General features: G+C 38.7%; 4 protein-coding genes, 1 long non-coding RNA gene and 1 pseudogene across 11 annotated transcripts in view; 1 reads left to right on the forward strand and 5 right to left on the reverse strand.

Annotated features, from left to right (window-relative positions):
* Positions 1-10,247, reverse strand: part of zgc:65811 (uncharacterized protein LOC393524 homolog) — a 21,389-nt gene extending 11,142 nt beyond the window's left edge. Inside the window, exons 1-3 of one of the 2 annotated variants that reach the window (XM_036567033.1) lie at positions 10,099-10,247; positions 1,818-1,917; positions 462-558 (exon numbers count right to left, since the gene is read on the reverse strand). In XM_036567033.1, coding sequence (XP_036422926.1) covers positions 462-558; positions 1,818-1,883 — 163 coding nt within the window. In that variant the 5' untranslated portion in view covers positions 1,884-1,917; positions 10,099-10,247. The remainder of the gene's footprint in view (positions 1-461; positions 559-1,817; positions 1,918-10,098) is intronic. The other variant, XM_036567034.1, reaches the window with a different exon arrangement.
* Positions 10,248-14,580: 4,333 nt separating this feature from the next.
* On the forward strand, positions 14,581-53,660 carry LOC118805891 (RNA binding protein fox-1 homolog 3-like). Of its 6 annotated transcripts, XM_036567035.1 has the most exons (14): positions 14,911-15,291; positions 16,446-16,709; positions 25,670-25,840; positions 27,435-27,590; positions 28,684-28,737; positions 29,237-29,329; positions 40,347-40,434; positions 40,837-40,893; positions 41,113-41,230; positions 42,736-42,778; positions 44,020-44,105; positions 46,273-46,357; positions 46,478-46,506; positions 53,481-53,660. In XM_036567035.1, exons 2-14 carry the CDS (start codon positions 16,473-16,475, stop codon positions 53,515-53,517), a joined length of 1,254 nt encoding a protein of 417 aa, XP_036422928.1. In that variant the 5' UTR covers positions 14,911-15,291; positions 16,446-16,472; the 3' UTR covers positions 53,518-53,660. The 6 variants fall into 6 exon arrangements, with proteins under 6 accessions (XP_036422932.1, XP_036422934.1, XP_036422931.1 ...); XM_036567041.1 differs by having other exon boundaries at positions 14,909-15,291; positions 40,840-40,893; positions 46,478-53,657; XM_036567038.1 differs by lacking the exon at positions 41,113-41,230 and having other exon boundaries at positions 14,910-15,291.
* An 8,628-nt stretch (positions 53,661-62,288) lies between these two features.
* Positions 62,289-70,364, reverse strand: LOC118805892 (G-protein coupled receptor family C group 5 member D). The gene is made up of 5 exons (XM_036567042.1): positions 70,184-70,364; positions 66,942-67,722; positions 65,401-65,804; positions 65,066-65,127; positions 62,289-64,711 (listed from the first exon to the last, which is right to left on the reverse strand). The coding sequence occupies exons 2-5, from the start codon at positions 67,652-67,654 to the stop codon at positions 64,616-64,618; spliced, it is 1,275 nt and encodes a 424-aa protein (XP_036422935.1). The 5' UTR covers positions 67,655-67,722; positions 70,184-70,364; the 3' UTR covers positions 62,289-64,615.
* Positions 70,365-82,483: 12,119 nt separating this feature from the next.
* pde6hb (phosphodiesterase 6H, cGMP-specific, cone, gamma, paralog b) lies at positions 82,484-83,618 on the reverse strand. The gene is made up of 3 exons (XM_036565703.1): positions 83,473-83,618; positions 82,667-82,707; positions 82,484-82,560 (listed from the first exon to the last, which is right to left on the reverse strand). The coding sequence occupies exons 1-3, from the start codon at positions 83,616-83,618 to the stop codon at positions 82,484-82,486; spliced, it is 264 nt and encodes an 87-aa protein (XP_036421596.1).
* Positions 83,619-97,551: 13,933 nt separating this feature from the next.
* LOC118804910 lies at positions 97,552-98,189 on the reverse strand (annotated as a pseudogene).
* A 6,512-nt stretch (positions 98,190-104,701) lies between these two features.
* On the reverse strand, positions 104,702-111,639 carry LOC118805094. Its single transcript, XR_005007029.1, has 7 exons — positions 111,308-111,639; positions 110,569-110,622; positions 107,672-107,727; positions 106,526-107,488; positions 106,211-106,378; positions 105,869-105,965; positions 104,702-105,516 (listed from the first exon to the last, which is right to left on the reverse strand). It is a non-coding gene; the product is annotated as an uncharacterized LOC118805094 (long non-coding RNA).
* Between the last annotated feature and the right edge of the window lie 5,877 nt (positions 111,640-117,516).

Here is a 117,516-nt window from a genome sequence, read left to right on the forward strand (position 1 = left end):
TGATGCCCACATAGCCGGCTGTCCACACAATGGGCACGCAATAGCCTGTCATCGGTCTGTGGTTTGTCTCTTCTCAGACCACTGTCAGTAGGTAGTCACCATTGCTGACTGGGAGCATCGCACAAGCCTTGCCATTTTGGAGATGCTTGCACCCACTGAACAAAACGATTCGGTCCTCATCAAAGTCATCCAGCCCATTTCCACTGTTTCAATATACTCAACGTTATTCACTTCATCTGTGAGTTGCCATAATGTTTTGGCTTATTAGTGTATGCTCATACATTTGGGTTTCACAATGTATATACATCTATTTCACCAGCACATGGTGCAAGCATGTGGTGTTTCTTGTGCTTTGAAACAGTGAATCATTTTTTGAAATGATTGGTTTAATTGGTTCCAGGCTTTAGAAAGCCTTGTTTCTCCCAGAATAACTGATACCCACACTTACTGACAGTACTCACCAACAATGAAGTGGTTCGTTTTTAAATCCATGTTGTATGGTCCTTCAGCGCTGAACCTCAGATATAAACCCCCACAAAACATCACAAGACCAGCCAGCTAGGTGAGAGAGAGATAGAGATGATTTTTGTTGTACTGTGATTATGATATTTCTGATCTGTTCAGATCTATGATTTGACAGACTTCAATGCAATGTCAACGTTACAGTTTAAACAGTTTAATTAAACCATCTATGGTTAAATATTTACGCACTGTTCCTATTTAAACTGGAGAATTTCTAATTCCACCTTTCATGCATGAGTTGACTGTGGACACCTGGGTTGGAAGAGTTTTCAGAACATTCAGCTAAATAGAGCCCTGTATGCCTGTCTGCCTGCACCATGTGTTTCTAAAACACTGCAAAATTTAGTTTTATCTACAGCATTACAAAGTGTGATGAAAATTACATTTTTTTCCAGAACATTGAAAAATAATAATAATATTTGTATAGTACTTTAAAAACTTAAATACTGTACTAAAATGTGTGTTGATAACAAGCGAAATGGTCCCTCTCCTCTTTAGCCCAGAGGACACGGTATCCATGATTTCCAAAAAGAATTTCAAATTTTGATTCGTTGGACCACAGGACACTTTTCCATTTCGTCTCAGCCCATCTTAAATGAGCCCAGGCCCATAGAAGGCGGCGTCATTTCTGGATCCTGTTTATATTAGGTTTCTTCTTTGCTTGGCAGAATTTTACCTTGCACTTGTGGATGCAGCGACAAACTGTGTTCAAAGACAGTGGTTTCCAGACATTTTGCTGAGCTTATGCAGTGATTTCCGCTACAGAATTGTGTCTGCTTTTAATGCAGTGCCACCTGAGGACTCCAAGATCACGGCCTGGCCAAGATTGGTTATCAGCCTTGTTCATTGCATACAGAGATTTCTCTGGATTCTCTGAAACTTCTAATGATATTATGGTGAACACCTCCCCATCTTTACTTCTGAAAGACTCAGCCTCTCTGGATGCTCTTTATATACCAAATCATGTTACTGACCTGTTGCCAATTAACCTAATTAGTTGCTAGATGTTCCACCATGTGTTTTTCAGCATTGCACAAATATACTAATCTTTTGTTGTTACTGTCCCAACTTTTTTGTAATGTGTTGCTATCATCAAATTCAAAATGGGCATATATTTTTCAAAAAATAATAAAAGTTCTCAGTTTCAACATCTGATATGTATGTCTTTGTACTGTTTTCTATTTAATATAGGGTTAAAATGATTTGCATGTCATAGCATTCTGTTTTTACTTCCACAGTGTCCGAACAAAGCCAACACAAATTTCCAGAGGAAAAAATGCTAACAGGCTACTTACCAGAAACAATATGTTGAAAATGATGAGCATGAATTTGCACACCTGTCCACATCCATCCAAAGCCATGGTTACCAAACTTTCTATATATCTTCAAGGACGCCTGAGACGAAGAGAGGATAATTGAGGCAAATTAATTTCATCCTCAGAGCTCTTCAGAGTGTACTACAGCTGCTAAAAGGCTCATCCAGCATTGACCTGTTTAGCTACAAAATAATAAACATTAAGTGTCATTTTAAAACTATTCTTCAGAGATTTCAGGCGATTATAGTGTTCAACCACACCTGCATCTACTTAAATAAATGAGTAAAAAGTCAATAAAAATACTTCCTTTCCTGCCTGTGATTCAAGGCTACATGATGATTCATTTTGTCCATTTGGGATTTCCGTCATTTCTGTCGTTCAAGCAATCCATCCTCTCCATTGTAATAATGATTTGAAGGCAGTTACTACAGTTATACGGCAGCAATAAGATTTTCTGCTTCCTAGCACTAACCTTAGCTATTTGTCTTCATTTTGCATTTGCCATCTAATATATATATATATATATATATATATACACACAAAGAAAACAAACATCCCACTCCCAAAATAACATGCATATTAATAGTATTAGCCTGAGGTAGGTTAGTCCAGTTTATTGTCCAAAGAGCAGACATAAGATTGCAATTGAGCTACTGAGTTAACAGGGAGAAAGAGAGTGGAATGAAAAGCCAGTCTTTTGAGGTATCTGTTAGCCATTAGCCTAGCATGGAGACTAGCCAGCTTTCCATGTGCATCACCTACGGTGTGCCTCAATCAGTCAGCAGACGAAAGTGTAAACAGCTTGTAGTATTCACTAAATTCCAGCAGCATCTGTTAGTTGTAGAAGCTTGTGTGTAAGAGACATGCATTTGAGACAAATTACTTTCAGACATGAAACAACATTCACCCGTTTTGCCAGGCTTGTTTTTGCCACACTCAGCTTTATCGCATTAGGGTTAGAAAGCAATATTGACATCTGTCTATGTTTTGATTTTTTTCTGTTTTTACTATTTCACCCAATGAAAAAATATAGAAATATAGAAAAATATAGAATTTTTTTCTTTTGTTCGGCCCATTCTGACAGGTGTGAATATTCCACTTGAGTACTTGAGTCCAAACCAAACAACAGAACCATGGTCCGGCAAAAATTGTGGGTCTCAGTCCACTTCCAAGTGAACACCCAGTTCGCATTTTTACGATGATCCAAATCAAATGTTGGAATTCAACACCAGAATTATTCTTCTAGCAGCCTGTCAGCACTGTACTGTCTGCATAATCTCCCCGTTTTAACGTCTGACTCTTCACAGTAGGGCTGAACGATTTGGGGAAATTATCTAATTGCAATTGCTAAGAGCGAATGTGTGGCTGGTACACACAGATATCTGCAGCCCTGCCTGCTCAATCTTGGAAAGTTCACTTGGCGAAGTTTCCGCCAAACCTTCTCTATTAATTAGTCTTCTTCTCTATTAATGGTGGGTGTTATCAGGTAGCTGTTCAGCTCTGTTTCCAGGATATCATCAAGCTGAGCAGTCTGGTGATATGGCAGTACTCCTGAAGAAGAGGCCAAGTGAGGCTGCTGAACGTGGTTCAGCAGTGATATGTGATCACCTGTAACAGTCAGCAAATTAGAGTCAGTTTTTTTCTAATTTGATTAATTTTGAAAAAATGCATATTTTATTATTAATAACTGTAACTGGTAATGCTACTCATGTAGAATGCATTATCTCCTACAAACTAATGACAATCCTAACCATCTATTTACCTTCCTTGCTCGTTCTTACATCTCGGTCTTCATTCTTGCTTTAATGGCATGAATATTCTCTTGACTGATATGGTTAGTCTTGAATTGGTGGTCTAAGAATGATGCAATGTCAAGCAGTGCTTGGGTGGCAAGATCGTTGTATTTTTCCTGGAGGTAGCCAATGACTTTGTGAGGTCTGTGTCTTCTGCAAGTGTTTTTGTCTTGACTGACATCAGATATGAAATGCTGCCATATTCATCTCCTCAGAGTGCATCAGAAAATTCCTGAAAAGGATGCAGTGGCCTGTGAAGTGACTTTAGCACCTCTGTGTCTTGCCAGGTGAGCACTAGGTGGTGTGATTTCCTGTCAGCAGACAGCATGTGAGTGAAGGCCTTACTTTACTCCAGAACCAGTTCAAGTCAGTATAATCAAAACGTGATTATCGCAAGATGGAGTCTGTGGCCAGAACACTTTAGCCTGGTCCACTTGTTTATTTCAGCTGCCTTAATCATGTTGGAGGCATTATCTGTGGCAATGCACACTTGTCCCTGTTCATTCAGACCCCAGATGGCCAACTCATCTTTCATTCCATTAGCAATGTTTTTACCGAATGGTCAAAAGGAGAGGCACAACGTTTATAGACAACGACTCTTTAATTCAAAATAGTGAATAGTGAGGCTTATTAAGGTTCAGTTGTTCGGCTCCACCACATATCTGTAGCTGTCCTGTAATACTCCACATTTCTCAGCTTCATTTCAACTTTGTTTCTACATGAAGCATACAGTTCTGGTATAGTGACTTGGCTGAAAAATGTACAAGAGGGAATCTGCTGTCTTTTGTCAAGTGTTTGGAGAAGGTTTCGGAAGCTATCTTTAGACACTGTAAATCGGCACCATGTCTTTAGCAAAGCACTTTGCAATAGCGTCTGTTATCTCACCGTGCCTTTGCGAGCTTTTTGAATATGGCATGATGCTTTTGAACATCTGTGTAATGGAGGTTTGCCTGGCCGTCACGTTAGGAAATTGTGACTGAGGTCGGGGTTCATGGCTGGACTTTTTAGATAAGCACTTATCATAGAGATGTCTGTGATGATTCTTCAAATGTTGATAGAGGTTTGCGGTGTTGCCTCGTGAGGTTAGCACCAATACTCGACATGGTTTGCACAGTACCTATTTTTGACATGTTAGTTTTCCTAAAAACAAAAAAACTCCCACACACAGGATGTGCTGTTTTTCTTTGGTAGCAACTCGCTTGCTTAGATGAAGCGCACATCTTTTCCCTGACATCTAGTGCCAAGCTGTTTGTTAGTTTGCAATGTGCAACACTATTGCTATCCGATTTATGTTCTACTTCTTTTTCCTGCCGGATTTTTTGTCTGGAAACTCTCTCTCTCTCTCTCTCACACACACACACACACACACACACACACACACACACCTATCCCAGTGGTCCTTCGGCAGAAGGCAGGACACCCTGGACAGGTCTGTCCGCTAACTCGTCCCGCAGTTTCTGAGATTTTGACACCGTTCCAACTCCAGGATGTTCAGACTAACCGGAAATGGTGTGCTTGTATACAGCTTTTTGATCCGACGTGCAGTTTTCATACAATCTTCATTAAATTCCTAATTTTTTTCCAATAGGAATGAAAGGGGTAAAAAATTGTATATCCTTCTACTGTACTTCTGCTCAACCAAAATATTCCGTTTCGCATATACTATCTCAGGGCAGGCCCCCAAGCACAAATTCAGTGTTGTTCCACACTCATCTGTTTGTCTTTTTTTTTTCTCATCCCTCGTTTCTCTTAAAGACTCCCATTCATTTTTGACCCCCACACAAGTCCACCTATTTCTTGGCCCAACAGCCACCAAACTGCCTGTACTCAGTCAGGGCAGGTCCTTAAACTCCACTTCATAGCCACACTGACCTGCACGCCTCTATGTGTCGTTTTTTCGTCTCTCCTTCCTCTCATAGACTCCCATTCATTTTCAACAACACGTAGCTACCCACCTTAGATACCATAGCAACCGCCTAGCAACACCTTAGTAACCACCCCGGATACCGTTTCAACCACCTAGCAACACCTTAGCGACCACCAGGAATAACATAGCAATCACCTAGCAACCACCTGGGATACCATACCAAATGCCTAGCAACACCAGAGCAACCACCTGGGATACCATAGGAACCACCTTGCAACACCTTAGCAACCACATGGGATACCATAACAACCACCTAGCAACACCTTAGCAACCACCCTGGATACCATAACAACCTCCTAGCAACACACTAGCAACCACCTTGGATACTATAGCAACCACCTAGCAACACCTTAGCAACTACCTGTGATACCGTAGCAATCACCTAGCAACTCCTTAGCAACCACTTGGCATACCATAGCAACATCTTAGCAACCGCCTAGCAACCACTGGGAATACCATGCCAAATGCCTAGGAACACCATAGCAACCACCTTGGATACCATAGCAACCTCCTAGCAACGCCATAGCAACCACCTGGGATACCACAGACAAGCAATACCATAGCAACTACCTCAGATACCACGGCAACCACCTAGCAACACCTTAGCAACCACCTGGCATACCATAGCATCAGCCTGGCAACCACCTGGAATACCATACCAAATGCCTAGCAACACCATAGCAACCACCTAGGATACCACAGTAACCACCCTGCAACACCTTAGCAACCACCTGTGATATCATAGCAACCACCTGGGATACTACAGCAACCACCTAGCAAAACCTCAGCAACCACCTGGAATTCCACAGCCACTACGTATCAACATCCTAGCAACCATATAAAATACCGTAACAACTGCCTGGCAACACCTTACTAACCATTCTCAAATTGCATGAGCTGCACACTCACCCTGCTTTTTTTTTCAGGAAATGCACTGTTCTAGTGATAAATTGTTGTTCTTTGTCATGCACGGCATATGCATGACTGGCGGCTCCAGACTGGTCATCAGCAGGAAGTCCACACATTTTTTATTGGGTGGATTTTTCTTTTGTAAAACTTGTAGGCTATTGGCTAATTCAAATCATAGGTCCTGTGATTCGAAAATTGCATCCATTAAAATCACGATTCCAATTAAAAAACAATTAATTGTTCAGCCCTACCTTGCAGACACTCATATTGATACTGCAGCAGGAGCTGCTGTTAATAACAGCAGAAGAGCAATAAAATACTTTTGATTTTTGGCACATCGATTGTGAATAGTATTGTATTGGTTAAATTTGAATTGACAAACTAATCATAAAGTAACATCAACTAAGGTTTATTATTATTATTGCTTTGATAGTGATACACATGGAGCTTAAGCATCTCTGTTTTCTATTTTTCTATTTTCATGGTGGCAAATGTGAGAGTAACAGAACATTTGAATACCTGCAAAATTTCTGACCAGTAAACAAGCACTTACATGTGTAATTTGGTGCACTTTAGACGTACAGACGTGCAAATAACCAATCAGTTTTAGGCTAAGCGAACATGAGTGTACAGTGCAGTTTGTGTAGATTTGTTCAATATTTCCTGGTTTTGCTTTAGCGGCACAACAGATGAAAAAAGAAACTGTAACCAGTGTCACACCAGTCTGCACCAGCGCAGAATGGCCTTGAGAACACCTCCGTGAAGCTGGCTCCCCATGTGGTCAGAAATGGAATAAACATACTCTTATTTGTTTGTGCTGCATTTGTGCTGGTTTGTCCCATAGGAATCATTGCTTGTGCTGGCAGAGTTTTCAGGAAATTATTACATTTTATTACCTGTGACATCACTCAGCCCCCCCATCAACGTCTAAACCGCACATAAATTGTCTCGTTCTTTTGTGCTGGTTTGTGCTGTTAAAAGAAACGTTTGTGCTATTTTAACTCTCAGGATAGAAAGCTATGAAGTTTCAATGAGTGACATCACTTAGCCCCCCATCAACGCCCAAATCACGCCAAAACGGTCTCATTAATTAGTGCTGATTTTTGCTGTTAAAAGAAGTGTTTGTGCTGGTGTATTTCTAAAGTTATAGGCTAAAAAATTTATGTTAAATAAGTGACGCCACTCCACCCCACATCAACGTCCAAATATAATGTTTAATAATTTCTTGAAAACACTGCCAGCTCAAACGATGATTCCTACGGCCTGCGTTGGGGCAGTCATGGGCTGGAACCAGCCTTGTATCCAGAAGGTCACCAGTTCGATCCCCTGAGCCGACAGTACTTGACTGAAGTGCCCTTGAGCAAGGCACCTAACCCCCAACTGCTCCCCGGGTGCTGTGGATAGGGCTGCCCACTGCTCTGGGCAAGTGTGCTCACTGCCCCCTAGAGTGTGTGTTCACTAGTGTGCATGTGGTGTTTCACTGCATGGATGAGTTAAAATGTGGAGGTGAAATTTTCCCCATTGTGGGACTAATAAGGGTCTCTTAATCAAACAAATAGTAATATTTTTATTCTATTCCTGGGGGTCAGCTGAGAACCATTTGACTTAATGGTGGAAAAGAGACCTTTGATTTTGTAATAGAAAACATCTTTCTACTTTCCAAAATTAAAGGAAGGATCCCACACAAATGGTTAGAAAGAAGTTCAATTGTTTGTTTTTAGTCATTTATCTCCATTCAACTTTTTGTGGCAAAAGTTTCAAATAAAATAAGTAAATCCACAAGCAAAATGTTAAGTATCAAAATGTCCAAAATACATTGCAAATACAAATGAGAGATAAATAATGCATATTTTTTTAAAAAGATTACTACCCATTTTTGAATATTTAAATACGAATGTATTATTCGTTTTCATGTTTGCTTTCATTTTTTTCTATATTCTGATTTTACTGATACCTTTCTTTATTCTGGAATCTCTCCTTTGCTTCTGAAATCGTTCTTTTGCTCCAGATTTTAGAGGCCTGCATGGTCTAGTGGTCAACAGATTTTCTGACACGTAGCCACATCTGCTCAATGCCCCCAACATGGTGGAATACATCGTACTGAGTGTTGCCTTGCGGACTGGCATGTCAAACATTATGAGCAATGTTTATCACATTCCTAAGTTATTAATGAAACACTTTTATGGTCCTGTGTTGCACGTGTAAAACGACATAACTGTTATTTTGGACAGTGAAGAACATAAACTTGTTGTCGAACGTAACTGTACCTTTTTTGCATTTGTAGCTAATAACACTAACTAGCCAAGTAGTGTCATCCAGGGCTAACTATGTGACCCATACCGGAACTACACTACTTAAATATCTAATGTTAGTTCAATATTAATGGGAAGCAGCATTCTGTAAACTGGCTGGCTGAAACAGAAAGGCAGTTTCAGTGACTGACACAAACAGATTCTGTGGATAAAAACAGGAAAAGAAGACATAATTCTTACCACCCAGAATGTAATGACCAACTATATATGTCAACTTTTCTCCCCTTTTGTAATGATGAAACATGACTGTCTATCAATTATCTCAAGGCAGCAGTACCTCATTGGCTGGCAGCAATAGCATTATTTTCCACACTTCACTGTGTTAGTGCCAGAGCTATCTTAATGTTGTTTTCTTTGCCTCACAGCACTGCAGATTCAACCATTTCCTGCCCCATCACACCTGATCCATCTCATAAACTGATTACTGAGACCTTAATGAGCTGGAACCCCCCGACGGGTTTCAACTATTTCTTACCTTAAAACCAGCTAGGGGGTAGTTCGCCAGAAGCAGGTTAAAAAAACACTGGTTTAAACACCTGCAAAGCTTGCCTTGTTAGCCCTTTAGCTGACACTGCTAACAACCACAAATCCGAAAGGTGGCACACCCAGAGAATTTGTAGAGAGGAAATTGCCACTCAGTAACTTTCGGGTTTGCTAAAGACTAGAGGGTGCTCCCGCACCAGTCCACAGTGCATGAGTTAATATGGAGCATTTAAGCAAAGTCACAGTTTCAAGTGTTTATATTTATATAGAAGAATGGACGTGCCTATATGTTCAGAAGACCTGCCACTCCAAACCAGTTGACAAATGGAGAGTACAAGTGAACACCCTTTTCTAAGACCCGCCAGCTGTTAAAAAGTGCCAAATTTCAGAAGTAAAAAATATATCAACAAAATATGCAAACAGAAAAAATATAGCAAAAACTGGCAAAATGAGTAGAAAATTTATATCAGAATGAGAGAAAATGAGTGGTACTCTTTTTAAAAATAAAGTTTGATTTTTCTCTCATTATTTGTATTTGCAAAATATTCTACACATTTTGATACTTAATATTTTCTTAATATTTTGCTTGTAGATTTCTGTATTTAAAACTTTTGGCATAAAATTAAGTCAAGTCAAAGTTTATTTATATACCGCTTTTTACAACAGGCGCTGTCACAAAGCAGCTTTGCAGAAAAAAAAAATCAAGGTCCGAGCGCCCATGAGCAAACCAATGGCGACAGTGGCAAAGAAAAACTCCATAGGAGCAAGAGTAGGGCTGATGGTGCAGCTCACTTACTACCACATAAACAAACTGTCCAGTTTTGAGCAGGACTTACCGCACTGATGGACTTCACTGCGTTAAACGGTTGCTCCTTTAATGTTACAGCTCCACTGTCTCTCTACGTGTTCCTTAGGACTGTCAGGTGTTGCGGTTCTACTGCCCTTCGCTACATTCTGCAGGCCCCGCCCCCCTCTGTCAAACGCGCGCTCTTATTGGTCAAGGGCTCAGCTGTAACTGAGACCTCCGCTCTGAGCAGCTTGGTTGCGTTGCAGCAGAATCGAAACCAAACATGTATCCATTTTTCAGAAGTAAATGAGAAACCTACGGGGTCGGGAGCTGTGGAAACGAAAGCCACATAAAGAACGAAAGCTATTAGCTATTAGAACGAATTTCTAATTTCTAACTTATGCAAGTGTAGAAGTCTCTACAGCTAAACCCACCAAAGGATAAAAAAAACAAAGAATAAACAAACAAATAAAACTACTGCTACTTATAATATTCATCAGTGACGTACAATTAGTAGTTGTAAAAAGCAACTGCAAAATAAATAATATAAAATCTTAATGTTATTCTTGATTATAATTTTGAATATGGTCCATTCTAACCATATTCATGGTCCAAGTTTAAACTGTGCTCCCACATTTAAATAAATGAATAAATAAATAAATAAACATACACACATATATTAACAAGAAATTTGTCACAATAGTAATAAGATAAAAATGAATGTAACTAACTTTTTCTTTTGAATTATATGCACATATTAGCTAAAATTGTTACTACTGAAACGTGGTTACCTGAAAATGTCGTCCACAGTTAGGTTTGAGTTACCGTGCCTGCATGTACTGCACAGGAGATAGAAACGTTATCTAAGGCCACAGTGCTGGGAAATATGGAGAGAGCAACTTGCCCCGACATGAGCTCAGGAATTACAGCCAGATTTGATATAATTTCACTCTGATTGACTGTGCCACCCATGCCAAGAGTGAAGAATCCACTAAAGGCTGCCTATGCCTGTGTTACTTGATTCACTATGAGTAAACGAGGAGCTTCAGCATGGAGCATGTTCACCTTCCCCACAGGGAAGGCTGGGTCCCTCACTTGTCCAGTGATATGGTCACGTGGAAACGGGCAGGTAGGGCCAGAAAGTAATGGAGCAATTTTATTATATTAGTATTAGTCTGTTTAAACAGGTTTTAAATGAGTAACAATATATTTAAGGTACATAAAATGAAGATTGAGATAGGTTGGCACACAAGCAAAATACAATGAAAAAACGACTAAAATAAAAGCAAAATAAACATGGACATTAAGTAAACATGGGTCTACAATAAATTTGAACCAAGAGTAAACATGCACCTAGAGTAAATATGTACCTTTGTATATGGATCTATTGATGACGTCAGTGCACGCTGTGCCACGACAGAGTTTTTGTCGGTTTTATGAGAAAAAACAGCGAAAGCGTTTTTGAGCGTGCCAGCCCAATATGGGGCGATAACACCTCATAAATTAGATGTCAAACGCTCGAAAACGATCATTACATTGCACAGAAGCGCGAGCGTGTTGCTAACACAACGTCTAAACAGAGAACGAAGATTTACAAGCTACATTAAAATACAATGTCAACAATACCCAGGAGAATGTTAAGTCCTCGTGTTTCTCTGTGTATGAGTGTGAGTGAGTCTGTTCTGGTCATTGTTTCATAAAGGCAGTTAACAACTTTCCATTTTAATCCAGGTCTAAATACTTAGGCTGTGATTAATCCTGGTTTAGATACTTAAGGTGTGCTTGTCCTTGTACCTAATAAGATTTGCTTCCTATGCTAAAAAGTAATATTCTTTACGTGACTGACACACAAAGATCATGAAGAAAAAATGTGACTGTTTCACCTCCTGATTGGTCGGAAGCTTGCTCTGATTATGCTGAAATCAGAGCATATGATTATGATTATGCTAGTTATGATCCAAAATCCCAAACTTAAACTGCCCTGGAGCAGCTCAGGTATTAATTGCTGTGGTGCAGTATTAATTGTTAAGGTGATGATAGATCAAACTAAGCTTAAAGTTTGATGGCTACACCATAAATCCTGCTTCATGAGACAGACACTTCTCGATTAATGTACAATATTTCTGCACATTTTGATGTTAAGTAGCTCATTTTTATTTTAAATATAGTGATATGTATTGGTGAATAAATAGGTGTACAGTAGAGGAACATGCTTTCTTCATTAATTCATTTATTAGGACTTCAACCATGGCTTATTAAGAATTCTTTCAACTAATGAAAATTTTTTTGGTGGATTATTTTGCCTGTTCCCTGCATGTGCCTCTCAGCCCTGAGTAACTTATGTTTTAGGTCAAAATTGTATCTCCAAACTATCATAAAACAGTGTGTCAGCCATCAGGCAACAGTTTGGAAACATTTCATGTGATAACTTTCTGTGAGGGAGCTTTTAGAGGCATTAAACACTTCAGACGTCTGGTTCACCACTGCGAACAATGCTGACTTGGTATGTTTCTATACAATTAAGCATTGCACCAAATAAGCAATTCATCAAACCACTCTGAATGAGTTTGATCACTTCTTAGCAATTTAATTATACAGAAATTTTGGAAAAATTGGTGGAGCTCTCTTTCAAGTTGGGTTGTTTATCTTCTGTGATCTTACTGGTGTGGTTTATGACCCACAACAGTTTTCTCTTTTGAATTTTTCTGTTTGATTGAGAGGTTAACATACCATGATGCAATATGAAATATCAGGACACTCTCAATTATGGTCCATTTTTATTTGTCCATACATCATAGCAATTTAAGGCAATGTAACTGCAGTTTTCAAATAGTAAAAAAAGAAAAAATATATGACAAAAATGGAGAATTTACCATGGTGCGATTACTGGTATTGAAGCCCTTTCATTTCCTGAGATGAACGAGATGTTGCCTTGCTTTCTTACAAGTGTAATTCACATTATCCTGAAAGGTGATCTGTTCCTAGATATTTGAAGTGAGTGACTTATTCCACTTCTATATGCTTCATGCTGATTGACTTGTGTGCAGGACCTGACCTGCCCTCTTTTATTTTGCCTGCTATGCACAGCTCTCTCGTCTTGGTGACATTAAGGTCCAGGACGCTGTCTTCAAACCAGGAGAAAAGACTGTTGATGTGCCGGCAGTAAACAGGACTACATCCTGCATACTTAATAAGACAGAGATCACTGCTGTTACTTTGCACCTCATTTGTGTACATGAAGAACAACAAATGAAGCAAAACACAGCCCTGAGGTACACTAGTATTCAGGATGAGGCAATCAGAAAGGATATTATTATTGTGAACTGGCTGGGGCTGATTCAGATTGGACAACACTGCAGCATGCCACTTTGCTGATGCTGAAGTGAAAGTATGATGTGAAATGCTCCATACTTGAGAAACTTACAGAGTCGTTCACAGAATTGTTTACAGTGGTGAGGATAGGAACCAGACATAACATTATGAATACACATAATTCCTGAAAGTCTGATGTATGAGACACTTTTTTAATGATAGTTTTGAGATAAAGTATTGTTCTTCAAAGTATGTTTTTTAAATCCAGAGAGGTACATGCAAGGCTTTGTATTTCTCGTTTTACCATTACCATTTTGCCATCATCAACATTACATATAAAACTCAGTGTAGGTTTAGATAACAAATAAAATGGATATACTTGTGTTGTAGACAAATTTGCAATGGAAGTCAATGTAACCACAAATTTTCTAATTTTGGTCCATTTTATTGGTCCATACATCATGGTAATTTAACACAATCAACTACTAAATTATGCAAAATATTTTAAAGAATGGGTGGAATTCCCCTTTAAGTCAAGACTTCCTCTGTGTTTTCACTCTAGCGCCACCAGAAGTTGTGCGGACACCAGAGGAAAACAGCAGGATATTTAATGCGTTATATAGGAATTCCGCCTTTTCTGGAAATTCCGGAAATTTTCAAAATTTCCACATATCACATCAAAACATGCTGAAGTGATTTAGTGATTTAGTTTTCTTAATTTTGAAAAATTGGTGGAATTCCCCTTTAAATGAGGTATGGAGCGTTTTTTGGTTGGCCCTGTCTATCAATTGTTTCTGTGGACCTTGAATTATTTAAATGAAATTCCATTCTATAATAAAGCCCTACCTATTCTGAATTATGTCTCCTACTTTATATTGAATTCCCTCCCTTTCTACATCAAAGCCACTCTCGTTATGTATTAAACCCCAGCGTGCTCTGCACCTGACTCCTCCCACTATATATTAAACCCCTCTCTTTCTGTATGAGAGCCCTTTTATTGCTCTTATTCAGCATCAAATCCCCATTTACTCTGCATCAGAGCGCCACCCCTCAACAATGACCTTTCCTTATCTGTATCAAAGCCCCTCCTGCTTTAACATTAACCCCTCCTGATCTGTATTAAAGCCCATCCTCCTGAACATTAACCCCTGTTGGTCCATTTTAAAGCCCCTCCCTTCAACATTAACCCCTCCTGATCTATATTAATGCACCCCGCCCCGAATATTAACCCCTCCCGATCTGTATTAAAGCCCCACCCCTCAACACTAACCTGTCCTGGTCTGTTTTAAAGCCCCTCCTCTTTCACAGCCTATCCTGAGTTTACAGTGTGAAGCAGAAAAAACAAATGGCACATTTTAGATGAATTAACTGATCATTATTCGCTGACACTAAGTGTGTGGAGAAAGACTGGTAGTGGGAACAAACGACACACAGCCTGAGAGAAAAACAGACTGTATAACACAGATAGTCTGTTACTCTCACCTCAGTCTTTCTGACCTATAATGAGGGCAGTGATGGAGACACAAACTCAACAGCTCAGAGGACAGAGAGCAGGAGGAGGAGAAGGAGAGAGAGAAAAAGGAGGGGAGAGGAGGGTCATGGTGAAGGAGGAGGAGTGTATGTTTAGAGTCTCTGGGCTGCTAGGCTCGTTTCACTCACACTGCAGAAATAAAGAGACAAACGGATCAACCAATAAAACAAGTAAAGCACTTTCAAACACACTTAATGCACCCAAATCACTGAATGTACGTAAAAGAGCGAATATTGCGAGGATCCAGCGCAGTTTTCAGCTGCAGCAGCAGCAAAGGGGGAATGGAGCTAATTAGCCGGAGACAAGCGGACTGCCTTTATTCTCCGATTTAAACACGTCCACACAGCGGGATTACAGCATGGGATTTTACTGTTTTACCGCTGGGAGAGGCTAACGCAGGTATGCGATGTGTTCTTTTGTGATCTTTTTTTTAACTGCTCAACTTTTGATCAGAATCCCAGTGTTAAAAGAATAACAGGAGCCTTGTTAGCATTGCAGGGTTTTACTGCAGGGAAATAACATCCACAAAGAGGGACAGAAAAAAGACGCAGAAGACAAGGCCTGAACGTGTGAGGTACAAATAAATGATAATGATGCTGCTGTATCTTGTATATCCTCCGCTAAACCTGAACGTTTGGATCCCCTAAATGCTCTGTAGATTTCTGTCTCTCATCGCCCTTGAGCTTTTTTCTGCTTTGTTCAGGGCACCGTTTTGTTTTTTTAGACATGAACTAAAGACATTGAAGTCCACCTGTAATTAGGCTCAGGCTTCTGATCGCTCATTAACTCCATAGGCCTAAAGCCCTCTAATCTGGTTTAAGATGCGTCGTTTTTGCCTTCTCGTTTTATTCCTCGTATTTCGGCCGTTGCAGTGGCCGTGGTTCAGGGGTAGGAGGGTTTTAAGGGATATTTGACCCATATGATAGTATAAGGGATGTGAGGGGAATGTGCTGAACGCTAAACTAAACAGACATTAGGGACAACAGAATCAGGAGTCAGGCTGGTGTTAGGAGAGAGCAGGTTAGGCTAAGGTTAACCACACTATGGCATGCTGAGTCAGGGCGTATGGACACACATAAACCCAGAATTAGAGGTAAAATGGACCCAGGTTTATGAGTAAACTAAACCCATAGTTAGGGGTAAAATAGACCCAGAGTTAAGGTACAATAAAATCAGGATTAAGTTAAAATAATTGAGTTAGAGGAAAACCGTCTTGGGATTAGGGGTAAAATAAACCCAGGGCTCTGGTAAAATAGTCCCAGATTTGAAGATAAAATAGACACAGGGTTAGGGATTACATAAACCTAGGTTTAGGGGGTTAAATAGATTTAGGGTTAGGGATAAACATAGTGATATCATAATTACAAATGTAATATTCATTATTTTATCTTAATTGTTATATCTTTATACACACATACTTATATATGTTAACTCAGTGTATAGATATAAATGTTTATATGTACTTGAGACTGTACATGTATTTTATTCTTTGCCTGTATGCTATACTTATCTTACATTTGGTATCAGTGAAGTTTATCTTTTGTTATAAACAGACGGTTCAACCGTGTCCTTCAGTGTTAATGTCGACGGACGTAGCTGCTGTAATGCTGCCGGTTAGCCGGGGGATGGTGGATGTTGACCCTGCAGCTGCTGGACACACAACCAGCCCTGTTGGAGCAATACGAGGGCTGAAGAGAGGTGACCCGGAGCCAGACACACATAAACACACTCTTGTGCACGCACCAGCTGCTGGGGCCGAGATGGCTGGGGCGGAGTGTAAACGGCCAAGGATGGATGGAGCCGGAGAAATCGGACACGTAAGGAGAAAGAGTGACCGCTGTGGAAGTGTGTGTGTGTGTGCGTGCATGTGTGTGTACAGGTAATGCAGTGGTGTGTTACCTGCAGTGCACTTTAAGTCCATTCACAGTCAGTTTTATTCATTATAAGCAAACACGGATGCTGAACGCATTGTATGTGTCTCAGCTTCAAGAAAAATCTCGACCAAACATGCCAGCATAGCTAAAAAGCATGGTTTTAATTACAAATGGTAAATTTCCATCCCAAATATTTTTTATGAAAAATGTTTTAATACTTAAAAAATTTGTCAATATGGGCTTTGGGAACAGAAATTGTCAGTAGTATTTTATAGATATCTGCAAACCTTTTTTAATTCGACTTCAGCAGAAACATTTATTTAGTGTCATGACAGATTACCAGATTTTACGACAAACACAAACAGCATGGCTAGGCTGAGGAGGAGACGAGAGTGTTTTTAAAAAGATTGCTGCCAGTTTTCAGTTCTTAAAGAGGGAGAGTGCCAGAAAAGACCACAGCCTTTCTAAATGGAAAGTGTACAAATTTTGTATGACAGAGAACATAATCTCATGTGTAATGGCTCCTTGGGGGGATAAATAATAATAATAATAATAATAATAATAATAATAATAATAGTAAATACATAAAATAGTAACATAAACAAAATTTCCTCAGCAGTGGGTTGTGGCGAAAACAGGGGAGGGACACAAGTTCACATACATGAGAGTTGACAACAGTTTTTGTTGGAAGTGACTTCATAACGTAAAACATTTTTATTGCCAAAATGTCAGTTTGATGCAAACAAGCTGCTGGAAAGGAAAAATCGCATCTATTAAAAAATGCTTCCATTTTATTGCTTGCAGGTTATACGGAAAGTCCATTGAAGCTATTTTGAGCAGTGTTGTGGTAGTTTTCTACAGAAACAACTGCTTGGGTGTGTGTGTGTGTGAGCGTGTGTAGTTGGCAATGTCTGTGTTTTTTTTTATTTTTTTTTATTGGTTGGTTCTTCTTACACACACAGATGTGGAGCTAGACCTGCTCATGTTCTTATCTGTCCAATTACACATGGTTTGGGTCAGTGAATGACAGAAGCAGCAGTTAAAGAGGGTTGTGTGTGTCCAGTGGTTAAGCTGATGGGTCTGATGGGTCACACAGTGCTGAGGAAGCTGAGTTCAATCAAAGCGATCGATCGCAGAGGTCAGAGCTGGGGGAATAACTGGCTAGAGAGAGAGAGATTCAGGACAGGGGAAAGTACGTTACTTAGAGAGAAAGACTGATGGGGAGAGAACTCCAGTGGTGAATGCTGGACTGACTGTGGAAGTTAAAGCAGTAGTTAAAGCAAATGTTATTGATAAAATGTTTTATGCTGTCATATTAATCGTGAAGTAAATAAATTAAACCAACCTAATACAGTGGTGTGAAAAAGTGTTTGCCCCTTCCTGATTTCTTATTCTTCTGCATGTTTGTCACACTTAAATGTTTCAATTCACCAAACAAATTTAAATATTAGACAGAGATAACACAAGTAAACACAAAATGCAGTTTATAAATGAAGATCTTTATTATTAAGGGAAAAAGAAATCCAAACCTACAGGGCCCTGTGTGAAAAAGCCCCCTAAACCTAATAACTGGTTGGGCCACCCGTAGCAGCAACAACTGCAATCAAGCGTTTGCGATAACTGGCATTGAGTCTTTTACAGTGCTGTGGAGGAATTTTAGCCCACTCATCTTTGCAGAATTGTTGTAATTCAGCCACATTGGAGGGTTTCCGAGCATGAACCGCCTTTTTAAGGTCATGCCACAGCATCTCAATCGGATTCAGGTCAGGACCTTGACTAGGCCACTCCAAAGTCTTAATTTTGTTTTTCTTAAGCCATTCAGAGGTGGACTTGCTGGTGTGTTTTGGATCATTGTCCTGCTGCAGAACCCAAGTGCGCTTCAGCTTGAGGTCACGAACAGATGGCCGGACATTCTCCTTCAGGATTTTTTGGTAGACAGCAGAATTCATGGTTCCATTTACCACAGCAAGTCTTGCAGGTCCTGAAGCAGCAAAACAGACCCAGACCATCACACTACCACCACCATATTTTACTGTTGGTATGATGTTCCTTTTCTGAAATGCTGTGTTACTTCTACGCCAGATGTAATGAGACATACACCTTCCAAAAAGTTCAACTTTTGTCTCGTCAGTCCACAGAGTATTCTCACAAAAGTCTTGGGGATCATCAAGATGTTTTCTGGCAAAACTGTCTCTTTCTTATGGTGGAGTCATGAACACTGACCTTAACTCAGGCAAGTGTGGCCCGCAGTTCTTTGGATGTTGTTATGGGGTCTTTTGTGACCTCTTGGATGAATCGTTGCTGCGCTCTTGGGGTAATTTTGGTCGGCTGGCCACTCCTGGGAAGGTTCACCACTGTTCCATGTTTTCGCCATTTCGATTTCTTTTTCCCTTAATAATAAAGACCTTCATTTATAAACTGCATTTTGTGTTAACTTGTGTTATGTTTGTCTAATATTTAAATTTGTTTGGTGATCTGAAACCTTTAAGTGTGACAAACATGCAAAAGAATAAGAAATCAGGAAGGGGCAAACACTTTTTATCACCACTGTACACTGTTGTTGGACGTTTGGCTGTAATGAGGCAGGGATACAGAGGTCAAAGATCAGGCCATATGCAGAATACTAATTAGTGGATTAGGCCACTGTGCTGTACTGCAGTTTAGCTTGCCAGATAATGGCTAAACTCTCCATGAGCTGAACTGTGTATATTTAGCACTAAAACAGGCAGTCACAAATGCTGAAAGAACTTCACAAAACCAAACTCCAAAAACGCTGTTGTAAATACACTTAAAAAGAACTTGGCGTGGCACCATTAGAAGCCTGTTCCGTACAGGCTTCTAATGAATGAATGACTTGATGATTAGAACCACTCACAACATTATAGTGAATTTGATAATCAGATCTAATGACAGTGATTGTTATTGTGGCTGTATTGATGTTACTGGGTTCATGGAATAAGATCAACAGACCTGATGTCACTTCTGTACATTCATGGAGAATTCAAGACTGGAATTCACTCATGAACTAAACAGATTAATTAGAAAACCTGGCTGATATTGAGGACATATAAATCCTCTGCATTTTGACCCATCTGTGCACCACACACACATTAGTGAATGAACACACACTGGGGGGGAGGGGAGCAGTTGGGCGTTAGGTGTCTTGCTCAAGGGCACTTCAGTCACTTACTATCGGCTCAGGGGATCGAACTAGCAACCTTCCGGTCACAGGGCTGGTTCCCTAACCTCCAGCCCATGACTGCCCATGACTATAGTTAGTTCTCAACTTTCACATATCTTAAGTGCAAATAGACTGCAGAAACAGTCTTAACAGTAATATACAAAACACTAATATAAATATTGTAGTGCTGGCAGTGGAGCTCCCCAGAGCCGAATTTTTTATTATTTATTTTTTTTATTATTTTTTATTAGTTCTCCTCATAAAACAAAAATGTTGTGATTTTTATTCTCATGGTAAAGGTTAAGTATGTATCCATTTTTGTTGTTGTTGTTTTAACTACAACAACATTTTGTGTTCAGACTCATCAATTAAGCCTGGATTACTGTCATATAGTTAAACAAGAGGTTGCTCATACTGGGTTTCCAAGTATCAGTTGGGCTCTAGTAGTTACTGGTTATATTTGGTCAGTTGATCTTGACAGATTTGTACTTTATAGAGCAGGGATGCTCAATCCTGGTCCTGGAGACTTACCACCATGCAGACTTTAGATCCAACACATCTGCTTCTAATATTCAGATGCCTTTGAAGGCCTTCATAACCTCGATCAGGTGTGTTTGATAAAGGTTGGAACTAAACTTTACTGGACTGTAGATCAATAGGGCTGGAATTGGGCACCCCTGTTTTAAACTATTTTAAAATCATTACGTGTTTACTTCTCCTCAAGTATAAAGTGATTTAATTTCTGATTACTTTTAAAAATTTAACTTAAAATACATTTTTAAAGTTTAATGTCATTTTGTTTTTTTTTTTAGTTTAGCTTCTGGACAGCTTCACTAATACACCTTTTGCTTTTGGAGCTTTCGCATTTTATTTTAGACCAAAAGGACCCAAAAAGAGAAAAATAGAATCTAACAAACTTCAGTTCGTATGCCAGTAGGTGCTGCATCAGTAAGTGGTTTATTTTGGAAGATACATTTTACTTGAGTCTTCATTTCACCAGAGTGACAGTACGCAATTGCAGTATGGCTTTAGCCTATTATAACCAGACCTGGCTATAATAACCCATTTTTATTCACGATCAGCAAAGTGTCAACAGCAATCTACGCTATGCTGCGTGTGTGTATGTGTGTGTTAGTGATTAGTTTTGGGCTCCTACCTTTGCCCAGCTGGTGTAATTTATGGCAAAATGTTCTACATTTTTTTAACAAATGGTAGCTCACACACATTCAAGTGTCAGATTTTGGTCTATATACAGACACTCCCAAAGTGCACACTGCAATATGGAATGTCATTAGTACACAAGTCTCTTTAGAATGCCCTGTTTACACACTTTGAACAGGCACAGACACACCTGGCAACACACCAAATGCATACACTGCACATACAGATACGTATATTGGAGAGCAGCACTTCGGATAATGTCATTCTCAACACAGTGACAGTGTATCTCTGCATTAAAAATGAATGTGCATCTGCAAAGGAGATGTTAACACAGACTCCAAAACACACAAGATTGTTTTTTTTGTTGAAATTGAAAGCAGTAGAATTACTGCGTCAGGGGAGTGAAGAGGGAAAAGAACACGCTAAAATAATAATTTAAAAGTCAGAGGTGTTGGGTTGAATTTTGTGAGTATTTTTTGGGTCACGTGATACGTCTTTACATATCAACGTCACATGCACAGACTCAAAAATAAGATCAGGCTCAGTATTTAGGCCTCAAATGCAAAATCAACATCATACTGATGAAGACATGATGACAGTAGTAGATAATTCACTTACATCCTCTGAAGTCAGGTCTTCACCACATGTTGGCTGATTTCTCTTAAAGTACTCTTTCATTATTAAAAGGGATCAGAGTCACTGGATGGCTAACTACCATTATTTTGCTACTGAAAATTATCCCTGATGTGTCTGTTACTTTAGCGATTGTGGTTACATTTATATTAATGGAAGGCTCCATAACTAGTGTTTAAGTATTAGCTAGCTAACTTAAAGTTAAGCTAAACAAAAAGTAGTATTTTAAACAGCATATTGATCGATTTACAGTGTATTGTCATTAGCCCACTTGTTTTTATTTCTAACTGCACAATAGTAGAGCTGATAAGATTTTATTAATTGTTGCTCAGAGTGAGCTTCAAAATCACATAGTCAAATCGCATAATTGGTTGTAAATCATTTCCAATCACAGTGCATTCTGGATGCCTTTTCATTTCAATCGTGAACTGATCACTGAAAACTAGCAGTGTCACAACATGCATTGTGAAAATTTATACAGCTGTTCTAATGGCACAATCTTAAGGGTTAAGAAGTGCCAACAACTGTCTCATTCTGCTGAGGAGCAGTTGCTAATTAACGACTGCTTTGTAGATAACTAAATTTGTATTTTTCTGTTTTTACACAGAAAATGACGTTCAGTGGATATATGACTTTTTCCTCATCGAATGTCATTGATTTCTCATGAAATAAACATCTGAAAGTTTTATTTCCTGTGTGTTTTGCTAAAATAAGTCAAAGTTAAACTAGATCGTTTTGAGAAAGTGGCTTCTTTTAACTGGGGTTTGTAGTAGGCTAAAAGGAAGCCACTACAAGTGATTTGGTGTGATTTTGACTTAATTTTGCTAAATACATGGGAAATATGTTATGCACTGTTTGGAAGTCCCTTAGTGACTAAAGTGACGGTGATCTTCTTTTAAAAACAATTATGTTCAGTGAAATTTAATGTCAGACATTTTTGAAACATATTTAGTTGTAGCTTTTCTGCCTTTCAGGAGTGACAAAATGGAGCTTTGATCAATTATGGACATGTACTTAATGAGAGGAGAATGTTGTGTGTTTTTATGAGGTAAAGTAGAAATGTACTAATGGTTGGCTGCACAGTTACTTGGCCTTTGGTGCTTAGTGGAATGATGCAGTTGTACAGTTATAAAAAAAACATCTGCCAAAAAAGTAGCATCAGATGCACAGTGAGATACAGTTGGTTTTATATTCTTACAATCTGATTGGTTGAGAAGCGTTCTAGGCGTGCTGCAGTGTGTGGTAAGAGCACAGATAGAACGCTTCTCAACCAACTAGATATAAAACCAACTTTACTGCGCTGTGTATCCAGTGCTTTTTTTGGTGGAAGCAATCGCTGATATTAAAGCACATTTGATGTAATATCCAGAGCTTCTTTGTTTTTTGCTCTTTTAAAATTTATTTTGTAGTACTGTTGTGTAAAATAGTAGAACACTTGAGCTTATGTGTTATCATGAATAATATCATGGATTTGATGATTTATAGATCATCAAACCAAACCGGACCTGCAACCAAATCATGCCCTGAAATTTATAATAAAACACTCCCTCTGGTGTTCTGTTGCTTAAATGACAAGGAGAATAGACGTTCTGTTCAATCCAATTTTGTTCAAAATATTGTAAGAATACTTGATCGTGAAACCTGTATTGTGAATCGAACTGAATGGGCTAAATTTGAAAACACCTTTGGTGCAGTTACTTTTTTTTTCTTTCTTTATAGATACAATGTGTCATACAGTATCAGAAGCCACATAAGCAAGTCTGTTTGAGTTAACTACTCAATGTTTAAATCAAACTATTGCTTTAATTCACACTGAATGCACACTATGTCCACTTGACTCACTTTAAACATACTATAGGCGCTGAACACGCCAGGCACATACTGAGGTGTGTGTGTGTGTGTGTGTGTGTGTGCGCGCTTGTGAACAGATGTTAGCTGCATTCTGAAAACACTGAACTTTCTCCTCTGCCCTTACCATCTGCTGACCTCCTGTTATAACGTCTGCCTTCGCGCCCCTTACACACGCAAACACAGTTTTTTATCTCGCCTTTTTGGTCGTTGGTTTATTTGGCTCACTGAAGCATCTTTTGCTGAAATAGAAGGTATAGTGTGTGTGTGTGTGTGTGTGTGTGTGTGTGTGTGTGTGTGTGTGTGTGTGTGTCTGTCTCCACCCCAACCCCCCCCACCCACCTTAAGGAAAAATATAAATCACATTCCTTTGCTGTGACTCATCTCTCTGCTTACTATTCCCCCTATTCTCTCTTACTTGCTCTTTTCTTTCTGGAAACTTAGTTTTGCATCTCTCTTTCTCTTCTTTTTTTTGTCCTTTGTCTGGGTAAAACTCTCTCTCTATCTCTCTCTCTCTACCCCCTTTCCCCCCTCTCATTTGTTCCATGCTGTGAGGTGATTGATTCCAGATGTTGGTAAATTCTTTCTCTTTTTTTCTCCTTACCTCCCCCACTCGTTTTCCTCTTTCCCTCCATTTTCCCTACATAAATGTTCCACTGTTCAGTGTTCTTCAGTGTTCTTTTTTCTGCCCACTCCCAAATAATTTTAGACTAAAAGTACACAATGTAATTTCAGCTTTGAAGTGTTCTGTTTGTGTGTGTCGGTTTATGTGTAAGAATGTGGTGTGTGTTAAGGCTGACTTTAGGAATATTTTGTGTTTCCATGTGACTGGAGTGTATAAAGTCCCTGCAGCCTTGTGCATAAAGTTATACATTTTTTATGCAGAAATCCCAGCCTATTAAATGTATGAGCATGTGTGTGTGTGTGTGTGTGTGTGTGTGTGTGTGTGTGTGTGTGTGCGTGTGCACATTTTTATTGGGTGTGTATGGAAGGTCCCCCCTGGGGGCATGAGGCACGAGGGGCAAGGGGAAAATCAGTTCCAGATGAAACCGGATGTGTAGAGAAAACAAAGAACAGTCTGTTGGGGGATGGAGGGATGAGGAAGTGAGAGAGAGAGAGAGAGAGAGAGAGAGAGAAAGGAGAGAGAAGAAAGATTGGGGAAAGAAGGGATGAGTGGAGAGTGAGTTGAGGGGAAAAAAGAGGAGAGACAATGAGAGATATTGGTGATGAAAGAGTAGAGAGAGACAGAGAAAGGGTTAAGAGAGTGATGAGAGAGTGAAGAGCCGGGATGAAAGAGAAAAACACATTCCTGGTTGGTTTTGTCCTTTTCTAAACTTATGTTCAGTCAGTGTGTGTGTAAGAGTGTGTGAGTGACTGTATGAATGAATGTGAATATGTGTTGTGGATCTTACATGTTGTTGTCCACTCAGGCAGATGCAGCCATATGTTCCCATTACTTAGAAGACTCAGAGACCACAGTGACTCTATAAAGATTTGTAAAGCTCCATGAATCACAGCACATCATTTGCAGAGTTTTATAGAGCAGCACTGCTGTAAAATTCTATAGATCACAGTGGCTATACAAAGATCTATAAAGCTGTATTGATCACAGCAGCTTTGTAAAGCTGTATTCAGCACAGTAGCTCTGTGAAGCCACTTAAATCACAGCAGCTCTATAAAGCTCTATAAATCGCAGTGGCTGTACAAAGCTCTCTATAGAGCTTTATAGAGCAGTCATATTAAGCTCTATAAATCATAGCAGCTCTATAAACGTAAATGATGAAGTTTAAAATAAGCAGTTGCCTCCAGTCAAACCCACAATAACTCTTCTAATTCTCTTTCGCTTAGGTGACAAACTTAGAGAGTAGACCCAGAGTTGAAGAATAAGTCTGCCTTTTGTGTAGTTATGTGTGTGTGTCGTGTTTGACCATGTGCGTACACTCATCCATTGTGAATAAACTGTGTTCAGAGGTGTACAGGGTGTGTGTGAGACTATATCTGGTTTTCAGAGGCTCAGTAGTGAATAGATGTGTGTTAATATTTCATGAAGAAATCTGACACTAACCCAATTCATTCCCAGGATTCTTCAGGTGTACAAGATGGGCAGGTAGCCCCACCCCCCTCGTTCAGCCTGACCTCCTCCCAGAACGGTGTGAGTACTGTGCCGCTGTCAGGGGTAGAGTTTGGAGCACCGGCAGGAGTGGAGCCAAGACCACCAGCCAATGGCAGCACACCCCCCACCAGCACACCTGTAAGAGAATTCACTCTGTGCGTGTGCGTGTGTGTGTGTGTGTGTGTGTGTGTGAGACCATGTCCCACACTAGCTCATACAGGACAAGGCTATATTGGAGCTTCAGTGGTTACTGTGACCAACTATATAGACAAGCCTCAAGAATATATTAATGTCATTTGTTACTACATTGTAATGTGGTAATGTGTATTTTTTTCATCAGTTTGCATACACTATATAGCCAAAAACATGTGGACACTTGACCATCACACCTATGTGAGCTTGTTGGACATCCCATTCCAAAAACAAGTATATCAATGTGGAGTCCCCGCCCCCCCGCGCTTTTGTGGCTAAAACACTCTCCACTGTTCGGACAGTGCTTTCCACAACATTTTGGGTGTGTCTGTGAGAATGTGTGCCCGTTCAGTCAGAAGAGCATTTGTGAAGTCAGGCACTGATATTGGAGGAGAAGGCCTGGCTTGCAGTCAACTTTCAAATTTATCCCAAAGGTATTCAGAGGGGTTGAGTTCTTCCACACTAAACTCATCAAACCATGTCTTTATGGACCTCACCTTGTGCACAGAGGCACAGTCATGCTGGAACAAGAAAAGGCCTTCCCAAAGTTCTTGCATCAAAGTTGGAGGCATATACAGTCAAGTCAATAAGAATTTGGACAATGACACAAATTTTATAACTAAATTTTGTAACTTTTTGCCTCTGTACACCACAATAGATTTTAAATGAAGAAGTCAAGATGTGATTATACTTTAATACTTAATAATGTGATAATACTTTATACTAACAATGTTTTACTATCCGGTGTCGACCAGAGGAGGATGGGTTCCCCTTCTGAGTCTTGGTTTCTCTCAAGGTTTCTTCCTGTTTCTTAGGGAGTTTTTCCTTGCCACTGTTGCCTCTGGCTTGCTCATGGGGGCTTGGACCCGGATTTCTTTCTGTAATGTTGATTTCCTTGTAAAGCTGCTTTGTGACAACACCTGTTGCAAAAAGCGCTATATAAATAAACTTTGCGTGCTTGCTTGCTTGATTGTAGAGTGTAGACCTTCAGCTTTAATTCAAGCTTTCCATTAGTGGTTGGCTTTTTTCATATTAATCTATAATTCATGCATATTATAATTGCATATTATAATTGCACATTTTTTGGGAATCTAGATCAGGCTGCCAAGAGAAATTTCTCTTGAATGTGCTGCCACAACTAAATGTATCTTGAGCTGTATGAAAGTATATGATGAAACAGTGTATGAAAGGTGCTATAAAAGATGATTATTATTATTATTATTATTATTATTATTATTGCTTCTTGCATACAGTTCTTCTTCCTTCTCCTCTTCTTCTTCCTCTTCTTCTTCTTCTTCTTCTTCTTCTTCTTCTTATTATTATTATTATATTGCTTCTTGTGCACAACCAGAGCAGTAGCACAGCTGCATCATGTTTGCCAGCATCTGAGTTAAAGAGCAGTAATAGAGCTTCTATTATCGCGTATTCTTTATGAGCACATGCATTATCCAGACACTAATCCTCTATCCACACTAAAGGCTTGTAATTAAGCCTGCTGTGTGTGTGTGTGTGTGTGGATGTGTACTTTCTCTCTATCCAGCAGGCAGACGGCTCATCTCAGGTTGAGGGTGGGGCTCAGTGCAGTGGGAGTGGCACAGGGGCTGAGGGGCCAGAGTCTAAAATGACACCAAAGCGACTGCATGTGTCTAACATTCCTTTCCGCTTCCGGGATCCGGACCTGCGACAGATGTTTGGGGTAGGCATAAGTCCAAGTTTTTGAGTCTTCAAATAGTATTGAAATCGTAAAAAATGGATAGTAAATTTGAACTTTCGTTAAGAAATTTAACTTGTTTCAAACAATTCTCATATTTACGCCATGTCTGTACTCTGTACTTCACCAGCAGGCAGTGTATAGCCTGTCTTGTGCTCTGGTCAGAGGTCCTTGTCTGTTTACTCAAAAGATGGAAGTATAGAAAAACTAAATGCCACTGTCTAAATGCTACTGTACACAGTATGAGAAGCGTCTGGTAGCAGACATTACAAAGCACAGCTATAGCACAGAAAACGCTAGTAGAAAAGAAGCTCATTTTTTGCGCTGTTCGTATAGATGAAATAAAATTGTCAGCATCATTTAGCAAATTTTTATGTTTGGCATCAGCTACGTAACTCTTCACAAACTCACAGTTTTCCAGCTTCAGGTTTAGTCTTTATTATCATTCCTCAATACAGCTTGTATACTTTGAAATGAAATGTCATTCTTCAGGCCCCATGATGCAACACACAACAGCAGCACATTACACAGGACAGCATAGAGTGCAGATACCCAACAGTGTGAACAGAGTACAGAATAAACAATAAATACTCCAGAGAATAAACATTCAGGGAGTGAATAAACAAGACCATAAATAATCAGGGCAATAAACGCACCAGACAATAAATACACATGACACTAACTAAACTTTCAGGTTTTCAGTTTATTGTTCAGATTTTTTAACCTTTGGCAGTTTACCACTTTCCTTTGTACCACTGAGTTCACTGGATTTAACTGTCAGCTGCTTAAATGTCAATAAAAACTGGAAAAATGAGGGTGTTTAAACCAGTAATGTATATCAGTCCTAAAGTTACACTATCAAAACAGACTCTTTAATTCCAAGGTTGAAAAATGCTAATATAACAATGAATTTGAATTGGTTTTGGGACATAAAGGAAAAAATAAAACACAAGAATATTTACAGTATTTCATTTTTAAATAACGCATCTAAAGCAATGTCTGTTAGAGAACAAAAACACTGAGTGTTCTGACTCAGTGGTAGTCCTAAACAGCTGATCCTGCTTAATTCCTTTTACAGCAATTTGGGAAGATCCTGGATGTGGAGATCATCTTTAATGAGAGAGGATCCAAGGTGAGTTTATATCAGCTGACTCAGCAGACTCTGACAGCCTCAGACAGGCTTAAGGCATAATTTAGCTATTTTCTTTTTAAACTGTGTTCTTGAATGTAACTTTGCTTATGTCAGGTCACCATGGAAAGGGTTTTACATCAACATGCTAATGCTACTGATGATGTAACACTGATTTTAAAGAATTTATAATCGTATGTAGTCGATCAGCCAGGCCATGTTTGGTGTCTGAAAATTGCTTCTTTAGATTGACTTGAGGCTAATGTAGCGAACAAGTAATGAATACTCACACCTCACTAATTAGCAATGTGTATATTACATGCCTCATCATTACTGTTAGCTACCTTGTAAATTTGTAGCTCATGTGCAAAACTAATGAAAGCAAACAAAGCCTATCTTGGCTGCTACAAAGGAAAAAATGGTGGGACATTGATAACTGACTGATCTGTGGCCTTAACATTTTCTTTTAATGCAGGCCGTTGTCATTGTTAAATCTCCACAGGGTTTTGGGTTTGTGACGTTTGAGTCAAATACAGATGCAGAGAAAGCTCGAGAACGCCTCCACGGGACTATGGTGGAGGGGAGGAAGATCGAGGTAGTGATCCTTACTGTGTGCTTCTGTCTCATTCTGCTGATACTCAGATACTCTCTCTCTTTCTCTCTCACACACACACACACAAACACACACACACACACATACTCGTTAGCTATTTGAATATGCACATTTTTAAACAGACAGTAAGTCTTGAACTAGTATAAGAAGTGATTCAGGCTTGATTGATTGTTGTATTTACATATTTTGACACATGTCACTCAACACGCTACCAGCTGACCTGCAGAACGATAACTTCCTACTGTACAAATTTGTCATCTGTTTTTTTTAGTAGTTGTAGTAGTAGTTAGTAGTTGTTGGTAGTTGTAATTTCTTGCTACTAGTGTTCAGCTTGAAAATCAATCATTTGTTTCCCTGTAAAGCCACAGACGTAGAGCTAGAGCCAGTTTATTTGTCCATGCAAGGTGAAATTTTGAGAGCTGCAGTGATTTTAGCATGAATTTTACATTAGACAGTCTGTATACATATGTTGGCAGAGTGTCTGAGGCTGAAACTTACTGAAATACAGCAACAGACTCTTCTGCAATTTAAATCTCACTCCTGTAACTGCAGCATCTGCCACTAGAACCTGTCCTTATCAGCAGGCTACTAACAAAATACTCTGATGTCTCTGATTTTTTTTAATGTGGTAATGATGTCTAGTCTTTCTTGAAAGTGAGACTAGTTGACTAGTAAAAATTAGTAGTTGTGCTTATATGTTTGATAGAACATATGTATGATAGAAATTACTGCCAGATGAGAAGGACAAAAAGCTTAAAGGTTATCAAACTGGCTACCTTGCTAAGGGGTCATCCTTATTTTCCCAGGATTCCCAGGGACCTTTTTTGCTCGGTGAAATTACTAGTAAATAGCCTGTTATTTCCAAGGCCTTCTGTTCCCCCAAGTCCCATGTTCCCTCTTTGTAATTTTGGAAACAGCCCTGTGTTCCCAGGAACATATATTCCTTCACTGACGTTTTCTAGAAGATAACTCTGTGTTCCCATGGCTGCAAAATCTACCCTCAATGTCAGTTCTGTTTTTAACATGTCCTCATCAACTTGCCCTCAGCATTTCTACTCGGAGGAGTCTCTGATGCCATCTTATGGGTTAAAGTATTAGCTCAAGGTACCTATGGAGCAGTGAGGGATTGAATCAACATAAATATAGTCTTCAGGAGCAGAACTAGCCCAGAAATCATTATTTGATGCAACTTACATTGCATTCAATACAATTTCAAATAATCTGTTATACATATCTGGTGAAGAAAGTTTATTATTTTACCAAGCTAGCTAGCTAGGTAGCAAGCTAAATGCTTTACAACTAAGAAAAAAAGAAGGGCAGTTCACTATATTGGCAAAGCAATTATTGGCAGACAAAGGAATTATTCACAAGCTATGCTCTGACTTCTCAAAGAGTCAGTTTGCTTTACAGAGCATGCTTAGTTAGCTATTAGACCCACTGAGTTTAGCCTAGCCAAGGGCTATGCCTTCCTATGGGAAAAATCTGATCTTCGTTGAACCCAGTATGGCCTTTGGTGATCCGAGGACTCTAATCACAGCCTTAGAAACCCTTTCCTAGCTTGGGACAATACTTATACAGATACACTTATCCAGAGGTACTACAGTGCTAATAACAGCAGTGTTGGTTACTTTGCTAGCTAATGTTACTGAAGCATGCTCTTCACAAAATAATAATTCCAAAAATATTGCCATACCAGTAGCTCATTAGCTAAATGGTCTGATGGATTCTCAGTAACCTTAGATTTAGCAAAACTAAAACAGAGAATTCCCTACTGAAGACAGAAACAGCTCAAGCTCTAATATACCAACATCACGCAGACATTCAGTCAACGCATGTGCTTTCTCCTTTCTTTCATTAATTATTTCTTAGCTTTATATTTTATTTTTCAGTGTATATAAAAAACAAGCAATTGAACAAAGCTGCACTTTAATCTCATTACTCATGATGCACATGGCCCTGGTCTAAATTGTGTCCCCTGTTGGCTCAATGCAAAATAGGGATTGCTTGGTACAATCTGGGTATCGCAAACTATGATGGACCTAGCTGTTTCAAAAACGTGTCCTTAGGCCCAATCAAATCGGGTTACACTTTTCTAAAACCCCCCTTTATACATGTGTATGATTTTCCTATGGTACAGTTTTTTTCTTCTGTCTTTCACTGTTTTGGGCAGAAAATCTGGGTGCATAAACACAGTGAGCATGCTTTGAGCTCATTGCATGCTGGGAGATTTGACCTCTGTGCATGCTGGGAAATTGGAGCGTTTTCTGGTGCTTGGTTCAGTTTTATGGCTCTTGTTATGCTGTATATAACTGTAATTTAAAGCATGGAGAGTCCCTGTCTGCCATTCTGTGTGTGTATGTGTGTTTGTTAGGCACAGACTTTTCTCTTGTGAACTGTTAGTGCTGAGCAGTTAGACATGCATGAGATTCTCAGTGAAATGTTTTTTTATTTCTTTTTTTATTTTATTTCTTTTTTTAACAAAGCTAATTAGTGCACAGCATCAAAGCATGAAGTAGAAACCAGTCTCTGACATATGTGTGTGTGTGTGTGTGTGTGTGTGAGTGATAGGGGTGTGACAGTTCTGTTCTAAAGCAGTTTGGTGCATGATGTGTTATACATTTAGTTTACTTTTTTGATTCCAAATCAGTGAGTTAACCAATTGATTCCCAACTTACTCCTTTTCAAGGAATAATAAGCTTTTCCTAAGTGATTTGATAATTTTGATATGTATTTGTGGCTAATGAAGATGAACATGAAGCTGCCTACTTGTAAAGGCATTTTGTTTTCAACAACTTTCTGTGAAATACATATTTATTCTTGAAGCCTATTACCTGTTACGTTTTACACGTATATTCAGGCATAAACACTGGACGGTGGGAATGAAATATTAAATATACTTAACAATTTGGGCTCCCAAGAGGCTTTACACTCTCAGCTCAGCTTTTTGCGATTCACTCAATATGTTCATTTTTTGTTTGTTTCATGACTTACAGAATATAAGAGGGAAACACAGAAGTTTCTGTTCTAGAAGCAATGCAGTGGATCAACTGTTCACTGAAACTGTATGCTGAAATATGTGTGTGCTCTTTCCTCTCTTACCTGCATGGCTGTAGTTTCATTAATGTTCCTACTGAAGTGCACTATGCTGTTCTAGCTGGATTGGTTATAGTGCATGAGCATGGGTTTGGATTTGGGTTACAAGTTTTGGTTATGGGCTTGGTTTTGGGCTTTGTTGTGGGTTTGGTTTGGTGTTTGGCTTTTTCTTTACATTTTGTTTTTGAGTTTTGGTTTGGGATTATTTTTTAGTTAGCCTTTGGTTTGGGTTTGGGTTTAGATTAAGGGTTTGGCTTTGAGTTTATTTAATCTGGTTATGGGTTATATTTGGATTTGATTCATTGGTTTGGGTTTAGTAATGTATTTGGGTTTAGATTTAATAATTAATTTTTGAGTTTAGGTTTGGGTTGATTATAGGTTTGAATTTGTATTCTGGGTTTAGTTATGTGTTTGGGTTAAGTTATGAGTTGTGATTTCTGTGTTTGGTTATGGGTTTGAGTGTTGTTCATAGGTTTGGTTATGAGTTTGTGTTTGGTTTATGGGTTTAGTCAATATAGTTGAAATGATATATGGGTTTGTTTATGGGTATAGTTAAGTCCAACGGAAGTATAGTTTAGTTATGGGTGTGGGTTTAGGTTTTGGACTGGTTGTGTTTTTTGCTCTGGATTTAGTTATGGGTTTACTTATGGGTTCAGGTTTGAGTGGGATTATGGTTTTGGCTATGGGTCTAGCTACAGGTTTAGGTTTTGAGTTTCGTTATGGTTTTGTCTATAGGTTTAGCTATGGGTTTAGGTTTGAGTTTGGTTATTTTTTGGAACTTGGATTTGCTGTAGGTTTAGTTTTGGGATTGGTTGTTTTTTGCTCTGGGTCTAGCTATGGGTTTAGGTCTGGGATTGGTTATTTTTGGCTCTGGGTCTAGCTATGGGTTTAGGTCTGGGATTGGTTATTTTTGGCTCTGGGTCTAGCTATGGGTTTAGGTTTGGGATTAGTTATGGTTTTGGGTTTCTGTTTGTATAAGCTTGATTGTCTTCATGATTGTCTGTGTATGTATTAGTAAGAAGTGAGTGTGATGGTCAGAATGGCCACTCATTTTTGGAGTGATTGAGTGTATGTACACTGGTAGTGGGAGTGTGCATGTGTGTGTGTAAGGAAGACAGTGTGGTTTTTATGCTCTCTTCTCTCCACTCTTTTCACTCTTCTTGGTCTGCTTGGCCTTCCTTCAGCCATCTCTCACCCAGCTATTTGTACTTTGTGCCTCTTCTCTCATTTTGCATTGTCTTTTTCTTTCTGATGTTTTTCTCTGTCTTCCAGTATTTCTAATTCTGTCTAATTTGTTATCCCTCTGATTTCCTCTTTCTCTCACACAGTCACACAAGCTGAACACTAAGAGTTTTCCTATTTATCTTTTTAGCTCATTTTTTAGATTAAAAAGACCCACAATCTCAAAAAAAGGTACCCTCATGTCACTGAATGGTAGCGTCGAGGGTACGTATTCAACTTTCATTTGGGGAAAATAATTGTACCATATTCTATTGCAATTATATATTTCTTAAACTCTGTGGGAGTGGTTACTTCCATATTTTTAAACATCATTTTTATGCATCCAGCAATACGGCAATGCAGTATACAGAAGCTATAGATTTCAAGCTATATAGAAAGCTTGAAATCTCAGGATTCAATTCCCGCAAACCATTTTATGATCCATTATTCACAGCAGTAATGACCATCTCACTTGCAACATAAGTACAAATTGAGCTAGCAAACCCTCAAAGCCTTACCACTATTCACACAGACATCATAATCCAAACATGTGATTTTGAAAACACGGCAGGAGTCAGAGATCAGTTTAGAGATCTGTGAGTCAGGCGGAAATAAACTCCTTCATTCTATCCTTTGTTACTCCGTGTGAGTAATTTCCTGAATTATTCTGATGGTTGGGAAAAAAACTGAGTGTGTGTGTTACCTTTCAGAAGAGACCAAGATGATGACTGTAGCCCAAAATATGTGGGAACAGTGGTCCTTTTACTTTAGGTTTGCTATTTCAGACAAAAATGGGGCAACAGGTTAACAGGTTAAGTTACCTTGTCTCCTTATGTTTTCTCTGTACTATTTTTAAAGCTTTTGGTTATAAAAAGGGTAAAATATGCACATTTCCCCTGGGAAAGTAAATATAGTGTACCTTTAAAACATACCTTAGGTACACAGTTTGACTTTAAGACCACTGTTGTACCTTCAAGGGTACATTTACATTTAAATTGATTTAATAAATGTACCTTTTACAGTACCTTTTTTCTGACAGTGCAATCTGTATTTAAGTAACTAATCTAGATATTTGTTCATATGTTATATTAAGACATAAAAGCCAATGCTACAATGCACTGAAAATCACCAAATTTCAGAAACGATTCCTGGCTAACTGTCTCAGATTTGCCAACTATTTTCATGAACCAAGTTTTTATCCTCATTATTTTCTGAGAAATAGAGGTTTAATGTGGGTTTGGCCTTAATAAACTACCTATTTGATAAGTCATAACTTTTCAACTATTGATGCTAGATGCATTTGGTTTTACGGTGTGTTAAGTTGATGCATGATTGCAATGATATGCTTTTGAGGAACTATGTTTTGGTATGTAATATAAGAATGCGGTGAATGTGGTAAAATATGTGATTATGGGCTGTATAGCTCCCATTTCATTTACATTTTGTTCCCTATTTTGTAAATATCTTAAGTTTACACATTACATGATTATTTTTTTTTCTGCAAAAAGATGAAACTTGCATTTGCATGTTAGGGGAGTGTATTAAAACTTGAAGGCCCCAGTCAAATTGCTGCAGCTGTCTGAATGTTGATCACTGATTGATCATTAACTTAATCAATGTCATTAACATTGCATATCAACAAAAAAAGTGTGTGTGTGTGTGTGTGTGTGGAAGTAAACTGTGGAAGTAAACTGTCCAAGACAGCAGGTGGCTATCAGCTTGTCACTCTTTGTATCGGTCTCTCTGGGGAATATTGTTCAAGTCATCTTGATTTTGTTTCAGAGTTTTGGTCACTGCACCTTTTTTAATTACTGGATTGTTAGTTTATTTATTTGATGCTTATATTTTTTTCTGTTTCCCTGAATGACTTCTGTGTGTGGTGTGTCAGTCTCCACAGTAACCACTCGCTGTTCCCGTGGCTTCGGTAAGTGTGTGGCATTTGGCATCACTGACTGACTTTGTATTAACACAATTAGATATTACAGAATTTTACCTTTATCATTAAAACAAATCACAGAATTAAAATAGTATTAATTGTATTGGAGTGCACTGACCGACACATGCTGCAGAAGACGGAGTTGAATGTTAAAGATCAATGTGAGATGTGATTTTTTTTCAGTGTGGCATAAATGTTTAGATGAGAGATTAATTTCACTAGTTATAATTTATATGGTTATATCTACCCAAATATACAATTCTTTTAACATCATGCCCATTTTAACATCTGCTTTTACACTGGGTAAAGAGTGATCTAACTTTGATTGGCTTTCTGACTATTAACACCAATTACAGCTCATTGACATTAATGAGTTAAACTGCATCTGGCTCTCCAGCTTTCAGCTTTCTGTTGCATAAAGATTAGCACTTTAATAATAAGCTCATGTAATGTGAAGTTTAATTAATGAAAGTTATTTTAATGTAATGAAAAGGAGGCATTAAAATCTGAGGCCTGTTTCACACACACACACTCACACACACTGCCTCTGCGTGAGCAGTTTGGAACATCTTGCTTTTCATTTCATTGGCCATGTTAACAGGCTAGAGTGTTCACACAACCTGCAGAAAAAGCATGGCCTTGAGGTTCAGATGCATCATTGCATCTAGAAAGTGAGGAAGACTCAGTGTCTTCTAGTAGTTATTGTCCTATTTATTTCATGCAGGTTAAAGCTACACCAGTTCATTAGTCATTTTTGTTAAATATTATTATTTTTTGTTAAATAGCATAATTATGCTTGTTGTATTGAAACATGGCAAGAACTCTTACATCATTTGTTATTTTTTAATTTGAAAGAAAAAAATTAAAGTCTGCTATAGGACAATCAGGATTGTCCCTGTGGTGTCTAGGCAGATACAGCCAAGCTAGCTCTCCCACTGGTTAGGACTTCAGAAGCTGGACAGAAAGCTGTACTTTAGATCAACATAATTAGGAAATGACACTGAATCAACCAATCACGTTTTGATTTATAATGGGAGGGATCAATTTGGAGGAAAAAAACTTATCTCTAGACCTTCTGGAAGTTCTAGATATGTCACTGATTGTAAATATAAGCAGTGGTCTAACTGTTTCAGTAAAAAACAGGTCTACGTTAAGGCTGTTCACTGAATGAGTCACTATACAACTGATGAAAACTGTAAAAGTATATGTTAATGTCTCTTATAAGCCTGAAATAAAATCTATAGAATGTCTTTTACAAGTTTCAGATGTCAGTGTTTAGTCTAGAACAACCAATATGTTAAAGGGTATCAGTGTTAGCTGTTAACACACAATGTGTTTTTTCTCACTTTACGGCAAAGTTTTGACATTTATGGCCTCAACTGAAGGCTTAGGTCTTAGTCTCATTTCACCACTGCATTCAGAGAATAGGCATCAAGCCTATAATAAACTCTGAACACAAACCAAAAACACCAGTTCTACAAATCATGTTCAGTATTAAATTAAATACCTGTACATTTTGTGCTACATTTTCCAGTAGATCTACAGGCTTGAACCCATCACAAAGCAGAAAACTGCTAAGGGTAAGCAAAGGGCGTTATCAATCCCTTTTGCTGTATCAACTCGGCAACATTGTAAATGAGGGTCACCCTCAATGTTCTTTGAGGTTAAATAAAGGTTGATTGATTGATTGTATGCCTACAGATCAGATAGCCTACCTGTTTCCTGGTTGTATGATTCAAGTTTCGTGACCCCACCCCTGCTTTTAATCCCTTGTGAAAAGACACAAAGTAACCCAGGGATAGGTGATGTGGTGATGTTGTGGACTTGCTGGCTTCTGGTCAAGTTTAAAAACAGCAGTGGTTAGAAGATGGCAGAAGTGGTTACTAGATAGCAGCAGCTGACCCCCTCTGTTGGCCAAAACAAGCAAGTGTGTGACTTCTGCACATCGGCTCTGCTGCCAGGTCTTAGTTAGGACTTTCCGGTGTGTTTTAAATTCACAGTTTAAAACAGGGACGTCTGGTCACTCTAATTTGTGTGTACATGTCTAATTTGCTTTGCTAGTTATCTTAGGTTTTGCTTAGTTATCTTAACAGTACTTGTGCTGGCATGAAATAATATAGTTGTAGAATATATATAGTTGTGTGTAGAATCACACAAAGCTTATATTTATATCTGTTGAGTGAAATATTCTATTTGTTTTGGAATATTTCTGTTGCAAATACACTTGTTCTGTGGAAGCCAGCATAAATGCTCATAACAGTAGCATTATCTAGACTGTATCATCTTTTCAAGTAGCAGTCGACATAAGGGCATTCTGGTCTTGAAGTAATGCCTGGTTACTTTTTCTGAAACTGGAAGAGTAAAGAATGCACTGAATTGTCATTGGCTTAAACTGCCTGTTACCAATGATAGAGTACCAGTCTTGAACAGGTACCAAAAACCATAAAACTGGAACCTTCAGTCATAGACTGATGGCCAGTAGAAAAAGCGCTGCTGTAGTTTTCTAGTACCAAAGGTCCAAAGTCATTGTGTTCTTTTATGAATAAATAAGATTTGATCTTATTTGACTAACTGATTTAACCCATTGTGAAAAAATTATGTTCGTAGGATTTGCTCAGATATAATTGCCCTATAAATGCTGTCTGTCTTTAAGCTGCAGCGATCACATCGACACACACAGGTAGCATGTGTGTGAAACAGGCCTCTGACTGTACGCAAGCTGGAAATTACTACTTCCTCTATTTCATCTTTAAGAATATGAAAGCTAGTAGCTATTTTAAATGATAAGTGTTTTAAAAGACATGATTTTCCATTGAGCTCCACAGCTCATGTTTTGCAGGAAGCTGATTTGTAAGTTGTTCTGTGGAACCCATTTTCATTACTTTGTTATATATTATATTCTAATTGTTTATTTTTTTTAGAATTTGAGATTGTGTGTTGGTATGTGGCAGATAATATTGCCTGGCAGTTTTTTTCCCCCATGTGTCTTTTGTTTCTTTAATTCTTTTTTTGGGTATGGAATTGCTCTCCTCTTTCTCCTTCCCCATGCTATGGTTCTCTCTCCCACATGAAGTCAGAGCTGTTGGAGAATGGACACTCAATCCGATTTCTTTATGAATGATGCATCTTGGTAGTAGTTTAATTTGATTTCTTTTTTCCCTTTTTTGGTGTTGCTTAAGTAGATGAAATGTACCTCTCTTGTATCTCCCTTATTCTTTGTTATGATCTGTTTTCCTGTTTTGATTGTGGACTGGCTCTCTTTCCTACATCACCTGCATCCCTCCATCCCTCCACCTGTTTGTTTTGAATGAGTGTGCTGCAGTTCTTTTTAATTGGTCTCAGTGCTGCATCTGAATGCTTGCTGATTGGCTAATATATACATATGTATATTTTGTTCAGTTTTGTTTCATTAGTCCCTTTACTCTCACTGATCGTGATGCACCCATGTTTGGCTGTGAGTAATTTCTGTTTTCAGATTATTCATTTTTTTGGGAAATGTTGGCACCCCTTCTTCGCTGCCTTGGTCAGTTGGAACAAATGTCCACTAATGACCCTGGCAGCATACGTCAGTAACGTTAATCAACAGGGCAGCCTAAATCAGTCTGTAACATTACAACACACACACTGACATAAAAACCATATTTTCTTACTCGCTTTCTCATTTCTAACACTGCCTGTCAAAAGTATGAGGACACCTCATTATTTTTATTCTATATTTTTAATAAAAGCAAGCATTTTTTGGCCTGTTTGCAATAATTTACCACTTGAGCCATAGGATCTTCATCATTAAATCTGAAATATAAATATGACTTTAAAGGTATAATAGAAATTAAAAAACTTATCAGGAGTTAAAGACTAATTCTATCACATGTAAATATTTGTGACAATAACGTAAAAAAATTAAATAAATAAATATACTATATATTCATCATAAAATAGGGCCTTACCAATATACCAATGGGCTGATCAACCCATTTTAAGGTTACACCAATTTCTCAATATCTGTGAAAATCCCAGGTGTTGCTTTGAAGTTGCTTATTTTATATACTAATGAATATACACAGTCTGAGAATTTTAATGGTTTGAACACAAAACAGCATCATTAATTAAAATAACAAACATGTAAAATGCTTCCAGCCAAGGTTTTAACATGGGAACAGTTATTATAAATACAAAAAAAGAAGTAATTAACAAAAACCAATAAAACTGACATGACTTTTTTTGTGTTAATATATAAAGCTCTTCAAACTCTTCAAACTATCAGTAACACAATTTTCATATCAGTTGAGCCCTGCTGAGCAGCTCTAAGTACTGCACATACTTTTTTTATGCAAACCATCAGGAATGTCTGGTAAAGAACTGACTGTTTGCAAGAATAAAGTGTGTGCAACACTTGGAGCTCCTAATAGATGAATTGCAGAGTTTCACAGTTTTGATGTAATGATATTCTTTTCCTCCAAATAAAGCTGGTTAGGCTTTAATATCTTACTTCAAATTGACAAGGTGCCCACAAACATTTTTCATGCAGGTTTGTGTCTGGTAGTTGAGACAGTGAAATTGTTTTTTGTCCCTCTAAAACACACACACACACACACACACACACACACACACACACACACACACACACACATACACTGTACTGCAGTCATAGTTCTGAGTGTGTCTGTGCTTCAGAGAAGTGTATTCGCAGATATTGTGTTAGATTTGTTGCAGTGTTGATGGTGTGTGCGAATGTGTATTTCTGTTCAGGTAAATAATGCCACAGCCAGAGTGATGACTAACAAGAAGATGGTCACACCTTACTCCAACGGAGACACTCTCAGCACACTGCCCTATGGTAAACACACACATATATACGGCACTTTTACTGGTCTTCTGGGGCCAGATGTGATTTCGTGATGTAAATGTCAACTATTAGAAATTATGGGCTACATAAGGGTGGGTAAACCAGTGGTCTCAATCCCCATTCATTTTTAATCATTGGCTCACCCAAAATGACTGGTGAAGTTTACTTTCAGTGTTAAAATATGAACTAGGAGAAGTAAATGAGATTAAGAGGAGACCTTATTTATAATATTACTTTCCTCTAGCACCAAAAGTTAAATAAGTTGTCCCCAGACATGTATTCTTGTTATGATGTCACATCTGGCCCTGCAAGACCATTTGATCACCAGTAGAGACTCTCTGATTGCAGTGTGAAACATGCAGTGGTAATGAAAAGTGCACTGTGTGTGTTCAGCAGGGTGGAAGCTGAGTCCAGTAGTGGGGGCTGTCTACGGACCAGATCTGTACACAGGTGCACAACCCATTTACCTGTGTTATTAGATGTTCATGTTCATATTTTCATCTTCCCTAACAGTAGCTGCGTGTGTGTTTTTCCTGATTAGCTCCAAGTTTCCCCTCCACATGAGTGAACTTTGGTTCTCTGTTCTGTATTGATGTGATTTGCTGATTAGTTGCTGTAGTTGTAGGGATTCAGTGATCCACAGTTTTGTTTGTGTTCTGGTCACTTTAGTGCCAAGTTTCCCGTACTCCACTGCAGCAGCGATTCGTGGAGCCCAGTTAAGGGGGCGGAGCCGAGCCATATACAGCACCATCAGACCTGTTACACAACCTATTACAGCTTATCCAGGGTAACATACACAAATTGGTGCAAATTCACCTTTAGAAATTCTTCACATGATGGCTGTACATAAGCTTGTAAAACTGATGATAATGATAATATTTTTCATTAAATCTCCCACAGCAGTTATATTGCTTTATGTTTATAAGCTAAAACAGAAGGCGACTGTGTGAGTGAAAAATGCGCTGTGTGCACTGTGTGCCTACTGAACTGTGCCACAAAGCATCCACATGTGTAATTCCTGTTAAAGGAAAACTGAATTTCCCTGGATTTTTTCAAAAAAAGACATTGAAGTAATACGTACACATAAAAAAGTTTCAAAACATACCATTTACTTCCCAGTCTGTACAGTCCATGTGTAAAACTGAGCTGCAAAAACAGCTCCTCCCATTTATGTCAAAATTATAAGGGTTTTGAAAGAGGCACAATACAGAACAGCCAATCATAACAGGTCAGAATAGAACTGTTATCTTGTGTCTTAAAGGCACAGTGACAAAAACTGCCTGTTTAATTCTAAGAGATAAAGAGAGGTTGGAAAATGGTCAAATAAAAATAAATCATGACCATTTTTGATACATAAAACCACAAAACCACACAATCCTTACAGAGTAAATATTTTTGCTTTTATTTATAATTCTTTATATTGTTAATTTTGTGAAGGATAAATTTTATGTTTTTGGCTTTTTTTATCTTTAGTATTATATATATTGTCTATATAGTAACAAGTAACAAACTGAACCTTGCAACTGGGCATGCTTTTGGGGGGGGGCTGTAAAACATGTGATTTGTGGTGGTTGTGAGCCTCATATATTCCTTTGACTTGGATTGAATGTATCCTGTTTAGTTCCTGATGAAAACAAAGTAGAAACAAATTGGAACTATAATGTGCCACTGAAAAACGAGAACTCATAGACTCAAGATTTAAAAATATTTTAACACTGTTTTAAATTCTTAAATAAAATAGTTTTCAATATTTCAGATTGAGATATAGTGAAACATCGACATAATAAGCAACATATTTGTATAATTACAAAAACAGTAAAATAAACTGCTTTAAAAGTTATTTTGGTAGATCAACCAGAAGTACCGTGTGGCTCTTAACTAGGCCTGGGCAATATCAAATAAAGGTTCTTTAAAGAACCATGTACTACAGGTTCTTCATCACAAGATGAACATTTAATTATGTAAGCCATTTATGAATTAATGTTTTTTTTTTTAAGTTGTCATGGTTCTATATGTAACCATTGTCTTTACTAAAGAACTCTTCAAGACCGTAGTAATCTCTGGTTAAACTGCTCCTTGATTGACTAAAATGCAGTGCTGCTATTTTCAAATGTCCATAACAACATTGTGGGTGCTGAATATTGAGTTATAATTCATTATTGAAAATCGGCTTAAGTCTACCAGCACCCACGTCTATCTCTGTGGGACAGTAATGTGTATATCAGTCGTACTGTATGAGGGGCAAAGCTAAAGGTCATTAGCTAATATTCTCTCTCTCTCACACTCACACAGTGTCGTGTATCAGGATGGCTTCTATGGAGCTGCAGATTTATATGTGAGTCTTTATTTACAAAAATGTACAGCTTTTCACTGCGTCTTACAGAAGTGTTTTGTTGTGTACATGTACAAACCCAAGTGCAAAAAAGTTGGGACATGTGAAATACTAATGAAAACAGAAAGCAATGATTAGTAAATTCTGTTTAATCTGTATTAAACTGATAATGGTACAAAAACACACCGTTTTGTGTTTTATGTAATGAACTTCATTGTTTTTTGTAAATATATGCTCATTCCAAATTTGATGCCTGCATGTTTCAAACTTTCACAACTGACTAGGTATACCTGGTTGTGCCCTTGGGCAAGGCACTTACAACTTACACCCAACTTACTCGCCAGACCATAATACACGCTTCCACTGCCTAACAGTTCATTTCAGAAGAGCTTGAGATGGGAGAAGTCAGCAGCTATTTTGAACATTGTTGATGTATGGCTTCGGCTGTGCGTACTACAGTGACGAACCGGATGTTTATTGACAACAGTTTGTCAGAGTATTCCCAAGCCCATATGGCGATATCCATCTCAGAAGCATGTTGGTTTTTAATGCAGTGCTATCTAAGTAATCAAAGGTCACGGGCATTCAGTTGTGTTTTTTTGCCTTTTTGCTTGCTCACAGAGATGGCTCTGGATTCTCTTTGAGTCTTTGATGGTATCATGTACTGTAGAGGACGGAATAATTTTTGATGTTGGATTATTAGCTAGTTTTTGGTAAAGTGGTGAACCTTGACTCGTTTTGCTCAAAAAGGACTAGGCTTTTCCTGGATGCTCCTTTTATATCCAAATAAGATTGCGTCACCAGTTTAAGATGTGTTTTTTTTTTTTAAACATTTCAGATTGTTTCAATTCTTAAATTGCCCTTGTCTTAACTTTTTTGGAAGGTGATGCCGGCATCAATTTCAGAATGAGTGTATATTAACAAAAACAATGAAACTGATAAAGTAGAACATTACATCTTGTCTTTTTACTGGTTTTGATACCGCTCAAAGTAGATTTATAAATATCTGCTTTCTGTTTTTATTTGACCCCGTGACCCAGAAAGAAAAGGGCTTAGAAAATATGTGCGTTTTTATTTGCATTTTACCTACTGTCCTAACTGTATTGGAATTGGGTTTGTGAAACTCATACTTAGGCTAGGGCTGATCTAAAGATACCGGTAAGCTAAAGAACTGCCAGAAATGATCTGTCTGTTTGTCTGTCTTTATCACTCTTGCTCTCTCTCTCTCCCCCTCTCCTTCTCAGGGGAGTTATGCTGCTTATCGCTATGCACAGCCAGCTGCGGTTACCGGGGCAACAGCAGCTGCAGCAGCAGCTGCCTACAGTGACAGGTGAGAATGAGCCAGAAGATGAAGAGGTAGTTTCTGTATGAGGCTTGTCCTCATCAGATGGTTTTATTTCTCACTTGCAAATTAATAATTTATTTTAAATATTAATAATAATTAATAATTAGTTACATCTAAAACTACTGGTATACAGCAGTCATATTCAGTATATCTAGGACTGTTTGCATTTGCATCAGAGGTGGACAACAAACCTGTTAGGCTATTTAAACCAAATCCAAGTCTGTCCAAAAAAAATAAAAACATCTTCAAAAACATCAGGTTTTGAATACTTATAATTAACACCGTCATATTTCACATTAGAGCTCATGGCCAAAGTCCACCACACACACACAGCACTGCTGCAGAGCTTGAATCTCTCTTTGAATCTCAGTGGCTAAAAGAAAAATGGTAATTCCATTGCTGTTGCTGTTGCTGTTTGTTGATGATAAATTCCAATTAGCAATGATATGCCTGTTATCAATAATTATTAATAAATCACAGAGCCGGAGCTGCCCCATCATCTGTTCTTAAGGGGGGCCCACAGTAAAGACAGACAGACAGATAGAACTTTATTGATCCCGAAGGGAAATTGCAGTGTTTCATAAGTTAAAGTATGAGAGAATTAAAATAAAAGTAGATCTATTTGCATATTTACATGGCATATGAGACAGATTTGTTTTATTCACATGATAGCAGGCACTAAGTGCTTAGTGAAAGAGTCATTACAGTAGCAGTTATGATATATTGCACAGTGTGTATTAACAGGAAAGGCAATATTGTGATGTGGTTCAGCACAGTTCAGACAGCAGGAGATCAGTACCATCTCTGCAGTGAGGAGACTTGTTGTAGAGCCTGATAGCAGTGGGTAAGAAAGATCTCACACAGCGCTCTTTAACGCAGCGCAACTGTAACAGTCTGCCACTGAATGTGCTTCTCTGTCTGTCCAGTGTAGCATGCAGGGGGTGTGAGGTGTTATCCAATATGGCTAACAGCTTGTTGAGCGTCCTCTGGGACCAAAAGTTAATAATTAATAGTAAAAAAAATAAACAAAATATTCTCAACATAATTCTAGTAGATAGTAGACATCGCCGTCAGTACAGCGATGTAAGTGACATAATAAATGGCAGTAGTTGCTGAACAGATTGTGTCCAGTATGGAATACAAAGAAACCAGTATGTAATAAAGGAAACCAGGCTATCATGACATAACACTCATGCGTACTGGCAAGAAATGGTCAAACACAGATCAGCAACGCTGAAGAGAAAAATAGGAAACACTTTAACTCATCTCTGTTTCACTCGTTCACTTTGTTCTCTTGAGTCAAACAATATCACTTCAAATTCCAGTGACTAAAAGTAAAATGGCCACGACGAGGGGGAGAGAGAGTTTATCAGTTGAGAAAATGACAGTGAATAAAATAATGAAAAAACTGAAATCAATGAGAGGCAGGGCAGAATAGTGTAGGGAGAAAAATGACAAATTATATGTCCAGAAGTAATATATTAAAATTTGTTTTGAATGGAGCTCTTTCACCAATATCTTCCTAAGTTTTTTTCTTAAATGTGTTCTTGAGAAAGGTCTTAAGAAAAGTGTACGTCAGATTCAGAAACAAGAAAACATTTATTTTGAATATTCATAAAATCTGCTTTCAATAGGACAAAACAGAGCTGATGATAAATAAGAGTATACACAAAATAAACTTAAATTGTTACAGTGTATATATAGGCCATAGTAGGTCCCTATGAAATCTAACGTCCTCAACAACAGAGAATGGTTGGCCATCTAAGGCAATGAATTTCCCATAATTTATAGTTATACTTTGCAGTTTGGCACTGTCATCTAAGGGATTTTTTACTCATCAGTATCCTCAGCTTTTTGTCATTTCAAAAGCTGCGGTTACAGATGGCATTGCTATGCTAGCAGGAACATTTCAGCTGAAATGTTTCAGTGACTGAATTTTATGTGCATCCCTAATCAATGTAACTTTTTCCTCTGCATTTGTAATTCTGTCAAAAACTGTATAAGAGAAATTTCTTTTTAAGAATGATTGGTGAACGAGGCCTGGCAAGTGGCCCCAGCTCTCAACGACAGTTCTGAAAGCAAAAGAAGGCAGAGTTAATTTGGGCTGCAGTAGTAATGTAAATGCCTTCTGTCTGTATGTGTTTTTTTAAAGTTATGGGCGAGTTTACGCTGCAGACCCGTACCACACACTCGCACCTGCTGCTGCTGCTGCTGCTGCTTATGGAGTAGGAGCCATGGTAAAAAACACATACAAACACACACACACACACACATACACACACAGAGTATCTGCTGAAAAAAATTTCAGCTTTCCACCTGTTTTATATTTCTCTCTCTCTCTCCTTCTCTCTCTGTAGGCTGGTCTTTACAGGGGAGGGTACAGCAGGTTTGCCCCATATTGATTATCAATTACTGATTGACAGCCATTCTTCCTTCTTCTTTGTCTCTGGATCTTTATCTGTGGTCCATAGCACAGCTAGCCTCACTGTTACCATGGAAACAACATCCTGAACCATTTCCAAAACTTGGTGGAGGATGCCAAGCCTGAAGGCAGGGGATAAATTCTCAATGTTTTATGGGAAAGAAAGTTCTGCTGCTTCGCGTTTTCCACTACAGCTGTGCTTTGAGGAGAAAGACTAAACCTACTTTTCATTTCACCTGTACAGAACACATACATACATTACACTACATTCAAATATACACTCTGAACAGCAGAGAAGGGTACAGTATCCTTAATGCATGCTGCAATAAAAAGTGTCAGTAAAATCCAAAAAATGAAAAGACGCAAGTAGAAAAGTAGCTAGGCAAAAACTTGAGTTAAAAGGCACCAGGTACAACTGCAATGGAACTTTTTTAGTACATCCAGCATCTATCAGCATAGGAACTAGTCTCACAGTACCAGACATGATCTCGTAAAGAGAACGTAGGGGACAGCCATGAGAAATTATGGGCTAAATGTGGTAGGAATTTAGACTTAGTTGGGTGATAAATTTCTAAACCCAGTCTAAACTGTTTTAGTTTAAGATTTCCTTCCCTAGGATAGTAAGTGCCACTGTGCGTCCTGCGGTTTGGCTGGGAGTTGTAATTGGTTGGTATGTTTAATATGATGATATGTTTAGTATGTTTAATTAGATATGGCCAAGTTAAAAAAAAACTGTCTAAATTGAGTAGAAATACAACTTCTTGTATTTTTCTGTGGCCTATTTAGTGCCCCCTGATGCCCCCAGTTTGAGAACCTATGTTCTAAACCAATCCAAAACCTTGTGAAAGTGCACCTCAAAGTAGGGGCCAATGGTGCACTTTCTGACAACAAGCCTGTCGTTAACCCATGGATGTAACGTAAAAGTACCCCAAGAAACTCCAGTTAATCATGTAGATGTATGATGCGTGTGTGGAGACCACATTACATGCAGTAAAAATAAATATTACCTCTTGCAGGTAAAAACAGTTACACCTGCATTCTGCTAGCTGGATTGCTTTGCCTATGTTAATTGATTGTACTCTAGTTGTTAAGAGCATGGACTGGAGGAATTTGGTGGCAGGATTTAGAAGGGGCATACCCCCTCCATCAAACACCAGATGTTCAATAAGTTGTCCACAGATGTGTTTGTCATTACAAGATCACTTCCGGCCCCAAAACTACATAGGAAGTAAAGTTAAGTGTTATTCCTCCCTGTTTTAGATCCTTTTGGTCTTGTGGCCTGCTATTTAACTGACGTCAAAAACAGAATAGGTAATTAGAATAGCAGGGGGCAGATTCAATTCCTGGAGATGCCACAAACATCCAGGGCCAGTAGAGATGATAATTGACCTTGCTGTCCCTCCCCCATCAATGAGCGCAGTGCTAACCAACATAGGCATCTGTTTGCTGTTATTACAAAGCATGTTGAGTTGTCCAATGATGTGTTAGCAGCAGTTTAAAAAATGTGGTTACTGGCTTAACATGTCTCAAAGGAAGCATGTGCTAGCCTTCACCCACCCATTGCACGTGCATTGTGTGATGGGTTGAGACCTAGCTAACTAGCCATGATTAAACTGGGGTAAAAACTAGGTGAATGAAAATAAAGAAACAATCACATTTTAACCAAATGTAGACAGATATCTATCTGTTGTCTTTACTCAGTTGCACGCCGTCTTCTGCAAAGTAATTGTGCCTCCTTTAAAAAAAAATAAAAACACAGGTAGTTCAGGTTAGTAAATTGCTCCAGGTTGTTCATTTGCATAGTCACCTATAAGCTTGAATATTTTATTATTACAAAATTGGAATTATCAATAACCTCGTCTCCCCATTGGAAATGCAACTTTGACCTACTTTCTGTGCTATATTTAGATTATATGCCTTTTTAACATGAACTGACATAATGAAAAACATTTTAATGCTTTCTTTCTTGTCTTTAAATGGTAAAAACTAAATCAACGTGCATGCTAATACTGCTCCCTACTGGAGAAACCCCGACATCTACACATGCTCAAAATGAGTTCCAAAGCCATGTGCTCTTAAATAATTAAAAAATGGAGGCACTGGAATTCATCTATACATGGAAAGACTATGGAGTATTATATTTTAGTAATGTTACAACACATCCAAACCATTAGGACTCTTGAGCTATATGGAAAATGCTGAGAATTTTCCTCGGAATGTATGTTGCACAGAGACACTGAGGAATTTACTCACTGCTTACTTTAACGCTGAAATAATTTGTTGTTTTAACAGTAAAAGGGAGTTAAACATTATGTCTATATGTTATTTAATATTACACTATATGGCCAAAAAATTTGGACACCCCTCTTAATCTTTGAGTTCAAGTGTTTCAGCCACAATCATTGCTAACAAGTGTATAAAATCAAGCACATAGAAATGCAGTCTTAACAGATCTTATATAAATGTTATTATTATTGTGAAATGGAGGCATTTAGGAGAAACAACAGCTCAGCCATAAAATGGTAGACCACACAAACTTGCAGAGCTGAAGCATGAAGCGTGTAAAAATTGCCTGTCCTCTCTTGCATCATCTGCTACAGAGTTCCAAACTGCCTCTGGAAGCAAAACCAGCACAAGAACTGTGCTTCGGAAGCTTCATAATATGGATTTTCATGGCAGAGCAGCTGCATGCAAGCCTAAAGTCACAATTTGCAATGTCAGGTGTAGGCTGGAGAGATGTAAAGCTTGCTGCCACTGGACTCTGAAACAGTGGAAATGAAACACGCTTTCGTGTTTGGTATGATTCGTCTGATGGACAAATCTGGGTTTGGCGGATGCCATGAGAACACTACCTACCAGAATGGAGGACAGTTTGTTTTTCAGGGTTTAGGCTCAGCCCTGAAGTTCCATTAAAGGGTAATGATGATACCAAGGGCACAAATTTCCACAGACACTACAAAATCATGTGGAAGCCTTCCCAGAAGAGTGGAGACTGCTTTAGCCACAAAGGGGGCAACTCCATTCTCCATAATGCCCATGGGTTTTGGAACGAACAGTCCAATAAGCTCATATAAGTGTGATAGTCAGGTGTCTGCATACTTTTGGCCATATAATGTATTTAACAGGCTGTGTAAAATGAAATTCGTGTCTGTCAGTTCTCTTTAACTAAAAGGCTATTTCCCTTTAAAGCACCATTATCACTTTATTTGTCAATCATCACCTATATCTGATTACATCACCCTATTGCCCAGGCCAAGTCAGATCCCCTATTTTTTGTGTCTCAAAAGTGCCACTCCTTGATAATGCATATTCATGTCAAGTCAGGCGTGCTAAAACCTACACTTCAGTGATGACCTTGTGTAACTGCCCAAAAATATATGCATATACACTACAGCAGTCTTCTGTCCATTTAACTTGTATAAACATGCACACCCGCATGGTTCTTAACCCCACTGCGTTCTTGTGAGTGTTTTTTTCCCTGATGTTGTTTTTGCATTTTTATTAACCATGTGGATCCTCGAACCCTAAAGAGCCACCCATGGTTGCTCCAGTAACGGAGCTTCCCAGGATACATTACAGACAACTGCGCAGCACAAACACATGCATGAATGCCTTTGAAATGAATGCTTGGGAGAAACCAAAAGACTGAATAACTAAAAAACAACAGAGAAGTTGAATATTATTTTTTAAAAGAGAAAAAAATGTTGAGGAAATGAAACTAATTGTGTTTATTTTTATTTTTTGCTCTTTGTTACCTCACGTAGCCTTTTTGCTCTGGATAATGTAACGTGAATAGTAATGGTGTAGTTATATAATTCTGCCTATTGTTACTGTTATTGTTATCATTGCTTTATATAGTATTATCCACTTAAGTCTTTACTTCTTAAGTCTTTACGATTTTAGGTATGAATGCTCTTTACTGTTGTTGTACCTGCACAAGCGTCTATGTACCTTTATTATTCAATTTTGTTATCTAGACTAAAGCTTCTACACGGCCCAGTTACTTCCTTGTCACCTCCCTGACAGTCTCCATCAGTGGTTCAGTCCAACAGAAAATTAGAAAGAATCGCCATAGGCTGTGTATGTCAGAAATGGAGTGAAGCCTGATGAGTGAGAGTGTTTATAGGAAGTCACCTCTAAAAGAATTTGTTTTGAGATAAACTTCCAAAGTTGCAGTATATCACAACACTGCCAAAATACCAACAGTCCACGGGTGAAATTACTGCCACTTCATGTTCATTTGGACTGCCCCAGCATTGTTTCCATTTAAGGCATGAACATCAAAATGGTAAATAACGCAATTAAAGATAAATGAAACATGTACTGTTAGGAAAAGATTACCCCACTTAACCCAGATTTAGTCAATCAGCCGAAAAATGTGTTCAAATGTTTCTTCTTTAGTTTAGCACTGGAGCTACAAGGTTAATGTTGCTAGCAAACAAAGTCAATAGTCACCCAAATTTCTTCCATGAATACATCCCTAAAACTTATTTCTACCCATTCAAACCATATTAGGGTCTTCATTAAGGTCATGCAGATATATTGATATGATGCAGTATGATTTACTGTGAACTATAAAAATAAACAAAAGTTCACTGTGTAGAACTGAGCATCTTAAAATTTCAAAGTGAAGATACAATAAACAGAAACCACCGAAATTGCATGCATGTGCCTGTCTGATGTGTGTGCATGGGAATGGGATTCAGATTTCGATGAAACACCCCTACATGGTGACGTTTTGTTCATCTTTATAGGTCCCAACAAGTCATAATGTGTCTCAAATCACATTAAAGACCTGGATGTGGTTTGAGCAAGCTAAAATAGGTTTTATAGATATATTTATGGAAAAGATTAAGATATAGAAACAAAATTTGGACACCAAACATGTATTGACTGATCAGCTACATCTGTGGTAAGTGGAAAATTGTATAGAGTTGATTTGTTGTAGACACGCAGCTTCACACCACTACTGTACATGCATTAATAACATTAGCTAGCTTGCTAATTCTATTTATCATCATGTTTGCTCAATACTAGCACCAGCTAGTGATTAATAAGTCTAGCCTAGCTAATGTTAAGATAATTTGCACAGTGTCTCTCCATGGTTGACCTGCCCATGATTACGTTACAACGATCGCTGCCCTTTAACCTTGAACCAGGAAGGACCGTGAAGAAGAGACAGGTCATCGGCATGCTTTACAGTGACTAGGTGGATGCACGGGAGGGTGTTGGCTTACACAGACCACGTCTGCACAGCCTTCAGCAGTGGACGATGGAGGCACCTCAGCAGGCAGTGTTTTGTATTTTGTATTTGGACTCAATGCCTTCCTTCCTTTATACTGCCTCAGTAGGCAGCATTTGTCCATTTCAGACTCACCCTGTCCCTGAGCATGTAAGGGAAGTGATTAAAACCATCTCTTACTGCCTTCATCAGAACCTGTGTGAAGTAGAACTGACTTGTCAGCTCAGAGCAGTTCAGTAGTTGAGTGGCTCGCCCTGCTGGACTCCAACTGTGCTCAGCAGCTTTACTGTGGACAACAACACTTTTGCCTTCAGTCCAGCCTGTCCCGATCTTTGACACTGACAACTATTTTAAGCACAAATACAGCAACATTCTTCTGTACGGGCCACACACATTTGGGGGAATATTTCATTTAACAGGATCTTTTATTTAGGCAGATAAGCCAAAGGTCCAACTGTCAGGGCTGTTTGGCGGAAGAGTAATTCATATTGGACGGTTTAGACTTTCATTACGACTGGGTCTTGCTTCCTGAAATGCCTCTTGTTTAACTCTGTGTGTATCTACGAATTTACTCAGTTATTATTGATATTATTACTATTGCCATTTGTTTATTATTGTTATTATTATTATATTATTTTATTGTACTTGTTTTGGTTCCAAAGTTTCTTAAAAAGCACATTTAGGTCACTTGTGGTGGTGTGCATGCGTTGTTTTATTTTTCATGATTGTGTTTGTTCGTTTGTTTGTTTTTACTAGTATGCGCAAGATTAATCTGTGGCGTGCTGTTGGAGAGTTTGCATGTTAACTGCAGGAGATATGCATGCTGTGTTTGAGTTCATCTGCAAATCAGGCTGATACCCAGAGTTATAATGTCTGGAGGGGACCTAAAGTAAGCTAATCTTCTCCCTAACCTGTGAACCTTCTCTGCCATGTAACATCAGAATCAGGGGCCAGTCAGAGCCGCCTGTGGAAGACTCCTCTGTAGGTAAAGTGAGCATTAGCAAAATGTGTGATTTCAATCCAGTTTTTACAGTCTGACAGAAATAACTGTGTATTGAATGATCTGTAATTGGCAGAACTCAGGGCTTTCTCAATAATAGTAGTCCTGTCTGAAATGACCTCAAGGAATTGTAATACCAAAACCTGGTAATAGACACAGCCTTGTGCCCTGTTTTTATTGTTACCGAGTGTGTCGCCTGTTGCATAATGCTGATGTGTACTCTAGGGCTGTTACTTTTCAGTCCATGCTGTCTGTGGTAATCTGGTGAAATTTCTGAAAAAAAAAAACAACTAAGGCCAGTTCATGTTGATAGCCAAGCTGTATTTCAGTAGGGACATAAAAATTTGCCAGTCACATCCCTTGCAATCTATGTTACACAATCTCTCTTGGTAAATGAAGCTCCAAAAATTGCTTCCGATAGTTAAGCTCTTAGAATGATAAGATGAATGGTGTAATTAATACGGCCTGCCTGTATTCACCTGATTTGCTCATTATTGCTCTTTTTCCCCCCAAAGACAGAGATGTTATGGTTGCCATAATGTCAGACATTTCTAAACAGACAGTGAGAAGCCTGCTTGAAAGAGCAATGTTTGCTTATTCTCAGTTCTGTCTGGCGTTTTTTTTGTGTGTTGCCTTAATTTTGCTGAGGCCTGTCCTGTGTTGAGATGTAAAATCTTGCGTCCTGATTTCTTTCAGTTCCCGATCACCAGGCTGCACTCAGAATCTTCCATGATCCTTTGCTGCAGGGTGTTTTGCAGGGGAACTGACTGAGAGGATCCATTTTTACCCACAATGCTTTGTTTTGTGATGTAAACGATATGTGTTTTTGTCATTTCAACTGAATGTACATAAACTGTTGGTTTGGTTTTTAAATGATTCTTTGTCTGTTTTTCTCATTTAAACTCAGGGAACAACAATGCATGCATGACCAAGAATCTTAATTGTTAATCAATGTGACCACTATAAATACTATTTTAAAATGGTCCATTTCTAGCTTAAGGTAAACCTTTTGCATTTGCATTTAATTTTTTTTGCATTCAGAAGAGAAAATCATGCCCACATGCTCAGGCCCATTAGGAGATGTTTTTTAAAACAATTTATTCCCCCTGTAGATGAATTCTGATCTCAGAGTTTATAATGATACATATGTTATATCAGATGTACCAAAATTGGCAATTACAGCCTCAGCTAAATTTTTTTTAAGTCAGAATGTTTTAATCATTTAATAACATGCTCAGTATAATTAATGCTGAATTCAGCTCTGTCTCACAAAAGCCAAGTAAAAGGCCCAGAAAAAGGCCCCAGAAAGAGGCTAAAACATGAAAGAAGAGGACATCATTCATCATTAAAACGAATTTAGTGACAAATTTAGCTAATATTCAGCATTACTCAAAAACAGCCAGCGCATGACTAACAAACACAGCTTTGAAGTGTTCTACACTCAAAAAATAATTTCCCCACCACAACAAAAATGTGTTTCGATAGAGACAATTCTTAATGTTACACAATGATTTTCAGACATTTTTCTGACTTTCTTTGGACATTTACAATCTAACTGCTCATCATGAGGGACATGGATGCAGTCACATGCTGCTTTCAAATGACCTTGGGTTTATCTGAAGAACGGGTTTGCCACCAGGAAACACCATTTGAACTCCCTTCAAAGTTGGGTACACTGGAATTTTTGATGCAGCATTAATTCTGAGCTAGACGTAACAGTATTTTTTATCATGGTGAGGAATGGATGCAAACATTTAAATAACAGAAAGCAATTGTAAAAACTGTACAAATATAATAAATGGGTAATTATAAAGTACATTTTAAACATCTACAGTTAACCCACATTTGATTTCTGCTTCATATGCACTAAAAAAAAGAACAATAGGCAAAGAAGAGTTTCCAGCTAGATAATAAACTTAGCCATTTCACTACCTCATTGTTCTACTTACCTCTCACAAGAATATGCACACTGGGTGGACCATAGACTGTGTGTGTGGGTGTGTATGTTGTTTATATATATATATATATATATATATATATATATATATATATATATATACTGACAGCAAATCTGCCTACCCTCTTCCCACCCAAATTAAAAACTATGCAAAACTTGTGACATATTTATCATTAAAACAGCGAATTTTGGCAAGGGTTGAATTTGAATGTAATCCTGCTGGTAATCACCCTGTTTGTATTATGTACCTGTAATCTGATTACCAACTTTTTTACTATAATGTAATACAGTTACTTTTTTTGTATCCTGATTACGTAGCGGTGTTACATGTATTCTGTTACTACTCAACCCTGCTGGTAAGCACATTGTTACTGTATTGGTTAGATATCTGTAGTTTTGAGAAACATTTTTGATAAAATATTATACTGCAGCCTCCTGCCACTGGCTGTGCTGCCTTAGGAGATGCAAAGAGGCTCTTGGGAGGCACCGCATTCACAGCATGAGAGACATTTATTGTTGTTTAAATTGTTGATGCTTGTTTAGCATGTGTTTACATGGTGGTTGTGCTATTCTGTGCTAGCTTGTGTCATAGTTAGGTGGATTAAGTGTCTACCATGAAGGAGGAGTTGTATGGTTAGAAGTGACCTCCACCAGTGACAGACAGTGGGGAAGTCAGAGCAAAGAAGACCACAGAGGTTGACCTTGGCCTGAATGCACAGGTCCATAGACCACTGATATCACGTTGTCAATCTGTAGGTGGCATAGTGTCCAAATTAGAAACTCCAGGTCAACTGAATTTCTCTGTGAGAAAAAGTGAATGGGATTTTCAAAAATCACCGCTATCACATCTGTATCAGTTTTGGAATCTTTTTTAGCCCCTTTCCACTGCAGGGCCGCACTGTTCTCAGCACGAATGGTAACTGTTCTACAAACATCGTTTGACACAGAATGCTTGGCATAGAAAATGGCCACGTTTATATATCCTGGCTCAGGCACATTGCCTGGACCGTTGCCAAATTAGGTACAGAAGCAACACCTGTTCCTAACCTATACATAAGAAGCCAGCAATAACTGTCCACCCATTGTCCTGTCAGGTACAGCTTACATAAAACACGCACAGATCACACACATATTGTAACACACAACAGTGAATATAATGTTACACATAAAAGATATAATGCAGCAGATCCTTCAAACATCAAAATAATAAAACATCAAAATAATATAACAAAAATACTTTTACTTTTTTAAAATGTACAGTTGATACTTAAGTACATCCACAAGCAAGTACTTTTGTAAACTGTAGAATTTACAGTAAATTACTGGAACTTTTAGTTGCCAGCATTATAAATTTATAGTATGAGACTAAAATACTGCACAGAACTAAACTGTAAAATATACAGTATGATCATGTACATATACAGTACACTAAAAGCAATTTAATTGTAAAATTACAGTAAGTTTACTATAAGTTTACAATACGTTTACACTACCTTACTGCCAACTAAAATTGTCAGCTCAGGTATAAGTCCACATTACAAGCTTTGCTGCTCAAGTGCAGTTTTTTTCTCTGATCTTTCTGCTTTGATGTTTCACATTTGTGTAAAGGACTCATATCTGTCTCTAGTGTGAACAAACCTGTACCCTGAAATGACCCATGTATGAGCATGCTAATCAATAACATCATGAACGACCAGTGAACAAACTACCAGCACAAGCCTTCATCACAAAGATAATTTGCTCTTAATAGCTCTGACTTTTTGCGATTAGGGGGAAAAGGTGAATAAAAAAAATCATATGCTTCCGCAGCGTTTACTAGCAGAAATCACGGGTTTGGCACTGTGGACGATGACGGTAATATTTGCATGCGCAGTGGGGGAAAAAAACAATATGAAAGTGGCTCTTGTCTGATTTGAAAAAAATCAGATCTATGTCACATTAAGAGAAAAAGCTGAATGTGTGCCAGTTCAACTTGGGAATGTGAACACAGTCCCGGAAGCTCAGTGTGACACTCAAGAAGGAGCGTATTTGGCTGTGTTTAAGTTTCAAGTTTATTTGTCATTTGCACAACATGTCAGGACATTCATGCATTGAAATGTTTGTGGTGAGGCTCAGGTAATCACTCTACAGAAAGTAAACAAGTAAAAATAAAAATACAAGAAAGTACTGAAACTGAAATATATTAAATATACACAAAATATATACAAAATATAGAGACAGGAGGAACCTATGTAAGGAGGAGTAAAAACAATCCTCTCTGCTATGTACAAATATATTTATATTAAACAAGGGATGATCTGTGAAGAATAAATATATTTTAAAGTGACTTAAGTGACTCAGTGTTATTGTTATTTGAAGTGACTTAGTGTTAAAGTGTTATTGTCCATGGCAGTAATATGATATAATAATAGTACTGAGAAAATGACTGATTGAAATGGTAGTTGGGGAAGGACCCACAGCTTCACAGTGTTCAGAAGCCTGACAGCCTGTGGGTAGAAACTGTTCATCTGTGCACACTCACAATGCTGTTTTGTGTTTAAATTATGAATATTTAAGTTCAGTAAACCTGCCTAAGAGTCTTCAGTGTAAAATGCTGTCTATTTAGGTCCCCAACTTGAACCTTGAAATCAAAGCAAGAGGGCAGAGGATAAGAAAAACAAAGTAAAAGAGAAGACCGAGAAAGAGAGGAATGGACAGAGAGGGACAGCGAAGTACAGAGAGTAATAGGGCAAGAGAGGAAAGAATAATGTGTGTGTGTATGTGTGTATGTGTGTGTGTGTCACAGAATTAAAAAGACCCAGATCATGGAAAAACAAATTTGCTTTGCTTTAATGAAATAATTGATTTGATGTAGCTTGTAAACATTATTAAAGTGAAAATATTGTTCACTCCCCACTCCACATAAAACAGCCCATTTTGAATTCACTGTTTTCATCAGGTCACAAAAACCAATGCATTTACAGACAATATGTGTTCAATATGTGTTCAATGTTCATTTTTATTTGGAGACATATTGGGCTTCTATACTCTTTGCCACCCTCCCACTTACACTTGAAAACAACATCACCTCCAGGTCTAAAATGGAAGGGTGTGGCAAAAATAAGCCTCTGCCCATAAAGTAAAACTCTGGATTTAAATAGATCATTACATAATCCTTGTAAATGTCTAAGGTATGACTACTTCATTGTTTTTTAAGAGTTTTTTTACTGTGGGAAGTTTCAACAAATTCGGTAGAATGGTCCATATATGATTTTGTATAAATGTAGAGTGGTGTTAGTATGAAAACCAGAACAGTATTATTTTATTTTTTGTGATATGGATGCACTAGCAGATTGATTATCTAGCCAGAAGCTTGTCAGTACTAATATTGTATCACTAGCCTGTTATTAGGGTCCAAGCACACAGGTGTGTAGGGCCCAATTGTTATTATTATTATTATTATTATTATCATTATTATAAATGTCCACTAAAAGAAATCGTCTAGAACAAACCGTACATTGTATGGACATGAAACTAGGTCCTGCTACTAAGGCACATGACATGAGCCTTATTGGCCTCAAGAGGGCGTTATAGCACAGCCTAACATGCTTAGCCTTGTAACTCTCAAACCATTTTTAGAGACACAATTTTGTTTTAACCTCATTCTTTGACTCAAAACAAACTATTTTTTCATTTGGACTATTTAGCTACGCCTACTTAAATTTTTTGCTGACATGTATAATATGTGAAATCTACTTCCCTGCTGAAAAAAACGGAACAGGCCAGCATGCATTTCATGCTGATATAGGCTGGTCTAAGTTAGTCTGTGCTGGTTAATGCTGGTCTGGTTCTGGTTTAGCTGGTCACACCAGCGTGGTCAAGCTGGTTGACTATCAAAGCAGCATCCAAAACACAACATTTCCTTGTTTTGGTGATGATCAGCATATTAATTTCTATTTCTACTGACCAGCATACCAGCATCCAAAAAACAACATATGCTGGTTTTGCTGGTGACTAGCAATGCTGGTCTATGCTGTTTTTTTTCTAGTAGGGTTTTGTGAACCAGTTCTAATTTTTCACTCAATCCTCATGTAACTGGTATCAAAAAAACTGCAAGACCCTAAATTTCAATAGTTATCAAAAATGTTTTGTAAGCAAATATGACTGCCATATGCTATATTTTTACTTATGACCAGATAACTGAATTTCCTGTCATAAGTGTATTTTGAAAATGCATAATTGTTTTGCAATCGTTTCTTGTTTGAAAACTGCACTTTTTAAACAGTCCTTAAACCAGTCACAATTGGTCTTGAAATACAGTTGCCTCTGTAGGTACAGTGCCTCCAAGTAGTATTCAACCCCCTGCAGATTTTGCAGGTTTACACATTTGGAGTTAACTTAGCATTGTGAAATTTGGACTGTAGATGGGCCTGGAAATGTGAAATGCACTGTAGCAAAAAAGAATGTTATTCCTCTGTTTATAAATTTTTTAAAATTTTGCGAAGTTTACCAGAGGGTCAATTATTATTCAACCCCTCAAACCACCAGAATTCTGTTTGGTTCCCTCAAGTATTAAGAAGTAATTGAGGCATTAAGAACAATGAACTTCACATGCTTGGATTAATTATCTGTTTTTTCCTGCCTTTTCTGACTATAAAAGCCCCTCCCCAATCAAGTGAACAGCACTCATACATGGGCAACATGGGAAAGACTAAGGAGCATTCCAAGGCCATCAGAGACAAAATTGTGGAGGGTCACAAGGCTGGCAAGGGGTACAAAACCCTTTCCAAGGAGTTGGGCCTACCTGTCTCCACTGTTGGGAGCATCATCCAGAAGTTGAAGGCTTATGGAACTACAGCCTTTCAAAGATTCCTCCCGTGCCGAGGTCAGGCTTGTCCGAACAGTCAAGGCTGACCCAAGGACAACAAGGAGGGAGCTCCGGGAAGATCTCATGGCGGTGGGGACATTGGTTTCAATAAATACCATAAGTAATGTACTCCACCACAATGGTCTCCGTTCCAGGTGAGCCTGTAAGGTACCTTTACTTTCAAAGCGTCATGTCAAGGCCTGTCTAAAGTTTGCTCATGATCACTTGGAGGACTCTGAGGCAGACTGGTTCAAGGTTCTCTGGTCTAATGAGACCAAGATTGAGGTCTTTGGTGCCAACCACACCCAGGGCGTTTGGCGAGAGGATGGCACTGCATACGACCCCAAGAATACCATCCCTACAGTCAAGCATGGTGGTGGCAGCATCAAGCTGTGGGGCTGCTTCTCAGCCAAGGGGCCTGGCCATCTGGTCCGCATCAATGGGAAGATATAGCACCGCCTACCTGGAGATTTTGGCCAAAAACCTCCGCTCCTCCATCAAGGATCTTAAGATGGGTCGTCATTTCATCTTCCAACAGGACAACGACCCCAAGCACACGGCCAAGAAAACCAAGGCCTGGTTTAAGAGGGAAAAGATCAAGGTGTTGCAGTGGCCTAGTCAGTCTCCTGACCTTAACCCAATTGAAAACTTGTGGAAGGAGCTCAAGATCAAAGTCCACAAGAGATGCCGAAAGAACCTAGACAACTTGGAGAAGATCTGCATGGAGGAGTGGGCCAAGATTACTCCAGAGACCAGTGCCGGCCTGATCAGGTCTTATAAAAAACGATTAATAGCTGTAATTGCAAACAAGGGTTATTCCACAAAATATTAAACCTAGGGGTTGAATAATAATTGATCCTAATTTTTATGTTTAAAATGTATTATAATTTAATTGAGCAACTTATATTTTTTGTTTGTAATATTTAGGCATCTGTTAATAAATGCTACTCTTGTTCAAAGTTTGAAGGCTCTAACTTATTTGCAACCTGTTGAATTTGCAAAATCTGCAGGGGGTTGAATACTACTTGGAGGCACTGTATATAATTATCAAAAAGCTGGCTTTTTTTACTGAGCATGGTCTGCTATCAATCAATCATTACAGCCCTAGCTTTGCCTTACCATTTTGGTCCAAATTGGCCTTTAGGAGGTGCAATACCAAAAAAAAAATATTAGGATTATATTAAATAGTTTACAGATGAATGTCAGTCTCATGTGAGTCTCACTGAGTTCTGAAGTCCTGAATAACTTTGCACATTACATGTTACATTAGAAATTAGACTCCTTCTCTGGTATTCTGACTTATTTCTTCAAAGGCTGCAGCTTATTATACAAACGTGAAAAGGTCAATCTGAGCAAAACAAGAAAGATCTTTGATCAGTGATCATGACATATGGAGACCATATTCTGACTTTCTTTCACTCATCTCCTTTCTGCCAAAAAGCCCTTTATGGATGAATTAGGCCTCACTATGCCATGCATATCAAATGGTTAATCTGAGAAAGTTAGAAAGAAACTTAGAAAGTTTACAAAAAATAATATCAGAAATATCACTTTTTGTCATATATTTTGACTTATTTGTTAAAAACCTTTTGTATATCATATAAAGCTCAAAAGATCAGTATACATGATACTTCGCATATATCATTTAAAGACTACTGCTCCGCATTCATAGCAAATGAAGGCCTTATAAATATGATAAATCCTTACTCCCTTTGATTTTTTATCTTTTGTCTGTAAATACGGCCCAAACTGCATTAGGCTTTTTGAGCTGTCAGTGCTGGGACCCGCTTGTGGCTACATTTGTTCTTCTTCTCCATCTTCTTCTTCCTCTTCTTTTTCTTATTGTTGTTATTACCAGGGCTGTAACTATGAACAGAAAGTGGCCACAATGCATAAGTTTATAACATCCATATATTTATGCAGTAACCCATTTTTCCTTGATTAACAATTTAAAACATGTGAGTATAAATATATTATTTAGGTTAAATAACTACTTCATAGTTAATGGTTGTTACAAAATAAGATGAAGAGAGACCATGTTTTTAAATTAAGTAAACTGAATCTTTTCAGCATGTGTAAAGTCATGGTAAAGTGGGTAGTATAGCTGAGACAGGGCTACATGTTATAGTATAGTACATATCACTCTTTTCAAGTTGCTACCCAAAGTAGAAAGAAGTTGTCCTTTGATATGTCTTTGTTTTGTGCTGAGCCTCAAGCATATGCATAGGGAATTCTTAACCTCTCTAGCAAAAGTGTGCTAAATGCACAGCAGTTTCTTCTCATTGAAAAGTCACTGAACTGAAAGGATCTGAGCAATGTTATTGCATGATCCTATGCTTTGTTAACTTAAAAACAACTGACATGTTTAAGTGCTTCGTAGCCAACAAACAGCAAACTCATGTATGTAACATCTGTAACATAAACAAATGTGTGGTGTTTTTTTGTACAATTTAACAGGGCTGCCAACATTTTTGTTAGAGTGTGATTCTAGTGGGCTGTCTCGGGAATGGGGACAGGTATAGGGTTAGGGGTATGCTTATTTTTTTTAGTACTTAATTTATTTAATTCTTAATTTTATTTTACTTTATTTGCTTAATTAGTTCATTATTTTTGTCTCCTAGTTACACATTGATCCTACTTGCTCAGTAGTGCTACTGTTCTGCTATTGTAGGTTCTAGAGGCACATTTTGCTGCCAGTGTTACCATGAATGTCATTACATACAAATGTTTAACACAAAAAACTTTTTAATTCACTTTTTGCGTTATTATGTGACAGCTGTGTGGGTCCACAAAATTAGATTTTTTAGGAAGGCAGACATTTTTAATTTCCATTCATTCAAATATTCATTCAAATTAAAACCATTCCTTTTAAGTAAAATATCATATTTACAAATATAGGTTTTGCTTACTCATAAAACAATGTTCTGTCACATTAAGTGACTTGAAGAGGAATGACAACAGGTAAGTTTCAAAGGAGCAAAGACTAAAAGCTTGTAAATTCTGCTTTTGTTCAGTATTGTCAATTTGTTGTTATCTCTCCTGGTCAGCCTGCTCTAATGAGGGCATAATACAGTCTGATTACACAGACAATAGAATATAGACCAGTTAAATATGTATGTTATTGGTAACCAGTGGTCTGATTCCACACCCACACATCAGAGGGGATGGGGTAAAACTAAAAAATATTTTGAGGGAACATTTTGCAATTTGTATGCACGTTTTCATTTATTCACGGTCAAGATTTTGTAATTTGTTCCCACGATTAACAATTCATTCTCTCATTTTCTTTTAATCATGTACGTTTTCTTTTTCATTTTGAGCAGATTTTTTTGTTTGTGCACAAACAAAATATATGTTGATACAGGCCGTTTTATTTGTCCTGTGCACAAATAGGCTAACTTTTTCATGAAACTGTCTGAGAGGGTTTTGATGAGCTTAGACTTATGCCATAATGTACAGCAGTGCACTCACTAGGTATGATTTTGATTTGGGTGCATTATAAGGAGACTGTAGCTTCCCTTCATAGCGGGGCCTCATAATCAGCAAAAGGCACATAGATTCATTGGTGCAGCTGCAGTTGGTCGTAAAAAAAAGTAAGATAATAAACTACCGCTGTGCACTATGTTTAGATCCTGAGACAGAGTGCATTTAGGCCACACCCATGCTGTGGGGGGGAAATAACTCTGCACTTTCTATTGATTTGCATCGCGCTCTTCTCTTTATTGGTCTTAGACTAAAACTGCAAACATGCCAAAAAGCTGTTGCATGATGGCTTGCACGACAAATAAGAAAAATTAGTTTTACAGGTTTTCAAGATGCATTACAGAGCCAAAAAGACGGCATAGTTGGCTTAAAGCTATCAACAGACAGGGACTTTATAGGATCCATGTCTATGTGTGCAGCAGACATTTTGTGTCAGGTAGGTTAAAAGTTATTTAATTTTCTGAGAATTTGTTGCTAAAAAAATTGGTATCCAATTCCCAAGATACATTAGCTAATTAGTTAAGCTGTCTGAATTCTAGCTATTTTAACTTGCTCTGGAGACCCCCTTTACCCCACTCTGCCCTCCTGACCTAAAACACATGTGGACTGGCACATGTGGACTGACTAGCTAATGTGCTCTTCTTCACAAAGTAAACCACCTGCCAGTCCAGAGTGTTTCTAATCAGTGAAAGCCAGAGCACTAAGCAGAAGTAGGAAGCTTTATGAGTGTTCAGGTTCATCAGTAGGTCGTTTTGAAGAGAGACGCAAAAATGCATGAGAAATGTCGAGTGTGGCGTGAGATTAGACCTAAATGCGTGAGTCTAAGCCAATGCATGAGAGTTGGCAGCCCTGTATTAAATGTAATGTTATATTAGGTAAACCTGTCCCATGAAATTTAGCCATGTTAGAAGAAGAGCCATCATAATTAGCTCTTCTAATGTTAGCTTACTACTCTTGATGTATTTCACATATGATGCTTTTAAGACAGCAGATAATCACTTAATGCCTCTTGCTATAGAACGATAGGCCTATGTTGCTATTTGGAGCTGTCAAGACCTTTGAGTTCCACGGGCTATGCTAACTCGAAGCACTTAAGCTTCCCCAAAGGTAAGCTGGAGGAAGGAGAGTGACAGAAAGCTAAGAGCAACATTTAGTGTAAAACTTTTCCAGAAGAGTAGAAGTTGATACTGCAGTAAAAGGGGCAAACCCCCTATCAATATCCGTGATCTTAGAAGAAATGCTGGATATCGGACATATAGTGTACCTGACATTTTGATTGACACTGCCAATCTTGGTCAAGACTGGCACTGCAAGATTTTATAGTGAGACTATAACATTACTTATAAAGCAAAGAGTCATGTACCTTTGGTAGCCTACATCACCAAATAGATAAAGTACCAAAGAATAAGTACACTGGAATGGAGAGAGGAAGAGAAATAAAAATAGCAATGCTTCTCAATCAAGTGAGTTATTTACCCTGTTATTAAGTATGTTTTTGTCTTTAAGTATGGTTTTGATTTGCAAGTTTTTGGGCATGTGTTATTATTAAGACAGTCTGTGTCCATAGTAGTCATCATAAGGTTCGTTAATGTTGGTAGTCTGCGGTCGTGGAATGGAGTAATCCTTATCAGGGTCGATTTCCTGAAAGAAATCAAAAAATTATATGAAAACAACTAATTCTGGCAATGCAGTTCATTGAGTTAATGAGAAATTGATCGGTTGATTTATGTCGATCGGTGTAAGTCAAAATTTGATTGGTTGATTTCAGTTGGCTGGTTGGGGTTATTAAGAATATATGTTGATTTATGTTAACTTAGTGGCATTAGAAAGAATCAGATTGGTGGATTTGAGTTAGTGGGTATGTGTTTGGTTTTTTCAGGTTGATTGATATTAGTGAGAATATGATTGCTTGCCTTTTTTAGTGAATATGTGATTTTTTGATTTGTGTTGATTGACTAATGTAAGTGAGAATATGATGATGGTTGTGGTACTCACCATCATGGAGAAGCTGGACTCATATGGGGACTTCAGTTCAGTCTCCATCTTTTTTCCTTTCCCTTCAGAAACAAAGCATTTCATCAACATATGACTATGAAATTAAACTAACTGAAAATAATACCATTTACACTTTTTAATCAGCATTTATCTAGTGTGTTTCTGTGCAATGAGACTGTATTTTTAACTTATTTGAGCTCTTAAGCTGCAGTTGTTGTCAGCAAGCACTACAGAATGTAAATCCAATGTAAATGTAATACATTACATTTAAAGTAACCATATATAACTAATTAGTACTGTGTTAAATACTGTGAATGTTTGTGTGTTCCTTTCACCTCTTTTATCCTTGGGGTCGTGTTGGTATCCCAGGTTGTCCGTTCCGTTTTTGTGATTGTGGAGGTTTGGCAGTTCGGCCATTGGGCTCGTCCAGCCAGTAAAGTCTGGAGTTTGGTTTTTCATGCCTCTATGACCACAGAAGACAAACCTGACCTGACTGAGTCCATGTCCCAGGAGCAAGACCCAGCCGTTAGCAGTTAGTGCTATGCTAATGACAGGGTCATCCCAGGCTGGGCGTCGGCCCATCTCTTGGTTTCCGCGGGTGAATAGGGTAATCCACACCACCCAGATGGCAGTGCTGAGCAGAAGAGTGATGGTCAGCAGCACCCCATGCAGCCTCCCATGGAACTGTGGCCACTGCGAGGCACTGGAACAGTGTGCAAGGCAGGTAGAGGGGCAGTTTCTGTTTTTAAGTACAATTTTGAGAAATTAGTACTTTTCTCAGTATTTCAAATGCTGGTGCTGGTTATTATTTTATTGAAGTAACTATGAATGGGATTGGTACTGTTTTAATGACATGCCATAGTATAAAACTAGATGATAATATAGTTTCAAAATGTAAGGATTCCAATCACAATGTACAATTCACATCTTTTTAAAAAATGATGGAAACCTACTGCTACAGTTTCTTTATTATGGTCTAAATAGCTATAATCTGAACAGTAAACGGGATGGAAATAATTCCGTATTTGCTTAAATTGTAGTAGATTTTTTTGGTGTTATAAAGGAAGATGAGAGGTTCAATAAAAAGTATCAATGTTATACCTGTGTTGAAATGATTTGTTGTACATTTTAACAAATTTGAAATAATAGAGAAAACTGTGGTAATTCTATCATGACAGACAGGCCCAGACATTTTGAAGTGCAGAGGCTCAAGGGGAAAAGGGGAAATTTTAAATATGAATGTGAATAAAACACTCAATGAGAGTCACAGTCTAATCATATTTCAGGGGAGAGTAAATTTAGTAATTTTAGTCTTTCCTGAAGCAGCCTAAACCGTTGGTATGTTTGCCAGAATTTAACCCACTTATACTGTTTACAACTAAACTATCTACTAGACAGGGGCTCCAGCAGTTTGGTGGCCAAAACTACTGCAATCATTACAGACGAGTTGAATCAGGTGTGTTTGAGCAGAGAAACTAATACATTATAAATAAATACACTATAGAATGTGATTCTTTCTTAAAGAGATGTTATCAGTGCTTCATCAAGAGAATTTCCAATACTGTGGTGATGCATGCATGCATAACAGGTCGCAGTTGAGAGGGCGATCAAGAGCGATAAAACTTGTGGAAGCCAAGCCAACCCACTAGCTCCACTCCTGGGCAAGGCTAAGTTTACTGTGCCTCGTAGAAACAAGTCTTGAATTGTGATGGAGGTTATAAATAATTCACACCTCAATGTACAGTCTCAGGGCAAAAGGACAGGGGCTCAACCCATCAGCGTCTCTCTGTGATGATAGGAATTGTTAATAATTCCATTCCCTCTCTTAAAATAAAACCACTTTCAGTTAAATTTGAGTTCAGGCTCCTTTACTCACCTGTACATGGCTCCGCGGCACAAGAAGTACAGAGACAGCACCGTGGCAATGGCCAACAGGACCAGGACATAGATCAGCAGCATGATGAATTCATCCTGAGAGTAATGGCATGGGTGGCTGTCACGCACCAGCACCACCAGCAGCCACTCCACTGCTATTACAACCTGCACCAGCGCCAAGGCCAGCACCAAACCGGGCTCCCCCCAGCCACTACACATCCTCCAGCCCAACACGACCAGCGTCCGTGCCAGAAGGCATGCGAAGGCCAGGCTGAACAACACCCCGAACAAGAACACACGGATGGGGCACGTCCGCTCCGTCAGGCTTACAATGAAGGAGTATGGTAATGCGAAGATTCCAGCTACAGCTAGCAGGAACAGCACTGTGGACACACATGCTGACCCTTGTGCATTCTTTGAGCCCATCCTCCGCCTGCAGAGGCTACAAACACACACCCACCAGAGCAGCATGCCCAGCAGCAGTGCCAGGCTGATCAGAAAGCCCAGGACGGTCAGTGCCTGCACAACAATGCCCCACGCTGTGCGTAGGTCACATAGCAAGTGGAATTCTGGGTCCAAATTGCCACCACAACCTGAGGGTACCCAGCCTGTAGAGTTAGTGGCAAGACTTCCTGTGTCATTCTGTCCAACAATGCCTTCAGTAAGGATGATGATGGTGATGAGGAAGAAGAGTGTTTTAATCTGTAAATCCATGTAGCTGCAAGGGAGGTTCCTTCTGAATGGGTTTTTCCCTCTTGGGCTTTTTTTCTCATGAACTCAGTCTAGAGTAAGAGAGTACTGAGTTTAGTTCACTTTGTCCAAATCTAGAATATCTCATACTAAATATCTCATATTAATGTTGCTAACAATTAGGACTACATAATATGAAGAGTTTCATTCCTAAATACTGCATTTTGGATATAATATTGGATATCAGGACTTCTTCCTGAGAGTAATAGCATGGCTGGCCGTTGCACACCAGCACCACAAGCAACCATTTCATCACTATTATGACCTGCACCATGCTGACCCTTGTATGATCTTTGACCTCATTTTATATCAACTTTTTACAGATTCGCTGTTTTCTCGCTAACACGTATGAGGGGAAGTAAGTTACAATGTGACTGTACTAGTAACGTTAACTGAGGTCAGACCAGACACTAAGCATGTGTCTGTTTAGCTCAAAGACTAGATTGGCTGTCCTCTCTGTGTAAACCTATGTGTATTTGTAGGGTTTAGATAGTAAGTTACAGTAGAGTAATAATGTCATTAGTTTGCTAACTAACAGGCTAGCGTTTGCTAAAAGATCACCTAGAGTGGAGTATGCCAGTAACTAAGAGAAATATGCCAGTGGCTGAGTGGAATTTCTATTTGTAAACTGAACATAAGCTTTGAGTGATGAAAGAATAGGCGCTTAACTAAAAAAGACTCAAAATAAAAGAGGAGGTAGCATATCCAGAACATTATTCAACTGTTTGGGAGTTTAAATGAATCCACACATAAGGCTAATTTTATCTAGATACTGTTATTTGGTGTCGCTGGGGTTTGTTGGGATATACCTCCTTTAGCTTTGATTCATTTTTTAGCATGACAAATCTGAAAAAACACAATAAAACAGTAATCTCTTGCACTGTGGCTGTTTCTAGCATGTAAACAAAGAATGAACCTGCCAATTTGGCAAAGGATCCCATAATATAACACAATGTGATGTCAATTCTCAAGCCCTATTGCAAAATTTTTGCAAAGGCTCATGTTTGGTTACAATATTCCTACACAAACTTGCACTAATTAGCATGATGTCAATTGGTAACCATTTAGTTCCATTTGTAACATTAGCATTATTAATTCTGCTATTGCTTTAAAATCATAATCAAGAATTCAAAAATTGCACCATGGCTATCCAAAGCCAAGGGTTTACTAACTGACAAAATGCTCAATATCCACAATCTACCTTGGTACAGTTTTACAGTATTAAGTATTAAGAGAAGCTGTTTTTAGATAAAAGTTCAAGCAAGTTGGAACAGGAGAGCAAATGATGCAAGACATATGAAGTACTAGTGTAGAAACGGCTGAAAACAAACAGTGATTGAAATGAGGAAAGAGAAAAGGGAGGGGTCGAAACAGAGATTAGGCAAGTGGAGCTGCTTCCTGTAGTTAAATTACAGGTAGAATGTGGGGGAGAGAGACACTGATTATTTTTCTGATAGCGTGCTGTCACTTCCTGCTGTGGACAAAAGACCTGTGTAGAGTATATATGTCTCTGCGTATGTGTGTGAGATGACATTCATCTCTGATTGTCTATTGCTGTGATTTTAACCAGTGGGTTAAAACAATAGTAGTACAGCAGTACTGTACGTCTAAGTGATAGTTCAGTAAAAAAAAAACAAGTTGTCTGAAACAGAAATTACATCTTTTGCATAGTTACATTGTTAAGATGATGTGAAATTCCCTGTTCTAAAGAAACTTATCAGTCAGAATTGTTCACAGTGGTGATGATAGGAACCAGACATCTGCAGATCTTAATGCCTCTAAACACTTCCTCACAGAAAATAATTACTTGAAATAGTTGTGAATATTTTGCCTGGTGCCTGACAAATTGTGTCAAAAACTACACAAGTAAGTTTATTTTGTGATTACTCCACACAGTTTGAGACATGACTGTCGTGATTTAGGCATGTGGTTTACACAATGCTAATTGGGGGTTATAAACCTTTATTATTTATTAGCTACATTAGACTTGTATCTCCAGTGTAAAACTAAAGAAGCAACCTTCAGACACAAACCATGTCTTGGCTGATTAAAGGAAACAGAGTAGACATGATTTTAGGCTGAACCATCATTTTAATTTGTCAATTTGCAATGTTACTCTTACCTTGTTACTCTTTGGTGATTAAAAAGTTACAATTTGCCATTTAGTACATTTATGGAATGCAACATTTAAATTATCTAGCTTTAAATTTGTATGCTTGAATTACAATGATTTCTATACGCACAGATTGATAATATTCCAATTTCACTGCAGTTTTGTCAGTTGTCAAACAATTCAATAACACCTAATAAGTAAAAGCTGGGAACTAAACTAAAAGATCCAAACACTCAAAATCTTGACAACTTTTGTTCATTTCAAGCCTTTCAATTTAAAATTTTCAGACAATGAGGACAGTCACATTCAATTTTCTAAACTTGACTATTTAGATTTTCAGTCTCTTAGCAGTTTTGGAAAATGTGAATGGATTGACGCACCTGTAATTCAGAATGAACTTTCCATGTTGCCTGGAATCTTCAAATGTCCTGACAAAGAATTTGAAAGTTTCTCCACACTTAAAATGCACTACTGATTTTCTACAGCGGATCTTCAGTTGTATTTCAGTCATATGCGTCTCTAACTCTCTCTTTTTCAGTCTCTGGAAGAGGAAGAGAATGAGGAAAGAGGGAGGGAAGGGCAGAATGAAAGGAGAGAGAAGGGAGGGAGAACAAAAGGAGGGGGGAATTATGGGAGGGGTATTGAAGGGAATGAATGGAGGGAGAATGAAGGGAATGCAAGGAGAGAGAGTGAACTCCCTTCTTTCTGGTGGCATTCATTCTCCCTCTCCTCATTTTCCCTCCATGCAATCTCCATCTCTTCATTCCCTTCTTTCTCCGACCCCTAAATCCTTCCATTCAGCCTTCCTCCCTTCATTCCTCCTCCGTGCTGTCTCCTTCCATTCATTTCCTTTCTCCCTCATTGCCCCTCCTTTATTCTTCTTCCCTTCATTCTCTCTCCATCATTTCATTTGCATCATTCTCCCCCTTTCATTCCTCCCTCCTTTCAGTCTCTGTCCTTTCATTCCCTTCATTCTCCCTCCCTTCATTCCATCTCCATTCTACCTCGCTTCACTCCTCTTCTCCCTCATTCTCCATCCGTTTATACTCCCTCCCCTTGTTCCAGTCTATTCAATCTCCTTCCATTCCCTTACTTTTTCCTCCCCTCTCTCCCTCCTTTTATTCCCCCTTCTTTCATTCCTCCTCCATTTATTCTTTTTCCATTCATTCCCTTCATATTCCCTAATTTCTTTTTCCCTCCATTCCTTCTTCTTCCCTTCAATCCTTTCATTTCCCCTCCATTCATTCCCTTAATTCTCCCTTATTTCACACCCTTCATTCTCCCTCCCTTTGTTCTCTTCCTTCTCCCTCCCTTCATTCCCCTCCTTCTCCCTCTCTTTATTGTTCCTCTTCCTATTCCCTTCACCCCCCTTCATTTTCTCTCTTTCCTACCTTCTCCCTCTCTTAACTCCCTTCATTCTCTTTCACTTCACTCCCTTTATTCTCCCTCACTTTACTCCCTTCATTTTCCCTCACTTCATTCCCTTATACTCTATACTTAATAACAGGCAATCCCTGTGTGTGTGAGTGTGTGTGTAGGTGTGCCTGTGTGTGTGTGAATATAATGGCTGCATTGAACTAAATGTTTCACAGTGAGACACTTGTGAAACAGGTGTTTTGTTGCTAGGTGACTCTGTAATAGAGAGAGAGAGAGAGAGAGAGAGAGAGCATGTTGCTGCTCGCTGTGTGTTTTCACGTTTGTACAAGCCAGCTTTAAGGTGTGTTGTTATAAGTTTGCATTGAAACTTTCCACATGTACAGTCTGGCTGTGTGGAGCGCCATAGTGAATAATCTAGGAGTGTTAAAGTCAGTCAAGATTTTTGTATATGTGGAGCAACTAACGTGGACAAATGTGTATATTTTGCATGACGTAAAGCAAAATAGCTTCTATAAACAACAAATGAACCCCATATGGAAGCCAAACTAGCTTAAATGACTCTTAAATTTGAATGCTGCTAGGAGTAGGAGTTACCTTTACAATTTTTCCCATTTGTTTTTGCACATTTCTTACAATATTACACACAGTACAAACACAAAGCTCACTATCACTAACAGAGACAAACTTACCAAGCAACTCTACACAAACAACTCAAAAGCAAATAATCCAGTCAGAATCAAAACACACCCGGTAAAAATGTCAATATATTTATCACATAAATAAATACAAATACTGTGTTCCCCAACCAAACAATTGTGAAGTAGCCCCCAGAGTGATGGAGTCATTCCTGTCGTGACTTCTGGGTGAGATCTTTACAAGTTCCATGCAAAGTTACAAGAAGACCAACTGGTTCATGTGGGTTCCAGTCTGCATACCTTTCAAAGATGACCAGAAAAAGCTTGAGCTGGACTGAAGAACAGGGAACATGTTGAAAGGATATGACATGGGGTGGTTGCTATAGCCTAGTGCAGGGGTGGCAAACTTAAGCACTACAGGGCCATATTAAAAAATCTCAACAAATCCGTGGGCCAGAAAATTTTATTTCATTTTTAATGAAATAAAAATTGGTGCTATAACCCAAACTGGCCATTGTTTATTCAAAATATGCAAAAACTTCAACATTAAAATACAGACACAGATAAAAGACCTTGAAATATTACATGAATACTAACGATAGATGTTTATATTGGTTTAACTGCAGCTGAAATGCAGCTAGTGTGTTTAGTTATATTTGACGGGTATGCAATTGCAGTGTTTAATTGAGGTGTAACCACTGTCCTGTAGATTGTTGTTGGGGTAGGAGAGTCAGAGCACACATTATGTTGCAGTGCATGCTGGGGACTGTAGTGCAGCACACTGTGAAACAGGCTAGAATAAACAGAAAATTTAAATACTTTTCTGTCTGATTTGGCCTGCGGGCCTTGTTTTTGACACATGGGGCCTAGTGGTAGGAGCTGGCATTTTCATGTGTTAGCATTTCTTCTGAAGTGCAAACCATTTGTATCTTGCTAGAAAAAACAGCATAGACAAGCATGGCTGGTCACCAGCAAAACCAGTGTATTACAGCGTCCTGCTACCGTGGACATGCTGTTCATGTTGGTCTATGCTGTTTTGTTTTACACTAAACTTAGGGACAGTTGTTTCAAAAAGGTACACCAGGCAGCACTGCAAAGTGATAACAGGGATTAGATTCTGCAGCTGAGCTACATTTATCTACCTTCTACTGCATCATGAGCACAACAACCCATCTGCAAAAAATCAAGCCACTCACTTGTCCAGGAATTTGCAGATCTGAGGTGGCAACCCTACTGTCAGTGCAGCTTCAGTTTGCTGTTTGTTGTGTCCCCAAGACAGTACTTAAATATTTACAAAATAACTTACACATTTTTTATTGTTATATTTACTCAAAAAAATACACCAAAGCCTAATTTGGCTCCCGGCCCCACACCAGACCCATATTTGTAAGACATACATACCGGCCCCATATTTGTAAGACATAACCACAATTATTAAACAAATTAAAGAAACCAAAGTGCATTACGATGTGTGTATGCATGTGTGGGTCTTTTTCTTTTTTGGGCCAAAAGTTACCAGCCTATGTGGGATCTGGTCTTTACCACCAGTCATTACTGTGTTGCTTCCAATAACAAGCAAATTATAGACACAGGCCTATTAGATGTCCAGTCTTGGTTCTCAGCCAAACTGAGCAAACCAGACCCCTTTGTCAGGGTAAATCTGGATTACTTTTCCCATTAACCAGGAACAACATGGGGCTGTTGGGTCTATAATCACCAACACATCCCCAATGCAAAAATTTCTTTGTGGCTTTATCCATTTTTGCCTTTCTTGCAGTAGCGGCAAATATTCCTTTATTCCCCTTATCCTGAAGAGGTCTGACAGGTAGTGGACTTGTCTCCATCTTCTTCTAATATATAGGTCCTGTTCTTGAAATATACCTGAGGGAAGAAGTGGCTTTTACTTCATCAACAGAATGTGGTTGGGGTAAGCACCTCCAAATTAGCTGGATCATCAGAGAGTTTGGTAATGGGTGGTCATTGAGAATGGCCTCAACCTCACAAAGGATGGTATGCCCTCAATCATTTCAGTTGAGGACTTAATTATTTCCATGAATGTAAGTTCTCTCTGGACATTCCCAAACTCTTATCTGAAGACCTTTCATTGAAATCTTGATTATGCTGCACAATCAGCAGGTTTTCCATCTTGGCAACAGATATCCTATTGGTGGTGACTACAGGGCAGCCAATCTTGTGCTCTTCACCTTTGCATCCTCTTAAAGAACCATCTACAACCCACCCCACTAGGGTCTTAATGGCATAGGCTCTATTGCCATGACTGTTGATGACCTCCCATGGTTCTAACAAACTAAGGGCATTGCTGCCTATCAGCAACTCCACTTTAGTCTTAAGGCTGGGGATCTTAATGTCTTTCAAATAAGTCAATTTTCTCAGAACATCTTGAGTAAGGATGTTACCTTTATCCACAGACATGCTCTTCTGAGTAAAGATCTCGGGTAACTCCCGAAACGCACTCTTGTTGAGCTGCGCACCTCTAGGCCTTTCAAGACAAAAGTGCTAACAGATTTCTGTTGTCTCATTGTACGAAGAAAAATGCTTGTCCTTATACTGTTTATGTTTAATTTCTTCATAAGATTCTCTGTACAAAAGCTAGCTGAACATCCAAGATCCTGTAACGCATATGTCTTTATGGTTTTATTTCCAGTCTAGGCCTTTAGTTCGATAAGTACAATGGATAGTATGCAGTCTCCTTTCCCAGCACCAATATGAGAACATGTCTGCAGAGAGACAACGGCGCTGCTCGCAGACTTGTCCTGTGTCATTTTAACCTTTGGTGCCATATTAATTATGGTGGCCTTTGGCTACATGTACTGCAGACCAAGGGATTCTTACAGTCTTTGCTCAGGTCTCCAGGCTTTAAACAACCAAAACAAATTGAATTCTTTCTAAGATGATCAATTCTTTCTCTTTGAGACATCTCCGGAAGTTATGAACATATTTCTGTGGAATGACTACCTTTACAAACTATGCAGGATTCCAGAATGCTGCTGGGTGCAACTGAAACCTTCTGCAACTGTTGTGTTTAACACTGGAAACTTCCACAGTGTTAACAGCAGCAATGGCAGCAAGATTTTTGCCCCTTTTAGAAGAATCTATCTGAGCTTTGGACTTCAAAATCATAGCTTTTGGCTGTCTCTGAAGATGGGGGTCAGACAAAGCTTTCATTTGCTGTTCAAAATGACTAACCATGTCTGGAAATGTAGCTCTGCTGCCCTGTCTTCCCTGTAGCACAGATGCTGCAGCAATTTCATCATAATAATCCTCAGGTTAGATGAGACGTCCATCTGCTCCATGTATTGCAAATATCCCATTACATTGCAACAACTTCTTAGAAACAGTATGTAAGCTTGTAAAGTGCCAACATTTTCAGATTTTATTGCAGGCCAGCTCAAGGCCCTCTCCATAGGCTGTGGCGCTTTTCATTTCATTACCAAAATGCTACTTAAACAGACTTTCAGCCCTTTAAAATTCCAAGGAGTCTGGAAGGTGATGACAACTCTTAAACAATTCCCATGGCTGCCCTCTACTAAACTGTTCCAGATAATATAGTCCATCTTGAGGGTTTATTGTCTTATTTTCAATCCCTTGTTCAAATGCTTTGATAAAGCATCCATATTGCATTGGGTCACAATCATAACATGATATTTGTTGCCTTAGGGTCAGATCACTTGTTTGTTGAATTTAATATCTTGCCTGCTGTAATACAAATACAGTTTTTGGTGCTGAAACCTGGGAAGACTTTGTCTCATAAGTTGGAAAAGACTACCAGAAATGGCAGAGCAACTTGAATGAATGAAATAAAAGTGAGGGAACTTCCAGGCATCCACAACAAAGTTGTTAACGTGTATTGAGGAAGAACTTGGCAAGGATAATCCCGAAATTGAGAAATTATGGGAGATGTCCCTTGCTGAAAAAGGACCTTTAGAAACAATTAGGATTAAAACTTAATGGTTTTGCTTACTAATGGGAATTGGCTTAATGGTTTGCAAAAGAAACCAACAGCTTCCTTCTAATATAGAATCAGACTTTAGTTACCTGTTAAACTACAGGGTGATTCAAAAAGATTCATCCGATTTCAAAGCGCCAAATTTTAAAACCGTCAGGCGCCTAGGAACCAATCACATACCAACTGAAAGAGGGGTCATAGAGTTTCTGAATGTCACCGGAAGATCGCTCCCTTCAGTCTGCGAGGAGATGGCGACCCCTGAGCAGAAAGCGTTTTGCATTCTCCACTTCAACAAGAGTAAATCCATCATAACTGTGCAACGTGATTTTTGTCGGCAGTGAACCTCCAACAGCTAAGAGCATTCAGCATTGGTTCCACAACACTGGATGATCTCCGAAATCGCATTCAAAGAGCCGTGAATACAGCGACACCCGACATGCTCAATCGAGTATGGGATGAATTTGACTATCGCGTTGATGTTGTCCGTACAGCTGGAGGAGGTCATACTGAGCACTTGTAAAATTACATAATAAACTCTTTGCTCACATAAACCATTTACAATTTACTGCATTGTTCTGTAATGATTTACAAGTGAAATAAATCATTTTGAAATCAGATGAATCACCCTGCATCATGATCCTTTACATTGGGATATCAGCCCATTGCAAAGCCAGAACACATTACAAAACCACCAGGAACCACTTAATGGTTTCTGTGGGTTTTTCAGCAGGTTTTTCTATGCTTTTGGTCAAAAAACAGAGTTTCAAGAAGTACGTTGTAGACATAAATTCCCCACAAACAATAATGGCAAAAGGACTATATTTTAATAATTTTATACTATAAACAGTAAACAGTAAACATAGTAAACATGTTTTCTTCCAAAGGAAATGACTTTAAAGTTAAAAAGTTAAAAGCTGGCTTTTTACTTTAAATTGAAATATGTCTTATGTTGATAATCAAATTGTTGTGTGGTGGTGTCTGAAATTCTGAGACCTCTAGTGAAAGTGCTTCTATTTGCATTTCTTTCTAATTCAATACAAGGTTCTTCATTACAAATTGTATTATCAGCATAACAATTTGCATGAATCTTCCAAACTTTAAATTTAAAATTTTCAAATTTTGGGTATTTCCCCCTTTTGCTTTAATGACAGTGTGCACTTGAGCTGGCAATAAACTCCACAAGTTTGTGCAAAAGCCTCTGATGAGTAGATCAAGTCCTCTTGAGTGGTCCAAACAAAAGCTTCAATGGAAGGTAGGACTCAAATAAAAATCTTTTTGTAGAAAAGCCTTAACATGGTCAGTGTTACAAATTTGCTTAAATTTGAATAGTGACCTAGAAATATTGCAGAATCATAAATATTTCTTCTTCATTTTAATTGTTTAATTGTTATGATGTTTCTTTAGTTAATCTTTTTTATTCTAAAATTTGTTGTTTGTTTTCATATTTAGGGGGTGGCACGGTGGTGCAGTGGCGCAGTGGGTAGCACTGTCGCATCACAGCAAGAAAGGCCTGGGTTTGATTCCCGGCTGGGCAACCAGGGTCCTCTCTGTGTGGAGTTTGCATGTTTGTGTCTGTGTGGGTCTCCTTTGGGTACTCTGGTTTCCTCCCACAGTCCAAAGACATGCAGTCAGGCTAATTGGACATGCTATATTGCCCCTAGGTGTGAATGTGTGAGTGATTGTGTGTGTGGATGCATATGTCTATCTGCCCTGTGATGGACTGGTGACCTGTCCAGGGTGTATCCTGCCTTCTGCTCAATGACAGCTGGGATAGGCTCCAGCACCCCCCTGTGACCCAGAAGGATAAGTGGTTTAGAGTGTGCGTATGTGTCATTTAAATGAAAATCATCCAAGATTTTCAGTGTAGTCTCAGACTTTTGTATCCCACTGTATGTGTTCAATTTAAATAAAGTTTGACATGACTTACTGTCAACATTGTTACTGTGGTTCTGTGTGTCCCATGAGGCTTTAAAATGTCTAGGTGTGTACAATCCTTTGATGTTGGAGGTGTATGACCACTGACACTAGGTTTGAGAAGCTTTCCACACTGGGTTCTAAGAGAACCTGCTCTGGTTTTCTCCTCAATGGCTGATAAAAATAAGATGGAAAAACATTTGGGCTTTCACCACATATAAACATATGTGAAAGTAACAAAGGTATACACGCCTACAGAACACAACCAGTACAAATCTGGTCCAGGTCAACTTTAACCTCTCTGTCTTTCTCAAACACATGAACACAGCTATGCATTTAGACACTGAGTGTGAAAAGCATGTGTTGATGGCATCAACAAACCAGCTAGCTAACAAACCACAACTGAAGAGCACCAACTATGTCCTGCCAACATTGACTATGAGGTTGACTATGACCAAATCAGGCTTAAAAATGGGCATCTTGTTGGAGTAGCAGCAAAGGCAGCTCACGTTGAGAGACAGCAATTGTGACACAGCCATGGAGTTGCTTCAGAACAGATTTGAAAGAAAGGGCATTGTGGTTAGTGCACGTCAAAGTTACTGAATTTGATTCCTGTGAAAAATTGTAAGATGTAACAGCATTAAGGCAGCTCTATGATGAATGTGAAAGTCAGACACTCACACAGTTTGGAATCCCTGGATGTGTACAGTAATACATATAGTAGCTTGCTGTGCCCAGTACTATTGCAGATTATAGCTGACGACATTGCTCTCGTCTACGCTTGTCAGACTGAGTCAGACGAAGAATTGAGTGTGCTTGAGCTGAAATTTCAATGAATAGAAGTTGAAAGCAGGGAGAGAGCCCTTCAATTGAGCAGATCCAGTAGCTAACAAAGAGAGAAAGGGAGGCTCGATCAAGTCAAAGGGCATATCCAAAGATACTGTCATCCAGTAAAATGAAACCTAAAAGTGTTAACAAGCCATCAGCAGATGCATTAGGCACTGTTAGTCATAATACCCCACAGTGCTGTTTGTTGTGTGCAAGTACAAATCAAAAAGCAGAGCAGTGCCCTAAAAACTAATGTTCTACCCAAAAGGGAAAGCTGAAAAAATAGGGACATGCTTTGTGTGTCTAGGTCCCAAACACATAGCAAAGTTCTGTAAAGCCAAGGGCATCTCATGTGCCACGGGTGGCCGCAGACACCACCAAGCAGTATGCAAGAAAAGTGACGTGCAACCTGTAGTTTCTAGTTCAAATGCACATGCCATCAATTCCCCTGTGATTCCCAGCAAAGTGAAAGTGAAACCAGATAGTCAGAATACAGTACTGTTGCAGACTGCCAAAGTAGAGCCTAGAGAGGAAACACTGAAGATGATGTTACTCTCTACACAAGATACAATGACGTGATATAGGATTCATCATCACCATCACCACTTTTATTTATATAGCGCCTTTCCCATGCTCAAGGCTCAAGGACGCTTTACAATAAATACATAATCAACAATACATAACACAGAACACACACACACACACACACACACACACACACACTCCACGGTTCCCACAGCTAGCGGAGGGAATTTCACTGACCACAGTATAGAGTCACTTAGCTAGCCTGGAAAGAGTCCTTAGCGGCAGGGAAAATCTCGCACCGCAACTAAAGTACATCACACGGGCGGCCGGCCCGGGAAACCTCGAAGGCCGAAGATGTCTTTCGCCACGAAGGGGGAGCATTTTCCTGCAGCCGAACACCACCAGTCTAGGAAGCCCCATAGCCGCGATGCAGCGTCACTCAAGCGGCCGGTCCTGGCTGCATAATAGCTGCGATGTAGTGTCACCCAAACAGCCAGTCCAATAAGCCTCTGAGCCATAGCTGGAAAGTCACTCTCGGCTGCTATGTCAGTGGATATGACGGCAAACTTCTCAGGCAAACATCAAAACAAACACACAAACAATACAAAACTAACTGATGTAAAGCGGCAGCCATACTGCGCCAGCGTACTTACAGCAGAACGCACGCACGCACGCACACACACACACACACACACACACACACACCTCCTCACACCTGATACTATCGTCGGATTATCTGCAGCAGGGTATATGTGAAGTAGTGTCAGATGACAATGTAGCAACCAGGCAAACAAACACTGTGAAGTATTACCTACTTCACATCATGCAACTTTCAAAGAGGACAAGGTAACAACATTCCTGAGGGTGGTGTTTGATGCCTCATCACATGAGAAGGTCTGTCCGTCCCTTAATGACTGTCTCCTTAAAGGACCAAACTTGAACCCAGAGCTACTGAGTGTACTTATCAAGTTCAGACTACATAAGGTAGCCTTCATGACAGACGTTACCAAAGCCTTTTTGCAGATTTCCTTGGCAGAGAGAGAGAGACAGAGTTGCTGTCAGTTTCCTATGGCTCAGTGGGCCTCCATCTAAAGACAGTAAAAATGATACGTGTGTTATGACAATGAGCCCATTTCTGCTGGCTGCTACAATCATAAAGCATTTCCAAAAATATGAAGCACAAATGCCCACAGTTGTAGAGACATTAAGAAAATCATTGTGTGTGAGCGATTTCATTACGAGTTCCCATGATGAGGACGGGGCCTACTTTATCCCTACCTGTGGAAAGGATATTCTCTCTACTGCTTTAGCACAACACAGAATTGGAAACCCTTTGTTGCGAATCAAGCGGCTGAGATTCAAGTCCAGAATCATGGTCACACTGTGATGGGAGGACAAACCCTGACCTTCCTATAAGAGGGCTGACAGCAAGTAATCTTATGCATAGCCAGCTGTGGTGGAGTGGACCTTCATTCCTTTTATTAGCACATGAACTACAGCAAACCACCGTGGAACCAGTGCGACCATAGAGCTTCCTGCTGTGCAACACTGTGCACACCTCATCTGCATGCCGCTGACCCTTCAGACTCAAACTGTTTATTCATAGTCATTGCTTCACCTGCTTTTCTCCTTTTCTGTATTTTAATATTTTACACTGCTGTTAAAACCTTATTCTCTCTTCTCTTGTTGTAAAATGCACTAGATAAATAAACTTTGACTAGACTTGACTTGAAACTCAATAGTTTCCAATTGACGAAGTCAGTGCAGAATTAAGCTTTCGGGTTGCAGTTCAGCTAAGGACCAGTGACAACTTAGCAACTTTTACATCTAGGCAAGTACAGCAAGCTGAAGACAGTGCTCAGAGTAACAGCCTGGACTATGAGGTTCATTGCCAATGCCTGCACCAAAACAAAGAACAGTGGAGAGTGTACAGCTGAGGAGTTGTATGCAGCTGAAACAGACTGGATATGAATCCAAAACTTCAGTTAGAAATCATATATTTTTAAGAATGACTTATCTCCCACACCCACTTTTCTCCCACACATAAATGATATGTGATTGAGCTGTAGATGATTCAAAGCTGTCTGAAATAGCATTTAGAATTAAGTTCTAAAACTTTTTGGTGTGCGGTTTATATTATTTAAATCACCACTGTATAATCAGTCAGTGAATACAATCACGAAAGCCTTCAAACATTTGAGCAGCAGTATATGCCAGTGCATGTAATAAGAATCATGTTTTTGCGAATTTTTTGTTTAATGTTATTGAAGTTGAAAAAAATAATGTGTTTTGGAATATATATATATATATATATATATATAGTTTTAGTTTGTTAGCTTTAGTTTTTCAGTTTAGGGCCCAGGTTAGCATGGATCGTGTTAGCACATTCCACACTTGCTAGTCTACATGCTAGTTACAGTTGATTCTTATGCTTTAAATGAATGCTCAAGTGCCACTAGTGTGTAAGTGGTCTTATAAAAGCATTCAGGCATGTAGGGCTTTTGTCCTGGTACTAGAAAAATGAGTATAGACTGTTTGTTGCTTTAGGTTATCACTGAAAGTCTGAGTCTGAGAGGTTGGTGAAATAAAAAAAGATGGCGTAGGCATGTTTTCATTTGGCATCATTAAAAAAATGCACATCTGGATTTGTTTAGAGCATTTTTTATTTTGTATATGTGTATTAAACTTTATTGTATTTATGATATTTCAGTTTTTATAATAAAACAAGGACAATTTTATTGAAAATATACACTTTACTGAATTCTACCCAGATAATTACAAACGGACATTTACATTTAATAAATTAAATGCGTTTGGAGGACAGGCTTTTTGAGGCCAGAGAAAACAAAGAGTGAAGAGGGGGATTTGGGGTGGGGAAGGGTTCTAAAATGAATTTTTACTGCATTGTGATGTGGACCAAAAACACCATATTTATGGTCACTGATTAGTTACTGCAGAAGCCCAAAACACCACTAACACAAACTTTAGAGTGCAGAGGAGACAGGCAGGACAGAATGTTCTCGTTAACATATAATATTTACGCTACATCATTTAGGCTACAACACCACATCAAAAACAGCACATTTAGTGGCAGAGTCACCCTAGGGGGCGATGCTGATTATCAGTTAGCATTGTTACTGTAATGAGCGGAGTCGAGGTAGGAAAAATAGTGATGGTGGTGATGGGGAACGGGAGTATTGAGGGGGTCATCTTATCGCAACAGATAGAAGTCAGTATAAAATATTATATAATAATAATAACAATCATAAAAATATTAGATTATATGTGTGCAGTTATATCAGTCCCTTATATCAGGCCATGCTATGGCACACACATGCAGTGTGGCATAACCGCGCGACAAGAGGAGGGCTGAGTGGGTGGAGTCTGAGAGGATAGGGCAGAGTTGAAGGTGGGGAGGAAGAGGAGGCAGAGTTTTAAATGATGCCATATTTTGCCAGATCGCTGAGCTCCATGTCCCCGAAGGCCTCCCAGGGGCACACAACCGTGAAGTCTGAGAGAACAGAGAGAAAGAAAACATCCATTATTATTTTAACACTTAGGCAGGAGTTTTGGGGGGGCAAGGGGCTCACTGCTTCTTCTAATGAAAGAACACTCACCTGTGCCAAGGCCCTCCATTCCAGGGATGTCGTCACCAAACCTGAAAGAAGTAGCGAGAAGCTAGTAAGAGACACAGATACTGTAATTAGGGCACAACCTTATCCTAATCTGAAGGGCTTAGGGGTTTATTATTATAAATATAATAAATATTTATTTTCTTATCGTTTATTGGTTCTCTTACAGTTTAAGCAAAAAAAAGAAAAAGAAAAATGACATGTCAAAGAAGTATTGCAAGGAGTTTATAGAAAAGGCTAAGATAAATTTTAAGGCCTCTTTGATGATAAAAAAAATCACAGTTTGTTTAAATAAGTGAAATGGTGGAAACTTCTCTTTGCTCCAATACAACAAAACACATTTCTTTCCTGTAGAGTATATCAGTCCCAGCTGTGCTGTGGATTATAATGTCTGATTTATATCTGTGCCAAACTATATCTAATTGGGGCCTTTTCATGAGGCATCTGCAATCCCAAAAACTTGGAGCAGTGTTCCTGTATAAGCCTTTGAATGGATAACACATAGAGGACAGATTAGATATTTCTTACAAAGATGGACCAGGGATAGATAGGTTTCTGTGCATTTTGTAGTTTTGTTCTATTATTGTATTGCAGGACAGTGAGAGGATATTTTCACACACAGTTTGCCACACTTGGCATAACATTTTCTATTTATAAAAGCTGTAAAAGTACATTTTAAACCACTACAGAAATGGGGAGTGTATGTCATCGGCACAAAAATGCCCATCCGCCCGTTTTTTGCGGCCCACTGCTGTAGTGTGTGCTTTTTCATGTTTGTGTGTGTGACCCACCCTTTCTGGCCGGGTTTAGGGGCTTTGCTCTTGAATGTGCGGGTCTGCCTCTGCTTGAATTTGGGCGGGCCCTTTTTGGGTGTGGTCGGTCCAGCTCCGCCTGCTGGAGCCGCCAGGGCGCTGCCTGCGGGGGGAGCCGAGTTCATCTCGGACTGCACCTGCCTTCACCTGCAGGAGAAATACACAAACAGAAAAATGTGTGGCTTCAGTTGGTTGTTGCTCTCTCTGCTGCCCCACAATGGTCAGTGTGAGTTTAACTTCAGCGGCTGTGCCTGGAAATAATCTGGATTAGCAATGAGGCTAATCTCTGATGTTACAGATGAACCCTGCTAATTGACACTCAGATTAATTGTTCTACTTTAGGTTCAAAGATTGTGAAGCTTTTTATAGGATCTAAATAAAGTTGAATAAGGCCATGCTGGCTGGAGGACGCAGCAGATGTTGCTTTATAGGATTGAGGAAATCAGGATTCAGGGATTAAGACTAACACTGACCCTAAATGCATTGAAATAGATCTCTATTTGTGGATCTGCTTCAAAGCTGATTTTGTTGATATACATGATTGACATTGGTTTGTTTACATGGCTGGTTGCTGATAAAAAAGAGTCTAAATTCATTTATTGACTTATTGTTTTACCACTAATTAGTAAACTAACCAGTTTCACTTATATTGCACAATGCCACTAAGTGAGCAAGGATCCATCACAGCCACAAAACAACAACAACAAGCTATTTCTGGGGTTCTATCTGTCCACAATTCTCTCTCCCTATTTTCTCTTCATATACCTCCCTCTGCTCCCTCTATCCGCTTAACAGCCAGCCCCACCCCACCCCACTCTGCAATCTCATTAAATCTTATTGAAGCTTATTAACATCTTTGGCCTGTCAGAGTTCATCCTGTGTTATGCAAGTGTAATCTTTAATACAGTTTGCCATCTCACCATCTTACTGGACTTAACCTCAAGCCAGATCAACAGCACATACATGTTCATACACATAACTTGAGCGTATTTCTCATCCACATCAGTGATATGATTCCATTTTCACACTCACAAACAGTTCCTCAAAATCCCAACATCAAACTGCAGGTGATTCAGTATAACAGACAGGGATGCCAGACTGTGTATTGTAGTGAACACTATTGTGTGGTCTAAAGACCATTTAGCAGTTTATGCATGTTTGCTAAGTGTTTCGACAGACCACTTTTTAAAATCTGAAAATCTTTAAATATTTTTAAAAACAAAGGTTCTGAATCTCTTTTATTGACTCAAATTAATCTAACATAACTCAGCAAGGAATCAAATTCATCTGCCATTAAGAAATTTAATTGAGCGTGGTGAGCAGCTAACGTTAGCTAGTTAACTGGTTAGTTTTTTGCATCTATGAGTGACACAAGCCATTGTGTTGACTGAAAAGCCCCTCCATTTTTTACCCTCTCTCAATTTCTACTGGTTGACGCTTTTGAGGTTAGCGAATTCACATGCTTAAAGTTCAGACACAAAGCGAAGAAAAACACAATCTGAAGCAAATTGCTTTTTTGCATTTTTGTGTGCTCTCCGTTTGAAGTGAATAGGCAGATTTTACCCACATTTAGTGTGACTCCATCTATGTAGCCCCCCCCCCCTCCAACATTACAACTGCTGAAAATGTTGGAAATTACATAAGATAAGATAACATAAGATAATCCTTTATTAGTCCCACAACGGGGAAATTCTCATAACTACCACCAAACTCATTTTCACAGACCAATTTTCTGATAACCAAACATTCATTTCTGAATTCCAATTTCATACATATAGAACACTGCTTAATACTGTATAATAATGAAGTATAATATAATAATTTACATGCAATAGATTCTGAACAAATACTAAGCTTCTTTGAATCTGGAGGAACTTTCTAATCGACAAAGGAAAATTCTCATCAATGTCTTTACCGTTGTTTACCTCAGGTAAGGTGTGAATGGTCTTACCTGTCCAAGGCTTTCCTCTGAGAGGTCTAAGCGTGTTTGTGGAGAGCAGCAATGTATATGTATGTGTGTGTGGAACAATGTTCATGTCTTTTATACCCATCTCCTAATCTCTCCATCCTTCTTCCCTTCTTTTCCCATCACGTGTTCCCAGCCAAGGTCGGCCAACACCACCCCTCCCCACCACCACCACACACACACACATTGGTCTGTTCTCTCTACCTGAGAAGGTAAATCAGATTTTCATTAGGCTCAATTTAGCTCCAGGAGTGTGTGTGTGTATGTGTGTTTCATTCCCCAGCCATGTGAGCTTGTCTCTGTGGTTCAAAGTGTTATGCTCCCAGTTTTCACATCACTCTAAGGAGAAAGTTCAGCAAAATGTCAAATTTCTTTCATTATCCCAAATGTAGTGAATCAGCCAAGTCATGTTTGTTATCTGAAATTGCTTCTGTAGTTTTGCACTGAAGCTATGAGGGTAATGTATTTAAAGAGACAAAAGTGGACAAATGTACAGACAGGAGAATGCAGGGTAAATTTTGTTTAAAGATTTTTTAGCAAAACTATGTGTTTATTACCACATGTGCCTGAGAAAATTCAAAGCTGGTTGTTGGAAAGTATCAGAAAAGGATCCGAGAAGCCAAATGAACCAGTGTGAATTGGAAAGATCTTTGTAGAAACTTCTACAGTACTGTGGCTCCTGCTTTATATTTACATAGGTACTCATTTAATCATTTAAAGGTTTTCAATCAAGTCCATGAGGAGCCCTCCAGATAACTGTTTCCTGTTAGCTGCAGCTTACGTTTGCTGGAATGAAACATCAAGCTAGGGGTGCTTTAAGGCTAAACTGAAAACGTCTGTCATATGAGCGGGGAAGGATTTTTCATCCTCATTTAACTCTGCCTTAGGGGTGTGTGCATTGGATTTGTTCAATTTCACCAGCAGCACACTTTATTTTAGTTAATGAAGGGCTGATTAGCTCAAACAGACTCTCAAATACTGGGATCATCCAGGAAATCTTTGGAAATAGTTATGCTACATGATATACCCTAAATGAAACCCATCAAACATGTTTTCTTAACAATGAGAACTAGGCTGATCAACAGGCAGCTAAAAGCAGTCTTGTCTATTAGTTAATATTCAGTGCTAGGATTTACTGAAGGATATTGAATGATGACCCACAAAATTACGAAGTAAAGAATCTGTCACCTGAATGTCTTCCTAATTTCAAATATCTGTGATTTTGTAGATCTGCCGAAAGCATGGAATGCATGGCAGTCTTAGCTTGATGGTAACACCATACAGGAAATCAGCATTACTATTGCAGTGATAATTTGAAAAGAGAAAGCTATTTATAAGGCATGTATTAAAACTAATATATCATGATATGGTTGTGATTATATGACAAAGGTTAATTTGCAACTTAATAATAATTTTGTCATGCCAAACAACATCTTATCCATGATCAAATCATTGTGAAGTACAACCTTTCATTGCTTATTGATTTATGCAAACATGCTGACAATCTCTTTTGTGCTGTTCTTTTGCTAATGTTAGATGTTAATGCTACTGCTTTGTGAGCAAATAAACAATTTCCTGCATTTTCTCAGATAAACTTTTGCTCAATGCTGTAAATATATGGTGGCCAATTTCAGAGTACACTTTAGTGATATCACACTAAGACAAAATAAAAATAATGTCATTCAATGAAGTAATGAAAATTCCTATCATGATGATGCATGGTCAACAGATAAATATTGCATGTTTAGGTTTAGTGCAACACCATTTATGAAAAGCTTGGATAAACACTCCGCTGGCTAAATACATAAATACATCCAGGGAAGTGTAGATTTGAAATGAGCGAGATTATAATCAGTTGACTTTGAACTGATTAGCTTCATATTAAACCTGGATTATATTAAAGTTTCATTTCAGTAAAACCACAGTTCAGTTCTATTCTGCCCCGTCCTTTTCTCTTCTCTCTTCTGAAGGTTGGGTGCAAGCTGAGATTCGTGCAGGCAAAGCCTGTTAGAGAAGCTTGGGAACATGGAGATTAATGAACATGTATACACACACACATATGCAAGCACACACACACACACACACACACACACACACGCACACACACACACACACACACACACACACACACACACAAACAGACAAAACCTTCATAGAGCATTGTAAGTGCAAATTCAAAGCCACATTCAAGATCACACAGATCTTCCATTCTACTGCATCCCAAAGGTGCTCTATTGGACTCAGCCATGATTGTTAAGGCCACTGAAGTACACTGAACTCAATGTCATGTAAATTGTGGCAACAAAGCAATGCACATGGTCAGAAACAATAATCAGATAAGCTATGGTATTATCCAAACAATGCTTGGTTCGTATTAGGGGGTGTTATATGTGCCAAGAAAACATTCCCAACACCATTGTACCACCCCCAGCTAGAATTGCTGACTCAAGACAGGTTGGGTCCATAGATTTAAGCCAAATTCCAGCCCTAACATCAGCATGTAATAGGAGAAATCGATATTCATCAGACTGAATGATTTTTTTTTTTGTCTTCAACTATCCAGTTTGAGTGACCCTGTACCCATTGTGGCCTCTTGTTCTCGGCTGACAGAAGTGGAACCTGGCCTTCTGCTGTTGTAGCCCATCCTCGATATTTTCTATCTTTTGCATCAAAATCAGCCATTTCTGAAATATTCAAACTGGTAACAACAGCTATACCACAGCCACAGTCACAATCAGTACTATTTCCCCTACTGAAACTCCAATAGCAGCACTGTTTCTCCCACTGCACATAAGTGGTAGCGCTGCATTGCAGCATCTGTTCTACAGCTTTAAGGTGTAACTGGGCAGTTTATTTACTGAGACAGTCTCTGTCTCTCCTATTTCTCCATTAATGTCTATTTTTTATCCCATATCCTTTTAAATTGTTGTGTGTTCTAAATGAAATAAAATGGGTCCTGTTTTCCATCTTTCAGAATGGAATTGTGAGACTTCATAAGAAGGCATAATTCCTTCAATGATGCATTTTCGTTTTATTCTTACTTTATTCTTTATTTTCATCAAATAATCCTCATATAAATAGTACCAAACCAAATAGTAGAACATTACATAAATTTCCATTTCCTCAACTTTCAGGCTCTCATTCAGGATAAGCTCATTTAGCTCTAAAACTTATTTAGAAAGCTTACCAGGCTGCGTCTTTACCAGCTTTTAGGGCTAATGAAAAAAAGATTTAAAGGTTCTGCTAAAGTGTCCACAAAAATAGAACTGTAATGTTCTACTGTAATACTTTTGAAAGTAAGCTTGGCTGAGTAAGATGCCGTTTCATGACCTTTTAACGCCCTCCAGGCTGTAAAAAATCATAGACAGTTCGATTTAAAATTATAAGACAGGGCCAGAGGCATCACTGACTCATGATCTCCTGGCGATTGGGCATTTGGGAACCATAAAATTACAGGAAGAATGAGTAAAAAAAAAAACAGTTCAAAACGTTTAATAACACAAACTAAAAGTTAATTTGCCTTTTATTCATTCCTGGATGCATAAATTTAAGCAAGTGTGTGGCATCTGAGTGGATTAACTGTAACTGACTGATCCTCTTGGTGATCATGCATTTAAATCCCAGTGATGCTACAATTATCTCGGTTGGGAGTTTGAGGGGAGGAAGGCCTCAGGGCATCATACCATGGGGGAGACCCACTCAACAGGTGGAAATCCTAACCAGCAAGTGGGAACTAGCAATGACCAAACTGAAGGAAAAGCAAAAATGTATCATGTTGAACTAAAAAAATGTAAGCAACTTAAGAGAAAATTATTGCTGTCCTTTAATCTTCTATCCTCCATACTCCCCTACAATGGCACCAGCAAGCAGGGGAAAATAATATTAACCAATAACTTCACCTACTCTTCAACCACATATCATACAAAAACACTTGTTCAGAGACCACTAGCAATATCATGTTTCATTCGCAACTACATCACTGTATGGGAAAACAAGTTGTATGATTTCCGATTTCTGTGGACTTCAAAATATATTTTTTTTACCAAACTGAAATACAGTACTAAAATTGCAAATTAGCAGAACTTTTGAAGTTAGTTGAAATGACTAAAAAAAAAACTATAGAGCTGCCTTATTGAAGTTGACCTGCCTTCATTTTTTATTGTGCAGCATGAAACTGGAGTTGGTTAATATTGCCTATAAAACAAAACTTGCTACAGTTGCTTAGATGCACTTCCCAAAACTCATTCTCAAAACACTGCCTCAAAGCGTCTAGCATCAATGCATTTGGCCATTTCATAATTTAAATTTTCACTGTGTTTACACAAAATACAAATGCCAACGCATATTTTCTAAAGCATTAAACATACTTCTCATCATAATTAAAATATAAATTAAAATCATACTTAAAATATAAATGCTGATCATAACAGACGGTATGTTTCTTACAGCTGTCGAATATGATTGGAGTGATCAATGGAGAGCCATTTGTGTCCAACCGACATTACATTTAGAAATATGCCAAAGTAAAGGTAAATGACATTTTAAACATAGGTAAAGTGTCCTTCACAACTGCTTATATGCAATTTTCAGATAAGTAACTTAAAGTATTAACGAAATCTATCTAGAGCACTTAAAAAACAGTATTTTGCATCAATGTTTGAATATATTTAACATCTCAAGATAAAAATGCTCTTTCATGTGTCATCCTTTATAGGTTATGAAAAAATTACATTTTAACTGTGTCACACAACTTTCACTCAACTCTCTTACCTGTACACTTTTACACACACACACACACACACACACACATCTTCTAAGCCTGGACAGGTCACCAGTCCATTGCAGGGCGAACATATACATTCATACCCACCCCTTGGGGCAATTTAGCATGTCTAGTTGGCCTGATTGCATGTCTTTGGACTGTGGGAGGAAACCCATGCAGACACAGGGAGAACATGCAAACTCCGCACAGAAAGGACCCCGGTCGCCCAGCCAGGAAATCGAACCCAGGCCCTTCTTGCTGCGACAGAGCTACCCACTGCATAGGAAGAAATAAAAGTTCTCTCATATTTTTTCTTTTTGTGATATTGACAGAAGAGGTCATTTTACAAGTGTAACCCTACCATTAGAATGTCCTTAATGTCCTCATTTGCATGGATGCTAGTTAGCAGCATTTTGTGTTTTTGCTGATTTTAAGCTAAAAGCATGTTACTGTGAACTGTTACTCATTTAAACCATTGTCAGCAGAGAAACCATGTAAAAATGAAACATTGGTTCTGCATTTTTTTGCATTTCCTTGGATTCAGTATTGAAACCTGATAATAAATAAAGTTTATTTTTTAAAGGTTACAAGGGTTTAATGGCATCCCTATGATGCAAACTTTTTTCACACTAGTAAAACATTTTTTAAAATTTTACCCTACGAATAATCCATAGTAGTTCAAGCCAAAGCTTAGCTGCTTGTGTGCTGTATTTTGCTAAGACAAAATTGCGATTATAGCCTTCTTATTCGAATACTTTTAAATGGCTTTTAAAGTAATACTTTCCCTACACTTCAGTGCTGCTGTAGTAGAAAGCTACAATTCCCCTCAAGAGCCTCCATTGTAAAGAATGAGAATGAGAGAGTGGGAAGTAGGAAGCGATGGCTTGGTGGGCAGACTGTGTGCAGTGTATTTTGGAGAGTTGGTTTAATAAAGCCATTTACATTGCTTAGACACTGCACACTGAGGATGAGGTGCTATGTTCACAGGAGTGATTTCCCATAATGCATCAGCACTGAAGAAATTCCTGGAGGCCTTTATAAACTCTTACCATGCACTATTTTCTCTCTCTCTTTCTTTTTCTGTGTAGGTGTCCAGTGATGTATCTGTTACTAAACCCTTTCCTGATTATTTAACCTTTAACTAGACAGTAGTAAATAGTGCTAAACTACATCTTGATTCTTGAAGAGATGGATATGATTGTTTTTTCTCTGCTGTGAGTAAATCTAGAAGTACCTTAGCACACTAATTTTGCCAGTAGCACTAAATCTGAAATGTGTAAGTTGGAATTGTTGTTGTTATTATTAGCTGATTGGCTAAAGGTTTGTGCGTCACTAGCTTTGAGACTCGCCAGGAGTGTTGACTCTCTGACTGACTCAACAAGCCGTTATATAACCCTGTTTACAACAGCCCACTGGAACAGTGTCCATAAGTGCAGGCTGTGACGGTGAAAAAATTCTCTTTAAATAATCTATGGGGAATTATGTGAAAATAAATTACGCAGTTCCCCACACTTACCCCAAATGTAGTCAGTCAGTCAAGACATGACATGAAGATTGTTTCTTTAGTTTTGCACTGGAGCTGGAGTGAACTATTAGAGCTAGACCTTTATTTGGGGCCATAAATGTTAAAACTTGGTAAAAAAAAAAAATCAAAAAACAAATAAAAACAAGGAAAAAAAACACCTTTTATGATAATGATCATTTCTGCTAGCGCTCCTACAGGAGACAGCTTTCCATTTCAAGAATATAATCCATTTGCTATGGGTAAAACTGCATGGAGTTGTTACAGTTTTTCTTAACTATTTAAACACTTCAGACCAAACTTATGAGCCAAATACCTCTATTTTCTGACAGTACAGTAAAGTACATGTACTGTTAATGGGTGTAAATGGAGTGTATTCTGGGAATGTTAAGGCACACCAAAGGGTACTTACCATTGTCTGACCAAGGCTAATGCTACATGTCATGTACATGAAGTTACCCAGTCCAAAGACAGGATACTAAGGAGGAAGAGTGTGAATGTGATTTCTTTTATTATGTCCTCTAATCACTGTAATTATTTATACAGTAATTTGATTTGGACTTGGGTTTGTTTACAATATATGTAGTACATGCACATAAATACATGTATATTTAGAAAATACAGTGTTTGATGAAATGCTCTCTTTTCAGTGCAGTAAAAGATTTTGAGAGCAGGCTTTTGTGTGCCACATGAGAACATGTTTGACATTGAATCACATATTTCACTTTGCTGTAGAAGTTTAATTATTGTGTAGTATTGTGTAGGATTTGTGTTCTTTGTTCTGGAAAAATAGTGCATCAGTTCAGGAAATATGCCTATAAGTATTCACTGTGTATAATACCACCATGTTTGATATTGCTGTGTTTGATACCACAGTGTTTTCAGGCGATGTGTTTGATGTTGCAGTGGTTGAAGTTACTGTGTTTAATGCCACCATGTGATAACTTTGTGATTCTGATAACTTTGTGTTCTGTGCAGTGTTTTCTGTATGTTATGAGAATTCCCCTATCTGACTCTCTTTATGCACTATTATGCAATAATGTTAAAAGTAATTTCAAAATTTTTGAATTTTTGTGCTGTTGGGCTGTTAAACCCACCATCTCTCCTTCATCCTGACCACTCAGTCTGGCCTGGTAAACACAGAGGATTCTAGAAGCATCCACCAGAAGCTTTGAGGGGGTTGGGGGGCAGGGTTGTTGTTTAAGACTTTAATCTCCTTTACAGTTTTTCCACGGGCATTGAAGACACACACAGACACAGCAGAGCAAGTGTGTGTGTGTGTGTGTACGTGTGTGTGAGAGAGAGATAGAAAGTTATATGAAAGGGTTCCTAAGGTCATGTTAGGTTTCTTGGTGTCACCAGAGGCCTGACAGGGGACCACATGCAGCACGTTTTTTCATTAGGACTGAACTTGACCGTAGTTATGCTAGATTCAGAGAACATAATTAGCTAGCTATGCAAACTCTGAATGCATATTATTCATGTTTGCAGTGACAAATGAGTGTAATTGTAAGATTTTTCAAAAGAAAAATGTGTTACTTCAAAAAACAAAGAATACATTTGATTATGAATTAGACCTTCAAATATTGGCAAAAAATCAGTGCAGGTCTATGGGGAACATTACTTCCAGGAAGTATGCGGCACTGGTTTCAGCAGTGTGCCCTCTGTCAGTAATCTAGATACTGTCTCCGTAAGACAAAAACCTTGTATTTCTTGAATGCTAATCATTTCTGTTTTTATTATGAAACTTTCACACAATATAAAGGACAGCAGTTGTTTTAAAATTATGTCAAAAAAACAAAAATGACAGCAGCATTGATATAGACGAAATCTATGGTTTGAACATAGCAAATCAAATGTCATAGTTTTGGAAGGCCCTGGAACAATAGACCTGTTGTCTAGGCATTTCAGTGAGAAAATAAAGGTTTTGAACAAAGGTACTGGCGTGGATAACATGCCCCTACTTAAGCAGGGCATTGTGGATGATTGTATTCCACACATATGCACACACATGCAAACCTTGGAAATAAAGAGTTAAAGAATATTTACACTCATAGCAACCTTCAATGTCTACAATGTGTGTGTGAATGTTCCCCTGAAGGCAGAAAGTGGAGAAACTGTGCCAAAGCACTTGGTCTGAGGCTGGATTTAGTTTGGGATTTTTTTATGTCTCAGATTTTTTTGTCCATCCATTCATTTTCTTCTCAAGGATCATAAAGTAAAATGAGTGTTTCTGTTTTGGGCCTACTGATTAAACCTGTGATGATGAAAAAGTCCACATCAGCTCAGTGGCACCCCCATTTGGTGTTAACTCACATAACACCTGGCCTTCCATCATTAAGATCGTGTGTAATATATATATATAAGCTATGATACATCTAGGACATGTTATTATTACATATAGGCACTTTCACAGTATAATAATAATAATACATGTAGGACATGGTTTCCACCAACAAGGATTAAATGAAACATTTTTTTCACATTTTGTAAATAATAATAATAATGATAATAATAATACTTCTATAAATAATAAATATATAAAAAAATACTAATAAATACATAAAAACCATAAAGCTCATTTTGAGCTTGCTGAATTAGCTGACTGCTTTGTGGCTGTGGTTCATTTTGATTACGTGGCAGTGTTGCAGTGTTGTTTAGCTGTGGGATTAAAATAGCATGCACAAATTTGAACTGAACTTTCTTATCTGTGGCTTGAAACCTGTTTTAAGATATTATTTCTGTTAATGACTATAAAATTTCTTTATGCCATCAACAAGCATCAGGAAATGGCAAGCCTCATTTAAAAAGTTAGTTTTCTTAGGGAATAGATGCCAATGTCGTTCTTCTGCTTTAGAACAATAAATGTGCTGCCATAGATTTTGGTGGGGTTGTTGGAGTTAATTTTTTTCTTTACATCAAGTCTCTTTATGAATACAAATAAAGAGCCATGTGAAAAACACACACATTGCTTGCTTGGCGTACAACAGCCTGGTGTGGCAGTGGGCAGGAAATGGACATTTGTCCCTTCAGTCACTTTCTGCTGTGGCAGAGAATCAAACTCTAAATGAAGAACTGAGGAATTAGCACTCTGGAAAGCACGGAGGAACAGAATATTCAAGGAAAAAGAAAACCCAAAACCACTGTGACATTTTTAAAAGCTTTTCTAAAATGCTAACACATTTCAACACAAGGTTTAGGGCCATTTCTCACCTTCATATTCCAGTCTCCTGACAATTGAGCCAAAGTCTCAGTCACTAAACTCGCTTTGTTTGCATTACATATAGGTACTTACAGATATACTATAAAAACATGTAAGTTGGCTTTAGTAAGATATACAAGCAGCTGCTTAGGCCTCCATGGTCACAAAGGGCCCAATCTGGGTTATTACTGTACCATTATGTTGTCTAAGATGCTCGAGTGAGAAGAAAAAAACAACTGCATAATCATGTCTCAGAAAAGAATGTATGCATCTGGAGCTTAAAGACAACAGTATGTTTTTTGTTTGTTTTTTGAGATGTTAACATTATGCCATTCGTTTTGGCATAAAGCTGGACAACAAGAAATAGGGGGTCTGTCTAACGAAGGAGTTTCAACTTAGACAGGCTTTCTGTAAAGTTTCAGCTTTACAAAACCTGCAAAACACTGATTTGGTTAACTAATTTTAAACAGTGGTTAAAACTTTCTCTGTTAATCCAGGTTTAGATACTCATGCTGTGATTAATCCTTGTGCATATGCACATGAAAGCGTGATGAACAGCCAATGAAACAAAGGAAAAAGAAACCATACTATCTAAATATGAAGAATGTATAGCATTTATGATGGTAAAAAAGCAATGCTGTTGCCACTGCAACAAGGGTTAGATCCAACTAAGCTTAAAGTTAGCTGAATAAGCAAGACATACTGCATAATGAGACAGACCTTCGACCAAGAATGCCAAGAAGGTCATTGTAATTTAAAACTTTTTAAAAAATTTAAAACAAACAAGCATCCAATCATTAGCAAAGGTTCAAAGTTCAAATTTATTAATAAATGTCATAGTATGACAAGTGCATGAAACAAGAGTTTTGTACAGTCAGGTAATAAACATAGCTCATACTAATCCAGCATTACAGATAATAACCAGTGCAGAGTAGTGCTTCCAAGAGTTTTCATGAAATTGGTCCACACTCAGTCCCAAGCAATCAAAAAGTTCACTATAATAGTTTAAAAGCCCTTAGCGTAAAAGGTAGCTGGTGTCTTTTTCCTACTAATTTCCTACTGTTTCGCATGGAATAGTCCCACTTTACAGGCAAATGTACATGAAAGGGATGTCTCAAGTCCAGTAGGATCCTGCTGAGCTCATTTCTCTAGGGTGGGCAGGATAATGTTTGTTGACCCAATAAGTCTCAAACATCTTTTTTGGATAAATTCAAGTTGTTCCACAAGATGCTTAGGTAACCCTGCCCAGACATGAGAAGCATATGCCAAGACTGGCTAAATGAAGGTTAGATAAACCTGAAGCACATCTGGAGGAAAGCCTGCATGCTTAGCAGCCCTCAAGTAATATATGCGAGGTTGGACTCTCTCAATGATATAAGAAATATCCCATGTCAGATCTGAGCTGATCTGAACATGAAAAGCTTGAAAGAATCCATATGCTCCATCCTCTGTTCATGCAGCAACAAAATAGGAGGATCAGGTCAGTTGTGAGAAATCCTGAAACTGATGACCATGTGTTTTGTTTTTAAAATATTTGTTGAGAGGCAAAAAATCTGTCCCCACTGACTAATTACTGTAACAGCAGCTTGCATCTGTCCAGGAAGAGATTCCATCAACAGCTCAGTCAAGGTCAAATCATCGGCATAATTGAAGGGTTCTGCACAAGAAGGCAGCATCTCATCTAGTGTAGGTGATCTAAGAAGAGGTGATAAAAACCCACCCTGGGGAACTCAGTCTTGTACACATTGTGCCTAAGACACACAGTTTCCCCAGCGTACAACACAAGACCAGCCACAAATAACTGAAGATAATAGGGGAGGCTAATGTGAATAAATGTTGACCATTATCGACTGTGTCAAAGGCCCTCGAAAAGTCAATAAAGGCGGTATGGGCATCCAGCTTAGGAACAGCATCAGTTGCATTCTGCCAACCTTGCACAGCTTGCAAATAAGGAGAGAGAGTTTATCTGTTCTTCATACAACCATGTTGGGTGCTTCTATTTGCATTTTCAGTCTCATTGAGCAAAATGTTTTTTTAAGATTTCTTCATTTGTCTTGCTTATACAGCTCAGCAAGGATATCTGTCTGAAATCACGTCAAGTCGAGTCAAAGTTCATTTATATATAGCACTTTTTACAACAGGTGCTGTCACAAAGCAGCTTTATGGAAAAATCCGGGTCCAAGCCCCCATGAGCAAGCCAATGGTGACAGTGGCAAGGAAAAACTCCCTAAGAGCAAGAGGAAGAAACCTTGAGAGGAACTAGGACTCAAAAGGGGAACCCATCCTCCTCTGGTCGACACCGGATAGCAAACAGCATTAGTATAAAATATTATACTACAAAAGCACGCTCATCTCTCCTCTCTCATAGAAAACAATAAGAATAATCCTAGATAACTGATTATTAAGGTGCTGTCACTGCAAACTGGTATAATTGGTCTGATATTAATCCAGTTACTAAAGCAAACTTTTCAAGGATTTTTGATGCTTTGTTTTATTTGGGGAACAGACACAGTTTCATTTGGGTGGAACCTATGTGGCGTCTCAAGGCAGCTCGCAGACGGTCAGTTTAGCCTGTTCGTCTGCTGCCTGGCCTTGGCTCTGGTTTGTCAGCGACTAACTGTCCTACACTGATGGCTATAGAGACTATGAACTATGCTACAGGAAATGAGAGCAGCACCCTCCCGCGAGGGGTGGATGCCGTCCCGATTCAAGTAGACCAATTATTTACAAATCCCACATTGTTTTCTGAGCACCACTTGGACAACCAGCAGTTCAGCGACCATAACCTGCTGTAAATTTCGGCACCACATCGAACTGGGATGGGGCCAGAGCATATTACGGCATCAGGCATCATCTAGGCTAATTTACACACCTCTTTAATGTTATCTTTATTTATTTCTGACTGCCGCAGACGAACATCATTAGTACTTACATGAATGACTATCCTCGAATATCTACGGCTAGCAAGCATCTTCAGGTTCCCGCTAATGTTCGGTGCCCTGGCTCCCGGTATACAGCTAACTGCTATTTTCACGTGCCGTAAAATGGAATCATCTATAACCAGAGCTCTTTCAACAGGCGTCTCAGAGGGTGTCTCACTGAGTGGGGCAAACCTGTTGGACACGTAAATGGGAGATGAGTGGTGCTCACGTGGGGTAGCTTTAGCTTTAGCTTTGTGGCTATGCCGCCGAGACGCCACCCAATCGCTGCGCTGTAAGGGCTCTGCTACCAGAGTCGAAGGCATGCTCGTTCTCTCTCTGAGGCACCCAGAGCTTCTAACAGCGAGTCTGAGCCCTGCTGACTAGCCCTGCTGCTTTCTAACTTCCGGATGCAAACCTCTAACTGTATAATCTTCTCCGTTAAACACGTAACTAACTTACACTTCTCACAAACAAAGCTAGTAACACTGCTGTCACTAGTGACGGAGAGAGAAGCATAACTAAACATGCTGCACTTAGAGCAAAGCAGCAGCTCGCGGTCTGCCATACTGATACTCACACTGTTTCGTCGGCTGAATTGAGTCCTTTCCAGGGGTCTCACAAATCCGATGAGAGAAGAAGTGACTTTCAAAGGTTGGTGGTTGTAATTAATTGCGAGTAATATGCAACAGCGAATTTGTAAAAAAGCCACAAAAGACCAGCAAAATAGAGCGGAGAAAATGGCAAACACTCCCGCCAGTAACTTCGAAAAACAGGAAGCAACCAAAAACAGGAAGCTACATCATAAAGATCCTGGGGGAACTGTGGTCTGCTGGTCTTCGGTAGAGCACAAACCAATTCTTCAGTACCCAAGCTGGAATCCCCTACCGCCGTTTTGGAGAAGCAGTTTTATCTCACAGATACTTAGGGTACGTGGTCGTTTACATACTAGCGTTGACTGTTTTCATCTAAACTAGGGATGTTAAGGGTAATGCGCTGCATGATGTAATCTCCTGTAGCACCCAAATCCTCCACAGCTCCCACATAAGTCTTTTCATTTCACCAGTTTCCTCTGGCTGTGTTCTTGAGGCCACCTTATTAAATATTATTTATTACATGATTACATGAGGTGATGTAATCATTCTTGGATATAAAAGGAGCATCCAGGAAAGACCTAGCCCTTTATGAGGATGTATGGGTTGAGGCTTGCCACTTTGCCAAAAATGTATCAGCAAATTGTCCATCTGTTTAAGTACAACACTCTTCAACTCATCTGAAACAATGCACAGTGGAAATGCATATTGTGGTCTGAGAGTCAAACAGAATCTTTCAGAATGTTCATGGAAATATTGGATGTTCTATGCACCAAAGCACTGAAAGGCCATCCAAATTGTTTCCAGCATTAAAAAAAGATTCAAAAGCCAGGGTCTGTCATGGTATGGGGGTGTATTTGTGACTATGACATGGTAACATGCACACCTGTTAAAGCACAATTAACACTGAATGATATCTATACATTTTGGAGCAACATATGCTGCCTTCAGGGATGTCCATCATAAAGCCATACAGTTGCACAGCTGAAAACTTGCATAGCTGAATAATCAGTGGGTGTCTTCAATCTCCAAACATTTATTTAAGTGTTGCTCAAGAATAAGTGATGTAACACAGTGGTAAACATGCTCCTTTCTTGGAATGTGTAGCAGGCATCATATTTGAAATGAGAAAAAAATACAAAGTTGATAAGGTATAACATCAAATACTGTTTTTTTGTTCTGTTTTCAATTTAATACAAGTCAAACAGAATGTACTAATGACTGCTTTCTGTTTTATTAGTATTTTACATACCATTCCAACTTTTTGGGGATTTTTTTTTTATTTTAAAGGGCAGTGGAGAGAAGGATGCCCATGACTGTGCACAAAAAACCCATGCAAATCTGACAGAAATATCAACAATAATTTCACATATAATATGGCACCATAAAAAGAAGATAAAAGAAGGTGCCTTGACATTGCATTTTGTGTGTGTGTGTGTGTGTGTGTGTGTGTAACCCGTGTGAGTGACCAGTTCTATGTCTGACAGTTTGTGGCTTCATTGCTGCACTGCAAAATGGATTTAGAATACATAAAAGACCTAAAGATGAAAAAAGAGAAAAGTGGAAAGCAACACACGCATGCAAACACACAGACTCACACACACAAACACACAAACACACACACAGATCAGACCCGTTGAGAGTTATTTTCACAGACTGTTTTGTGTTTCTGAGGTTATGTATAACATTAGGAATGTGCATCTTTTTCAAAATGCATATTTTTCTACTCTGTAATGTGTGTGTGCGAGTGTATGTGAGAGTGAGTATGCGTGTGTGAGTTTTAACGTGCTGAACAGACTGAATGGTGCTGGCTGTACTCATAGTGTTTGTTAGCTTTGGCACACACACACAAATTCAGCAGAACCCAGTCAACCTGTGGAATTAGATTCTCTCTCTCTCTCTCTCTCTCTCTCTCTCTCTCTCTTTCTCATACACAGACCCTCATACTTATGATATATCCTGAACTGACCTTACCGACACTCTCCACCCACACTCAATCATCAGCTTTGTCCTTAGTGTAACCCAAACAGTTTACATTTCACACGTACACACTCAGATGAGGGGGTGGATTTCTGCAGTAGGAAGATTAAGGAATGTGAAGAGGTTTGGATGAGTGATGAGAAGACACAGACACATTACACACAAACACACCCACACACACTCAACATCGCCAACATCAGATGCTTGCTCTTCTACAAACCAATCAATGTCAAGTACAGGGAGACAAAGCTCAAGTAAGTGATGACAACAGGATGTTGGTTTGTCTTCCAAAGTTCTTCAGTGCACCAAAGAACTTACACCGGGCTTCTGTACTCTCTGAGTGTGCTTACAAAATTGCTATGTGAAACCAAAACTAACTGGATTAAATGTATTCAGTGTAACAAAAACATGAACCTTGGTCTAGACTTTCAGGTGTGAAAACACCCCAGAACCCTGCTCGGACTTATGTCCTTCATTTGGCTTAACTCACAAGAAGCTTTGCACAAATTTTCCTAAATAACCTACCCAAAAAAACAATATGTATGTAATAGTTACAATTTTTTCTATTGTTACTAATTGGAGAGTTAAAACATCAACAGTGTAATGATTATACAGTATAACAAACCTGTAAGCAGCTGTTAGTCAGCTGAAACACTGACATGAATTTTGTTTTGCAAACGTTCTGCCTCTGTCCTGCTTGTTGAACGTAATATGAGAAACTTTGTTGTTTTGTTTTTTTCTGAGATCACTGTTTTCCTTGGAATATCTTCATTTCACCTGGTGCTAGAAAGCAAGCAACACTTATGTCAATCTACTAGGAAGATGAACCCTGAACTATGAGTTCCATGCACTACAATTTTAGGGGTTATTTTTATGCCAGCGTATGTTAACACAACACAACTGACCAGATCAAATCTGAGCCTGTTGACCTTGGTTTGTTAGAGCAAGGAAAACTGCAAAGCAAGGTTCTCAAGATCCAGGATTCAGAAACTGCTGTTTTACAGAGGCATCTATTCTAAACTACGACCCTATTTTGAAAATCCCTGTGAATCTCTTAAAATAATTACATTTTTTATTATCTTCTGTGCAAGATAACAGCTTGTTTGTAACAGTGGCGCAACTACATTGCTCACCAACATTGTTCTATGTTAGTAGAGACGGATGATTCATCACTCCAGAGAACGCTTCCACTGCTCCACAGTCCAGCAGTGGCATGCTTTACACAACTCCAGCCAACGAAAGGCAATTATTACATGTTACACACTTCCCTGCTCTTTGCATTTGCATGGTCTGCTACTTTGTGGCTTAGCTGTTGTTGCACCTAGACACTTAATTTGTTAGGCCTTAATTTACTTTTCACACACTTCCCTGCTCTTTGTATTTGCATGGTCTGCTACTTTGTGGCTTAGCTGTTGTTGCACCTAGACACTTAATTTGTTAGGCCTTGATTTACTTTTCATAACTGGTTAGGCAGGGCAAACACTGTCAGTTGTCAGTTGATGACAATTCCAGAGCATGTAAATTCTCAGACTCTTCATATTTTGTGTTAACGTTGACCAGCCATGGGCTCCTCTAAGCAGATGGCTGAGGATTTGAAAATTAAACTAGTTGTTGCCTGCACATCAGACAGGCAACAATTAGGGCTAAAACATTTCAAAGCACTTCCAGCTCACAGTTATCACTGTCCTAAATGTCAAACAGGTAATGGGTTAAGGGGAACTATGGAAGTCAAGGCAAGATCTGGAACACCAAGAAAATTCTCAGAACTGCTTATATGCCGGCCAGAAAGGCAAAGCATAACCTCATGTGACAACAAAAGACCTGCAGGAAGGCACTACTGGAGCTAGAGACTTTGCAGTGTCCAAGGTGACTTTGGGAACCTAGTGTTGTGAAAAAGTACTTGCCCCTCCTAATTTCTTCAAATTTTCCATAATTGTCACACTTAATTGTGGATGTTAAATATAAGACAAAGGCAACTTCAGTAAACACAAAATACAGTTTTTAATTGACCACTTCATTCATTGAAGGAAAAAAGTTATCCAAACCAACAGACCTTATGTGAAAAAGTAATTACCCCTTAGTTACCCAATTGATCAAATTTAGTTGATAATTAAGATCAACTAAATTAGATATGCCCAGGCTTGATTATTGTCAGTCCTGTTAAACCTGGACCCTTTCTAATAGGTCTCAACAAGCAGCACACTATGCTGCAATCAAAAGAAATTTTGGAAGCGATGAAAAAAAGAAAGTTGGTGAAATATACCAGTCTGGAAAAGGTTAAAAAGTTATTTTTAAGGCTCTGGAACTCCAGCAAACCACAGTGAGAGCCATTATCTCCAAATAGAGAAAACCGGAAAGAAGAACTCACTTGCATACCAAAATTCCTCCAAGAGCCCAGCAATGACTTAACTAGGAAGTCAAGAAAGAACCCAGAGGAACATCTAATGAACTGCAGGCCTCACACCCCTCAAAAAAGGTCAGCATTCATCACTCCAGCGTTAGAAAGGAACTAGGCAAAAATAATATTCATAGGAGAGCTTTAAGGCAAAAACCTCTGATAACCAAGAAGAGCAAAAAAGGCTTGTCTCACATTTGCCATAAAACACCTTAATGACCACAAGCCTTTTGGATTAATGTAAATGTACACTTTGTATGAAGATCTGAAGCAACTTTGTGTATGTGAAAAATACCCCAAAAATAGAGGAAATCAGGAGGAGGCGAATACTTTTTTACAGCACTGTATATGTGGTGGCGTGAAATGATACAGATATGTGTGTGGTCAGCAAGCAAAGGCAGAGCTGGTGGTTAGTACACCAGTGGCACTGAGCATAAGAACGAGGAAGAAGGTGTGACAATAATATAATAACTTACTAACATTTGTAGAATCTTGTCTTTAACGTTCATCTAAATATCTATTAAATGCAGCTGAATGTTAAGTTGAATATAATAGATTCTACTAAATCTAACCTTTAACATAAACCTAACCCTAAATTTTTAACCAAAGCCTAATTGTACTCATAAACTTAACCCTAATACTGTTTATAATCAGCTGAATTTTGTCAGCAATAAGACATCTACAGGATACTGTTAAAATAATGTGTGAGCAATCACTTTATTGATATAATGAAACATAGGTTTGCAGATGAGATTTCCAGATTTCCCAGAGAATATAACGTGTTTGAAAAAATGAGACTTACACATTTCATTTTTCTGTTTAGTACGGAGACCCGGAGGGGACGGAGGTAAAAAAAAAAAATTAATTCGAGAGAACGTTTTGCAGTTCGTACGCACACTGTAAACCCGAGTGGACAAACTCTATTCTTTAAAGTGAACAAAACTTAAATATTTTATGTATACCAAATTTTATAAACCTGATTACACTATACTTAAAATTTAAATGTTCTCTTAACTATATTGATTTAATTTCATTTGGCGTTAAAAAAATTGTATACAGTGTACTTAATCTTTTAATGTTTTCGTAACTACATTAATTAAATTTAACATAACTCAAAACATTGCGAACTTTTAAGTCTGATATACTCAATTTAAAATATTGGGTACACATTAAAAAAAATGTCTTAATTAATATATTTTCAAAATATTTTGACCAGCAAGTACTAAAATGAGTCTAATACCTGACTTAAAACATTTAAGGATACTTAATTACTTTGAGGTAATTAATTAACATAACTCAAACATATACCATCACAAAACTTAAAAAAATCACAAAGAAACAGAAATCTGTCAAAATTAGCATTTTATTGTAACCATTCTAGAACATGTCCATAATTCTCTAACAGGATACAAGCTTGTAAAACCGTGTACATTTACTGTACCCATTAAACAAAAATTTATTTTCAAGAAGCATTTTCAATGTAAATGTATTTTCAAACAAGCTTTCAATGAGGCGCAGTAAAACCTTTCACTGAAGTTAAAATACATCAATAGAAAGCACACATTTTAATGTTTTAAACACAAGAAAGAAAAGTGCAAAACCTGCAAAAAGAGGGGGAAAACCTCTTTACACAAGCACAAAAAAGGTGCTTTGGTGCTCAAGTAAAATTCTGTGTACATGTTTCTGTACCAGTTTAACAATAACAAAACACTTTGAATAGCTTAGATTTTACACATTTATCAGAAAATTATATGCAACTTGTATTATTTATTTGGAATGTACTGTGCATTTAAAAATAGTACTATAATCTACAAAAACTGCACATCTCAAAAACAAGTTTAATGAGCAGTAGAACACTGTAATACGTAAAGTCAACAAAATAGGCAGGAGCTGGTTGTGAGGGGGAGTATAATACTTTTTTACAGAACCATACCTTTTTCTTTTGAAGTTTATTTAACAAATTTAAATTATTTATGATTTTATGATTTAATTAACTGAATATTTACTTCCACCGATCCATACTTTAGGAAGCTGAAGTTGCCTGAATGTAACTGCTACAAAAAGTTAACTTCAGTATTGTTACTTTGAATTTATCATTTCTAATGTCATCATATAGATTCACTGAATAAAAGAGAATGAACTCTGACAGATGAAAATAATCAAATTCCCCATTGTTAGAATCTGGATCATGGCACAGTACCTACCCACAATCCATTCACATTAATACTTTAGGTAACTAACTTCCCATAAATGCAAAAACCAAACATTAGCTGAGTAAACATTGGAGGGGTAGGAAAGGGAGAGGAAAAAATAAAAATGCAACCAGTCCCATCTAGAAGCAGCATACTGCTTGCCAATTTACACCTTCACCAGCAGATCATTTTTTAGATTCAGTAACCTGGGTGATAGTGGTTTGAAGTCATCTAAGCCCATGAGGACTTTCTGGATGAAGTTGAATGTGTGGGTCAGTTCTTTTGGATAGTCAAGGTGTAGTGCATACATTAAACCAAACATCATGAGGAAAGCATCAGCCAAATTAGGCCCCTCATTCAGAACAATGTCACCTTCCAGCACAATGGCAATCCTGACAGGACTGAACTGAACAAGGGAACTTGGGTCTTCATTTACCACGCTTAAAGGAGCTACTGCCAGGTCTGCGATGTCCGGCTTATCCTCTTGTTCTGGCTGAAAAAATTGCATACACATATACACTATAAACATCCTGTGCAGTATTTCTTTCCATCATTCTGTCACCTTTCACTCTCTTTCCAACAAACAACTAGTACAAGTATCCCAGACACTGTGGCATTGGTGAAGTTTTTTCAACTATTTAGGATGCAATTTGATTCGTTTTAATTGTGAAACATTAAGTTGATTTTTTTTTTAATGCTGTTTGGACAGGAAAGGGCACAAAGTGACACGGCACCAAAACTTTGTAATTATTGTTTTAAGAAACATTTCTCATTGTCTTTTAAGTTTTGTGTGCAAATGGAAAAAAATATATGGTAAACACAAAAAAACATATTTGGCAACTTACATTCCAAGTCCTACAAAAACCTAGAGTCATCTTCACGAAGATACACTGGGAGGACTCGAAGTGCAGCAGTATGTCGGTGGTTAACATCACATTGCTCCTGTAATGAGTCACAAGCAAAATTAGATAAGGGACAGAAAGGAATAGAAAGAAGCAGATACACAAGAATAAGCACCTACAGCAGAAGCAGAGAAGCAGCAGCAGAAGAAACATAATCGAACAACAGCAGATAAGGAGAGGTAGAAACAGAAAAAGCAGCAGCAGAAGCAAAAGAAAAACAAAGGAAATTAAGGAAATTAGCTGGGCAATATTTATGTTAAAATACAAAAAGGTGATCTCTCATACCAGTACGTCAAAGGCAGTAAAGATGCTCCTCATAGCCTCAGCCGCCTTGCCAGTACGTGCAGCCTTCTGCCTAAAGACAGCCAACAGTCGTGGTGAATGCTTGTCTAGCTCTGCATAGAACTTGCTTTGCGAGTTCATATTTGTGATCCTGTGGAATTCTGCACAAATCTAGACGTACAAAAACACAGAGATTTTCAATTTAGATTACCTTTAACTTAAACGTTTTTACAATGATAACATTACTTTTTAAAAATGACACAGAGAAAACACTGAAAACAATGGGAGCACATGGGAGAAGGTTAAGAAAGAATTCACCTGTGACTCCAGTCGAAGGGCAGGCCAATTCTGTAGAAAATCCTTGACTGGTTGTGATGGGTTGTCGACAATGAACTGCTTACGACGCAATGCATATGTAGTTTGCATTAATCTCTCTATCCTCTGTAGATTTCTGTCTGTCTTTGATATTTCATCAGCTATTTGCACTCTTAGTCATTCCAGGCTCAAGGCGTCCTCTCTTCTTGGGAAATTTGGTAGATAGTTCACCTCAGCTCTACGAGCTCTTTTGATGTTGCAGTGGGGTGACTCTCTCTCTGGGTTACTTCGGCTCCTCTTCCCTGAGTTTACAGCCACCTCATCACATCCAGATCTGCTCAGCTTGGTCCGGTAGTTACCCATCTTGAATTTTAAACTTGTTTTCTAGCCATACCAGCCACAGTGACTTCCTGGCTCTGTAAGGCAGGGGTGCTTGGTAACAAGAGCTTCTGCAGCTTTAGCCATTTGTTTATCACTAGGGTACGCCTTGAAAGTGTGCATAGTTTTGTCCATATTTTCCAAGATGTCATGCTTTTGTGCTCTTGTTAATTTCAAAGTCTTCCCAGTATTCTGATATGCTGTATTGCCAGCTTCAAGGACGTACTCAACATCATAGGAAAAGAGAGGTATAGGAAATACATCAGGCCAGGTCTGCACACGTGCCAGGGCATGGGGCAGTAATTCTGTGCCTGAAGTTCCAGTTGAGCTAGTAACACTCTCTGATCCGAAAGCCTTCACTACAGCCTTTTGTGGCAGTTCTGTAATGTCTGAAAGAACGCAGAGCTGTCCTCCAAAGTCAGGGTCTTCATATTGTAAGTTGAAGTCAAAATCAAGATGAGGTTTAAATTTCTCTCGCATTATGGTGATTAGCTCTTGCACTGATGTGGGGCGTGTTGGAAGCAACATCTTGTGAGCAATATCTGTGGCTATGAAGACTCTTAATAACAATCTGTCAGACTCCGCCATCTAATGAAAACAAAGAAAATTAAATATTTTACTATGACTATCTACTTTAGCTAATGTACATATTCCACACATTCTAAAATATTTAATGAATTGAATATTACCTTGTTCTTGTGTGAATGATTGCTCTTCTCATATAATAAATAAAAAAGGTTCAGTTTCAAGTTCAAGTAGAGGAAGACATACCTTGTCAATGTATCAGTAGAAATCTCTTTGGGGTCAACAGTAACTGGCCTCCTATGCTATAAGCAGAAAGAGGACATATGTCATTCAAGTCTGACACAGTGCAAACAGTCAGTTCGCCTGGAATCAGGTTATACGCCCTTAGATGTTCCACATAATTAGACTTGTGCTGTCTGCAGAGAAAGGCCACATTATTATTTTCAAGTAGGATATCTTCAATCTTACTAAACTGAGGCAATCCCGCTTCTACACCTGCAGAAACAAACATCCCAGCACAAACATCAGTACCATCAATGGTAACTTGTGATGTCCTGTATATAGAATTGCTCTCTGTCTTTTGTTGAATGTAATGCTTTGCCACTTCAGGTAATGTCGAAACCAATACAGAAGTCATAACTGATGCTTGCTGATGTGGTCTAAAAAATACTGGTGCGCTAAGATGGTAAGCCATCATATACTGGTGTCTGACAGCTAGTGTCTTGAGCACATTTTTGAAGTTTTTTAGTGTCATGTACAACCCGCTTAAAAAAACGGTGTTTTCCCTCAAATCGCATGGTCCATAAGTGAACCAGAGGACCAAAACATCTGATCAATTCTGGGTAATGTTTGATGTAATGATGTTTTGGCCTGAGCCTAAACTGGGGGAACACTTCAAGAAGCATCGGTCTGTGGTCCCTAATTTTAGTCTGTAAATACTGAATTGTTTCTTCAGTAAGTGTTGGGGACAACACTAGCTCCACAATGTCTTTTAATTCCATTAACACTGCCCAGGCACCATCGCCCTCTGGAATTACGCTGCCTACTATTAACGGAAGTAGCCTCAGTAATGCAGCATTTTCATGCCCGTTGCCTCCTATTGTCATTTTCGAAGCATACGTTTTCACAATTGACTTTGGTTTATTAACTCTGTCTGTATGTTGATATGGAAATGGCACAATTCTTTGATTCAAATAGTCAAGAGTGAAATGCTTAAGACGAATCATTTCCTGAATACATAAAGCCAACTCTACTGGCACAATCCCCTCGAGTAGGTCATGAAGAATATCAGGAGGGAAACCAGTGATGGGATGAAAATGCTTCAACCTTTGTCTTAACAAACAGTCTCCAGTCACGCCAAATTGATTGTCACCTTCTCCCTGTGTGACGTTTTGGACATTCAGGTCATGACTTGCTTTGGTTCTTAAAACAAAATTACCTTCAGAAACTTTCTGAGACTGAAACAAGTCTCGACTAGCCAGGCAGAACCTGCACACATATTCTGATCTGAAAGACTGGACAAAGCCTGCTAATCCATGAGCTGCTAGATTATCTGCAGCAACACAAAGGACAGTGCCTTGGACAGACTGACCAAGAGACTCAATAAACACACCCTCCTGTTCCAGTGTTCTAATGTCTTGCACCAAAGGACCAAGGACTCTTTCATAACCAAAACTCTGAAGATCGGGTACTTTACATAACACTGCCAGCTGTATTACATGCAAAGCAGACCGATATTTGCTTGGCAAGTCAGCAAGAACCCAGTACACTGACAGAAGTTGGTGTATTTTCCTTGAAGTACCTAAAGGATTTGCTACTTCTATCTCGTCGATATATAAAATCAACAGCATTTTTAGCTCACGTGATGTTGACAGCAACTCATTTTCTCGAAAGTACAAACCATCTCGATGACTTGTGTAATGGTCGGGCTGAGAACAGCATGCTTCTTGAATTTTATCATGTACATCAGTATGCCTGAACAGCTCCTGAATCATTGGAAGTATAGGGACATACACTGTAGTGTGTCCAGTCTCTATGATATACCGAAAAGGCATGACCACAGGATAGTTTCTTTCTGTAAATGATTTTCTTCTCTTATTGGAGGATAATTCTCCACCTGCAGTTGTTGCACTGACAAAAATATTACTGTTTAGGACAACACTAACAACCTCATCAAGAACTGCATCAATTACAGTAGTGCAATGTTTCTGTAACACCTCACTTATATTCTGTTTCAGAAGAGGTCTAGACAACAGAAAGATTTGTCTCAAATGCTCCACTCCTATCTGTGCTGCTAGATCAGAAACATGAAGAATAGCCTGCATCCTTAAAAAAAAAAGAGAAGCTAAATTGTGACGTAAATGCACAGTTAATTGGTTGGTGTCACACTGCCCATTGTCAACATCTGAGTTTTCATTCTCAGGTTGACTCAAACCCTCACACAGGTCTACATTCTCATCGAAAGATTCAGCAGCATTTAGGCCTAGAGTGTCTTCATCAGCATAGACATCATTAAAGAATTCTGCACCAGCACAGGAACCATGTATTCTGCTTTTGTGAGCATTAAAGGATGAGTACACATTAGTACTATAAGCACAATTCTTATATGGACATGCTACCATTTTATGGGTTCTTAAATGCCCTCTTAAATGTGCAAAAAGTGTCTTCTCAGAAAAAGGTTGCTTACACCCACACAAACAACATTTATACACCACCTGCACTCTTTGTCTCCCTTGATTTGCCCCTACTTTTTCTGTCTCTTTGAGAAACCTTGACACATGAATTTTAAGTGCATTGAATGATCGAAATGTGCAAATACATGTTTCATAAAGACACGGGAAAGGACTGACTTTTGAAAAATGTCTATGTTGCAAACAATAATGCCCAAGTAACTGTGCACGAGTATCAGAGGAGGCATTATTGCACAACCTGCATTTCCAATCCATTAGTCAATCAATATGTACAAGTACAAGCCAACTTTTAAAAATGTATGGCAGGTATGGGATATTTATGACAAAAGCATTTCCAAAACACCTTCAGTTACTAAACATAGCCTTAACAACACTGTCTAAAGTTGTCTTCAGAAAGGAGTGAAGGGAATTTTTTCTAATTGGAAAAGGGCATTTACATAAATCAAGACTTACCTATGCAGTGCTCTTTTAGGAACTGACCACATGTTCTGTCTTCAGTGTAGCATCCTATTCATGCACACAAAAATACAAATCAATCACTTTTTGACAATGCAAATATGATCTATGATGATAATCACACAACAGTCACTGCCTGAGCATCACAATATTGTTTGCAATTAATAAAAAATAAAAATGCATCTATGAACTGTATTCAGATCATCTCTGCTCTTATCACCAATAACTTAAGCCTGCAAGGTAATAATAATAATAATAATAAAAAAATACTGTTACATAAAATACATGCTGTAATTCAAGTTTAAGTTCAACACAATGCACCAAAGGTTTAAAGTTTGGATTCCATAACACTTCCCTCGCGCTAGTGTTTTTAGACAGTAAATTAGCTACCTTTTCTAAACATCTTGTTCTATTTTGCCGACATTCACTATTATTGCAGAGTGGAAATTCACATTTAAGCACAGCCAAAGCTTTACTTAATACTCTCAAATCCCTCTAATCTAGGAAACTGTTTCACACCCCTAACGTGCTCACGTTCAGTAAAGTTAAGAAAAAGTTCAAATTACCGTGAAGTTGCTCTTTATAGGCTGTAAATGAACGTGTGGATAAAATAAACTCTGCCCTCCTCTTGAAAACGTTAACCTAGCAGCTAGCACCAACAACACTTAACTGCACTCATGCTAATAACTACAGCAGCATTGTATTTGCTTTGAAAATGAACTGAAACCAAACTTACCAAATGAAGGTTCTAGGCAGCAGAAGAGCAGCCACAGCAAGCAGAATAAAGAGTAGTTGTGTGGAATTAAGATAATCCAGTTGCAGCAGCACACTCTGCAAGTTCTCCATCTCCTCCGTCTCTCACAGGTCTGACTGTTAATTACGCGCGCGGACAGCAGTTCAAAAAAGCGCGCGCAATTCAAAACGGTTCCTTAGAAACACAACCGTGTCCCTTATTGTAATCTACGTAGATCTTTTAAAAAACAGAATGAATTTATGAAGAATGAAGGTTTAGAGAGGGTTAGGGTTAGAGTGCAGCGTTATATTAAACTATTAAGATTTTTTCCTGCGCCTGCAGTAGCGTCCGCCATGTTTGCTGAAAATTCACAGTATGCAAATTACATGGCATTAGCCAATCGCAAAAGAGGAGCGTCATACGTCAGACGCTTCGTAAAAATAAAATTAATAATATTGCGTTTAGTGGCTGGTTTTACTTGAAAAATGTGAGCCTACTGAAATTAAAACTGGCGAATTTGTTGTATGGACTTGAATATTTTAAGCTGATTGAAATATTTTGCAGTTTTGATTACAGATAGATTAATTTTAGTCTACAATACTATCAGGGAATACAGTGCACGTTTTCTTTTATTCCTGGTCACTATTTCTTAAATCGTTCCCTCGTTTTCTTTTAAACGTGCGCACGTTTTCTGTACTTCGTGGGTACTTTTTTTATTCGTGATCACGATTTTCTAATTCGTTCTCTCATTTTCTTTTAATGGTTGTCATGCTTTATTTTTAACTGAAAGCACGTTGTTTATTTTTTTTTATTATTCGTGCGCAAAAATAAATGTAGTAGATACAGGTCGTGTTATTTGTCCTGTGCATAAGTAACTAACAGCTCCCTGAGACTGTCTGACGGGTTTTGATGAGTTAGATTGATAAGATAATGAACAGAGATGCTCATCAGGACTGATTTTGATTTGGGGGTTATGAGGAAACTGCAGCTCCTCGTCACAGCGACCGGCCCACAGATTCATCAGTGCAGCTGCAGTTTGGTGGTGAAATGAAGGAAGACAATAAACTACAACCACAATCTTCACTAAACTTCACTTTCTAATGATCGTATTTAACAGAGATATAGCTGCTTCTGCTCCCGCGACAAGCTGCGGTGTTAGAGACCATCACACAATTACAGGAAGAAATGATCAGCGTCAACGTTTCAACAAACTCAAATTAAACACACACAGAAACATGCATGTGGGATGAGGTCAAAGGGCAAGAGAGTTCAATAGATCTATGGATTAGATGTAGATACATTAATGTGAAGATGCTGAAACGCTGATCATTTCGTCTTGTAATTGTGTGAGGGTCTCTAACACCGCAGCTTGACGCAGGAGCAGAAACACCGTGGTGAAGAGGATCTGTGAAGAGGATCTACAGTGATCTCATTGCTGTGAAGAGGATCTACAGTGTCCTCACAACCCCCAAATCAAAATCAAACCTGATGAGCATCTCTGTTCATTATCTCATCAGTCTAACACATCAAAACCCGTCAAACAGTGTCAGGGAGCTGTTATCAAAACACAAACGATGTGCGTTCAGGTAAAAATAAAACATGCACGATTAAAAGAAAACGAGAGAACGAATTAAGAAATCGTTGCCACAAATAAAAGAAAACGTGCGAACTGCAAAACATTCTCTCGAATTATTATTATTTTTTTTTACCTCTGTCCCCTCCGGGGCTCCGTAATTTAGACCTCTGACCTAAAATAAACATGTATGAAGTGAGGAGGGCTGAGTGTACAGCCCTGAGAAAGCAAATATGTAGGGCCCAATGAGAAACACCAAATGGAGGGCCCAGTGTAAAGCCAACATTGAACAAACACCATGTTAAGGGTCTAATGTAGAGCCCAGTGTAACACCACATGGTGAGCCTAATGTACAACCCTGATGCATAATATATGAAGAAAGTGTACAGGATTCAGCATACAGTCCTGAGAAACATCACATGCTGCTTTGCTCCTGAGGCCATGTGAAGTATCTCTGGGTCATTTGGTTTGGAGAGGACCTTGGACACATTGTTACAGTTTTAATCTCCTCCAGATCACTTAGAAAATATTTACTTTTCATTATGGCAGGAAGCCTGGAGGGAGAGCGCTGTGAATCCAACCTCATTGCTGGACTGCTACATAAAAAAGAGGGTAATGTCTGCTGTCACCACCCCTTTTGTGTTACTGTTGGTAGCAGTGTGTTTGTCTGTTTTTGGTACTACTGCTACAACTGCAGATCATTACATAATTGTTTAGTTTCCTTCAGCTGACTCACAGTCTCCTAAGGACATACACATAATAAGAACAGTGAATAATAACTTGACACACCCAGTTAATAATAGCAGTAATAACACTGGAGATATTACTCCATCACTCACTCTCTAACTCCACTTGCTGTTTTTTACACTCATTGAACTCCACTCTCCTGAAGGTTTAATACAGTAAAATGGATGGCCCTCTGTGCATATAGTGTCTGACCAAATTTACTCTGAAACTTATTTTTAGCATGAAAGGTAGTAAATCAAGGTAGTAAAATCAAAATACTTAAAGAAGAATGGCACACTAACGACTTAGCTCAGGGGTGTCCAGTCTTATCTGTAAAGGGTCAGTGCAACGGACAGTTTTCAAGCAGGACAACACCTGATTCTGCCTGTTTAATAAGTTGGTTTCAATCTTCAAGCAACTGATCATGTGTGCTCCTGCTTTGCTGTAATGAAAACCTGCAACCACACTGGCCCTTTCTATAAATGGGTAAAAAGGGTAGCACACAGAAAGCTTAGATTCTACATGCTGACATGCATTGTAGCCAGTGTGGACATGCATGAGCTGTAATACCTTTGGCATCAGATTTAAACATGTTTAACATGAGCCATTGACAAATTCTCAGAATGGATTGTTGGCAAGACACTCAGTTTGTTAAGGTTGTCAGTAGTGGGTGGCTCATAGCGTAGCAGTAGGAGAGGTCAGCTTCTAGCTGAAAGATTGTGGGTTCATATCCCAGGATCCGCTAGGTGTTCCTGTTTTTGCCCTTGGCCAAGGAATTTAACTCCCTGCTGCCCCAAGTGCCGCTGCTCTGCTGGTGATGCTGTACTGCTCCCAGAGTTAGATGGCAAAATGACAAATTTCCCTTGTAGAGTCAATAAAGCATAAATAACACAAAGTTGTTAACAACTTTCAAAAAATTAGTTAACCACAAATTAACTGACTTGTTTGAAAGTGCTGCACGAGACAGGCCGCAGGTCTACTCATACTGCTATTTCTTGCAGACCAGCAGTCCACCAATCACACTCACACACACATACACACACACATACATACACACACACCCACACACACACACACCATGTTTGGTAAATGGTAAATATTATACCACATTCACCCTGCCTGAGAAAAAAATTGCAGTTATTACAGTACGCTGCGTGTGTGTGGCCATGTTTTTGCAGTCTGGTTGTGCTTGTTTGTGTCCAGACACTGACTGTTTGGGTGCAAGTTAAAAACAGATGAGTGCAGCAAAGACAGGAAAAATATCCAGAAGAGGGGGAATTGTGATTTCTATTTATTTTTATTTGTAAAATAATCATCACCTATCCTCAGATGTGTGTGGAAATATTTATATTTCATGCCTGAATTGCAGAATATTTCTGCCCAAATATTTACTGAGCTGTCTAATGTAGTATGTAGACCTGTTGTGAGTGATATTACGTAACAAGAGAGAAAGAGAGATGAGGAGAGAGAGAGATGAGGAGAGAAAGAGAGTATTTTCAGTTCTAACCATCCATTTTCTCCCTATCTCTCTCTCTCCCTCTCTCTCTGCCTCTGTCTGTCTGTCTGTCTCTCCCTCTCATTTTTCCTCCTCCCTCTCTGTCCATTTTTATATCTGAATATCTTGATTAAACACACTGTTTACGTTTTTGGCTAGACCCAAGCTGTCAGGCCCCCAGAGTTATTAAGTAAATGTAAACAATGTCAAAATATCCAAAGAGTGGCAAACACACTTTTACTCCTCCAGTCTCATTCTGTTCATCTGTCTGCTCCGTTTCCTATTGATGTTCAAAAGTACATCTACACACACACACACACACACACACACAGATTAAGCTCCCCGTCTTCTGATCATTAGATGGTCAGGTGTTATTCAGAGGCCCCACATCATGGTATTACTGTTTTACATTGTAGCTGGGCCAACCTACGAGAGTCAATGTCACTGAGTCACTGACTGAATGATTGACTGACTGATGTCCATTGCTGAACAGCACAAGTAAGCATAGTCAGAGGCAAACAACAGGTGGCGCTTTACACCATTAAGTGTCACCCTCATATTCCCCCAGCACTACCAATATAAGCCCAACAAATAATGGAAGGGAGCAGAAACACATTCAATAAAACACATCATTAATCTTACAATAATGAGGACTTAATTGTGGGTGAAACAAGAGAGTGTCAAGTACCTAAGCTCAAGCTGTCTGACCTCAGTTGAAATTTTGCCTTTAACTTGCAGTAAGCAGCCTCCAGTGTAACATTGCGAGCTATAATGCTAGCACTTTTAACAAACATGCTACAGAATGAGATATTTTTGCTCTCATTTTTATACTCTCAAATAAAAACACAAAGTACATTTCCCCTGACCCTACACATTTTTAAGTAACTGTAGACATCTGTGTAAATTATCAGAGCAAAATCAGGAACAACAGATAGAAACTAGAAAAAACAGCACAACTAGATAGAACAACACCTAGGAAGCATCACAGTGAGACTGTAGATAAACGTCAGACTCAAGCTGATTTTGTAGGAGGCTGGCCCTGACGGGGAAAGGTGTAGGAGGCTGGCTGGCCCTGGCGGGGAGAGGTATAGGAAGCTGGCCCTGGTGGGGAGAGGTGTAGGAGACTGGCCCTGGCGGAGAGGTGTCGGAAGCTGGCCCTGGCGGAGAGGTGTCAGAAGCTGGTCCTGGCGGAGAGGTGTTGGAGGCTGGCCTTGGCGGAGAGGTATCGGAGGCTAGCCCTGGTGGAGAGGTGTCGGAGGCTGGCCCTTGCGGAGAGGTGTAGGAGGCTGGCCCTGGCGGAGAGGTGTAGGAGGCTGGCCTTGGCGGAGAGGTGTCGGAGGCTGGCCCTGGCGGAGAGGTGTAGGAGTCTGGCCCTGGTGGAGAGGCAAAATTTGTTTTTAACTTAAAGACAATCAAAGAGAAGACTCTAACGGTAATTTGTTTTAACAGAACTAAAATTGTCTGTACTCCTCTACCATTAAGCTTATTTGATTGTCAAATTGAATAAAATATTTAAACAAATGTAATAATTTAGGATACCTGATCAAATATGTGCAGATATCAAAAGTAATGATTAACTTACCTCAAACTCAGCAGCAAACTTTATAGGTCAATATCAACGGATGACTGTAGACCGCTGAGCAGGAAAAAAGAAAGGGGAATGTTTTTTAATTAGGCACGTCCATTTTATATATCGGGCCTTGGCCTGTGCCCGGTAAGAGTTACCGAGCTACCGCAGTAACAGCCCATAATGACGGTAAACACGTTCTTTATTGATTTATTTAATGCAAACCATAGCATGAAACAGTATTCCGACACGTCAACATGACCGAGCTGCGATAGTTAGACGCGCTCGGTGCTGCAGGCAGCTGCACGTATGTTTAAAAAAACGGCTGCGTTACTGTGACCGTTTTAGGACCACCTCAGACCACCACGGCCATGTCTCAGCTTTCACACAATCAGGCTACACACACCACATCGGACGGTAAAGTTCGTGTGACATTCGCAGTTACGTTCTGTGTTACTGGATTAATTACACTTTCATGGACAAATTAAAGACGACAAACACAACAAACCCAGTTTATACTGAACTGCGCCATTCTTTTCTTGTTCTTTTTTCTATTGTTTTATTTTTGCCAAAAGGTTCAACTCACGCTATCACTGTGCTTGTCCGCGCCGGATTCAGAGTCAGAGATCGTCTCAAAATTACAAGATGAAACAAGTGAAGCTATTATTATTATTATTATTACTAGTAGTAATAGCTTTAGTATCTCTGTAAATAGCTCTTCTGATGCTTCTGAACATATCAGCAGATGTACATACAAAGACAACAATAATAATGCTAGTAATGATAGCAGAAACACTTTCTTTCCATAATTTTGAGACTGACCCTGAGTCTGAAGCGGCCGCGGGAGCAGC

The sequence above is a fragment of the Colossoma macropomum genome, unplaced genomic scaffold, assembly GCF_904425465.1.
Source record: "Colossoma macropomum unplaced genomic scaffold, Colossoma_macropomum, whole genome shotgun sequence".
In the NCBI taxonomy this organism is placed as follows: Eukaryota; Metazoa; Chordata; class Actinopteri; order Characiformes; family Serrasalmidae; genus Colossoma; species Colossoma macropomum.

Coding starts and splice junctions, on each gene's coding strand:
- pde6hb (XM_036565703.1), bottom strand. CDS start 83,618: ATGAACTCGGCTCCCCCCGCAGGCAGCGCCCTGGCGGCTCCAGCAGGC. Junction 82,708..83,472: donor CCTAAACCCGGCCAGAAAGG/GTGGGTCACACA, acceptor TACTTCTTTCAG/GTTTGGTGACGACATCCCTG. Junction 82,561..82,666: donor AATGGAGGGCCTTGGCACAG/GTGAGTGTTCTT, acceptor CTGTTCTCTCAG/ACTTCACGGTTGTGTGCCCC.
- LOC118805892 (XM_036567042.1), bottom strand. CDS start 67,654: ATGGATTTACAGATTAAAACACTCTTCTTCCTCATCACCATCATCATC. Junction 65,805..66,941: donor TGCCGCGGAGCCATGTACAG/GTGAGTAAAGGA, acceptor ACTTAAAAACAG/AAACTGCCCCTCTACCTGCC. Junction 65,128..65,400: donor CGACCCCAAGGATAAAAGAG/GTGAAAGGAACA, acceptor TTGTTTCTGAAG/GGAAAGGAAAAAAGATGGAG.
- LOC118805891 (XM_036567035.1), top strand. CDS start 16,473: ATGTCGACGGACGTAGCTGCTGTAATGCTGCCGGTTAGCCGGGGGATG. Junction 25,841..27,434: donor CACCCCCCACCAGCACACCT/GTAAGAGAATTC, acceptor CTCTCTATCCAG/CAGGCAGACGGCTCATCTCA. Junction 40,435..40,836: donor TCTCAGCACACTGCCCTATG/GTAAACACACAC, acceptor GTGTGTGTTCAG/CAGGGTGGAAGCTGAGTCCA.